At 49.8% G+C, this 142,954-nt stretch overlaps 1 protein-coding gene and 1 long non-coding RNA gene across 4 annotated transcripts; one reads left to right on the forward strand and one right to left on the reverse strand.

Annotated features, from left to right (window-relative positions):
- Window positions 1-45,179: 45,179 nt before the first annotated feature.
- NR2F2 (nuclear receptor subfamily 2 group F member 2) lies at window positions 45,180-58,094 on the reverse strand. Of its 3 annotated transcripts, none has more exons than XM_028502184.2 (3): window positions 57,715-58,094; window positions 49,364-49,891; window positions 45,180-46,674 (listed from the first exon to the last, which is right to left on the reverse strand). In XM_028502184.2, the coding sequence occupies exons 1-3, from the start codon at window positions 57,755-57,757 to the stop codon at window positions 46,400-46,402; spliced, it is 846 nt and encodes a 281-aa protein (XP_028357985.1). In that variant the 5' UTR covers window positions 57,758-58,094; the 3' UTR covers window positions 45,180-46,399. The 3 variants fall into 3 exon arrangements, with proteins under 3 accessions (XP_028357985.1, XP_028357984.1, XP_035868882.1); XM_028502183.2 differs by lacking the exon at window positions 57,715-58,094 and adding an exon at window positions 51,476-53,504; XM_036012989.1 differs by lacking the exon at window positions 57,715-58,094 and adding an exon at window positions 50,134-50,851.
- Window positions 56,707-108,980, forward strand: LOC118497704. The gene is made up of 3 exons (XR_004900224.1): window positions 56,707-57,113; window positions 99,002-99,162; window positions 107,766-108,980. It is a non-coding gene; the product is annotated as an uncharacterized LOC118497704 (long non-coding RNA).
- Window positions 108,981-142,954: the final 33,974 nt, after the last annotated feature.

Raw genomic sequence — 142,954 nt, forward strand, 5'->3', positions numbered from 1 at the left:
CTCTGCTGTCTTCAGTTCTGAGAACTCCCCAGATTGGAGCCGGGGGCTCCTCACGCATGTTCTCTCATCCTTCTATTCTTCCACAGCCACGTCTCATTACCTGAATGATTCACCATTAGGCAGCGGGCTCAAGTCGGGAGGGGGGGTTGGTTGTGTTTGTGTGTGACTGCTGGCCATCACTGACTTCCACTTCTGACACCATCCAGCGGTCGCAGGTGGACGAGAGAAACCCCAAGGCCAACAGGTAAGCAAGCCTGACTCTTCTCAGCGCATGCTGGCCTCGTCCACAAATCCACGTGCTGTGTTGGAGCTGCTCGAATGCCACGGACGCTTTGACCATGGCATCTGACCAAAGCCAGCGCCATGGAAGAACCAGTACCAGCGTCAAACGGAAATAACTGGTTTCTCCTTTATGAAACTAACAATGCAAAAATCTAATCTAGACATTAGGAGACCTTCAGAACAGAGTAAAATGGCAGACACGCGTTCTCTGGGGCTTATTTAGGCCAAGAAGAGAGACTCACGTGAGTGGTAGTGTTTTTACATAAATGTAAGCTGAATTGTGGAATTCCATTGCAGAGTTTACGCTCCTCTCCGAGGATACGTGAAAGAGCATTAACCCAGTCATCTTTTGAGCGCACACAGCGTGTATACAGACGGGGCTTTGCAGTGGGTGCTTGAGATGGAAAACAACAAGAGGCCGAGCAATTAGAAGGTAAGGAGAGTGAGGTGAAGGGCTACCTGGGCCAAGTCACCGTTCCACTCTACCCGCACCTGAAGGATGTAGTTCACAAAGACCATCCAGGTGAAGGCCTCAGGTCCTCATTCTTCTTTGTGAATGCAGATGGAATCTCTTTTCAGACACAGGGGGTAATGACTTTACCAGTGACCAGCGTTTTCAAGCACAGGCTACATACAGAGCCCCTGCCGAGCGTTGCCCATGGATCATGTCATTGTATCATCACAGGAAACCTGTGAGGTATACAATTATTCTAACCTAGCTGGTGTAGCTCAGTGGATTGAGCGCGGGCTGTGAACCAAAGTGTCGCAGGTTCGATTCCCAGTCAGGGCGCATGCCTGGGTTGCAGGCCATGGCCCCCAGCAACCACACATTGATGTTTCTCTTTCTCCCTCTCTATAAATAAATAAAGAATGATTCTAACGATACAGAAGAGCCATTGGAGGCTAAGTCATGGCCAAGGTCATACAGCTAACAAGCCGCAGAGCCAATGCTTCAAACCATTGGGCATCCAGTCCCAGGGTTTTTCCTCTTAGCTTTTACCAATACCACTGCCCTCGCCCAAACTCGGAGAGTCAGATAGAGTGGGAAAAACCTGAGGCCTGGCATCCGAAGAGTCACATTAATTACCAGCCTGAGAAGGCCCCTTCCATCTGTTTCATCACTGATGATATGAGAAAAATAATATTATTATCTGCCCTGCCTGCCTGCCGAAGCTCCGCAACAGGCAACAACTTAGGACATAAGAATGCGCTAAACAAACATTGGTTGATAGGGCTTATTTACAAGCGCAGCCTGCTGATGGATTTATACGAACTGAGTTGGTATTTACGGAGCATTTTATATATGACAGTTGCAACTGATGAAATAAAAATGATAGGGTCTTCCCACACAGGTAAATGGTTGTTATTGGAAGCAGGCGGGTGGGGGCGCTGTCCCATAACCACGCACTCCGGGCGTGGGAACAGTAATTGGCTCCTACGGAAAAGGTGGATATCACAGACAAGGTTCCCCTTCTGAGCACAGTGGTGCTTAGTGTGGACCGGCTCTGCTTACAGATTAAGCAAAGGTAAACCCATTTGAATGACGGGGATTTCCTGGGGATTGAAAAAGACGATCTTATCTAAAGAATACACCAGTATCTTCAGATTTCCTTATTTGTAAAAGACCCGATCGCTTACAAGGTTTTAAAATTTTATTTTATAGCGTATACCTTCTCCTCCCCCTCATCTAGTTTTCTATTAGAAAATGAAAATGTAAAAGATGTTATCTACCTCTAGTCCATGGGCAAAGCTCTGGGAAAAATGCAGTGTTCGAGACAAGAAGGGAACTTGAGATTCAATTTCATCTATCATGTTTCCACCCATGTTTAGCATGCTGACTCTCCTTGTCACATAAGATGGCAGTCTTAACCATAATAATTTATTTTCTCTCCTGCACTTGTTGCATGCCGAAGCACAGAGTTGAGTGCTAGAAGAGGGAGCTGTAATTTTTCTCTGGCCAGCATCCAGTTCCCCTTTATGTAATAGTATCTCGATTTCCTTGGAAACACTACCCCTTTCTCATTTCGAAGTCCTTAGATTTATTTTTATTTTTTAAGGATTTTATTTGCTTTTTTAAAAGATTTTTATTTTTATAGTGAGGGAAAGGGAGGGAAAAAAGAGAAACATCCATGTGTGGTTGCCTCTCATGTGCACCCAACACCAAGGCATGTGCCCTGACTGGGAATCGAACCAGGGACCCTTTGGTTTGTAGGACTACACTCAAGCTACTGAGCTACACCAGTCAGGGATAGTTAGCTGTTTTTAGAGAGGGGGAATAAGGGAGAAAGAGAGGGAGAGAAACATCAATGTGTGGTTGCCTCTCAAGTGCCCACAGCTGGGGACCTGGCCCACAAGCCAGGCATGAGCCCTGACTGTCAGGACTCTTAATAGCTGCTCAGGAATGGAAAGTACAAATAAGCCCTGGCTGGTGTGGCTCAGTGGACTGAGCACAGGCCTGCGAACCAAAAGGGCTGCCAGTTCGATGCCCAGTCAGGGCACATGCCTGGACTGTGGACCAGGTCCCCAGTAGAGGTGCGGAAGAGGCAACCACACCTTGATGTTTCTCTCTCTTTCTCCTTCCCTTCCCCTCTCTCTAAAAATAAATAAATAAAAATTGTAAAAAAATAAAAAGGGAATTTGTCCAGCTGGATTTACTCCTTTTGTTTCACTTTTTCTCTCTGGCTCCATCTTTTCAGAGTCTTACGTGTGTTTTATGGACACATAAACTCTAGACTTGTATCTGAAATTTAACTGGCTGCACAAGAAAAAAAACTCATTTGCCGGACAAATTCCAAAGTGCTTTTACAATGGAATCACATAATGGAGAAGGGAAGGAGAAGGAAAGACAGGGAGGGACCAAAATGATTCCAGTCTCATCCCCAGCTTTTTGCCCCCTCACCCCTACCATGGATGCGAGGTAGATAGAAGAAGGGAAGGAAAGTGAGGGGGGAATTGGCAAAGCGAGAAGGATTCACAAGATAAAAAGAGGAGAGAATACGCAGGAAGCTCATCGAATGTCAAGCCAAGGCCAAGCAACCACGTGATAAACAGGAGACCCACCTCTTGACCTGGCCCCTTCACTAAACAGCCTGGAAATCTGCTTGAGCTGTGTCTGCAGCAACCAAAGCTCAGAATGGCAGCTTGGAGACATGCGGGACCCACCATCAAGGTCACTGTCCGTGGTGCAAGAGGAGCCTCCAAATACCTTAAGAGAGAGCAGTCAAAGGCAGGGCCCAGACCAGACAGAAGGTCACGTGGAGCCAGAACAGCAACACGAGTTTCCAGCACCTTCTCCAATTCTGGCCCGAAGGGCTGCACACGTGCCCATCAGATGCCCAGTGGTTTTAAGCCTGGCTCTGCTGATCTCTAGTTGGGTGACCTCGGGCAATTTTCTTAATGACTTAGCCTTAAATCATTCATCTGTGTTGTTCTGATCGATCCATACCTCGGAGGATTCTTGGGGTCCTATGCCAGCAGGCTCCTCCTCGGGTAGCAGGGAAGTCCAACCAAGTCCTGATCATACTTCTTCACTCTAGATTTTCAGACGACCCCCCGGAACTGCACACGGGGAGAGACGGGGGTCGGGGGGTGCACATGAGCAGAGAAGCAGCCACACAATGTACCAAACACGCCAGCTCCTCATGAGGAAAGGAGCTAACGATTTTTGAAGTACCTGCCCCATGCCAGGCAGTGAACTAAACTGTTTACACCCCTTGTCTATTAAAAACTATATTGTACAAACTATGCGTCTGCTTTATTTGCAGATGAAGAAAGCGAGGCTGCAGAAGATTAAATGAGTTAAGCAAGCTCTCGCAGTTGGTAAATAAAGAGGAGGGATTCCAAGCTGTAGTCTCTGAGCCAAAAGCCAGCGCCAGCCATGGAGTATGGGTGAGCCACGGTTGTCCCAGAGTGTTCCCATTAACTGTGCAATGGCTCATGTTGTTCATAGCCCTCAGTTCTGGGATTGGTCTCATTCTGGTCTACAAATGTCTGAGGACAGATCATTTCAGTCCTGCACTCATCCTTCACTTTTCTGGGCCACTTGTGTCCACCTACACCCAAATCTGAGTTTTAACTTCTAAAAGCAAAAAGCCTGGCCCTGGCTGGTGCGGCTCAGTGGACTGGGCACAGGCCTACCAACCAGAGGGTTGTGGGTTCGATTCCCAGTCAGGGCACATGCCTGGGTTGCAGGCCAGGTCCGCAGTAGGGGGTGTGCAAGAGGCAACCACACATTGATGTTTCTCTCCCTCTCTTTCTCCCTCCCTTCCTCTCTCTGAAAAATAAAAGTCTTTAAAATTAAAAAATAAAATCTATGTAAAAGCAAAGAGACTGGCAGCAAAAGTTTCACTAAATATTTCTTTCTAAAAGCTTGGCAGAAGCTCAAATGGGTTTGCAGTCCAAAGGCGGTTGGTTCATTGACAAACGGTCACAGCAATAAATATTTGTTGAATGACTGACCTTTTAATAATTAAAGAGATGGTCTCTCCAAAACACTGTTCCCTGAAGCTCCTTAAAAAGAGGCAAGAAAAATAGGGAAAGACGTGGAAGAACATAAATTAAACTTTTCATTCCATTACTTCCCTGAATTCACTGAGCAAATATTTATCCGTTTTCCAGTCGATACCAGATGCCGTGCGGGTTACTGCTTAAGGATGTCCTAGTTATCTCTAGTTATGTAACAAATTAACCCAACACTTGGCAAGATAAGACAGCAATCAGTTATGACCTCACAGTTTCTGAAGGTCAGGAATCTGAAACCTTCAAGGTCTCGGGTGAGGCCGGAGCTGAGGTCATCCGAAAACTGACTGGGGCTGAAGAATCCAGTTCCAAGTTCACACCCACAGTTGTCTCCAGGCCTCAGTCCCTGGCTGGCTCCTGGCGGGGGCTTCAGCTCCTGGCCACGTGGTGGGCCTTTCTGTAAGGCTGCCCAGAGCCAGGGGTCTAAGAGAGACAAAGATGGAGCGTCCACCCCAGCCAGAAGTCACGGTGGGCCTCTCACTACCTAGTCTTCAAAGTACTTCCGTGTCACCAGCATTCCCCACCTTTCCAGAAGGACTTTTAGGAAATGTGTGGATGCAATTTTCAAACCACGAGGGTGGTTGATTGGAAAGGAAACTGGCAAAAACCTCTTGATGCAGATTTTACTTTTTGATTCATTACGATTCCCATGGGCTATTTTATCACTGTGTGTTCTGGGAGTAGGTGACACACGGCCATGTGCTGGGGGGTTGGGAGGGGAAATAGTCGGACAGGAGTCCAGGAGGTGAGCTCCTCCCCTCCCCACCCATCTCCCTAGGGGACCAAGAAGGTGACTATCCCTCATCTCGATGTTTGGTATCGATAGAGGGGGGGATGTTGTTTTCCATTCACGCACCACGGCATATTGCAGAGACCCCAGATCCTAGCTGGTCACCTCAGGGCTCAGGGAGAGTGGGGTGAACTGCAGATGACATTGAAAAGGCTGTCGCAAAACACCATGCGGGACCCTAGAAACTGCCACATAGCTAGCTGTACTGCCCAAAGATTTTTCAGTGTTGCAAGTCATTTAACTTTTAATGGCCCGACTGCATTTTGACCCCTTGAACTGTTTAGCAGATTCCAATTGTTCGCCACGGCCCTTCCCGTCACATAATGAATTCTGAAGCGGAGTTTCCACCTGCCGGTTCAGAGAAGGCCGCATCTCATCTCTGCACGGAAATCAAGTTCCCCTCACCTCTCCATCACCAAAGCACCACTTCACCGCCAGCCATGCGAAAGCCGCAAATCAATTAAACTTACCTTGCATTGCTGAGTGCCCGTGAATTGCACTCACAATGGCACGCGCGTTCTCAACAGCGTCACGCAAGGAGGAGAAGGGAGGAGAAGGGCGCATTTGGGCACAGCGACACCTTTCTTTGTCCCGTGACTCAAGCACACTTCTTCATTTCTTCCCCCCTCGGGACCTCTGCCAGCCACTTCAAAATTGCAATGTCTCCTTGTCGTTTTATGTCAGTCTAAAGCCACACGCAGCCCTGGCTGGTGGGGCTCCGTGGATGGAGTGCCAGCCTGCGAAGTGAAAGGTGGCTGGTTTGATTCCCAGTCAGGGCACAGGCCTGAGTTGTGGGCCAGGTCCCCCCGTGGGGGCACGTGAGAGGCAATTGATGGATGTTTCTCTCCCTCTCTTCCTCTCTCCCTTCCCCTCTCTCTAAGAATAAATAAATAAAAGCTTAAAACCACATGCAGGTTGCTGAAGAGCCTGTGGCTAAGCCAGCCTGGGGTTGGAGCAGGCAAACAGCTGATCCAAATGCCCCCCCATGCCCCTTGGAGCTAAATGTTGCATTGCATTTCTGCCTTAAAATCTCCATTGGCTGCACATCCAACAGGCTTAAGAAAATAGTTTATTCCCTATAAGTTTCCCAGTAATTTATTCTCATAAAATGGACAACATGGGAAGACTTTTTAGAGAAAGGGGAAAGGAGGGAGTGAAACATCCATATGTGGCTGTCTCTCACAGTCCTACCTACTGAGGACCCGGCCCACAACCCAGGCATGCGCCCTGACTGGGAGTTGAACCGGCAACCCTTTGGCCCACAGACCTGCACTCAATCCACTGAGCTACAGCAGCCAGGGCTAGGAAGGCTCTTTTCCTGAGTGACTACAGAAGATTGTTAAAGGCCATCCGGTGCATATGAACACAGTGCAGGTAGAGAAGGAAATGTTAGTAGCATCCGGAGGTGTAAATTCAAATCATTTTTTACCTTTTTAATTTATAAATTTATAATGTTAGGTTTTGGACAATTCCTCTTTCACACAAAATACTTCTCTAGATGGTTCAACTCCAGAACACAATGTATAAATAAGTCTCTCTTCTTCAAACCAGGTACATTCAAGAGGAAAAAAAAAAACCCAAAAACTATTTCTGCAACTCTACTTTCTTTTTTTTTTCCAGTTTCAGGTTTATGCCAAGGCACTAGCTCATGGAATACCTGCTGTCTTGCCAGGTAAATATGAACTGTTTGCTCTCAGCTCTACCTTTCCTGGCGAGAGACAGAACTTAGCATCAGCGCTTTCTTCGATTTGTCCTTGGACGCCAAACAACGAATCCGTGTCCCCAAAGCCGAGCCCACGGTGGCAAAGTAGCAGATGTGCTCCGCGACTTCTATGACAATTCCCCAACCTCTAGATAGTTAATATGTATACAATGATTAATGAATTTTTCACTCTCCTCCCAATCTCTTTTGAATCCAATAAAGGCACTTGTGGGTTGAAGAATGTTATTTGTAATTATTCCGTAATGATGTGATAGATCTTTCTTGCTTATAATTTCTTGGGAATGTTTGCATGGAGAATATTATTGATTCGTTTATTATAATAGTTATTGAGATTCCTAGGTGTAGGCATGCCTGCACGAACATAAATCCCCAAGGTGGTCAAGCGTACTATTCTGGCTTCCAATCAGAATTTCAGAAGCGGAGTGTCCACCGTTTGGAGTCTCCACAGAGCCACCAGAATGGCAATTGGCATAAACATGGACCTTCCACCTTTATTTTACATTTGCGTCATCCAATCCCATCTGAATTTCTTGTCATGGGCTCTCTGGAGTCATATTTTAATAGTGCTTATAAGAGAGCTTGAATCCAGTCCTGGCTCATGTGGCTCAGTGGACTGAGCACCGGCCTCCAAACCAAAGGGTCGCACATTCGATTCCCAGTCAGGGCACATGCCTGGGTTGCAGCTAGGTCCCCAGTAGGGGGCGCATGAGAGACAACCACACACTGATGTTTCTCACCCCTTCTCCTTCCCCTCCTCTAAGAATAAATAAAATCTTAAAAAGAAAGCTTGAATCCAGCAATTCCACCTCTGAGAATATATCTGAAAAACACAAAAGCACTAATTCAAAAGGATACACGAACCCTCATTTTCATTGCAGCATTTTTTATAGTAGCCTGGATATGACCAACTACGATATAGATATATAGACATAGATGAAATATTCAGCCATAAAAAAGGGAAAATCTTGCCATTTGTGACAACATGCATGAAACTTGAGGGCATTATGCCAAGTGAAATAGGTCAGAGAAAGACAAATACTTACAATCTCACCTATATGTGGAGTCAAAAAAAATTAATAAATTCATAGGTGCAAAGACAAACTGGCTGGTGGCTGCCGGAGGCAGGTGGTGGATGTGAGTGAAATGGTAAAGGGGTCAAAGGTAGAAACTTCAGTGATAAAATGAAGTCATTGCCCCTGGCTGGTGTGGCTGGGTAGATCAAGTGCTAGCCTGCAGACCAGGAAGTTGTTGGTTCGATTCCCAGTCAGGGCACAAACCTGGGGTGCTGTCCAGGTCCCCACTTGGGGGTGCACGAGAGGCAACCACACATTGATGTTTCTCTCCCTCTCTCCTGCCCTTGTCCTCTAAATATAAATGAATAAATCTTTTTTTAAAAATGAAGTTGTGGGGTACAGTGACTATAGTCAATAATTCTACATTGCATCTTTGAAAGTTGCTATTAGAATGGATTCTAAAAGTTTTCATCACAGGAAAAAACTGTAACTGAATGATAACAGGTGGGAACTAGAATTAATGGTGATCATTTTGCAATATATAGGTAACTCAAGTCATTATATTGCAAAATAACATTATATGTCAATTATACATAAATAAGAATATTTGTTTTTAATTCAAGAATTAGAGTTTGGTTTTGTCCTCGTCGCTGTAGGCCTACAGCCTCAAAGTTTTTCCTTTCTTTGAGTCTTGAGCTGCAGGAAGATGATACTTGGGCAGTAGGTCAGCTGTCTGTGCTCCAAGACTAGGGTCTCTGGGGTGATTGTCAAGGTTGGCATGACTTCCACAACTCAAGGCAAACAAAACCTCTAAGCTCTTTTTTTTAAAGATTTTATTTATTTATTTTAAGAGAGAGGGGAAGGGAGGGAGAAAGAGAAGGAGAGAAACATCAATGTGTGGTTGCCTCTCACGTGCCCTCTACCGGGGACCTGGCCTGCAACCCAGGCATGTGCCCTGACTGGGAATCGAACCAGCGACCCTTTGGTTTGGAGGCTGGTGCTTAATCCACTGAGCCACACCAGCCAGGGCTCTAAACTTCTTTACTGAAAATTTCTACTGATCTCTAGGGCTGTGAACCGTAAAACAGCGTGCTAAAACATGTATTCCCTTTCCCTTGCAAGTTCCTTTGCAATTTGAATTCTAAAAAGAGAATTCACAAGAGAGATGAGGTGGCGAGGGGGAGGATTTTTATTTTAAGGGAGAGTGTATTTAGCAAACAAGAATAAGAAAATGCCTGGCCACTAAACCAGAGGGAATTTGAAATTACTCCAAGCCAAGAAGCCAGTAGACTGGCTAAAATATAAGATAGAATTCAGAGAGAGCTGATCATGTTTTTTTCTCATTTGATGCTTTTCTTTCGGTTTGTTTCCCAAGATTTAATGGGTGCCTGTGTTGGAGAATGTTAATGCAGAACAGCTGGGCAAAAAGAAGGCCTCAAATTCATTCTAGATCAATCCCTCTTCCTCCATAGATCTGGCCTCTCCCTGGGCAAGTGGCTATAAGATACTAACTTTTAGGAATCCTGATTATTCCCATTTTAGTCATCCAAAAGTTATATGGAAGCCATGGAAAGATAAAGTCTTCTTAACCACACTTTAGACCAACTAGCTACCTTTACTTTAGACTATACATAAAATAATAACAACAAAATATACACACAGAAGTAAGTTTGGGGTGAATAAGATTTTACGGCAACCACGAGTGGTAAAAAAGATCATATAGGGAGTGTGGTTGAGGTTTACCATCTCGCGGAAAAGTTGTAAAACAACCAAGTGGACAACATTGATTTGAAGCCTCGAAACAGTGGTTTTCAAACCTGGGCCTCTTGAATTTCCTGGGGGTGACTGTGCAAGGTCAAGGCAAAGGCACAGTTTAATGTCCTTGTGCTCACGCCCTGCGCTTCAACCAGCTGATCCCACCATAAGTAAGAACTGAGTAGACAGTGAAGGTTCTATGCGACCACACTGAAAAAACCCAAAATGACTCACATAAAAAGATACTCAGACGCTCCCCGCTGATCATTCACACCAATGAAAAGCCAATACTCTTAAACTTGCCTCAGTCATTCATTCAGAACGTACCGAGGTCTCATCCTGTGCCTGGCATGGGTCCAGGGCTGGGAACACGAGTGAATCAGCTCCACTCCCAGCCTCTGCGGAGCTTCCGGCCCCAAGGGAGAGAGACACACACAGAACGAACCAAAACAGCATGTTTCATCTGTTCTGATAGAAGCAGAGACAGTGACAGGAAGCGATGGTACCAAGACTTTGGCGTCTTTGCAAAAGTAGGACTATGTTCTGGCAGATTTTTTTTTTTTTTTGCCACATGACTCCTTATGCTAATCTCCACTGCTAGCTCTACAACCTTGACTATTTCCTCTCTGTCTTAGAGCTGCAGGTAAATAAATGCTCAGGATACAAGACGCCAAGCTTCCTCATTCGAGAAGGAAATCTCGAGGTAGCTCATCCGTTGGACTAAAAACAGCAACAACCACAAAATAAGAAAAGAAAAGAAAAATCCTCCGCCTCCGTAGAAGCCATTTCAAACCCAGCCCTCCCATCAAAATGACAGGGAGGAAGACGCCACGCCGTAATTAAGAACTTGGGAAGCAACCTGGAGCTTCTTTGCACCACACTCTGATCATCCAAGGAACCATGACCTGGTGTTACCCCCAAGAGAAGGGAGAGCCCAGGGGACCTCCCCTGTCTTTGCTCTGCGCTCCCCTTCCGTTGCTCTCCCACTCCCACTTTGATCCGCACCCAGCCCTGCCCCACCTCCCACATCTTCAGAGTCCAAGGTCAAACTCACCCCCGCTGTGAAGTCTTTCCCAGGCAGGAGGGAACACTCTCTCTTTCAAGTTTCCAAAGCTCTTTACACCATTATCGGAGTGTGTTCTGTCAAGTTTTCTTGCCTCTCCGCCACAGAGTTCAAACCCCGCCGAGGGCCAGGTTCCGTGAGTTAGTCATCTTTGTATCCACAAGTGCTTTGCATCAAGCTAGGAACATCCTACCCGCTCAACACGTGGATGTGAAATCAATGCAGAAATGAGAACGTTTTCCTGGAGGGCAGGAACATAATCACCCCTACCTTCCTACCAGATTTCCACAGCCTCTGCGTTATATGGTTAAACCCCAGGCCTCGCCTACACTCACTTCCACCCCTGCCCAGCATCCCAGGCCCGCTCCCCAAGGCAGGAAGCTCCAAACGCAGAGCAGGCCTGGGGCGGGACCAGCCAAGGCACAGCTGATCCTGATTCTCCCAGAATTCCCCTAGGGCGGGCTGGCTGACCCCCTCCACCAGGCAACACACAGGTGGGGGTCCTTCCCACCAGCTGAAGATGTAAATACTCTCTGTCACCTGTTCCAAATCAACAAACTAACGACTAACCACTAGACTAACTCTAACACAGGACACTAGATGTTTAGCCTCAGGGGGATGCCTTAGCCTCATGGACGTGGAACTTCACCTTGCCCTTGGCCACCCCATTTGAATCTGAATCACCACCAGTTTACTTTGCCGTTGGATTTTTTCCTTCTGGTTGGCTGAACTGCCTATTTTGGCTTGGCTGCCAGTCCCCCGGGGGCTCAGCCCAAGGGGACAAGCAAGGAAGCCGGAGCTGTCCTACCTCTGTGACCAGTGGGGGCAATCCAGAGTCAGAAGGCCCTGGGACAACTGGCCAGAGCCTTGGCTCCTTAGCATGCCCGTATCTCCCGTTCATCACGGCCCCTTTCCTAGCGTGGTTCGGCTGTTCGATCACACTCTGCCCGTGAAGAACAGGCAGAGATCCTTCTCGAGGAAGGAAAAATGATCCCAGGCAGGCAGAAAAACAGGAGGAAAAAAACCCAGGCAACCTTCTGAATGGCTGTGGGAACCTACCCATGAGGCCTTGCACGGAAGACAGGGGAAAACATCAGACTCTCTTGAGGAAGGGATTGTTCTGAAGATAATCAGGACATGGAACATTGAAACAATCCAGAGGAGGAGGAATACATTATGTTGACATTCCTCACCCTTTGATGCAGCCATTCCCCCCAAATAAACAGAGTCTTCAATTCGGATACCCTTCTGCATATGGCAAAAATGAAAACCCGACTTTGGTTTTATGAGCAAAAACTCTGGGGTGAGACCGTCTCCATTTGTACCTCGCTCCTACCACCAAACAGCTCTGTATGACCTTGCGTGACCTCTCTGTGGCATTAACAGGGGGATAATGCAACTAATTGCTTCCTATGCTCATCACAAGAATTAAGTTAAATGACATAAATAAGTCAGGTAGGAACGTGTCTAAATCACACAGCTGAGAGCTTCTTCAGATACAGGTGAACCACAGACACTACGGGTCTTCTTGTTAGAAGTGATAGGGTACAGTCCTGGCTGGTGTAGCTCAGTGGATTGAGTGTGGGCTGTGAACCAAACGGTCGCCGGTTCGATTCCCAGTCAGGGCACATGCCTGAGTTGTGGGCCAGGTCCCCAGTGGGGGCCCCATGAGAGGCAACCACACATGGATGTTTTTCTCTCTCTCCCTTCCCCTCTTTGTACAAATAAATAAAATAAAACCGTTAAGAATAGTTAAAAGAAGAAGTGATGGGATACAGAAAGAATTGCCCACATGCTGGCCGCTCGCTGGCTTTGACGTGCTCTGCCTGAGTGGACATGTTTAATGTCAGCGCAACTTTCTGTTTATTTCTCATGCTTGCTATGAATATACGGAGAGAGAGGGGACGAGAGGGCGTTCCTAAGGCGGGTATTTTCTTAAATTCCCCGACCGTGGGCTTGTTTACCTTAAGGAATCGCCCTCCTGAGAAAACTGAAAATAGAAAAAAATAAAAAGGAAGAAAGAAAGAAAAGGGGGTAAGTTAAACACTCCACACACCGATTTTGCAGGATGGCTCACGGTTCTCTGTCGTTGCTGCCGCTTGTGCTGCGGTTCTGCCCGAGGCAATAATCCACTTTCCTCGTTGAAAGAGGAAATCAGTTTTAAAGGCTCTGCTTCTGCGTGGAACGTGGGAAGCATGTTCGGCATGGGGGCAGAGGAAGAGGAGGACGTGGGGAGGCACCCTCCTTGCCCTCGGGACCTCTGGCGACAGAAGTGGACAGATCTCTGCCCCGCCCTGAGAACGGGTCCCGGGGGTCCCATGACAAACTGGGACGTCTCAGGGAAGGGCGGGTTTGCGATGAAACTGCTCGTTTTTGATGTTGCAAGTTGTGCTGGACGCCGTGTGCCAACCTGCGCTCCTGGGTAAACACATGCCCAAGTGTGGGCTCATTCTGTTTCCCTCACCCCACTCCACCCCTGCAAAGAGCAGCTGTTCTTCTAATGGGCTCTCCAAAAGGCACAGCTGTCCTGCGCTCCTTTCGTGGGGACGCGGGACCCCGCAAGTGCCTCTGGTTCACCTCCACAACGGAAAGATCAGGGTGAGGCTGACTGCCAGCCCTGGCCAGGCACTGGGCTCTGCTAGAAATTCCTTCCCTGGCTCCCTGCGGGCTGGGACAGATCTCCAGGGAAGGCCACCACCACCCTGTCCCAGACAGAGGCTCCCTTTGGCGCCCCAAGTGACCCGGTTTCTGTCCCGAGTCCGGCCTGGGACCTAAGCTGGCTGCCAGGCCAGCCCACCCTGTTCCGTTCAGAGCTGCATGATCCTAGCTGGCTAAGCCTGACCAGGGCTCTGAACTTCCCGAAGCCTCAGTGTCCCCAGCAGCAAAAAGGAGGCAGTAAAAGTAGGTCTGACGTCCTGGGGGGGAGGGGGCATAAAGGCAGAAGGCTTTGCCCTGTGGGGCTGGGGGTGCACTTCGCCTCTCCTTAGTTCTCTTTTTCTCCGTGTGATTTGCAAAAGAATCTTTCTAGCTGCTGGCAGTCAACTTTGTTTTCGCCGAGGTTAACACTGGGCAAAGCGGAGACTAAAGACGGGAAAAGCGAACGTGCGACGGTTCGGGTTTCATGAGGACAGGGGTGGGTGGGGGAGGGGGGTGGACAGGGGCTGCAGAAGCCGAGGGAACAGCTCAGGGGACCTGGAGCTCTGCGGGCGCCACCAGCCCAGCCTGCGCTGCAATCCCAGATGAGGGGGGTCTCCCATCACCCACCAGGCCTTTCTACCTTGTGAGCAGAACCCGCGAGGTTTTGCCCTTGACTCCCCAAGGTGCTCTGAAGAAGCCCTGTCTCCCTTGGGCTCCTCCAGGCCCTCGCCAGGCTGCGGAGCCAGGCAGGTGCGGGCCTGTCCCATCTTGGGGAGGCTGGGGTGCAAATCCAAGACCCGGAGAGAAAACCGGGTCCAGGGGCCTGCAGGCTGACCGCTTTTCCCCTGTACTCAGCTGAGCCTGGACGCAATCTGGCCCCCCAACACAGCCCCTGACGCCGCCCTTACCGCGCCCTCCCCGTCCCAACCCGAGGCCAGCACCAGGCGACAGGGAGTCCTCTGGCCACGCAGGAACTTGATTTCCTAGAAAAGTAGATGTGGGCGTGGGGGCTGGGGGGGCGCACCCTGGCTCGGGTTGCTGGATGCCTCCAAGAGCGATTGACTTTTTGGTTTAAAGAGTACATTCCGTCCACGAAGGCGGGAGGAAAGCCGAACCTCTCCCAGGTAAAGGCAGGGCGGACTGCGGCCACCATGATGCGGGAGGCGGATGCCAAGCCCACATCCCACGTCTTCCTCTCTCTAGCCCCCCTGGTGCGCTCCTCTCCCTGACCCCCGCCCCCACACACAGTCTAGATGCACCCCCAAACAAAGGTTATAAGGCTTCACCGCCCGGTGGCGGAGAGCCGGACTCCAGGGTGGTTCCTGCCCCGGGAGCTTTGCTCCTGGCGGCCTGTTCTGCCCTCGGGTTTCAGCCCCAGGCGCACGGGGCGGGTCTGCGGGGGCTCGCGGACGTGTGGCCCTCACTGCTCTAGGCGCAGGACGGAAGGAGGAGCCCCAGTGCCCGAGAAAAATCGCAGCCTTCTGGGGCTGACCTGCAGCCCAGAGATGCCCAGTGTCGCGGGATACCCTCGGGGCTCAAGGCGCCGCTCCCGGCCTCACTCCAGACGCCCTCCCCGGGGCCCGCGAAGCAGCCTCCTGTCCCGGCCTTCGCCTCGGGGCCCCTTTGAACTAGACACGGGGGTGTTATTCCCGGCAGTGGGGTAGGGAGGTCCCTTTGCAATACCCCCCCCCCCACACACACCATTTCCCTCAAACTGATGCACTCCTGGCGCCCCCGCCAAAGGCTGCGCCGAAAGTCAGAGACCCAGGCGGGGCTGCGGCGGCGGTGCATGAGCCTAAAGGTCGCTCTGTGCTAAGCTAAAAAAAAAAAAAAAAAAAAAAAAAAAAGTTACGTGGAGCCCGGGACAGGAACGAGCACGGAGTGAGAAGTGGCAGAAAGCGGAGCTGGCCCTCAGGTCAAAGCGAGGGCTCTCCGGGGGGGAGAGGGACAGGCGGCCAAGAGTGACAAGGCGGAGCCAGGCTTCCAGGCGCCCAAAGCAGGAGGCCAGAGGCCGTGGCTGATGGGTCTGGCGGGCTCTGAGGTGCTGCCGGGTCTGCAGGGCCGGACTCCCGGGCTGGGGGCGAGGGGCGCAGAGCCTGAGCAGGGGGTGCAGGGGAAGGGCCCACCAGGCGTCTCCGCATGGGACCCCGACTTCCGGCACAGGGAGCTCATTTCCACCCGGCGAACAGGTGTGCAGAGAGGCACGGCCCGTGCTGGGGGCAGTAAGAGGGAAGAGGAAGGGGGCGCTGTCGAGCCACGCAGGCGTGGGGCAGCACGGGAGAGCGCAAATGCTTCGCAAACGCGAGGGCCTAGGCCCTCGCTGGAGTTGACCCCCAACCGCATATTGATTTTCTGAGTTTCTGCAATTCTGGGACCAGCGCTCAGCATCGCTTTTTCAGTCTCAGCCCTGATTGCATCCCCTTCCGCTGCCCCGCCGCCCCAGAGGACTGGGGACGTCCGCTGCCCTGTGGATTCCCCGGGAGCCGTGTTCCTGCGGCTCCGCCCGGCGTCGCGCGGAGCCCTGTGTCCCCGTCCCCTTGGGGCAGCTCTGCCCGCCAGGCGTGCGGCGGGCGCGGGCGGGGAAGGACAGGCAGCCGCAGGCCTGGCGGGCAACTTTCCTGCGAGGCACGGCGGTCCCCTGAAAGGTGTTACAACAGCAATTCAATTACAGTAAATGGCGCGCGTCGTCCTCGCAGCTGGAAAGTCGGTAACTAACTGCGACCGACCGGCGTAAAAGCATGCGGCCCAGCGCGCGTGGTTACACTTGTATTTCCCTCCCTTCCGTCTCGTCCCCCTTCTTCCCCTCTGCTCTTCTCCGCTCTGTATTAATTGTAGCTGGACCACAGGTTAATGAACTCCAAACGGCTCCGTCTAGCTGGACAGAAACACACTGAGACATGGTCAGGAAAGCCCAAAAACGCGGAACCGCGGCGTCAAAAAGATGCCCCGAAGTTCCTCACGTTTCTTTCCAAGGCCGAAGCCCTCGCCTGCAAGGAGCTGAGCTGTGGCTCCCAGTGGCCAAGCCGCCTAGGGGCGAGGTCACGTGGGCACGCCTCCTGCTGAAATGCCCATGTTCTGGGGAGCCTCGAACCAGGAGATGACGCCCGGTATCTCTGACACGGCCATACGGCCTGGCCTGTAGGCACCCACGGGAAGGTAGGGCGTCCTCCTGGTCTTTCGTCCCTTCGAGTTCAGTGCAGACAACCCACGCACTCGCCACTTGTGCCCTGGCACGCGCGTTTCAAGCTAAACTTCCCACTGCGATCCCTGAAATTAACAATATCATCTAGAATGAGGCAAGGTGTGCGTGGGGGGGGGGGGGGCTCCTCGCACGCCAGAGGGGCGCTAAATCATTACTGTACTCCATATGTTAAAATCTAGGAAGGAGGGCTCAGGGAGGGGGAGAACCTCACCAGGCAGCCCCCGGCGTTCATTTAAATAAAGGCAAAATTAACACGCGCGCCTTTGAAGTGAGAGTGTAGATGGCTTAAAAGAGGGTTGTGTTTAGTTAATGTCATATCAAAACGGGAAGAAAGGCGATGCCTCGCCTGGAGTTGATAGTTTCATGATTGGAGCGGGGAGGGGGGGGGGGTCATTTTAGAAAAGACCGAGAAGGTTAACACCGGAGTTCCAGTGCGTTCTCGCCGCCCCGCGGAGCGGGCCTCTGCCGGTAGCCACGGGAGGTTTCCCACGCTGGAAGCGCTCCGTTTTCCGCGCCAGTGCAAACGCGGCGGGGCCAAGCCTCCGGCCCTACCGCTCCTCCCTCCTAAGCACTCTGCTAGGCCCGGAGCATTTTCGTGTCTGAGTCCTGGAGAGGCAGGACCGGGACGCGCGGTGCTGGGGTCGGGACGGGGGCCTGGCAGCGGCTGCCCAGCCTCCAGCGCCCCCGAGCTCTCCCCCGGAGCCCCGCGCCCTTTTTGCTCTGGTCGGCGCTCCCCCACAGCGCCCAGCAGATGCGAAGCAGGGTGCACGCAGCGTCTCCTGACCCGAGGCCAGCCAGGAGGGGCGCGCGCGGGGGTCCAGCCCAGGGTTTGGCTCTGGGTCGTCCCGGAGCAGGGTGCTCGGCGCCCGCGCTGCGCTAGACGCCCCGCGCTCGGTCTGGCCCGGGCACCGCCAGAGGCGTTTGGGTTCTTCCCGGTTTTCTTTGCTTTAACACCTGGAGGTTAGGAATTCTCTCCGGCTTTGTGAAGCCTCTGACTCGGTTTACAATTTGCTCACTGACTTGTTTATTTATAAGGCGAGGCGGGGTCGGCGAGAGGAAGGTTCCTCGCGTGGCCTCAGCTCCCACGACTGGCGATGCTAGGACCCGGGGACCCCTGCTCATAACCGGAAGTCGCCGGTGGCCTGTGACTTGGCGTTGTCTCTCCTGTTCTCCGCCCCCGGCGGCCCTGGTTAGGAGGTTGCAGGTGGCCGTTCCGCACCCCGTCGCTGGCCGGTCGGAGCCGCCCTGGTCTCACCGCCCCTTCTGGCCCGAGAAAACCCTCTGTTGGTGGGCAAAGCGGGCGGGCGCTCCAGGTCGCTTCGTTCTGGGGTATCCACGGAACCTCAAGCCAGCTCGGTGTTCTGCAGGGAGGGTTCCCCCCAGGCCTCCCACTTCCCACCCGAGGAGCCTCTGATAATTCTCTGGCCTGACCGAGGGGCTGTCCCCGGCTCTCCGCGCGCCCGCGGTGGCGGGGATGTCAGCCGAGCCCTGGCCCCGCTACACCACCTCCCACCTGGGGCCCCGGCGCGACTCCAGCTCCGCGGGGCGGCACAGTCCCCATCAACCCAGAGTCCCCCTCTGCCTGTCCCCGCTTTCTTTGGTTATCTCGCTGGCCCCTTTGCACTGCGAGAGCTTCTCCGGGAAACCGGCACAGGCCTTTTCGTATTCAATGCACAAAACCCCCGCTTTTAAAGCCCAGCTGGGGGCCTTGGTCCTGCGTAGGAGCAGGAGCGAGATGGAGAGCCCCGCGGGGGGGCCCCCCTTCGTTTGCATGTCCGCTCAAGCTTTTAAAAAGTTCTACTTAGGACGTGCTCTCTGTTCCTGAACTGTGGACCTGGGAAAAAAATATATTATATACACAGGACCGCTCTCTCCCAAACCTCCAGGGCCGGCGGGAAATTCTGCAGCCCAGATCGCCAACTCGGGTGTCTGCGAATGCTCTAGATGTGGGGTTTTGGGGCCACCACACCGCGTTTTCCCCACCATCCTCCCGGAATCACCAAACCCGGGGCTCCAAGGGCCTAGCTCCCCTTCGCCTGGCGCACCAAGGCCAGCGCACTTGGGGCCTATTGCCGCACCCCAAGTCCAGGGCAGCCGCCCCAAACGGCAGACGCTAGGGGAGCCAAGGATTTGAACTCGTAAAACCAGTTGGATCAACCTCACACATTTCCCTTTTCTGTCCACCTGTTAACGAACACACATGTGTTCACGGCTTGAGTGGATCATTCAGGAAACAGACATATTATTGATACGGTCAAGAGAGATTCCCTATGTGTGTGCTTCCATTCGGTTCTCAGGAAACCCGATTTATGCTCTCCTGATCCCTGAATTCACGAAACCCAGCTATAATTCAGAATATCCCCCCACCCCAATACTTTGTGGTTTGTGTATGTTACCCATGTAAAAATTAAAACTAGCCAAGTGGCGATACCCGTGTCCTTTTCCCTCCTGCTTTCTCTCAAGTTCGCCAAACTCGTAGAAATTAATTTTACACGATTCCTGTTTGGGGCATACTTGGCTTGGTTTACTGGTGGTTCGAAAAGTGTTCTCCAGGCCTGGCTCTCTCTAACCAGCTTTTTTTTTTTTCTTTCTTCCCTTCCCCGCCCACCCCCCCTCACTGTCACCTCAGCCTGGTTCCATTTCAGAGTTCCTGGGTTTGATGTGTTTTCATAGAACCCCATCTCCTCACTTCCTTTTATTTCCTCTCCCTGGTGGATCGATCCCAGCGACCATTGATTTCCTCTGTGTCCTTTCTGAACCAGGGAGCACTGACATCCTGATGGGGCGGGCAACACAGAGGGAGCACGAATGCCCAGGCAGTGAGGCGGCCAGGCCGAGGTCCCGGGTTGGCTGTTACAATCGAGCGTGCTTACACATACGTGTGAATGCAGGCTCACGTTTTTGACACACCTGAACCTGCGTGCCATGGACAGTGGTAGGGCAAATTTCAGGGCAAGGCAAGAACACAAACGGACTGAGAAATCCACGTCACACTCTGGAGAAATAAAAAGGAGGAGGGAACCTTCTAGGAACCTATCTAGGACTGGGTCATTAATTACAAAATAAGAAACTCTTCTGGCCTACAGTCTCAGGCGAGTTAGCAAAGACTCATTCCTCCTCCCCACCACCCCCGCCCCTTTCCCTGGCAACAAGACCCTAAGTTCCTTCGGACTGAAAGAAAGTTACAAGACAAGACACCATGTGCTCTCTCTTTTCTGATGACTCTGCCATCCGGAGGATCACAGCCATGTCAGAGTGTCTGTATTGGAAAGAAGAAAAAAAAGAAAGAAAGAAAGAAAAAGAAGGAGGCTGAGCTACTGAGAGAGACCCTGAAGTCGCCGCCATCTTTGCATCAAAATGTTCCAGACCTCTCTTGCCGCCTGTGATCCCACTGATGTGAGTTTGAAACGCGGGCGCCAAGAAGCCCCTAAGTCTTCAATCGTGTGAAATTTTCAAAAGATCCCTACGAGCAATCTCAGGCTGCCTGGCCTCTGACAATCGCAATGTCTTTATTCCTCCCTCCCCTCTGCCGGGACTTCATGGGTTGGAATGTGTCTCAGACGGGCACCTCGGGATGACAAACCTGAGTGTTTATTATGCCGACGTGAATTGGGAAGCTTCAAGCCCGCACCAAAAAAAAAAAAAAAAAGCACCATCTTAAAACATAATATTTAATTTCCCAGCCTAAGTGCCTGCTTCTTTCTTTGCTTTTCATTAGCTTAAATTTTTTTTTTACCAGGTCTCCCTATGTGTCACTTTGATATTTAGACGATCCTCTCTTTTAATCAGCATTTCCCCCTGAAAAAAAAAAACCCTGTCGAAGGCGTCCTCGGCCTCCCAGGGCCACGTCACCGCGCAGCAGGCGGTGAGGCCACGGAGCCGGGCTTGTCTCCAGGAGGGGTGGCGGCCCCGTGGGTGACACAGAAATGCTGGCTTTTTAGCCAGCACCCGAGGCCGGACAGGGACCAGTGACGAATCTCCGTCTCATTCCACCTCTCCTGCAGGCCTTTAAAAATTGTCTTGTAGTATTATTATTGTTTTTTTTAACAAAACTTCAGGTGCTAGAAGTCTGCCCCACCAGCTGAGCTAAGGCGTCCCTCAGGACCTGCTTCCTGCCCTGGCACCCCCTCCCACGGCCGCTCTGGGGACCCCTAAATCCTGGGGGTTTCAGGGCACCAGAGGGAGAGGGGACGGAGGGGTCTTCTTAAGAGAGGTCTGTTTTGTTCAAATGCCCTCTGCCACATCATTGCATAGGCAAGATTTGGGGAAGCAGAGAGGTTGCCAGCCCTTCCCCTAATGTCAGTCAGATTCCAGCGGGGCACCCGGGGAGGACTGGGGTGAGACAGAGGCGCACCCCACCCCTGCAGACTCGGGAGGTGACTCACCCACTCTCCAGCCCAGGCCCAGACCCAGAGGTGGGAGGCTGCAGCCTGAACCCCACCCCCTGTGTGTGTGCATGGGCCGTGTTGCTGTGATTAACTTATTAAACCTGCTCGTAATTATTTTCATTTGACTCCAAAAAAAAAAAAGAAAAAACAGTTTGGGCGGCGTCGGGACGTGTTTGTATTTACCCACCCCTCCCTCCCCCCCCATAAAACCTGTGTTAAAACAAACGTTACTTTTCTCTCCGGTGCGGAGACCCTCCCTTTTGGAAACAGACCGCAGGGACCGCCATTAGATCGAATGGCGAGTCTTTATGGAGAGTGTTTTGCATAATTACATACCAAAGCCGGAACAGTCACCTCCACATTTTATGGGTCACAAACCATCGACAATTGCCACATTATTGTCCACGAAACCTCGGTCCCTTCATGGATGTGGCGCGGACTGCACGGCCTACTCTAGAACGAGACGGGATGGAAATCTCTCCTAATAAGAACCCGAGACGATGACGTCTCCGGCAACGGCGTGTTTACATCTAGTTGTAAAGTTCAGAGGACCGGCTCGGGGAGGGAAGGAAGCCGGACCCGGCCTGGGGAGCAGCCGCGATGGGCCAATGCAGGCCGTGCTTCAAAGGGGGGCGCTCGGGGCCGCTCCCCTTTGGAGATCCGACCCCTTCCCCACCTTTGTCTTGCAGTAATTAAGATATTCGTATTTAGACAGACAGCTTCTCTGGTAACTGAATAATAATATTACTTCCTTTGATGTCAAACTTTTGAGAGTTATCACACCAGCACTGGGCAATTGAGCACAAATGCCCTCCTTAAAAAAAAAAAAAAAAGAAAAGAAAAGAAAAGAAAAAGAAAGATAGATTTAAAAAAAACCCATCGGCTTTGAAGAAATCTAATAAGTAGGATCCTTATCAGCCAATGAAGTAAATGGCCTGCGACAGGCCGCGGGGCTGTGCGGAACTTGCGGGGTTCCGTAATGAAGCCGAACGTGGGTGGGAGCTCCACCGGGTGGTGCTGGTGGCCCCCGGAGAAGGGGGCCCCTCCCCGTAATTCCAGCGCCCCCATCCCCCCATTCCTGACCCGGAGCCTGACGCCCAGACAGGGAGGAGCCCCCCCCCCCCCAAGTCTAGCGGGTCCGGGCCCGGATGGAGAGAGGCGGCTGAGGTGGGGGCAGGTGCCCGCCGACCCTGCCTCGCCCTCGCCCCAGCTCTGCGCGCTGGGCCCGGACCGGCCACCCACACCCGGGATGACACGTCGCCGTTGCTTTCCGAGCTTAGTCGCCAAATTTGGGATTTGCCAGATGGCAGGATTATCTTCGCGTCTGTTATAGTGTGTGTGTGTGTGTGTGTGTGTGCGCGCGCGCGTGTGTGTATGTGTGTGTGGTGGGGGCGGAGGATGGAGAGAGAAGGCAGGCAAGTCCAGAGACCACCGCTGATTCCTTTAAAACACACGCCCGCCCCCCTTTGCCGGTGCCCTCCCCGGGGCTCTGCGCGCCCCCGAGCCGCCCCCGCCGCAGGCAGCGGGCCCAGCCCCCGCCACCCCTGCCCCGCGGGCCGGCCGGGCGCCCAGATGCCAGGGGCCAGGGGAGGCGGACCAGAGTTCTTCCCTCAGAGGAGGAGGAGGAGGAGGGGGCAGCGAGCGTTGGGAGTGAGGACCGCAGAGGGGGCGGGTTGGGAGGGACGAGCCTGCGACGGTGACACCTGGAAGGCATTGTCCTTGCGAACGACACCTGTCAATCTCCGCTCCGGGGTCCCGGGCCCGGGGGCGGGGAGGCCGCGGGTCTCCGCGGTGATGTCATCGCGGAGTCGCGGCCCCGCGCGGGGCAGGGAGGGGCGCGAGCCGGCGGCCGGGCGAGGGTGGGCGAGGGTGGGCGAGGACAGGAAAGAAAATCAACAGCAGCCGCGCTCCCTCCCCGCGCCCTCGGCTCGGGAGTCACAGGGCGATCAATAACCCAACTTCGGTGTTATTTCTAATCTGGGGTGACCCGCCTCGCCCTTCCTTGGGCACAGGAGGTATGGGGTGACACCTCCAGCCTCACACAAGCCGTCGCCCCTGGGGGGGCCCGGCCACCCCGCAGCCTTAGGCGTCCGACCCGCGGTCTAGGTCCAGGGCCCGGTTTTCCCGGCGGTTTTTTTCCAGGCGCAGGCTTCAGGTTTAGGAGGGGACACGCGGGGATGGAGTTTGGAAAGTCCTGGGCTATCGCAGGGGGCGAGGGGAGTGGGGCCTCGGCGTGGGTGGGCGCGCCAGGGCCACCGCGCGGTGCTCACGGTGCGGGAGGAGGGCGAGCGGGAGGCCCCAGCCCGCAGGCCGCGGCCGGGGGTGGGGGGCCCCGAGAGCGGCGGCCTCCGCGGGGGCTGCCGCGGCGTCCCCAGGAGTCTCCGGTGGGTCCCGGGGAAATTCTCCTCTCCCACCTACCGCGTTCCCACCCCCAGCCCCCTGCGCACTACTGGACTCCCTTTCTTTCTATTCTTTTCCGCCTGAGCTAATTAGCAGCCTGCCAGCGGCCTGATTTATGGAAACGCTCGGGCGGGCGGAGGCGCGTCGCCCGCCGAGTCCGGGCAGCCTCGGGGCGGAGTGGAGGAGGGGGCCTCCCCCGGCCCCCTCCGGCGGGTTTCCCTGCGCTCCGCCGGAAAAATGGAAGTTGCTGTGCTCTCTGTCCACCCTCCACCCTGCCTGTCCCGGAGATCCCCACGCCCTCGAGCCCCCAGCCTGGGACCTTGGGGACCCTGGCGCCAGCGGGGTGGGTGGGGGGCGGTGGTGGCCGCGCAGACGACCCTCGGACAGGTGCCAGCTCCTGCTGACCCGGGGGGCGAAGGGGCTGGGATACAGCGGGAGCCCGGTGTGCCCGGGGTGGGCGCCTGCCTTCCCGGGTCCCGGTTTCCAAAGCAGGGAGGGCATGTTACACCAAGTCCGCGTCCGGTCCCCAGGCCGCCAGGGAGGTGTCTCAGGCCTGGGTGGGGCGGAATCGTCCCGAAGTCACCTGTGACTGCCCCAGGGGAGGGCGTAGTGCGCTTCACCACCACCCCCCCACCTCACCCCACCCCACCCCACCCCGGACTCTTTCTCCTAGGACTCGTCCTCGGAGGGGCCCTCCCAGTCGGAGGGTCCAGTCACCGGTCTGGCAGTTTCAAGCTAAGCGCACTCTGGGCCACAGACGGTCTCTAGAGCGGCAGGGCAGGACACTGACCCCCAAAGTGGCCGGGTCTCCTCGCCCTCTGTGGGCTTCCCTCTGTGGTCAAGGGGTGGGGGGGGTGTTCTCCTTCTTTCCTGCTGACCCCAGAAACGAAGGTGGAAAGAGAGGGGGCTGGAGGAGTGGGGGAGGGGTGGGGGGATAAGCCGCAGCACCTGTTGCTGGCGAGCCTGCTGTCTCTTGCCTCTCCCGGGCCAGGTGAGTCGCTGCACTCCAGGTTACAGGCACCGGGAAGAGGACTATCCGACCCCCAGCCACCGCAGGTGAGGCTATGATCTAAATTGTGGTTGTGCAGGAGCTGAGATTTCCTAGAAAATTTATTTTAAAAACACACACCAGCTCACCTTCCCCAGAAGCCATGCCTGGACTCAGTGAGTGGGGCAGGTGCCAGATGAAACTTTCCCCCATCACGGGACCTCTGGGTGCTAGGTCCCCGTCCTGGCCTCCCCTGGGCTCCCTAGCAGACCAGAGCCCTTTGGTGCCACTGAGAACCCACACCCACTGGCTTCTCAGGGCCCCTGGAGAATTTAATTTCTCACTCTTCTTCTTTCCCTCCACCTGGTGCCACCATTTCCAAACGGGTTAGTGAGCGTAGAGTGTCCTGCAGGCCGAGGCCCGGCCCCATCTGACGAAGAAGGACACGGACACCCTCGGCCTTGCTGGAGACCCGGGCTGGGCCCCACCTAGACTGTGGCCTGGCCGTCAGCCCCTCTGAGCTTCCAACCGTGCTGAGGGCTGAGGCCGCCTGTCTGGGTGCATGGAGGTGGCCCAAATCCAAAGTCAAAGTCTACACGGAGACCTGCCCCCGCCGAAAGGGTCACCTGCAGGCAGTGCAGGCCCCAGGCTGCCTGGGTCACCGGAGGGCCACGCTCCCAGTGCAGGGCCCGGCCCCGCTCCTGCTCAGAGACCCCGCTTGCAGGCCCCTCAGCCAACGCTGGCTCTTCGGCGCCCAAATAATATTCTTCGTTCGTCTTTTTCGAAGCTGATTTATAGCAACCGACAGGTTAAAGCCTCATCTGACTTCATTACGTGTAAAACCTGTCCATTCCGCAACTGTCACTTTTCATGGCTTAACTCAAATAAACACTCAAAGAAATGCACTGGAAGAGACTCGGGTCGTGTTTGTCATTCTCGGTCACCCTGTGAACACGCCTAATGACCCGGCCCCCTGAGTTTCCGTGGACTCTCAAACGGGGCCGAAAAATACTTGCATTTATACCAGAAACTTCGGGGAAGGTGAGGTGGCAGGGAATGCGGGCTAAAGGAAGTGCAGCTGGCACTATTCCGCCACCAGGTGCAGGCTCAGCAAAGCTTCCCAGCACCCAGGGCCCAAGGCTCCTGGGTAAGGGGTTGTCACCCAGGGGTCAAGGAAATGGCTCAACAGAGAGCCCAGACCAACAGCCATGCCTCTGGCCTTGCTTGGACCCCACAGAGCTAACTGCAAACCCACGAGGAAATTCATGCAACATGGCAATGCTGTGCACTGTGACTATTAGTAGAATTATTTCTATCACTGTTTCAAAAATGGTTTTCAAGGGCCCCCTCCACCGAGAGGCGGTGAAAGGCATTGTGAGATGAGTAGGGAAAGCAAAAGCACAGAAATGAAATCGCAGGATGGAATTGTGTCCAATACATCGAAATAGTGTCAATGTTGCTGTCACTTGCCCAGTGCTGGGTCTTCTGGGGCTGCTGTTAATTTCTCTCTTTCTTTCTCTTTCTCTCTTTCACTCTCTCACCCACCCACACAGAACTAGCTCTCCGAAGTTAGCCAAAAGGAAAAGAAAAACAGACACGAAAAAAGGGAGAGGGGACAAACAGGGGAGGGAAGTAAAGCTGCAAGGAAGGAAAGGGAAAACCCTATCAAATAGGAAAAACTTCTGGTTTGGGGGAACAGCAATACGGAGTGCATACGATTTTCTACCCTTTTTTAATTTTTCGTTAAAAGAAAAAGATAACAAGGAAAATAAAAGAGAAGCGAGGTGTCACGAACAGGGGTTGCAAGAGTTGGGGGCGCCTTTGGTGTGCGTGGGCCCAGCCTTCCACGCTTGGACCGAGCCCGACCCCTGCGCGCCGGCCAGCGAGGCTCCGGGGGGCCCGCACCCCGCGTCCCACGGCCAACTCCAACAACTTCGCTGACTCCCCGCCGGAGCCACCGGGCCCGGCAGGCAGTGTGCTCCGCATCGGCCCGGCCGCGTTCCCCGCTGCCGCCGGCCTTCCTCGGCCGCGGCCTCGGGCCTTCGCCCGCCCGCAGACCAGCGGGTCCGAGCGCTCCCAAATTTTCGCGCCCAGGCGCGGGGAAGCGGGCGTCCCCCCCGGCTCCGTGGCCGCGGCCTCGCTGCGGGAACGCGGCGGGCAGCCGGGCGCGCTGCCGTGCCCTGGAGCGCCACCTCGCCGCGGAAACTGGAATTACATGGCTGTGCCTCCCAGCCTTCTGAAGCCTAACTTGACCGTCTTTGGACTTTCCCCCGCAAACCTAGGGGAAGCTTAAACGCACAGGCCTCCTTCCCACCGGCTACACCCGGTTGCCTGCGACCCACACACCGCGCAGCGTCTGCATTGACGTAAACGGAACATAACAGGAGAAAGAGGAAAAAATACATAGATGCAATTTCGCCAAGTCGAAGTCGTGACGCTATGTTCGTAGAAAAATAGAAAATAAACAAGAGATGTCCCTAAGAGACCAGACGTTTGCGCCGCCACCGTGTTCCGGCCACTCAGCTGTGGCCAATTCAAATGTCTCCCTTCAGGCGGTGCCTATGAAGTCATCCCTTCCCAATTACGATGTCCACCGAATCCCACTCATTCTGGCCCTTCGTATATATCCAAGGTGCCCTGCCATGCAGGGGCCCACCCGGTCCCCCCTCAGCCTTCGGCTCAGAGGACAAAATGACCACACAACTCAGTCCCTAAACCTGTACATACATCCATAGGCCAGCGAAAGCAGCTACCAGAGTTACAACTTACATCGTGTTTCTCTGCAAAGTGTAACTGGGTGTCTGGCCCTATGTTATCCAGTGGGTAACTTAAGACACTCACCCCACTCTTATGTCCTCAGGACTACAAAAATAGAAAGAAAGTTTAATTCACTTAGATGGTGAGTCTCTCCTTCAATTTCTTTCAAAACTCGCCATCCCAGAGATAGGTGTTAGAAGTAAAAAACAAATTTCAGAAAACAAGATTTTTCCTGCAAAGGAACCAAATATGGTCTTACAATGACAGTGTCCTATCTCATCTGGTAAGGATTTGCATAGGGTTTTTGAGCGTTTGTTTGCTTGTTTGGGAGTGGAGGGTGCACAGAATTTTTTCTACTGTGGTTTTGACTACGTTTGTTTTTGTATAAAGGAGCTCAGTGGGTCCCATGGATAACGCTGGCTGAGCTGGGAACTACGGCCACAGAGTGGATGTGGCTGTGTTTAATGCCCTGGTGTTTCCCTGCCTGGACGGACCTTTCTTGAAACTTTGCCCTTCCTGCGTGGGCAGGTGGAGCTCCCAAAGGGCATGCAGGCGATGGAGGGAGTGTCTTCTCCTCACAACCGACACTCCTGGCAGATTAGGAGGCTCTTGGAGAGCCTTTGCTCAGAAATTACAGGGCTTAGCCAAGGAAATAGCCACGTTGGCTTTCTGGGTGGCGTGTCTCTTCCTCATCAGGCGAGGGAAGGCCCCTGAGAGGCCCCTGATTTCTAAGCAGGGGTTGAGTGAGGACCCCTCACCCCAGACAGCTGGAGAGGGGTGGTGGGGGCCCCTGGGAGTCCTGGGGCCTGGTTGGGGTGCTATGTCAGGGAGAAGGGGTCTGCTGAGAGATGCTGGGACCCAGAAGGCCCTGGGGTCCACTGCGGGGGGGACATAAGTGAGGAGCAGGCACAAAAAGAGAAGAGAGAAGAATGCAGAAAATTAGAAACTTGAATCTAGTTGTCTCCTCTCTCTCTCTCCCTCTCTCCTTGCCTTCATTTTTATCTCCTCCACCCCCTCCTGTTCTCACATTCAGATTTTCTGGGGTGTTTTTTTACCCCCACTGAATAATGCCTGGAGATGAAAAATGATTTTTTATTGCTATTACACTTCCTACCGCAAGACGCAGGGCAAGGCTGCAGAGTTTGTATTACAACTATGTCACAATGTTCCATTGATGCGAAACATGTAGCCAGAGGGTGTTGCTAATGATTCCTGGATTGGAGAGAGATCCAGGCTGGGAGAGGACAGGGTGAGGAGGGAAGGAGAGGCAGAGGAAGGGAGAAGAGAGAGGAATTTCATTACAGAAGGTGGGGAGGGGGGGAGGGGTCGCCCTATCATCAGGTCTAATAATCTAATCAGGATATTTTCAGGTTTCGAGGGTTTTTTTTTCCTATCGCTTGAGTGTGAGCTAGAGAGAAACCAATCTCTTTTAAAACACCACAAAGTGGGGTGTTTTTTTGCATGTTAATAACTATTAATTATGTTTACAGCCAGTTAACTGAAGAACTCTCCTTTGGAAAGAATCAAACTTCGGAAAACGCTTAATATAGATTAAAGGCTTTGCCAGGAGCCGAGGCCGTTTGGAAGGAGGCGGGGACCCGATAATCACCCTGCGGTGGTGTTCCCGGCGCACTGCGGCCTGCAGAGGCTCCACGCCCCCGCCGCGGCCGCTCACACACGTGTGCACACGCCTGTGACCGCCTGGTGGGGCCCAGGGTGCCCGCCGGGCGGCGCGGGCTGGGCCTCCGCTCGGTCTGGGCGCAAATGTGCTGGCGAAGTCCGAACTCCCCGGCGCCTCCCCCGGGACGAGCCCTACTTAGGGAATCGGGAGATTTCGCGGTTCCTACCGTGGCCCAGGCCGGTCCCACCGCCCTGCAGTCCGCTTCTGTCCCCCGGGGCACAGTGAGGAGGGCATTCCCTGGGGGGCTGCGGCCCTTTGAACCCCGGAGCCCCGGGCTCCCGCCCGGACGCGCGCAGCTCGCTCGGGGCCCGGCTGCGGAGCGGAGTGTGGGTGGCGGGTGGGGTGGAAGGGGAGTGGGGGAGCGGGAGGGGGTGGAGGGGCGGGGGCGGGAGCCGGGCGTTAAGCCTGGAAGCTTGGCTGTTTACCCAAACGATTTTCCTTTCAGGCCCAGACGCCAATGAGACAAGATCAAACTCCCCTCTTCGGTGTGTGTGTGTGTGTGTGTGTGTGGCCTCTTCCAAGCCGGGCTTTGTGAATGGGTGTCCCGGGGACGACGGCTGGGAGGGACGGGAGGCCGACCCGGCCACCAGCGCCTCCTCCCGGGGGCTCGCAGCAGCCGGCGGAGGACAGATGCAGGGTCTGAGCGCCAGGGAGGGCGCGCCAGACGCTCCGGGGCCCGGAGCCTGCGAAGCCGGCGGCCGGGACACAGGCCGCGGAGAGCTGCGGGCCGCGAGTCCCGCAAGGCCGAGCGGGGAGACGCACGCAGGATCCTGTGTGGGGGGAGGGGGCGGGGGAAGATCGTAGGAATCACATCCTCCTTCCAGGCCCTCCATCTCCAATCCCTCCAAAGCTTAAATCTAGCTCCTTAGGCCACGGGTGTCTCCCCGACTCCCTCGCTCGAGACGCACTAGCTTCGCATGAGGCCAAGGTTTGGGCCCTGACGATACACTGGGGACCCGGCAAAACGCGCCGCCAGGCCTGCGCCCGGGTCCCTCGCGCCGAAGAAGGGCTAGAAAGAAAGAGTGGAGGGTCTGCATTGACAAGACACTTGTCATTTTTAAAGGGGTCCAGGTCCAAGGATACCCGACAACCTGGTGAGGGGAAGGGACGGGGAGGAAGGGGGCGAGCCCCCAGGGCGGCGCAGCAGGTGGTCTCAGCCCTGGGCGCGGCTCCTGCTGCCGCCTCCGAGGACAACTGGGACCGAAATGTCGTTTGCAAGTCAAAGCAAAGGCATACCAACAGCGATGTTATTAGTATTCTTGATAAGAAGAAGAACCGGGAAGGGGCAGTTATATTTACTGAAGATGGTTAAAATAAAATCGGCTACCTGGGGTGGGACGGTGTGCTTAGGAACTTCTGTCTTCCAACTCATGCCCCTCGGCCCAGGCCGGTGAAAGGCTCACCCAGAGAATTGTTTCGGAAAGAAAAACGTGTCATTCGGACGTTTGTGACTCAGCTGCTACTACTCCCTCCTGCCTCGGCCTGCCCCGGGTCCCCCCCCCTCCCCGCCCCCTCCCACACACCAGCCTGTTCTCACTAAAGGTTTCCTTTTTGGTTGTTTGCGTTAAAGCGACGAACCACTCTCCGCTGTCAGAGGATGTGATGGGGCGGAAACGCCCCTCCCCTGGCGCTGACCTGGGCAGGGCCTCCTAGGGACCTACAAACACCTGCTTCAGGCCTGGGTGCCTTCCGCCCAGAGTGGCCCAGGCCTGGACGGACACCCTGCAGGAGGAACTGCAGGGGCCTCGGGTCTTCCCCGGCCCCGTCAGAGATGGGGGGCTGTGGATCCCGCCTTTTAGGGGGCAGAGGCAGCGGGTGGGCCCCTAGGCCAGGAAGGTGGGGGGCACAGCTGTGCCGTGGTGGCTCTGGAATACACGAATGTGAGAGGGGAGGTGCTTGTGGAGGAAACCAGATGTGCCTAATATTGACAACAGCGAGCATTTATTGAGTGCTTACTGTGTACTGGGCATGGTGTCTGGGAGCCTCCAGACCTGAGGACAAACCGTGGTGGCCGAGGGTAGGAGTGGGAGGCTGGGTGGGGGAGGCAGGTGGGACCGGCGTGCCTGGAGATGAAGGTTTCTGCCATGAAATGCATTCTCCTGGCCGGGAGAGGTTTGGCGCGGGGGCGGGGGGTGGGGTGGGGGAGACAGCCAGGAGTCAGGCCGAGGCTTGCTCCCTCCCTGCTGGTGGTCATTTTCCAACAGCCTGCCTGCCCAGCGTGGCCGTGCCTTGTGTGGGCCCACCGCCCGGGATGGGGCAACGGAAGGCGAACAGGTTCCGGTGATGTTCCTACTTCTTGGAGCTGACGCTGTGGAGGGCAGTAGCCTGAGTCACCAAGGCCGGGAGGGCCAGGCCCAGGGCGGGCTGCCAGGCTCAGAGCCAGGCCCGAGGCCCCGCATCCTGCGCTTCCTCCCGCGCAGGTCGAGGCTGCGATGCTCCAGGCCGTGTGCGCTTCCCTCGTGGCACCAGCGGGTGCTTGGTCAACCCCGCGTCTCGGCAGCTGAGGAGGGAGTCTTGGGCCTAGGAGGCCCCGTGCGGCCGCAGGACGACAGGCGCAGGGCACAGGCCAGGCCGCGCTGCGCCCCCCACCCCGCCCTGGTGCTCCAGCCTCCGTCCCAGGCGGCAGTTTGGCTCGGTTCGCCGCCCCTCCCTCCCATCCCCCTCAAGAGGAGGCTGAGACTCGCCGGTGACCCGTGCCGTGCCCCGCGAGGGTGGAGAAAAGCGGAGCTCCGTCTGGAGACAAAAGGCCCGGGCGCCCAGGCCTCCACTCTGCGCGTTTCGCACCCGCCGCCTCCTCCTCCGCGGAGGAGGCCGGAGCAGGCGAAAGGGGTGCATCCTAGGGGTGCTGCAGGTAGAGAGCCTGGACTGATCCCAGGCACTGGACACCTCCAAGTGCAAGGGCACAGGCACACCGGACATCTGCTCCAAACGTGTACAGTCTGCGCCCCCCCCACCCCTCCGTCCAGCTGTCCTCCCATAAAGAGATCCCTTGGCGGCTGGTCTTTCCCTTCCAGTCTCATTGCAAACCTCCTGGAACCTAGCAAACGCTCGCCCCTCATAGCGACCTGCAGAGGTTACCTCTCTCCCTAAAAAACAAACAAACAAACAAACAAAAAAAACGACTCTGGTTTTCCTTCTACTAGATCAGAAGGAGACTTCACAAGTTCAAACATTAAAAAAAAAAATCTTTAAGCTCTCTCTGGGCGTGAGAGGTGGTTGCAACGTGCGCCCCGCGGCCCCTGGAAAGCTAGTCCTGCGAAGGAGAAACCGTCTTTTCCTGCAGTCCATCATGTCGGCCTCACCAACCACCACCACCACCGTGGAGCGAGACAGACCTCCCGGCCGAAGACTATTGATAGAGGATAGTAGCGATATTCGCGATCGATCCTTTCATGGGCAGACGTCATAAATCATGTTCAATTCCCTGACAGCACAGCATTTCACTTAATAATATAATTAAGATGAAAACTTGAGAGGTATTGGAGGCAGCGGGTAGGCATGGCATAAAAATTGTGTTCTGGATATGGTGGTGGAAGGAAAGGGGACCTTTAGATTATATGCAACCCTCTTGCCAAAAGGTGGGGGCTTTGGGGTGCTCCTGTCCTCCAGAGCCCTTTGGGCCAGCCCCCCCCCCACACACACCTTTCCTGCCCACCCACCATCGGAACTCCATCTCTGATAGGTTAGCCGACAGTAAAGTAGCCCTTTACAAATGGTATCCAGGAAGATAAGGAGAAATAGGACTTGGCTTGGGTAAGTTTTCTGGGTTTAGGCATCTTTAAAAAAAAAAAAAACACGTTTTAATCCATTGCTGTAGCCTGGCATCTGGAGGGAAAAAAAAATGTCCACGAGACTTAAGAACTGATGTGCCTTGGCTCTGTCGATACTATGAATTTGCTCGCCCGTGTCCCAAAATTACATATAAATCTCTGAGCACACACCCAGGTCTGCCAGTCCGCTCCTCCCCTGCTTGTGCTTGAACTGCCCCCGTGACACTCCCCCACATTGCGTTCCAGGCCCGGCCGTGGGCCCCAGGATGAGAACCAAAAGTTCAGGTGAAGAGTAGAACCAGAGGGGGGGGGGGTTCCGGGCATGGGGGGGGGCCCACGCTGCTCTTTGCTTCGTGGGGAGAGCTGACTGTCAGAGCAGTGAACGTGATTTCAAAGAGCGGAATAGGGATCCAATCCATCAGAGCTGACAAATGGGAGAGATTTGAAAGTCAGTGGTAATTTACAACTTTGTTATTAGTTAAGAATTGTTATTAGTTAAGAACCGGCTGCCTTGTAGCAGTAATTAATAATACTTAAGAGGGGAACCATTTGGAAATTCCCTGCCATTGTTTTATTATTTTTTTTTCCTCTCTCTCTGTCTCTTAAGGAAGGAAGGAGACACAGGCAGCAAATGCATGATCAGGAGAAAGAGGAAAAACACCCAGTCGTCTTGAGGGGAGAAGAAAACTGGACAATACAAAAGGAAGGGGGGGGAGGGAAGATTGGACCCCTGGGAGGCCATCAAGAAATAAAGAAAATATGGGAGGAGGGCTAGTAAAACCAGAAAATGAATTCTGTAGCCATACCCCCACGAGCAGGCTGGCCAAAGGTTGAATTCTAAATGGCCCAGAAACTCCATCAAAATGAACAGTGCTACTAAAAAATCTTGAAAGTAGCTCAGCTCAGAATCAAGGCAGAGCTCGGGGCATTGTCTGTTTTGTGGTTGTTAACAATGTATTTCTTTACAGCCTCCGAGCAGACGTGTGTGCGCGCGCGGGCTCTTCCCCAAATTCCATCCCCGGAGACCCGGCTGGCTTTCATGTTCTGGTGTTAAGTCTCTTCTCCGTCCCAGACGGCCCCCCTCTCCCCCTCCCCCCTCCCCGGCCTTACATTGATTATTAGATTGTCTCAGCCCCACCTAAACAGCACACCCAAATAGTGACTCGTTGAAAAACTATAAATCATTTCAGTGTCTGTGAGCTTGGAAAAGCACTCCAGTCAACAGGCTTGCTGTGAAAAGGTACAGAAATTCCCAGCCATCTGCTCGTGGAGGAAAAGCTGCTACTTCCCTGAACTTTTATTTGTTGGATGGGGGAATTTTGCGGATTGGCAGAAAAAGGATAGAAGGGGAAAAAAAAAACAATAACTTTGGCGAACTTTATCTGGTCTTTATGATGAGTCCCAGTCTTGTCTCCTTGAGCCCAGGCCGGGTCTCCCAAAAGGTGGCTAGACATGGAGATTTATTGGTCTGTAAATTAAAAGATTCATTTGCTGGAAGAGGCTAACTCCCAGTCCCTATAACCGTGACTAGCTTCTGGCAAACGCCGCTGCGGAGTCTGCACAAAGGCTGTTCGGAGAAATTTGCAAAATGCAGACACGCCAACACACTCCCTCCTTAAGCCGCAAACGCTGCTTTCTTTTGTTGTTTCTTGGGTTACAAACCTCCAGTTTCTTTCTAGGTGGCCGGGTTGCCTGGCTCTCCCTTCCCAGCTGAACTTTGCCATTTTGTATCTTTAGCTTTTACTGGGAGTGAATGAAAGAATAGGTGTGGGAGGGGGGGAGGCTCAGTTAAAAGGGAAGAGGTGAACGAATTCAAATAAAGCAGGACACTCCATGAGGGGTGTGGAAGGGAGAGGTGTGGACAGGAGGTGCGTTCTGGGGAAGAAACAGGCAAACTGGAAATTGGCAAGATGCATTTTCAGGGATCAGCCTGAGGACCCAATAGGAACCTGGCAGAATGTAGGCTGTGGAGAAGAGACCCAGAGAGAGAGCCAGAGGGAATATTCCGGAGGGAAACTGGGAGGAGAGAGCAACTAGGACCCCAGATCCCGAGCAGGGATACAAACTATGGAGATGCTAATAAAGGAAAATTAACCTTTGGGTTGGGTCCGTGACATGGGCCGTCGGCTGAGTGCCCTGACCCAGGCGCTGCCTTCGGCTCTGCTCTGCACCCGAGAAATGAGACAATCGCTCCGAAACCAGCAGCCTGGGTGCGGGAGGCTCCCACACGCTGCTGTGGGGCCTGCAGAGTGTGAGCAGCTCCTCCCGAGGAAAGAAAAAAAAAACAAAAAACAAACGGAGAGCGCCCAGAATCACGCTCGGGAGCCCAGGGCAAACCTGTCGGTGCTGGGCAGCTGGGCTTGACCTCTGTCTGGAGCTCCTGCAGGCCGCTGCACTGAAGGACAGGGGAGCGGGGCCTGGGGACTGAGAAACGGCCTCCTCTCTGTCGCTCCAGCCTGTCACCAAAGGCCCCGAATGACCGGGCCTCTGCAAAGCAACACAAGGGATAAATGGATTTTGTCTCCAGGAACGTGGCCACTGGGCCAGCGGATTATTGCTCAGCCAGAGAAAATGTATGGTGGTGGGTGGGTGGGGGCTGGGGGGATAAAGAACAGAGACAAGTTGAAGAGGACAGGCACTAAAACAAATGGAAAGGGACATTTAAAAAGTGGAGTGGCTGGAGTTACCCATCACACACACCGAGCCTTCAAAAAACAACCACACAGGGATTTTTATTCAATACACCAACCAGACCCACGTCTAAAAGACATTTGCTTCTGCTGTCGTAGGGAAAGGGGGCTTTGAACCGGTGGTCGGGGCCCTTCTGGCCTTTATTGATCCCGGGGGTGTCTGTCAGTCCATCCGTCAGTTCGTCCCCAGAAACCCTGCGGTCCCCGGTGGACAAGGGGCCTCCCAGAGGCCGAACGGTGAGGACTCCCCGTTGGAGGCAAAGGGGTCGTATTTCCAAGGAGAGACATCAACAAACCGCAACCTTAGTGACAGTGACAGCGCAGAATTATGTTTAATGTGGCCGGGGGGAGAGGGGAAATATAAAATTAGCGCGGAGAAAATGTTTCCCAGACCTTCCTCGCAATGAAGGCAGCGGCACAGGGGCGGGCGGCGGGCGGAGGCGCGGAGGCCGGGAGGCTGGGGCGAGGCCACAGCACTGAGTGTGGGCTAGGGCTCCTCCCGCCTCCCTGGGAGTCCTCCTTCCTTAGGAGGCAAAGGAAGCTTCTGCAAAGAGGTTAATGACGCTCAGAACAACCACCTCGCTTGGTGCAGAATCTTTTTTTGGAGAGGAGAGGGTGTGCAGACAACCATGCTGGTAGAGAGGATGGTTGGGTGAATGGTTTTAAAACCCAGGCCCAAAGCCACAGGGTTTTAAAAATAGGGATGAGTGCTGTGAAGGGGTGGTTGGGCCTAGAAAGAAATGAAGGAAATTGGGGGAGGGGCCATGTCTGTGCAGCCTCAGACCCCTCTTCCCTCCTTTTTGGGAACTGGGTGGCCAGAGGACCAACCCAGTGAATTTTTTGAACAAATTAACACTCCGCTCTTTGGAACCTGCTATCAGGCCTGGTCAGAGGCCTGGTCCAGGTGGGCAGGACCCCACAGCCTTCCCAAGAGCCCCTTCCCCATAGGTGCACCTACCCGCCCACCCCCCAGCCAGGGCCCAGGGCAGGCACCAGCTGCCAGGCAGCCGAAGGGATTGGCTCAGAGACAGCCAGGGAGGTGGAGACGGTGGCATTTGCAAGGCGGAAGCAGTTTCTGTTCAGTCAGTGCAAGAGATTATTTTCTAAGATGCTTATTTAAAGAGACAGAGAGAGTGGGGGTGGGGGGGACAGAGAGAGAGAGAGAGAGAATGAGAGAGAGAGAGAGAGGAGGGGGCTATATCCCCTCCCCTTGTCCTGTTGTGGTTATAAAGAATATAATCTTGCCTTTGTCTGGACACTGGGTTACTAAATGACACAATTTCTCTCCTTAGGGCAAGGGGAGGAGGGATGAGAGAGAGAGAGGGGATAGATGGAGAATTCATTTTCAAATAATCCCAATGAAAACTAAATGTATTTTTTTAAAAAAGAATCTGGGTGATGAAGGCAGGGGGGGAGAGGCTGCAGTGGAGGGATAAAGTTGGGGGGGGTGAGAACAGAAAACAATCTGATTCTTTAAAGAAGAGGCTGTGCAGAGCAATCGAGAAAAAACAGCTGGGGAGGGGAGGCGAGAGCCGTTTTCCAGGTGGTCACTCGGCAGCTTGAGGGAGACACAGGGAAGCCGCCATAGGCCGGGCACACTTTTACAGTTTGATTTTAGCAACAAGTATCCAAAGATCCGAACTAATTGATTGCCGAGTCCCTTGGCCCTTCTCCAAAGAGCAATATAGATTTAATTGTATGTTGCTTAAAACTCCATTTCTCGAACAGTGTGAAACATGTAATAAAAGTCATAAACCCTATCGGGGAATTTTTCTTTTTTTTTTTTTTCCCCTCCACAAGCACACATACCCGACTGACACTTTGGAAATCTTAGCTAATACTCCTAATGGGTTAAAAAAACAAAACGGCATGTGGGAGGGGTAGCCACATAATAAAATCTAAACTGTTAATCCATTTTAACTCATTCAAAAAGGACCTGCGGTTGCGGGTGGGATGCTTTGCAGGGGAGGGGTGGGGGCGAGGGAGACCCCACATCAGACAGCCGACGGGTTCCAATGCGGTTCTGGGAAACCACACTTCCTTAGAGGGAAGAGAGCCCTGGCTTTCCAGAAGACACCAGAAGAGTCTCCACCCCGGGGAAAACGGACCCGAAAGTTGCAGCTCAACTGCCTGGCCCGAGCTCTCCTCTCTGCCTCTCCCTCTCCCCGAGAGACTGGGAAGCCACTCCGAGGCAGCCGAGGCTCTCAGCCGGCTTCCCCCAGGGAGAGAGAGGGGGCTGGAGGCCGGCAGGAGCGCTCCAGATCGGCTTGATGAATCTCCCCGCCCCTGCCCCTCCCAGGCAGCCACCCCCCCGGGGGGTCCTCCGTTCTCCCGGACCCCCAGCGGCTGGTGGCATCGAAAACCAGCCCCAGAGCCCCCCTTCCCCCTGGCCTGGGGCATGCATCTCCGAGCCCCAGCCCCGCCTGCCATTCGGTCCCTGGTCGCCCCTGTCGCCAAGTTCGAGGGCCTGGCTGCCTGTAGAAAATCCACGTGAGCCGCCCACCCCCCTCCCCACCACCCCCCCCTTGCCCGAGCCCCTGACACAGCAGCATTGAAGCCGGCCCGGAGGTCCCCGAGGTCTCCGAGTGCGACAGTACTCAGCATAGCGGGTAGATGGCACAATTTTCTAACATTTAGAGAGAGGAACCCACGCTGGGAGCAATAAGTCCATTTAAAAGCCCTTTATTTAAAAGGAACAAAGATAACTGACAAGCGAAGTACAGAGACATCTCAATGAAATTTCCAAAGAAGAAAGAGAACGCGGAGGCCAAGGCAAACTCGAAGGGGCTGGATGGAACAGGCCAGCGCTTTGCTCCCCCGCGAAGAGGAGGATAAAAGACGAGAAGAAAGGGGTGGTAGGCACGGAGGCTGTGCCCGCTCGCCATCCCGGTCCCGACCCCACGCTGCGGACCCGCAGCCACACGAACCTGGGGAAGGCCGGGGTGGGGTAGAAGCCAGACCTGTTCAGGGTTGCAGACTTGCAAGTGTCACCCCCACCTTCAGGGCACACCCCAACCTGGGAGACCAGCTGCTGGCGATGTGCTTGGCCGCGTCCAGGCAGCCGGATGGGGGAGAGCATCCAAGGCTCCCGGTCTGGGCACACTGGGCCTCCCCTAGGGCCTGGGGACCTGGGGGGCCTCTGTCCTTCAGCCCCCTCCCCTAGAAGGGTGCCCAGGGCTGGGCTTGGGGCCCAGCGGGGATCCCACAGCCTGGATTCAGCCAAAGCCAGGGTGCTCAAGAGCCCACTCGCAGACTCAGGGACAACTGCCATCCCTTCCAAACCGAGAGGGGCGGAGAGGGTGGCCACTGATACCTCTGGCAAAGCCAAGCTCCGCTGCCAGCCGCCCCCCACCTCCAAACCTAAATCTCAGGTACTCGACGCCCACCAGGAGAGAGGCCCCAAAGGCCAAGAGAGAGGCGACAGAGGAGGGGACCCAGGGTCCTCCAGCTCGGCCCAGGCCCTCCAGGCGGGAGACAGCGGGGTGAGGCGGCCAGCGCCCGCAGGGGACCAGCTGATTGTATCTGGGTGGGTGCTTGCCGGCATATTTGTTGAGTAACCCTCCCTCACGGTGCTGGAGGCGAATCCCCGTTGATAAATCCATCATTACCGTTTGGATTCAGGGAGGCAGCCGCGCCACTAAATTCATCTTACATTTGTAGCGCTTTAATAGACATTTATTAAATGCTTTTAGAGAGAGGCATGGGGCGCGTGATTACATCCCAGTCGCAGACAGAACATAAAGACCCGCGTTAACACCCATTTGCAGGAAGGAAGGAAGAGGTGGGGAGGGGGATGCAGCAGGAGAGGCCAGGGGCGATGGGGAGGGCGGGCGGGGCCACAGACCCTGGGCGTTATTAGCCGGTAGCCAGGGCTGTCTGGCGGGGAGCGAGGCGAGAGCCACGGAAGTCAAGGGCCGCGCGCGCGCGGGCTGGAGAGGTCCCCGCACGCCTCGCATTCCCTGCGCTTCCCCTTCCTTTGCAGCCCCCGCCCCCACCCCGAGTCAGGGGGGCCTTCTGTTCTCTGTGCCCCGCGCAAAGGACATTCGCACGGCCTCCGATGACCCCTTTCTGTCCCCACTGCTCCTTCACTCTATTCCAGGCCTCTCCAACGGCCACTGCGTGGGTCAGCCAAACTAGAGACGGAAGGGCGCTCCCGCACTTCAGGACCCACAGGAGGTTTTAAAAGGCACCCTATCTGCTCACCCACCTCCAAGCCAGTGAGCCACAGAGCCGAGCCAGGCCTCCCCCCTCGGCACAAAGCGGGCAGCCCTGGCCAGGGGGCGGAAATGGCCTCGCGCGAGCTCCAGGGGTCCCTTGGCCTGACTTGCCCCGCGCTGGGTCCCTCCTCCGCCCGGCGCCAGCAGGGAGCCACGCCGCCTTTGCACCTCGGACCACGTCGTGGCGTGGGGATCTGCCCTGGGCTTGCCCCGCGCCCCGGACCTCAACCTCAGGGAGCTGGGCTTGCGGGAGTGTCTGAGCCTCCGAAAGGCCTGACGCCTTCCTGATCGCCCCAGGGCCTCGCCTGAAGGCCCAGTTCCCTGGGCTGCGTGAGTTCTGCGCGCGCCCTCGCTGCCCCAGGAAGCAGGCAACGACCCCGGGGCGGACGGTCGCGGTCAGGACCCCAGGCCCTCCCTGGATCTCGGGTAGGAACACTTCTTCTACCTCCAAGTCGCCATAAGAAAATAAATACGAGTGACACTGTGCTCGGCGAAAGCTCATTAGTTCGTTGTCCAGGCCTAATAAAAGAACAGAAGCGCAAATTATAGAGTTCAGCTTCAACACACGCTCTGTCACCCGGGATCAGCGGACCTCGAGACTGATTCCAATTGCTCCCAACTTGCCGCGCGGTTCGCCCCCCACCCCCTCCTCGCGAGCAGGAGGCTGGGTGGAAAAATATAGTTCCGAAGGGGGTAATGATCGAGCTTTTCCTCTCGGAAGCCTGCGCCACCTCATTTCCCATCAGTAATCCCAATAAAATTAACGTCGTGGCCGCGATTGAAAAGAGGAGGGCCCGCGCCACTCCTGAAATAACACGCTCTCCCCCAGCAAAAGGTAAAAACCCAAACGGCCCTTTGTTCGGCTAATTAACGAAGGCCCAACTCTGAAAGCAGATGTGTTTTCTTAGCTAATCACAGCATGTTTCTTTCAAGGAACGTCATTTTGAGGGGGCTCCGCTTCGGGGGGATGGGGAAGGGGACAGGGGACACAGCACACTCCCCTTCAGGCCCTCTCTGCCTTGGGGGATGCATCACCCTTGACTAAGACCCAGAGGCTGAACCCCACCAGCTCACTGCTCACGCCCACCTCCCCCTTGACCCTACCCAGAGGCCCAAGAGCCACCTCAGCCCTGGCTCCCTCGCCAGGCCTGCTGGACTGGAGGGGGAACAACAAAAATCAAAAAACCAAAAAACAACGACTGTTAAGGACACTGATGTCATCTTAGAAGAGGCAGTTTTACAATTCCCTCTGACTCGGACGCTAACTTATTGCGAGAGAGTTATCAGAAGGACGATAAGATTTATGACTCTGAGAGGTAGCTTTTCGCCTTCCTGACAATGGATGTTAACCAGAGGAAATCGGGTCTCTATTAGAAATGAGCGTCCCGTCCCTGTTTGAGGGCAGATACTAAGGCCCTTTGTGTCTCCTGATGGAAAATTCTCCCCTTTCTTTCTGGTTATGAAACGGGGTCTCCTTGGTGGATAAGCACCTGGTGCAGCTTTTGAGTGTGAGTTTGGGAGAAAAGAGAGAGAGAGAGAGAGAGAGAGAGAGAGGGAGAGAGAGAGAGAGACGAAGAAAATGGGGATGGAGGGAGAGGTGAGAGGGGCAGTTCTCAGCTCTGGGGTTCACCCAGCAAAACTCTTTCTCCACTCTCTTTGCCATACCAAAAAAAAATGGCTTTCCCCTAAACCAACACAGTAAGCAAACTTTAAAAAACTGGGGTCCTATTACAAACCAACGCCCAGCACTAACTGCTTTAAAATTACTGCATAATTAGATTTAGTTGAATTTCACCATTAATTAGGCAGCCGCACTGCAGGGAGCCTTTGAAATCTGAGAAAATGGGAAAAAATCATCTGAAGCACGTTTTTAAAACCCAACTTCAATAAATCTTGACGAGGCCCGGAATTCAGAGAGCTCCTCGCTCGCCTCCCAGGCGGCGGAGGGTCAGGTCTCCAGTCTCGGGCTGGGGCTGCAATTGGACGTAAGGGGCAATCTGTCCCCTCGGCTGAGAGCTGGGCCCAGACCCATCCACGGCCTGTGCAGAGGCCCTCGGAAGACCCGCTCTGGGAGGCCAGGTCCGTCCCACCGCCGGCCTCGCCCGCCTTCAGACGGATCACAGAAAAGGGATGCTCGCTGCAGGCGCGTTCCTGCCAGGGGCGCTGTCCACGCGGGTCCAGACATTTATTTCTAGGGCCTGCGACCACCCGCCCGGAACCGGCTCCTCCTCCCCTGCGCGCCCCCAGTCAGCCCTCCGCAAGAAAAACCACCTTTCCTATAACTTTGACCTGCAAGCTGCAAGTTCTGCCCGTGTCCGGCGGGGTCCGCAGCCTGGCCCCCACCCCCAGCTCGGCCTGCGCCGAGCCAGGCGCAGCCCCTGCATTAATGAGCGCGAGGACAGACCGAGGTCTGCACACACACACACACACACACACACGCACATACACACACACCCCTCCCCCTATACCATTAAAACATTTCAGATCTTTGAGGATCTAGACTTTTGCTTCCCCTAAACTGATGCTCGAAGGGAAAGAAGACATGAAATAAACTCTCCTGATTGCTGAGGTGTGGGGGGGGGGGCGCGCAAAAGAGAAAGGGGTCCTATGTTACCACTATTGGCCCTACGAATACTGCTGCCTTAATTACAGATCATCGAGGACCGATCGCACGCTCCCTGGCCAGGCAGAGTTGAAAAGAGGGTTTTCTGCCTGCAGATGGAATGGCCTTTGGCCGTCCCCCCCCCACCCCTTTTTTTTTCTTTTTGGGAACCAATGTGTTTCCCATTACCCGGCCCTGCCGTGCCTGGCAGCCCGGCGCTCGCGGAGCAGGGGGAGACGCCATGTTGGCTCAGCTCAGAGGACCGAGTCAAAAGCAAGCTCCGAGGCAGAGTTTCACACGCCCCGGCTCCCCCCGACCGCCCCCCGCCCCCGCCCCCCGCGCGTCGCCGCTCGCCGCACCACCCCGGAGCGCAGCCCCGCGCGCCCGGCACCCCGGACTTTCCCGGGGCGCGGGCGGAATTCCGCCGTGCGTAAGTGGGGGGCGGGGGCCGGGGGGCAGGCACTTTGCCGCCGCCACCGCCGCCGCCGCTGCTGCCAACTCCGGGCCCCGGTCCCCGCAGCCGCCGGATGCTACCCCAGCCGGCTCCGCTGAGCCAGCCCCGGACCTCGCCCGCTAACTTGGAGCCCCAGCCTCTGGCGGCCCAGGGACAGCTAATGGTGCAAGGCCCAGGCTGGGCGACCACGCGCCGAGCGATCGGGCCAGAATCCCCCCGCCGAGCTCAGGCTGCTCCCAGGTTTGTTTGAAAGTGGTGAGAAGCAGCGATCGCCCCCCACCCTCCCTCTCTCCCCGCACTATTGTTGCATTTCGCGTCGAACTGGGGTCTCTCACACCCCCCGAGCGCCGAGAGGAGGAGGGGGAGCGGGGCTGGGAGAAGAAATAAAGCGAGCTCAGATCAGATGAAGGGGGGGAAAAAACCAGCAAGGAAAAAGAGACACTTAAAGGGAAAGAGTCGCCATGTTTAGCAGCTTTTTTAAAGATCTCGTCAATTTCACACAGAACCCACTCGCTGGGTCCCAGCCCTGGTCTTTTGTCCAATTCGGTCGCAGCAAAGATCTTTTGTTCTAACTCAGCGTGAAAAGAAAAACTTTCTTTAAATGCCATAAACTTCAACCAAGCTCAAGACTCTAAACAGATCCTCCTCCGGCCACTCTAAACATATACAAGGGGTTTTGTTTTAACCGTTTGAAAAATTCTGGGTCCTGTTTTCCTGCCTCGCAGACCCCAAGCTGCTTGCTGAAACTTCAGAGAGAAGGAGAGTGAGATCCCCAGTGTCCACAAACACATGCTTAAAGCATAATAAAACAGGGACTGTCTTTTGCTTTGAAAATCATAAATTATAATTTAATGCCAATAATAATTTACAACAAATGGCTGTTTACAATAAACTAACACAAAACAAATAAGGAAGAGGGCCTGTGTTTTACTTATTAGAGAAACTTCACACACTCACATGGAGAGCACTTGTAACGAAGAGAAAATAAACAGCAACCTACAAAACCTCGATCTAAAAGGTCAGGGATATTCTGGCGCAGGAACGTGCTTATATTCACGTATGTATATATCTACAGGAAGAAGCTGAGGGGCGGATGGAGAAGTCAGTTCAAGTGCACAAATCAGACAGATATTTCTGGTCTACATGGATTCACTGGAACTGAGTGTCAAAGTTTAGTACACTTTCCAAGATGCCCCCTTTTCTTTTCACTTCCCCTACCCACCTCCTTTTAAAATTAAACCATGACATAGGGAAATCTGGGTGGTGGTGGGGGGGGGTTGTTCTGAAAGCCTCAATCAGAACAAAATTGCAAGCTTCCAAGGACTGAGCTTTCTCCAAACCAGGATAAGGGCGGGGGGTGGGGTGGGGGGAGAAGATTCCACAACAAAATAGTTCCTACTTCCAAATCAGCACACCTCTGTCAACTTTCCTTCCTTCTCTCCTCTCTCTTTCTCTCCTTTTTCTTAATTTGGCTTCTAAGGACAAAGGGTCCCCAAAGCAGCCCAGATTGTATCTACCCAATCTGAAATGCCAGAACGTCGATGTGTTTTTATGTCCATAACTCCAATGGAAATGATTCCCTTAACCTGTGGTCAGGCTCCCACAGAAAGAACAGACAGGGGGGAGGGGACTGGCAGAGCAAGGCAAGTTACCATGTATGTACAGCTGTATCACTGCATTTGAAATCCTCTCCACAACCACGCTAGCTGAGAACCACAGAATATTTTTTTTTTAAAAAAAACTCACACCTACTTCAGGCAAAACTCACTGCAAACAACTGTACTCTATTTCTAATGCTGTGATGAGCTTGCTTGAACAGCCTTCTGTATAACGGTCAGATCTGTACAAAACACTATTTTTTTTTCTGATCATAAAATAGATACTGATCTCAAGATTTCTACTGCTTTTCACAATACCTTCCCTAAGCAGGCACTTAAGTGTGACAAATATAAGGGCCTTCTTTTTTTTTTTTTCCCCTGGAAAATCCATTTTTAATTAAAAAGAGGATTAGGTGAATGGGGGTGGTTTACTATATCAGTATGGCACTTCCTAAACCATAGATAAACCATTAACTTCAGCTCCCCCCCCAGCACCCCAACACACACAACCAAAGTAAGCAGGCAAATAACACTAGTCCGCTTTGGAACAAACTGACTGTGGATCATAAACAAATGGACCTCCCAGCCCACTCCAGGGAGAGCTCACAGTGGGCTCCTCTCGGTGCAAGGCAGTGAGTGGGGACAGCCAAACAGGTTTCAGATATCAAATAATATTTTAATTTCTGAATACTTTCAAATTTTCCTTGGAATATAACACACAAAGACTCGACCAAACAGTTCAGTTATTATAACTTGTACAGTATACAGAAATGTTGCACTTAAAAAAAAAAACCTTCAGTTTTTTTTTAAAACACAAACTGTAAACTCTAAGATACTGAATCAATCACATTACCTATAAGTGCCAACAGTGTTATCTTGTCATGCTGATTTCAATGGTATTTTTTTTAAAAAGGGAATATCAACAATTATAATACAAAGGGTTTGCAAATATACAAACAGATATAGGATTTTCATAACAATTCAAGAACTAAGCGGGACCCAATTCAAATTACAAAAGTTCACTTTTTTATTGAAAACCTCAGCTTGTGTCTTGGACACACTACTTGGCTGCCAATAAATTCCACAGTTCATTCTCTTTCTTAAAATATTTTTAAAAAGCTAGGTTTGTCTTGGTGTCTTTTTTTTTTTTTTTGGAGGGGGGGCTGGGTAGGGGGAGTTAAGCGTTGTATGTGGTTCTTCCGGTTCTCAAATTTGAGGGCTCAACTTCACCTAAAATTTTTGATCACCACCTTATAAGTGCGTTTCTATCATCTTTGAGTTGCCTTTTAAAGTTTTATGTCTCTCTATGATATTTTCATGGACTCAGTTTTAATTCTTGCAGAACATATATTTTAAGGATACACAGTTTTTAAGAAGCCAAGATTATATCAAAACTTATTATAGAACCACAGAATAAACTGGTTTGCAACCAGGAAAGTACAAAAAAGAACAGCTAGAGGTACATAGACACAGGACAATTAATAATTTGGAAAAAAAAAGACTTACTTTCTCCATTCTGCTAATTGTCTCCCAATCTCCTTAAATGCACTTTTAGCAATATTTTTCAAAAATTTACCAAAAAAAAAGAAAAAGACTAATTTCCTTTTTATACAAAAAAAAAATGATAAGTAGCAAGTTGTTCTGACCGACACAGGAGTTTTTTTTTTTTAATGCATTCTGTAAAAGTTCATTTGACAGTCTTTTAATTTTTTGGAAATTCACAGTCCATTAAATTCTTCCCCTCTCTTCTTTTAGCAAACGTGTAACATCCTTTTATATCCTTTCTTAACAGAAGGAATTTAAGCAAACAAACCAGTCTTTTGCCTTTTTTTTTTCTGTTTCACTCCCCCTTCTTATTTTGATTTTTTTTTTTATTGAATTGCCATATACGGCCAGTTAAAACTGCTGCCGGACAGTAGCATATCCCGGATGAGGGTTTCGATGGGGGTTTTACCTACCAAACGGACGAAAAACAATTGCTCTATGACTGACGAGGAGACGGTACGCAGGGAAGGGAGGCGAAGCAAAAGCTTCCCGAATCGCGTTGGTTGGTTGGGGTACTGACTCCTAACGTATTCTTCCAAAGCACACTGGGACTTTTCCTGTAAGCTTTCCACATGGGCTACATCAGAGAGACCACAGGCATCTGGAAGAAAGTTTAAAAAAAAAAAAGAAGAAGAAGAAGGAGAAGAATTCAGTCATCAGATTAAGAGGTTTGAAATGGGTCACATGAGGTGTGTGTGTGTGTGTGTGTGTATAGCTCAGTCAAACTGCCCCAACTGCAGTTGGAGGAAAAGCCTGGGACTGAAAACGTGGGGGTGAGGGGTGGGGGGTGGGAGAGGGGGAGGGCAGGAGAGAGGGTCCTGGGGTATTTGCTTAAAAACGAAACACACCTCTGTGCCGCCACAGGCTCGCCCTGTCCCAGTCCCCAGCCTCGGTCCCTGGGAGGCCCAGGCAAAGAGCACGGGGTGAAATCTAGCTCAGGTCAGTAAACAGAAAGACAAACAGATGAAACCAAAAGTGCCAGCGCTCCTCCCCCTCCTCCTCTGTAAATAATAGTTAGGCTTATAATTATATCGTGGGGAGGGGGGTGGGCAACAACCTGGCCCGGCCCCGAGCAATGGCGTCCACGACCCAGCCTCAGATTGTCCCCAAAGAGGGCGACTCATTTTTCTCTGGTCTTTGAAACTGATTTAAGTGGCCCTTTAAAACTGATCTTGTCAGTTTAGCCCATTGAAGGGCAGCCATGCAAACTGTGATCTCTCTGTTCATTTGAGCTGTTTCTTTCCCTCCTTTCTTCTCTCTCCCTTTTTCTCCTACCCCCCACCCCTTTATTTATTTTTTTTTAAACCCAGGTCCCTCCAAGAAGAACCCCCCCCCTCCCCGTCATCTCCAGGAAAACACTTTTCTTTCTCTGATAGGTAAAAACACAATAAGTGCCTTTGAGAGGAGAGGCTTCTCAGGGAAGGCGGCGCAGGTTGTGACCCGACCTTGGGGGACTCCCCAGACAAGACTGGGGCGAACGCATACATGCTGTGCATCTTAAAACAGGTCTTGGAAAACAGCCACCCCCACCCCCAGACCCAGAACACACATGCAATCTCGTCATGGGGTCCCTGGGACTCCGCCTGGCCACAGGCTGCAGGGGCGTCTGTGGCCGGGAATTAAAAGATCTGTTGGCGTCAGACTCCTCACCCTCTGAATCAGATAACAGGAATCTTTATCTCTTGGTGGGGTGATTTGCATTCCCCACTCGGGCCTCTACGTTTTACAAACAGTCATAATAAATGAAACTGCTATGACAGTGTGGGCATTTCTTCCCTTGAAAGACCAAGGGGAAGGCTCAGGGCAAACAATGATATCGAGAAATGACCAGCCAGCCACCCCCAGGGGCTGGGACTGTGGACTGGGTTGTGGGGGTTGTGGGACCCAGGCGGAAGGTGGCTGTGAGGTAGGGGGCCCTCCTGCCTGGACTTCTGCGTCAGGCAGACGGTCCAGCTCTGACAGGTCCCCCGAGAGAGAAGAATCCAGATTCCAGCCTCTCTACACAGTTCTGCCTTGACTGGCCACTGCCTTTTAATTGATTACCTAAGGACTTTGGAAGGCAGGGCTTGGGGTGGCTCTGAGGGGGACAGATGCATAAAGCAGCCGGGCATAAAAGGCTCAGAACCTGCCATGGTTCCGGCTGATGACTTGGGTCCCCAGATTGCCCTCAAACAATAAGGAAGAGCTGGTGGATCTTTGTGTCTGCCATAAAGCCCTCTCCCAGTGTCCTGGTTTCCAGCTGGAGAAAGAGTGGGTGACTAGCTTCCAAGCCCTACCCACGTCCACATGGTTGGTATGCTGAATTGGGAACCCCTCTTGCTTCTCAGCCTTGACAAAGGGATCAGATGACAACTTCCAATAGGAAGGTGGAGGGAGCGCCCTCCACCCACCCCCTGGGCCAGGCTGGAACCTAGCTGGAGGCAGCCAAGAGGCTCAGGTGTGGCCCAAAAGTGGAAAGCCGGAGACTTGCAAAAATCATCTGGCCTCGAGAGTTCCCTAATATTAGATCTGTTACTCACTCACACAGGTTAAACTACACATAAACTAATTAGGCTTCGTAATGCAGTCCACGCTGTCTCCCGCCACCTTCATATCCCGCTCAGATTGGCAGACACTTTGGGCTGTTGGAAAATTGCGTTAAGTGTTTGCCTGGGCTGGGGAAGCAAGAGGCCGGCGTCTCCAACCCCCTGCAGACACTCTGAAGAGTTATGTTGGCCCCCTTTCCCCCTCTGGTCCCTTCCTGGCGGCTCTCTCCCCTCTCCTGGCAGCCTGCATTGTTTCACCAAGAATACAATTTTCTTTTGAGATGGGTGCCCTCCGCCTGGATCTGCCTGCGGAGTTAACAGGCAAAGTTCCCCCTGCAAGACGATGCCAGGACCGCCCCGGTGCCCAGGGGCATCTCCCAGAGGCTAAGCCAGGGTGATGGAAAGGACCGAGGGGGAGACAGGCTTCCACAGGCTCAGCTGGCCCAGAGGGCCCTGGCTAAGGGGGGTTAGCAGAAGCACACACCCCTGCCTGGCAGGAGGGCAGCAGGCCTCGCCAGGGAGCCTTCCCCTTGGCCCACTTTGAGCATCTGTGCCTGAAGCATCCTTCCTGCAGCCCAGCCTTCCTCTCCTCTCCCAGACAGGCCTGGTGGGGCCCAGCAGCTATTCAGAGTTCTCCTCCAAGTGGCACTCAACAGTGTGGCCTTTCAAAGGGGAGGCCTGGCTGGCTCTGGGGACTCGCCAGACGTCTGGGCCTTAACTCCAGTCTGGGACCCTTGGGCATGAGAAGGTAAGGCTCCTTCCTACCTGAGGTGAACAGGACTATGGCCTTGAGGCAGCTGTACTCAGCGGAGTCGACGTGCAGGGCCTTGAGCTTCTCCACTTGCTCTTGGAAGATCCGTATGTGGTCCATAAAGGCGACCACCCGGTCGGCAGACATGGGCGAGGCGTGTAGGCCGGCGGCGGCCAGGAGCGGGGCGACGTGGAGGGGCATGGAGCACTGTGCGGCGTTCAGCACGAACAGCTCGCTCCAGGTGAGGCGAAGCAGGGCCACCTGGTCGGTGATCTGCAGGTCAGGGAAGAAGGGGATGTTCCGGGCCCACTCGACGGCGCTGAAGAGCATCCGCGCGGCCAGTTCGCAAATGTTCTCGATGCCCATGATGTTGTTAGGCTGCATGCACTGGCTGCCGAAGCGCGACGTGGGGTAGGGCTCGGCGCGCAGCAACAGAGAAATATATCCGGACAGGTACGAGTGGCAGTTGAGGGGGTCCCCGTTGGTCAGCGCAAACTGCCCGTGGGTCGGTTGGGTGGGCGGCATCCTGCCCCTCTGTACCGCTGTGGGGAGGAAAGAAGACACTCCTTGGTTAATGGCCAGCCGTGGTCCCCAGCGCCCCTGGCAGGGCCTGACCCAGCCCGACCCCCACCTGACCCAGACCGCGCACCACGCAAGAGCAGGCAGGCCTGCCCCTCCGACGAGCGCGCCCGGGCTACAGCCCCGGGAGTCGCCGGGAGCCCGGCGGCGGGTCCTCTCCAACCACCACCCAGGCCAACTCTGGCGGCCACAGCGGCACACTTGCCTCGGAGGCCCGCTCGGGGCTGGGCCGCCGAGCACCCAGAATTGGCCACTTTGCCTCGGGGTCCCCGGCGCGGTGGGCGGGATGGAGCATTCTGGGGGCATCTTTCTTCTTTACTGCTAAACAGCTGATATTTCTTATTGATTGGAGGAGAGGGAGCGGGAGGGGCGAGTCTGGGGGGGTGGGGAGGGAGAGATGCTTTTGCAAAAGACACAAGGGTTCACCCCTGACGGCCTGTGGCCGCTCCGGAACGCCTCTCCCCCAAAGCCTGCAGCCCCGGCCCTGGCCCGAGCCCCGGCCCCAGTCCGGCGAGGGTGTCCCCGGCAGAAACGAGCGGATCGCGGAGGTCTGGCGGCAGCCGGATCACTGTGCTCGCAGAAAGGAAGACAGAGGGAGAGGGCGGAGAGAGAGAGAGGCGGGCCGCGGCGAGAGGAAGCCCGGGAGAGCCGGGGAGCAAGCGGCCGGCGCAGCCCGCGTAGGGCCCGGGAGGGCCGCGGAGAGCCGGCGAGGCTCGGGCTGGGGCTCTGATCTGACGCCGGCCGAGGACATCCGCGCTCCCAGGAACACAAAGAAAGCCCGGCGATCGCTCGCTCCAACCCGGAGCCCGCGCCCGGCGCGCCATTGGCCGAGCCCGGCTCGCGGTGCTCGGCGAATTTTCGATCACAAAGACCCAACTCGCACAGAGCGAAAGCAGCCGCCGAGGGCCTTCGCCCACCCTTGCCCTACTCCCTATCGCGCTCTCCTCCTTTCAAAAGTGAAAGGAAAAGGAAAAACAGAGGATTTTTTTTTTTTTTAGCAGAATGTTAATCCACGGAGGGTCACATGAGCGCAGCCCGGGCGGTAGCGTTAATACGGCGAAGTGCATAAAATTGCCATTTGTAATTTGAACCTCCTGTACAAAAGTACAATCTCAGGTTGATTTTTTTTTGAGAGGGTGGGGGCTGGGGAGAGGTGGGGAGGAGGGACATATGTTGAACATGCAGGGAAAACCAGGAGAGAGCGAGGGAAACTGAGAGGAGGCAGAGAGAGAAGTAAACCAGGCTTGAACACAACAACGGCAGCAAACACCACCCCGGCCCTTGCAGAAAGGCGAACTCGAATGAACTCGCAATCCACGCAAAGAACATGAAACCGGCCCAGAGAGAAAGTGGAGATCAGTCGGCCAAAGCATGCGCGCCCGGGGGCTCTGGGTTCCAGTGCTGAACTTGCTTCTAGTATCAACCCCCTTGGAGCTGCAATGGAGGAGCAGAGCGAGGGGTCCAGGGTCCTTACCCAGAGCAGGCTAGCCAAACGCCCCCAGGGCCCCGGGACCCCAGGCGAGGGGGGAGAAATGAGAGGCCGATACCTTCCCGTCTCATGCCCACTTTGAGGCACTTTTTGAGGCGACAGTACTGGCACTGGTTGCGGTGGTGCTGGTCGATGGGACAGTTCCGGTTGGCGCGGCACGTGTAGCTCAGGTTCCTCCGCACACTGCGCTTGAAGAAGCTCTTGCAGCCCTCGCACGTGAACTGGCCGTAGTGCTTGCCGCTCGACTTGTCCCCGCACACCACGCACTCGATGTGCTGCTGCTGCTGCTGCTTGTCGCCGCCTGGGCCGCCCTGGCCGCCGGCCGCCGTCTGGGCCGGGGTGCTGGCAGGGCCCCCTTGGCCGGGCGTCTGAGGCGTGTGCGGGGCGCCGGGCGGTGGGCCGGGCACCGGAGGCGCCTGCGAGGCCTGGCTGCCCTGCGAGCCGGGCACCTCGTCCTGGGGGTCGCGCCACGTGCTGACTACCATTGCCATATCTATGGGGGCCTCGTCCGGACTTCCTGCTCCCCTGGCTGCGGGCGGCGGCGGCGGCGGCTCCCGGGTCGCGGGCTCCGGTGCGCCGCCTTTTGTGTGTGCGAGGGTGCGAGAGGGCGCGGGAGGGCGCCCCGGGTGGCTCGGGGGCTGGCTGGTTGAGGTTGGTTAGTTTTTTTCCTTTTTTGTTTCTGCTTTTGCAAAGTTTTGTCGATGGCTTGTCTGGCCCGGTGTGTTTGTTTTGTTTGTGTCCCTCGGCTCAGCTTTGTTGGTTTCGGGGGGCTTTCCGCCGGGAGGGGCGGGGAAGGGCAGGGGGAGAGCGAGTGGGAGCAGAACGTGGAGAGAGAGAGGGAGGGGAGGGAGAGCTGCAAGTCGATTGTCTGGCTTCAAGACAGAAGTAGGAGGCAAAAAAAAAAAAAATCTCTCCAAAGATCTCGCTCGCTCTCACTCTCTCCCTCCCTCTCTCGTTCACTCTCTCGCTCTCAGAGCTGGTGTGCCGAGGAGTTGGAGGAGGAGGAGGAGAAGGAGGAGGAAGAGAAGGAGGAGAGGCGACTGTCCGGGGGCCAAGTCCAGGGCAGCCCACAGTCAGCCATTCAGGAAAGCCATCGAAATCGGGAGGACTGGGAGAGCGGAGGCGCCGGTCGCCGGCGCGCCCAGGGAGCCAGGCAGGCCGGGGCGGAGGCCGGCGGCCCGCGGAGTGGCCGGAGCGCTGCCCGGGTCCGGGGGAATCAGCATGAAAGTGGTCCGCGTCCGGCGCTGCGCGGCGTCGTCCTGGCGCTGGGCCGCCGGCGCCGCCTGCCCTGGGCGCCCGGCGCGCGCCTGGCTCGCTCGCTCCGGCCGCCGCCGCCGCCGCCCGCCCGATCGCGCCGGATGGAGGCCGCTCGACGATCCCTGCGGGCCGCCCGGGCCGCCGCCGCCGCCGCCGCCGGAGCCGGAGCCGCCGCCGCCGAAGCCGCCGGGTCGGGCCCGGAGCCGCCGGGTCTAGCGCCGCCGCCGCCGCTGAAGCCGCTGCTGCCGCTGCTGCCGCCGCCGGAGCCGCTGCTGCTGCTGCTGCCGCCGCCGCCTCACACACATAGGGAAAGAGTCAACTCGCCGGCGGCGGGGGAGAAATGATAAAAGAGGGAGAGGAGGGCAGATCACCACCTAGAAGCACATCCTTCGTGCGCGGAGCGGGGAGAAAAAGACGGAGAGAAAGAATGAAAGAGGGAAAAAAAGGCAGCACGGCACCCGGAGGAAGGAGGCAACTCGGGGAGAGGAGGAGGAGGAGAAGAAAACACACACGCGCGCACGCACACACACACCGCGGAGAGAAAAGAACAGAGAATCAAAGTGATCAAATATGCTAAAAAGGGGGGCGCGGGAGGGAATGCGATTTATAGGCGCCGGGGCTGGCAGAAGTGGCTTCTCCGCGATCAGCTCACTGAGCTCTCTATATAGTGAACTTTGACACGACTGCTGCAACTTAGCGCACGTTGCCATGGCGACGGCGCGCCTTATAAGGCAGCAGCCGGGGTTGGCCTGGCCAGGCGCGCGCGCACCGCCCCCTCGCCGTCATTGGCCGGAGCGCGGCGGCCCCGCCATGGCGGCCGCGGGCGCAGCTCGGTCCTAGCGCGAGCGTCGTCTCGGCCGCTGCTCCGGGCGCGCTGGGGGCGCGGCGGGGGGGTGGCGGGGACCGGGAGGAGGCGGCCGAGTCCCCGCGGCTGCCGAGCGGGGGGATCGGCCCCGGGCGGCCCCGGGCGCGCGGCTCCCGCGCTCTGCGCACGGCGCACCCCGCACCCGAGGTTTCCGCCCCAGCGGGGAGAGGAGCGCGGCGCGCACACAAAACGCTTCTTAAAGGCTCCGCGAGAGGCTCGGGATGGAATCGAGGACTTCGCCTCTCGCAACTTGGCGAAGCCACGAAACCCGCCGCGCGCGCACCACCCGGGACTCCCGGCGCATCGAGGTGCCCGCGATGCCGGAGAAAGAGAAAAGTTCCCAGCTCTCGTCCAGAGGGATGGTGGGTGGGGGGTGGGACGGTGCCGCCAGCCGACCTTGCGGGCAAGTTCCAAACGAAAGATTTGGCCAAATCCGGGTGATGGGAGACCTTTCTCTTAATCAACTCTGATCACTTTCTTGGTTTGGTGACCTTTTTTTTTCTTTTTTTCTTTTCTTTTTTTTTTTTTTAATTAAGAGGGAAAAAGCCGATCAGAGTCTGTCTTTTCCTTGTAGGGTTAACATTTCACAGGTATGTGGCCTGACATTTTAATTGCTCAAATAAAGCATCTCGGATGTTGAGAAGCAGAAATAGACTTCATCTCATTGTCATGACGCAATTGAAATAAATTTTCCTTAACTTTATCCTCTCTCGTCGGTTTCGCCTAACTCCAAAGCCAACACCCTGCCACCCACCCAGGCGTGGCTAGAAGGGAAAAGACCTGTCTGCCCGCTGGTGGGCGAGCAGAGGCAGCCTCCCAGCCGCCCCTGTGCACACCCTCTGCACACACATGTACATATACATGTATGAGGTGCACATTTGTTAATGTACACAGACAAAGACTTCAGCGACTCTGCTTCTAGGTCATCCAACAGTTGAGGAGGGCTTCATTGTTCCTTAAAGCAGTCCTATGGTCATTGAAACACTCCCAGAGATTCTGCCCCAAATTGGGAATAATACCACCACGACTCACAAGAACCACACACCAGACATAGTCTACCCCAAGAAGAAATCCAGTACTACAAGATCAACTTCATAATCTCTGCCATTCTGCTCCATGGGCTAAAATCATCCAGATGGTTATAGGTTGTGTCTCTAAATTCTAGGGCGTTGGGTTTGAAACATCAAACATCTAGAATGGCCACCTCCCCTCCAACTCCACCAGAACACACTATATTCCAACACAGTAACCTTTCTATTGGATTAGGACAAGTTAGAGGATTATGATTATTCCATATCCACAGAAGAACATTGTGTCTCCGTCACACGCATTTTGCACCGAAAACTCCTGTAAATTGGTAAGCCAACCAGGTCTATGAACAATTAAAATATTTTACGCAGAGCACGCCGAGCTGCAGGGAACACGAACACACATAAATAGTAATGAACAACCACAAGAAAGCATCTTTGATAGTTCAAAAAAATCAAGGAGCTGAAGGATTTTTTAAGAAAAATATACGACATGTAAAATTGGCATGTATGTAGACTGCATTTTGCATTCAGTAGCCTGTGTATACACAGGCAGAATGCAAGGTGGGGACTGAGGGGAAATGTGGGCAGAGAGGGGGTAGTTTTTGGGGAATGAAAAACAAATCCTCTTTCCGCTTCATTTCTGAAACCTTCTGAGCTCTCGCCCCCTTTCTCCGCAGAAACCACGTATTTCACGAAAGCTGCAGGTGCTGGGATTATTTGAAAGTTGTAAAAAAAAAAACCCAAACCCTAGAGTGGACACTGAACTCTCATAAACCTGGTGTGTAATGAGATTTTGCCACAGAGTGAAGCCAGGCTGAGAATTTCAGGTTGATTAGAAGCACAATATAACTTTCTCCTAAAGAGGACAACAAGCATGGACAAGAAATTATCTCAGGGAAGGATTTCTCCCCCCCACCACTTTCAACCTCTAGATTCGAGAAATTGCCCAATGCTATAAATGTCAGTAGATGAGGGGCCAACTCAGCAGAGATTGGTGGGGCTGGGGTTGGAATAGGAAATCTGAGGGGGCATGTCCACCTCCATTTAATAGAAGATAGAATAATGGACTTGAGGGAAATCTTAATTTTGCCTGTTGTACAGACACTTTTATAGCAAGATCACCTTTTCTCCACAAAGAGTGGGGAAGTTTTGAGGAGGAAGAGCTTTCCAAGTCCACTTAGAGCTGTTTAGTATTGGAAGTCTACGTTGCTGGCCTCAGATTTAAAAATGAAGAATTTCCCAATCACCTCCAGCAAAACTGCTGGGGGCACGACCCCAGGGCTGCCATGAAGTCAAAAGTGTGTTTCACTCTGGATTTTGGGACTCATTCATAGATAATGCAGATGATATTTCAAAGCATCAAAAAAAGTATTCATTGCCATTAATTTTACTACATAGGAGGACTGCAGACCGAGAAGGAAAGAAAAAAAAAGGAAAATATTTTTAAATGTCTTATTGAGAGCTGCTCATTTCCCTGAAATAAAACAGCTCTAAGATGAACCGGTAAATATCAATATTTATTGTTACCATTAAAAAAAAATTCAGCCCAGTCTTTTATTGCAGATGTAAATTTATTTTAATGAGAAGAATGGCAAGCTTTGATTTGGCCGGAGAAAGTTGGAAAAACATTTGTCTTACTCCGGGAATCCAAAGAGAAGAAAAGAAAACCCACCCAGGAATATGATTTCATTACAGAACGGGGCCTGACGGCTGTAATTCCTCACAGATTAAACTGCGATATGAATACAGACGCCAGCAAATGCCGAGTTTAACTCTGAACTCAGTGGAAACCAGTTCTGTCCACCAGGACTCATTCAATTCCTCCTTCCCCTCAATCTAGTCCGTGTGTGTTTTTCTCTTCCACCACACTGGAGCTCCATGAATAGGAAAAGGGCCTTCCATTGTATCCCTGTGAACTTCCAAGTCAATGCAATTTTTAACCACTGGCTTGTGGTACTTTGAAAATCACCAGGGGCTGTCAGAGTTGGGTCCTCTGAAAAATTTACAGTGCTAAATCAGAGCATATGCTGGGAGGGAAAAAATTGCTTAAGATTGGAGCAAGTACAGTATCTGTCTGCCCCCTAGTGTAAGAGTCCTCGCTGCCTAAAATTCAACTTTAAAAGAAAAGGAGCTCTTAAAGGGAAACGACTTTAGGTTCACGTAGGCATAGGAGAAGGAAACTTCTGTACATTTTAATCTGAATAATTCCCCAGGATTTAAAATTAATTGGCTCTGGCTTGCTTGGACCGGACGCGGATCTCGCCACCTCTTGCGTTGCCCGAGTCACTGGCAGAGAGGTGATGATTTTTTTTTCCCCCCTGAACTGGGTTTATGTGCGTCCCTCTCACCCCCTCCTCTCTCTTTCTTTCTCTGTCTCTGTCGTCTCTCTCGCTGGCTTTTTAAAAATGAGGACCCGTTCCTTGCACGTTCTGGACGGAGCCCAGAATTGCTTCTGTAAGTCAGCCCGCCGCGGCTGCAATAGACAGCCAAAAGGTAAACGTTTGCCTGAAATCCGCACGCCGGCTCCACCACCCCGCCGGATGGTGAGTACCCTTCTCCGTCGCGATTGTCCTCCTAGCTTAACCGAGCGCTCGCCTCCCCGAGCCGCGGCCGAGGCGCCGGGCGCAGCTCGCCTCCCTCCCTGCCTGGCTGCCTGTCAGTTGCACAAGGTTGCAAAACGCAGCTCAGCGGCCAATCGAACAGTAAATTCTGATCCTTAGTGCGAGCCCAGCGGCTCCTTCGCTAGAACACCCGAGTCATCTATGGCTTGGAAAAGCACGCTTAGAGGACTGGCTTGCAGTTGGCTCGACCGGAGGCGAGGAGTTTGAGCAGACAGGACGAGGAGAGGGGAGGCAGCCCTTACGCTCCGGTTTAATCATATTTTGGCAGCTTCGCAGTTTTCTTTCCCCACTCCGCCCCCCCCACACACACATGTAATAAAATATGGCAATGCATTGAATTGACTGCCCCCCCCTTCCCGGAACCCCTTAAACCGCAGTCCTAGGCATTTCATACACGTTAGCAACCCGATTTTCTGAAAAAACCCCAAGTCATCCCCAACCCCACACAGCACAAGGAGGAAAGTGAGAGAGAGGAGAGAGAGAGAAGAGAGAGAGCAAAAAAAAATACTGTAAGCAAACATACCAAAACCATATTTGCCTTGTTCAAGGTCCCAAACCGCTTGCATCTTCCTCCTAAAACTGGAATAACTCTCCTTTAGTTTGGCGGGGTGAAATAAGCGCTTTGTTGGACCCCTGAAAAGATGTGTCTTTGATAATTAAAGAGACTCTCTTCCTCCGTGTTTGTCTAAGCGATTGTGCAAACTGATGGAAAGTGAGCGCTAGCCGGCAGGGAACCGGAGGAAAGGTGAAGGGAAAGCTCTTCCACCTGGAGGAAGTGCTTCCCCATGTAACTGGCGCTCTCAGCCTCGGCAACCCCTGCACACTAACTTCAGAGAGAGGAGGTTTCAGGGAGCTTCCACATAGCTGCTGAGGAATGCAAGCCTCGCCTTTAAGAAAAAAAAACCCCAAACCGTAGGTAGGAGATGTCTGGAGTGATCCTTGTCTCTCATCTCATTCCTTAGAAGGAAGAGTGCGTTGTTACACCTTGTTTGGGGCTGGAAAGACGAGACTTTAAAAACACCCGTCCAATTGGAAAAAAAAAAAAATCTCCCAACTTAATGAGTTTTAGTCGGAGGCTGGAGCAAGCGGCTCAGCCCCAGCAGAAAAGCGCCAAGAACTCGAGGCGAGACTGCAAGGCAAGACCACCCGAGGCACAGTCAGATTCCACTGTTTGGGGTCGAGAGGAATGGAGGCTAATCCTGCAGCAAGGAGGGACGAGGCAGAGGTGGGAGAGGAGGGGGAAAGGCACGCAGGCTCGCCCTCGCCCTGGAGCAGAGAGAGAACTTGAAATAGAAGGGCAATGCTGTTTTCCTGGGAATCCGTTGGAATCCCTTATTTCTCCCCCACTACTTCTTCCTCAAGTTCCCCCCAAGTGATTTTTCCCCCCTCTCCCCTGCAGGTTTGTGTGTGCCCCCCCCCCATACCCAGTCCCCATTCTAGAACTTTCCTAAAGAGGAAACCTGTTCCTTTTGGGGAGGGGAGGGGTTCCCCATTTCCTGTCAGCAGATAATGAATGCTTAATTTACCTTCTCCCTCCCACCCCCCACCTCCCCAAAACTGAATCAAAGGGGCAGGGCTGCAGGCACTGGGGAAAAATGAGAATCAAGTATGCTACGTCTTGCCGTGTAACACAGTTTTCACTAATGGATTTTTTTTTGTTTTGTTTTGTGCTAAGAGAAGAAGAATGGGGAAACACGGATCCTTTATTTTAGGAGAGTGTATGGGAAGATGTGTGTCAGACTTGACAAATGCAACTCGGGCTCTTCGGCGGCTCCTTGTCCTTGCCTTAAACAGGAATTAAGTTAAACACAGTGCTGAATGTTAATTACATGTTTACTGGCTAATGAAAATTACAAATGGTTTTGCCACCTCAAAAACAATGATGAAAACTCCGAAGACACTGTAATTATATACTTTGAGGGAAATAACTCAGAATATTGATCGTAAGAAGTGTAAATCTTTTTTTAACTATTCATTAATACCATAAATATGGGCTACAGAAGTTTTTCCTTGCGGTTTGTCTCATGAGTTCCACCGAGTGGATGGTATGGCGGGACTCCTGGGTGGTGAGCTCATTCTCGCCGAGAAGGAGGCCACTTGTGTAACTGGGGGGGGGGCGCCCCCTCCTTTTCGCCCCCGCCCCCTTTAACCCCAGCGGAAGGTCGAGGGATAGTTGAACAGGGGGGCCGGGCTCGGGGCAGGTGAAGGTGATCGCGGCCCAGCCTCTCTCCTCCCCTCCTCTCCCCTCCCCTCCCCTCCCCTCTTCCCCTCCTCCCTTCCCAGCCAGGTCTGATCGATGACCGCCTCCCCCCAGCCCGGGCGCCTGTCGGCTAACCTGGCACTCTCCTTCCTAATGGAGGACAACTCCCTGCACCCCGGCGACAGGCAGCCCTGACCACTCCACTCCCCTCCTTTCGAGGTGGCCAGGGCAGTGCATGGCAAAAAGGAGAAAATAAAGTTGAGGGCCGAGGTGGTGACTGCGTGCAGGCAGGCGGGCGGGCGGGCGGAACCAGAACCGGTTTCCCTGGGGTCGGGAGCAGAGGAATATATATGTTTGCTTTGTTTCCTTTTAACTTCGGCCTGAGGGGCACTCTGCACCCTCTGGCAGCCACGGCGATCTTGGGGGTCAAAGGTGAGGGCTGCACTAACCCTAAAAGGCTGGTCTGGCCGGAAGGCCTGGCGCAGGGAGGCGTAGGGGGGTCAGGCACCCACCCAGCCTGGCGCTCCGGAGGGGGTGCCTGGGAAACCTGCACTGGTGGTGGTGGTGGTGGGGGGGGGGGGAGGTACATAGCACCCGACAGTGGTGTTAAGTGCAATATGGAGGATTTTTAAAAAGTGCCCTAGGCTTGTGGGGCTGGAGTCCTCTTTCTCCCTGAGAATTCCCAAGGCGCTGGGCTTTGTCTTAGAAGGAATGGAGTTTCTGAATGGTGTGAAAGGGACAGAGAGGGTCGCTTCAAATCGATTTTACTTGTCCTTTCTGTCTTTTCGGATCAACGCCCTTCAATGGGCACCGAGGTGCTCTTTCAACCAAAAACTTGTGCTACATTTTCTGCCTGTATTGGTGCTAACTACAATGAGCGCTGGGCAGATTTTTTTTTTCTTTGCTCTCCAAAGCAAGAAAGCACCCTAATTAAATTGTTTTATATGGACAGTCAAGACGGGCCAATTAAGTATGCATTAGTATAAAGATATAGTCTGCAGATAAGGCGGCTTAGAAAATCATGTGTAAGACAAAGGAGAGGGCGCCAGCGTCCGGGAGGGGTGAGCGGACTCAGTAAAGTTGCTCACCTTCTTCCCTGGGCCCCGGGGAGTCGCAGAGGCCCGGGCCTCAGGTGACAGGGGAACAGGCCCGCTAACAGGTGGGTGACAGCCCCCAAGGCCCGCGTCTCCGGCTGAAGGAGAGCGGTGGAGCCCAGGCGGCTAGTACCGCTCGCATCCTTCTCTGCTCGGACAATGTATTGGCCCCAGGTGGCGGTCCCGTAGGAGGTGGCGAGGGAGTGCTGGGCCCCAGTCTGGGTCGGGCCCGTCGCTTGGTGTGTAGGTTCAGGGCGCGGCCCTGCTGCAGGGACACAGTGCGCGCCCGGGGGAGGCCGGGGGGGCCAGAGGGGCACAGACACGGCCCCTGTCGCGGCTGCAAACCTCTGGAAACCAAGATCCGGGCAGGAGACTCCCTTCCAACCCCTCCAAGCGATGCGCTTTTTTGCTTTTAAGGAAACGGAAGGTTCTCGGCGGGCAAAGGAAAGTTCCCACCCGACGCCATCGGCCCGAGGGGCGTAGAGGCCCAGCCTCAGAAGTGGGGGAATGACGAGGGCCGGCAAAAAGGTAGCGAGGAGACCAGCTCCGCGTTCGGCGCAGGCGGCTCGGGGCTTCTCCACCCCCTCTCCGCCCTCTGAGGTGTGGGCGGGCGGAGTGCAACTGGCCCGAGGGCGGCGACCCCCAGAGCAGGGGCCTGGGCCTCCTCGTGTCTCCGCGCAGGGCTGTGATAGGTGGTCCCCCGGCCGCGGGGGGCGAGAGCGCAGCGCGCGGCTGCACCGAGGGCGCGCGGGGTGCACAGGACGCCCCTGGGTCGGGGGCGGGATGCGGAGAGTAGGGGGCAAGAATTAGAGCCTGGGGAGGTGGCTGAATGTCAAAAGTAAAAAGGTTGAAAAGCCGATTTTCCAGGCGCGCTTTCGCCCCCCCACCCCACCCCCCTTGGCTGGTTGCGGAGGCCGTAAATCTGAGGCCCGCGGCGAGGGCGGGAGGAGCCCCCTTGGCTGGCCGGGCGCGGCCCCGCCCGGACCGTGCGCACCTCCCGGCGGGCCCCGAATCGATCCGAAGCCTAGCTGAGGATGTCACCGCACTAAATATTTACTGATCACACACAAATAGCCGGGCTCGAACGATTTTCCTCTGTGCGGAGAGCGCAGAGAGAAGGGTAAATCATTTTATTAGTGTGGATAAAGCCCAGAGCACACTCCGGGCTGGAGTGTTTTAAGATGTGTCTTCAACTGGATGAAAAGAGTTAGGGAAATCGATACCGGGTGATTAGAAGCCCCCGGGGTGACGAAGTGGGCCGGGGCTTTCAGGGATTTGGCGAGGCTGAAAGGGGGGAGCGAGCCTCGAAGGGGGCGGCCCGACCGCCGCCAGAGAGCTCCCGGGCGCAGGCCTGTGTCCCGCTCTCCTCGACGGGCGCCGCTAGGGCTCACCAAGGGGCAGGGAGCCGGCACCCGCCGGCTGGGGGCTACGCGGGCAGCGGCGGCTGAGGGCTTGGGAGCCGAAGGCTCCACGCCGTGAGTGGCAGCGGCCAGGTGGCCACGAGAGTGGACCGCAGGCCCGGCCGGGGACACTGGAAGTTTCTCCCACCTCGCGGCCTTTCTGGGCTGCCTTCAGGAGTAAAACTGGGGCCCAAACGCGTGTATTCCCCCCAACCCCCACCGAGACCCGCAGCACCCTCGAACTCTCTCTCTGATTCACCCCAGTCCCTCATCTCCCGGAATATTTCCAAAGAGGATGAAGCAGCTCAGCGTGGCTAGCTGCTTCTCCCTGCCACCCACCCAGTGTCCAGAGCGGCCGCCGGGTGGCGGAACCCGCTGGGGACCGCAGGGCCAGTGGATTCCAGGTTCGCGGCTCCTGGGCAGGTGGAAGCCGTCTGGGGCGGAGGAGGAAGGTGGAGGCGGAGCGCCGCGCACCCGCAGAGCCCCCAGGACGCCTTCATGCTGTCCAGGGTGGTAATCAGGCTTTGGGGGGGATATGAAAGTGACCCTGCAGCGCGGGCAGTCGGTCTGGGGCCCCAAGGCTGAGTGCAGGAGCCTGGAAAGCCAGCAGGGTTTGCTGAGGTTAGCCAGGCTGGGCAGGGCGTTTGCTCTCTCAACTCAAGGAGTCAAGTCCCTGGCACGAAACTGGCTTTGCATTTCTGCAAGTGGGAATCTCGCTCGCTCGCTCGCTACTGTGGATAAACCCTGGGGTTCAAAGCAGCTGTAAAGAGTCAAGAAGGCGCTCATGTTGAGGGGTAAGGAGGGGCGCAAAGTGAAGAAAGGAGAATCTTGCTGTTGCTGTTTTTTTTTTTTTTTTTTTCCTTTTTCTTCCGCTCCCGACTCTTTCCTGAAAATCTGCTCTTCCTGGAGACACTGATAGCTTGATTATCTATCTACCCATCTATCTGGTCTCCCCACACCCCCAGTTGCTCGACTTTCTTGGCAGCTGGAGGAATTCAGTTCAGGCTGCCCTGCCTGGCTCCACCGTGTAACAGGAAATGACTGGAGCGCCAATTAATCGTTTTCCAGAAGGGAGAATTAAAAAAAGAAAGAAAGAAAGAAAGAAAGAAAAGGAATCCCAGTGGATTGGAGCGGTATGTTCAGGTGTGAGGCGATTGGTGCTGAGTCCCTTCCCCAGTCACCTTCCGTCTCTGGCGAGGGGAGCTCCAGCGGCCAGCGTCTCCCTGACCCAGGGGGCTGCCAGGAGCGGGTCTCCATTAACCCTTCTCCGTCTTGGCCAGTGAAGGTTAACTACACTAATATACCAAAGGGGCTGTAGAGGGGGGAAAAAAAAAAGGGAGGAAGGAAAGAAGGAAGGAAGGGAGGGAGGGAAGGAGGGAGATTCACTCCAGTTGAAGGATTTCAGAGTTCTCTGCCTTTCACTGGCTCCCTCCCACCCCCCACCCCACTCATCCTCTGAGGGCAGCCTTGCATTTGGGAAGACTAGAGTCTCACCCCTCAAGGCAGCTCCCTTCTTGGAGGGGGACTTTGGGGACCAGAAGAAAACATGATGTATACTTACATATTTTCTTCCATGCACCTGGCCACCCACTTCGCCTTAACCATATTTCCACCACATGTGCTCCCCAAACAATATCTAGTTTACCTTCCTTCATTTCAGCTAATGTAGAATCTTGTCAGTGGGCACATGATAGGCATACCATCTAGATGGCGTGAGGAAAATGCATGCAGACCTGGTGGCCTTATAACTGGTAGCTATATAATGTGCATGGGGATGTGGGTGCCTGGGCGTGTGTGTGTGTGTGTATGTGTGTGTGTATATATACATCTACATATACTATATATACTACACACACACATATAGTATATATATATGATATATATACAATCTCCTTACGGTGTTAGAAGCTCCATGATGCATGAAAGGGTCATCTCCTCCAGCACTAGACAGAGGCTGTCACTCAAGGGTCCGTGCTGGAGGTCTGGCAGGAAGCAGGGGCAGAAAAGAGTTTTGAATGAGCTTCCTTGGAACCACTCTTGTTGAAATCCAAGCCGAAGCAACTCAGTCCTAGCAAAGCCATTGTGCCTCGCAGGCTCCTAGAGAGACCCGTCAAGGAAAAAATGTCCATTTTCACTGTGGTAGCTTTGGCAGGGCATTCCAGCCAGAGGTGAGCCTCCTCTGCCTAATATATTTATTTCAAAATGCAACAATGTGTTCCTCTGTTTATCTGACTTTTCAGTGCATTGCAGAACAGGCTCTGGCTAAAGGTGATGGCATAAGGGCTTGTGGACCATGTAGCCAAGGCTGATATGGGCTGTCCAGGCTTTTTCATGTGACCCTGCGAGGTAACTCCTGCTGAGAAAGTTCCAAAGCCATGTGGATGTCAGTTCTTATTTGAAAGTAGACAGAGTGAGGAAAGGTGGTCTGATTCTGTATGTTTTTTCTTTCTCAAGAGCCTGGTAATGAAATCGTGAAAATGACAGTTCACTTCTGGCATGTCCAAAAAAAAAAAAAAAAAAAAGCATTAATCAAATGGTATCAGGTGCTAGCCATTTAAATGTGAAGGTGTTCGTGAGGCAAATATCCAGATAAATTAATATTGTTAATTAGCTGTATCCAGTGTGCTGAAAAGAAATACAAACAGAACAACAAAGGGGATTTACCTGATTTAATTTCCTTTAACCAGAGACTCCAGGTGAATTTCAGGAGAAAAATAATCTAAAGATGATTGGCTTTTAGAAGGCAGATAAAAAAAAAAACCCAGTTTCAATAGAAAGCATACAGTTAGGGAAGTAAGTAGATGGGCAAGGACAGACACACTTCCACAACAGAGAAGCATTATGCAGGAATTTAGAAAACAGAACACTATTTAGTTACCAACTGCATTTCTCCTCTTAAAAGGCTAACCGCTTGAAATGTTGAAGGTACGCAGCAAAAATAAAGGGCTTCTACGAAACATTAAGAAGAGGGAGCTGAACATAATATTCAGCTTCTTGACCAAACAAGTATTTGTCTGAAGTTTACAAAGGGTGACATTGAGATAAAATATACACTCTTTAAAAAAATTCTTTTTTGGATATAGGATAGAGAAAGGCACCTTTCCTCTTTGTCCATTATGATTTTTAATAAAGTAACCAGCCCTACTGCGGAGATCACAGTGAACCTGACCTAGGTAAATGGATCGAGATGATAGCAGTGAAAAGAGTCTGAAGCAAAAGTGAAAACATAAAAGGCAGAAAACACTGACTTCAGTGGAAAATGCCACGTTGCGTATTTTTTCGACAGGACTGCATCACCATCACATGCCAGGGAGAGGAAGTTAAAAAGATGAGGCGACCCTAGTCCTTTGCAGAATGTAGAGTGATACCTTATTGATTGATTCCCGGTTCTGTTGCATGTTCTCATTTTGCATGTATGTCTGATGCCATGGAAAGAAGCTAGCATTGTGAAATTTAAATGGTGAGAGGGGCGTGCTTTCAAAAAGATGTTTTGCTTCAGAATCTCCTCGGAGTGATAGGGCTTTGCTTAGTTATTCATTGATTTTTAATATGATTTTGGTTAATTTAATGGCTTTTTAAAGTGATAGACTATTTTGCTGAAGTCTACATTGTTTCTATGTTGAAAACAAATCCCAGAGCAAATCTCGTTCAGAAAGTGTAATTGTCTGTCTAGTTATTGACGAGCTACTATTTAAACACCCCAGACTCTGTAAAAAAAACAAACACGCTCATAAACACCTAAACCTATTCTTGTTTCTTAATAACTCTTAAAGCTGCAACTGGCTGGCTGTGGATGAATATTTTATAGGGGATCCTTTCACTGTCTTCCTCTTTATCCGGTGAATTCCTCTAATTTGTCTTTTATGCCTGGGAACATTAAAAAGCATTAGCCACTATGCCAGAATTATCCACTCCCCTCTAAAACACCAGTGAATAAACATTCTAATTATAGAAAAGAGGTGTGATGTTTACTCTAAAGTTACAGGAACATATAAAGTTTTCTTAATAAACGAGAAGAAACTCTATCCTAGGTAAACGTACAGAGGGCAGCTGTCGGGTAGGGTTTACATACATGTCCTCTGCCGCCTTTACTTTGGCACCGAGGCATCTGGGTTTTTGTCGCCACACACGGTCTATTGTTCGCAGAGTGAATTTTTGAGCTTAAAAGTGATTTTCACATTGTTTTGCCTTTCCAGCTTAATGCTTTATTCCACTGAAATAGAATACTCATTCCTGTGTTTAAATTTGCATGTCCAGGCAAATAATGAAGATGTGAGATCCTCCAGCCTCTTCCAGAAAAAGAAAAACAAAAATATCATTTCATATACATATATATATATGTGTGTGTGTGTACATATATATGTTAAAGAAGTAAAAAAAGAACCTTTGATTGGGGCTGTTGAAAATACAGTCACTTTGTTTTCACAGTGGAGTTCTTAATAAGGGTTTTTTCTATCTTAACTGTCTACCAGGGCGAGATGCTTCGGTTTCATATAGAGTTTTTGAATCCTAAGCAAGTTTTAACAACATATCATTGCAGGCTCTTTGAAGTGAAGGGAGATTTGAAACAACAAGCCTCCAAAATAAAAGACCCAGCAAAGGGACAGAGTATAATGGTGTGTGTGCCTCAGCTCTTAGGGATGTTACACAAGTTTTACTTGAAAAATTATAGTAGCATGCTTTTTTTGCATCAAGTCCAAAAACAAGATGATTATAGGAGGAAAAAAAAAAGGTTTAGTCCCACTTTCCCCCAGCAGAACCCAAGACAACAACACAACTAAAACCGAGCTCCTGTCTCCAAGCCCTTACCACAGTGGGGAAAGTTTCTGTTTAAGTTTCTGGGCAAGGTTCTGTCCAAGCTCCCAGTGGGTCTACTTTGCACAGGCGGCAGGCAGTGGCTCAGGTCCCCGTCAGCAGCAGCCCGGGAGCTTGGAGAAGGAGGCACACTCTCAGGCAGAGAACAGCTTCCTATTGCGGAGAACCTACCACTCTGAGAACAGCGTGGCCAAATCAACTGTGGGGAGTTCCTCTCTCCTTTCCAAAGGGGGTTTGCAGAGAGGCAGGAGAGGAAGAGCTGATAGAACCAATTTGATTCTTTTCTGAGGCATTCCTAACTTTCCTGTTATCCCCTCCTCTCTTTACTCTCTGTCTTTGTGCCCCTAGGGCCCGCGAGAGAGGAGGGCAGATTCTAGATTGCTTTCAGAGTTTGCCTTCTCTGATGATGGATTACTGTGTCAATTTAAACGGCATAGGATTAATTTGTTTCAATGATTTCTCTTTAGGCTGAATGCCAGCCGTTTTCCTATCTCTCCCCTTGCTCTGCAGAACCCCCACCACCAAACCGGGCAGGAAAGCCTTCTTTCCATATTCCAAGTCAGGAGGCCATAATGGAACTAGACAAGTTAGGTGTAATGTGGCAACACAGTTATAGGTCTGAGTGTTTTTATCTCTGCCTAAGAGGCTGGAGCATACAGTCAGTCACATTAAAATGAAATTGGACTCAACGTTTATTCAATAAATACTTGTCTTGTAGATAATCCAGTACCGAGTGCTTTTGACACATAAGGACTTAATTTGTCTTGGATAACAAGTTATTAATATGGCACATTTAAGCCTGCCACCTACAATAAGGTTATGGAGAGCCATAACAAACTCAAATGATCGTTGTGAAAAATAATTTGTATGAGGGAGGGGGGGCGTTTTTGAGGATGTCTCTCTTCCTCCCGTGTACAGATGTAGACACACACTAGGAAAAGGATACTAGTAACACATGTATATGTCACATCACACAGGGGCAAAAAAAGTTCAATGAAGTTTAAAAATTCCACTCATTATACAGATGTGGCTAACCTTTCCGAAAACAGGAACCTGTCAAAGAGTTTTCTCTTTGGAAAGCTTTCTAAAGGGCACACGAAAAAATGCTGTGTAAATCCTATTTCTTTGCAAGACCAAACCCATTATGAGGTTGAAAATGGCACACAAAAAAGCCCTCCCCCTGCACATTTTTTCACCTAGACTGACCTGGCAGCCAGACAGAGCATGCTGCTTGTAGGGCGGGAAAAAGTGCAATTTGAGTAAAATAATCTATCCCTAAATCAAATTATTATATTTACTTCTTTCATGGGAGAGCCTCCAACAGATGCAAACTTTCATTCCACGGACCGAATAGGTTCACTGCATTTGGATATTTAAACACGAGGATTTCCTTTTTTACCACCCTCTCCTTCCCAGCAGCCCCCTGCACGGAAACTCATGTCATTGAGGAAGATAATAAGTTGCATTCTGAATATGAACTCAAATGGGTTTAACAGCCTCCCCCTTCCCTGATGCCCCAGGCGGGCTTTATTTGGGCAGATTTTACTGTCTAGAGGCCGAAGCAACCAGGGGCCAGTGACTGTCCGGACTGGAATTGAAGTGATTTTAATTTGTCGAGAAGTTGGTGGTGGTTGACCCTGGGGGAGATGGCGCATCTCTAAGGAACCAAATCTTGGGGTGCTCTCCCTCGGAAATGATGAGCAGAAAATTTCCCACACGTGAGCAGAAAATCCAGGCAAGAAAGGCTAATTGAACGAAGAGAGAGAATTAGGTTAAAAAATAGAGTACAACCCGGGATCACATTTTCACCAGTGTAACTTGAAATGAAGGTGTCTTCTAGTCGCCGGTGACGCCGGGGTGTTTAGATGTTGGCCGCAGATGGGGACACCTATTGAAATGTGTCTGAAGAAGATTAATAGGGCTTGTCACTGGTGGCAAAGCACGGCTTTGCTGTAAATTTCTACCAGCACAAGATGAATTACCGATGAATGCTCACTTATCAACCCCATCACTATCATTCGACACTAAATCAAATTGAGAAGTTATCTGCAATCAGAAAATTTCTTTTTAAAATAGACATACACCTTGAGGCCCCAACTCTTTAATAATCCCACTCCGAAAACAACTCCCCACCCCCCTGGATGCTCTGGTAGCTTGAACAAAACCATAGTTCCCCAGTGAATCTGTTTTTACGCGCACTGTCCATGGGCAGCTAATTGGTCAAAGCCAAGGCTGGCGGTCTTTTAGCCGGGGAATGCGGGCGTCTTAGAAGCCACCGTTGAACATTGAGTATGTTTCTGAACTTGTAGGTGTTCCCTCCCTTTCCCGGAAGGCAAAAGAAGAGAGCAGGTTTGCATTTTCCTGTTCTAAACCCTGCCCCTCTGATCCAATTGTTATCTAATTCTCTGAGAAGAGAACACAGCAAGTTCGGGCAGAAAGGACAGTGGAGTAGGATTAAATGAGTGACAACGATAAGCAAGGAGGGGCGTCCATTCTCTCCCGCCTCCGTGGCGTTGTGTGTATCTCACTTCTGAGGGGATTTGTTTGAGGAACAAAACAGGGGCATTATCTCTCCCATTTTCTGTTGGCTCAAAGCACTCAGACTTTTCAGTGGAAGAACAATGCTGTCCCAACAGACCAGCCACCCTTGTATTTTCATAGGGCCCTACCTGTCTCAGAAAGCCCTCCCACGTGCCCCACTCATTTGGTGTTTACTGAAACCCTTGCGCAGGTCAATATGCAGAAGGCGGCCCGTGTTGCTGTAAACTGAGGCTCAGAGGATTATCTGAGGCTAGGGAGGTAATAGGAACATGGTAAGAATTTGGGCTGAGGTCTCCTGGGTTTTTTTCAGGATGTGCTAAGTCATTAGGTAAATGAAGAAGAGGATGATGATGATGATAATACAGTAACTAACATTTACTATATATCAGAACTATGGTAAACATACATATGTATATGTTTATATATAAACTTGATATATATAAACATAAATATAGATAAATATAACATATTTATATATATACATATAAACTTTATGTGTAAACATATAAATATAAATCAATATAAATATATCTATAACTTTATTTCATCTCTATGCAACTCTCTGGGGTAGATATTGTTATTATCTCCATTATTCAAGAGAAAAAAAGTAACCATTTCAGCCCTGGCTGGCGTAGCTCAGTGGATGGAGCGCGGGCTGGGAACCAAAGTGTCCCAGGTTCGATTCCCAGCCAGGGTACATGCCTGGGTTGCAGGCCATAACCCCCAGCAACTGCACATTGATGTTTCTCTCTCTCTCTCTCTCTCCCTCTCTCTCTATCTCCCTCCCTTCCCTCTCTAAAAATAAATAAATAAAATAAATTAAAAAAAAAGAAAAAAGTAACCAGTTAGGCTCGTGGACTCAGGGACTCCCCTGAAGCTGGCACTGCCACCAAGTTTCGGGTGCCTCATTCACATCTAGGAAGTCTGAATCCTACGCCACTGCCCCATTGTGCGAATCTGCTTCCAGTGACACTGACTGGCCCCCAGAAACCCCACCTCCCTGAGGAATACAAACATCTGAGGCAGCCTGTCACAGCGGCATGGACCCCAGTGCAGACACGTGGGCTTAAATTCTCGCTTCCCCAGCGACCGAGGCTAGCGGCTCAAGCTCTTTTGGCGCTTATTAATTTACTTTTAATCTCCAAAATGGGGTAGCTGGGTCGCATGAGGCTGTGGACATTTTGGGAAGTTCTGGGGCACCTCCTGCTCTCGTGGTCTCCGAGAGGAGGGGAGAGAGGCAGGCACAGAGAGGCAGCAGCTGTCTCGGAGGAGGCAAGTTGGGACAAGCAGCCTGTGGGCACTTGGGGGAGGCGTGGCTTCCGTGTTGGGGACCAGCCTGGGGACACTTGGCGTGGGGTGAAGCTGCCTCAGCTTCCTCTCTGCCTCCAGAGCCTGCGGACTACTTAGGTCAATCCTGGTTCCGTAGAAAAACCACAGAATTTAAAATTTATCCCCCCCCCCCTAAAAATTCACCTCCCTTACTTTCCAGGTGAATAGCAAGAGGAAAACCCTGAGGCCTGGAGAGGTCAGGTGACCAATGTGAGGTCAGAGTTGAAACTAGCCCCCTTTCCTCTTGGCCCCCAGACCAAGAATCCATCCCTATTCCCCCCAAACGCCCCCTGCCCCACCTACTGTTCTCCTTGAGATCATCTCATCCTGTCCATAGTGTAACTATTTCTCTGTTTATGATACGACCCCTGGTGTGGGTTATTATTGGTTGTAGTATGCCATCTTCCCAAATCTCTCCCACCATAGTTTTTCATACAAGCCCTTACGCTAACCAGCCAACAAGTCGAAACCACAGTGAGGAATCGTGCGATACTCAGAATGTTCTGTAATCTGTACGAGACCACGCTAATATTCCAATCTGTATTTATTACAGCCGTCTTCTGATGCTTACATAACCCAAATGGCTAGATTTATACTGTCTAATGGTTCCCCAATGGGAAAAACCTGTGTTTTTTATCTTCCCCTTCCTGCCCTAAATCACCCCTTCCACATACATCGCCTGCTCCGGGAATCCCCGTCTGGGTTTAATCAGAACTTGCGAGACAAAATGTGCATTATTAAGAAATATAAATATTTTCAGAAGCAATCAAAGGGATGAAAGATTGATTCAGCATGTAGATTGGGATGTAATGCAAAGCAGCTTTTTTTCTAATGAGGGCTACTGGCACACAGAGTCAGGAGCCCTGGTCGCCCCCGGTCGGGACTTCTGAGTTATGATGGTGATGTCAGGATTCCTGTATTCCCGGTCCGTGTGCAGAAGTAATTTTTGCAAGGTGTATTCTCCAGTCCCTGGGGGGTGAACCACCTTTCTCTGCCACCCTTAGGGACTTGTGGTCGTTCTCTTGGAGAAATTATGACTAATTCCCTCTCCTCTTTGGAGTTTAGATCAGCCCGTTACCTCCCTCCGCACTGCTCGGGAAGTTGGCTGAGCACCGACTCGCAGTAGAACATTGTGGCCGGGAGGCATCTGTATTACAATTTCTTTCTTGGCTTCATAAAAGGTATCGCATTATCTACCTGGTCAATCTCGATTGGCTTTCAACAGAGAGACACGGAAAAACCTAATAAGCCTCATTAGGATATCTGCTCTAAAAACAACAGGCTCCCTCATTTAGCATGCTGCTTTGAAATGGCCCAGCAGAGCCGGGTGGTCGCAGCTCGCACATAGGTATTGCTAATTTGGGATCCTTTTCCGTGGGGTAGCTCTTGGGGAGGGGCGGGGAAATGTGTGTAGGTGGAATTTTAAAACACAAGGAATCAAACCCCGATTGTTGTCTTTTGTTTTTGTTTTCTTTCTTTCTTCCCTCTAATCCCATTTTTTTCTTCTGTCCCCGTGTGTGAGAGAGATGGCTTGATTTTCTTGATAGGGTCCACCCATCCACAGCCGAAAGTCCAGAGAGGGCTGAGAATGTCTTTAGAATCCACACCGCTCACAGGAGCCTGAGAGAGCAAGTTTTCCTTTGTTGTAGGGGATAGTATTATTTGCTGTAGGTTTTTTGATATACATTCTAAATTAGGCCTGCAAAGGCCGGCTTCATCTTTAATTCATCACTCTCAGCTGAAAGAGATTAGCAATGTCTAGCACGCACCCCTCCGTTTGGCGCTGACCTCACCAAGTATGGCCTGAAATTAATTAGCCTCATTCATTCCAAATGGAGAAGGATAATGGAGCAGCATTTTCGAGATGACCATCGCAAATTGTATGCAGCATATTTAAAAGGCCCCTATTTTCGAACCGTGTAGATTAAAATTCCTTCCAGGGTTGACAATATGCCAGAATGATCAGGCACCCAGAGCGATGCCTGGGCAGGTCTCCTGTGTGTGTGTGTCTGGGTGTGTGTGCGCGCGCGCGCTCCTGCGTGCGTGCACGCTGCCTTGTGGGTTGTGTGTCAGAGGCTGTGTGTCGCTGTGTGTCCGCCGTTAGCCGGCCGGCTGTCTAGGATGACACCTGGAACGCCCGACCGACAGAACTCAGACGTCAAGTGGACTTTTTTTTTTGTTGCCGTTACCACGACGTGGGCGTGCCGGCACCAACCGCTCTTTTCCAGGGTGATGTTTTCCCCATCCTCTAATTTAGAAACAGAAAAAGCTCTGAAAGAAATGCTCGATTTTTCTACGTGGAGTTATTTTTGAAGCTTTCTATTTCTTTCCTCCCAGTCCCTACTGTTTGATCATATTTTAATACATGATGGAGGACTAACTTGGATTACAGAATCAATTAAAATCACCATCTAACATGCGCTGATTTCCCTCTTCTGGGGATTGACCACGAGAGGCCAAATTTTTGAATCTCAAAATTGCTTTCTTTTCCGGCCAAAAAAAATCTTGACCGGGGTTCTTTGAGATTCTCAAAGATGTAAAGTTTATTTTTGGGACCAGTCTTTTGGAGACTGGAGATTGGAAGAAGAAGAAGAAAAAAGGGGAAAAAAACCCCAAACCCTGACTTGATTGTGTTTTCAGACTTTACTTTTCTAACTAATATCAAATACGGTCAATTTATGAAAAGCTAGCAGGATTGTTTGGGAGGAATTTTCTTTAGTGCCAATTTCTTAAGAAAAAAAAAAAAGATCCCAGAATAACTTTGTTCAGTTAAAGTAAAAAGTAGATATTCAAAGTAATATAACTACAAAGCTTTCAGTTACCTGTTGGGGTAAAAAAAAAATGCATGTTTTTTTTTTTTAAATCCAAGCACTCTTTTTTTAGAGCTCATGGATATATTCATCTCCATGTGTGAATTAGTTAAGATTATTTTGTCTTAGAATTAAACAGGAAGCATGTTGCTCACATCACTGCCGATGGAGAATCTAGAAATTTCTCTAAGCTCACTGTTGCCTCATCTTCTCATTCCAGAGGCCCCTTTATCTAATGGGTACGTATCACTCATATATCCCAGATCATCAATCAGAAACTGTGAACCCATCATTTTGCCATAAAAGATCCAAGCCTCACATCTCCCCCAGCCTCTAGCATATAATTTGAGAAAATTAGCTAGCTTTAAGTCTGGGCTTCTGACTTGGGAGAAATGCAAAAATGGAGCAAGCTTAAATGATACAAATTTGATTTTTCAAGTCACAGTTTTACTGGATTCAATGATGATGCACTGTAGATCCTTCAATGGTGACAGAAAAACACTTTTTGTTAATTATCCTTTGCTTGATGGCTAATACACATGGTATGAAATAAAGGGGGATGTTTGCAAAAATAGCTCGTGCAAGCACATGTTACCGAAAGTATATTTTCCTTATTTACTGGTGAGACAAAAATGTACACAGTCTATCATATTGCCCTTTGTTCAAATACGACACAGCGAGTTTCCATTTTTATTTATTTATTTATTTGATCCACGGAGGTGGAAATGGTAGAGGACCCATAAATATAAGGATTAAGGCTGCATAAAATGGGAGCTCATTTCAATGACAAACCCGCAGCGGAAACTCCGATGGACCGGGCAAGTTTCATTTGGTGTCCACCTGAAACAATAAATCCTGCTTTGGCTCTTCAGGGGGTGAAGGAGGTTCACCTACAATTCAAACCAGCTTTTCCCAAACCGAACCCAGACTCTCCGAGCACAGGGGAAGCTGCAGTGGTGCACGGGGTTCGCCATAAAACCTTCACCCCCACATTGAGCCGATGATGGATAGGTGATGGGCCGAGGAGAGGGAACTACAAGATGCGTTGGCCGTGGCTGCCTGGCCAAATTCTCCCTCTTATTCCCTGCACCACTCTGAAGTACGGGAAGAACAGTATCGGGAGCAAATGTCCAATCATCGATGTGGACAGACAGCCACGTACAAGAGCCCACGGGGGATGCCGACAGTTAAATGCACTAGGAGGAAACATCAACGACCAAGGCTGGCCATAACCCGGCATCGTTGTAAGCTGTGTGAACTCAGTTTAGGGGACCATAACAGCACCGGGCACACACAGTTATTTCCACTTTGTGGAGCCGAAAGAGGAGACCCGGGAAGTTACATAACTTGTCCGAGGTGACGCTGCTTGTAAAAGGGACTTGAATCCCGGGACGTCTTGTTCTGGAATCTCTGTCTTGCGCCACCCCGCCTCCCAGAGAAAAGGAAGTTATGATGTTGGTTAGAAAACAAGCTGTTATAGTCTAGGGACGAGGGAGATAGTCCACCCCCCACCCCCCAATTTTTTTTTAACTCTTGAGAACAGCAAGTAGTAAATGTCATGAAAAAAAGCCAAAGGAGAGAAAGCTCATTCTGGTCTAATTTTCTTATCTCAGAAGTAGGGAGCTGACTTCCCAAACCTCCCATAAGTCTTTGCTTGCCTTGCCCTTGGAACGCTACAGGGTAGAGATAAACCAAGAGGAATTCAAAGAAAAAAAAAAGTACCAAAATATGACAGAGTGAGGGAGTGGCTTGGGAAAAAAGGTCAGAAGGACTGACTAGGTAGAATACAGAGAAGTTTCAGCTAATATAGAACTCAGTACCGTCTTAGAACTATGATAAGAACAGTGCAGGCCTAAAAATGTTACCGAGGCAATTGGAAAGACGTAAGGAGGAAGGTTGAAACAAAGAAATTATGGGAACTCAGATTTTATCATGACGATTATTTTCTTGGAATACTGAAGCCCAAACCAGAACTTTCCCAGGGAAAAAAGGAATCTGTTCCTGCCTTGTGTAGGTTGAAGCAGAAAGATAGGCTCCAAGATTATAGTTTTAAAAAATGATTCATTAGAATAATATGTAGCATACACTCATAACGTTTCTATGCAGTTTTTTTCTATTTAATCCTCATGATGAGTTTTCAGGGTATGTATTATTATTTTTTAAAAGATTTTATTTATTTTTAGAGACGGGAAGAGAGGGAGAGAGAGAAACATCAATGTGTGGTTGCCTCTCATGCACCCCCTACCTGGGACCTGGCCCGCAACCCAGGCATGTGCCCTGACTGGGAATCGAACAGGTGACCCTTTGGTTCACAGGCCTCTGCTCAATCCACTGAGCTATACCAGCCAGGGCTGTATTATTATGTTTTTAAATTTTTTTTTTTATCCTCATTGCTTTTAGAGAGAGAGGTGGGGAGAGAGAGAGAAAGAGAGAGACACACACATTGACTGGTTCCCTTCTCATACGCACCATGACCCGGGATGGAACCCGAAACCTGGGTATGTGCCCTGGCCGGGAATCAAACCCGCAACCTTTCAGTCTGCGGAGGACGCTCTAGCTGAGCCACACCCATCACGGCATAAGATATGCATTATGATGTCCACTTGACAGACCTGAAAACTGAGGCCCAGGAAGGCCATTACCTTCCCCGGGGGTCGCGCAGCCTGGAGTGCCTCCGAGTCTTCGCCGGGCCTACACCCCTACCAGCGTCCCAACCCTGTCTTCTCTCACACAGCATCCCCAAGGCTTCGCCCAGAGGCTGATGATGTCCCTGAACAACTGGTTTTCAGCTAAATTTCATCATGATGCATCACCCTCAAGGAACGTACTGATAAGAACACACTACCCTGGAGTGAGACACAGCTCTGCTTCGGAAATCTGGCTGGCATCCTGTAAGAGGTGGCTCGGTCTGCTCAGCGCTTGAAGGAGCCGCCCATGCTAAGTAAACACCCCACAGGCGGCTGGGCTGCGGATGGATAGGCGGATGAACAAACAGCGGAATGATGTTCTTTAAGTAGGTGCTCCCCCCCGCCCCCCCCCCCCCCCCCCGCCGTCTGCTGTGTTTACAGGCCCCCAAATGAAATCACCTGGCTGTTTACAGGGGCCTTCGTGCTGATGAAAAGACTCCGTTATGCGCCCAGCTCTTCTCTGCCAAAGGAGAAAAGTTCCAGGTTCTTTCAAAGTATGTGAAGCATCTGATGTGAAAAGTGGCAACAGCATTTGGGACCAATTACCCAGATTAAGAGGCAACAATGCTCTGTTTACAATGTGTAGCCAAGAGCGGCTTGGCTCGGGTCCACGTGCTGGGGATTGTAAATGACAGAAATTTCAGCCCGACACCGATTCCTCTTTTGACCTGCGTGGCTGAGGAAAACAGGTAGGGACGCCCTGTTGTTACTTGCCCCGACACTTCAGCGAATGGGGAACTGAATATTATCTTCCCAGTAAGTCAGCGACACACAGGTCCCCTGCCGGGAAGGCCTGGATTGCTCACTCAGGGAAGACTCTAATTGTACATGACGTGTCAGGATGTGGTTTTTCTGTTTGCCGCTCCTCGGAGATGACTTCTGCGAAAACAGTTCGACAATGAAGCCCTCTGACCTCTTTGGCTTAATTGCCGTAGCACCCCAAGATAACTCCATTGTCCAATAGATTGTGGGGGAATCGGCACCCAAGGATAGAGAGTGAGGTTAGTTAGCGCCGGAGAACTGGGCTGCTGCGAATGGATTAGACATAGACCGTGGCAAATGCAGCCATTGTGGGCAAACTACCCCCCTTTAATTTGGCCCAAACTTGGGGGCTGATAGCAGTTTGGGTCATTAGGGCCTGGGATTTAGAGTTCTTCCTTTGCCCGAGGCAGACCGACCCCCACTCTGTGCAATGCTGATCATTCCAGAGGTTCGGGGGAAATATTCATCGTAGGTCTTTGCACATAATCCTGATGTTGAGGCCTTGACCTTGGCGGGGGGGCGGGGGGAAGAACCAAAGGGGTCCAACAGCAAGGGGAGGAGCATCTATGCCTGAAGGGCAGGCCTGCCATGCAGCCGCGCGGGGAGGAGAAGTCACCGCCTCACCAACGGCCATCGTGCGTGTGCGTTCAGGGTTTCCTCACGTGATGGCTCTCAGTTCCATGCTTACATCATCGAACTGGAAATATCTACAGGCAGGGGGACCAAGCTGTTCTTACGATTGCTTCTTATTGCTGGGTGGGGTGGTCATGAAGAGGAAAACGCGATTGAAGTTCTGATCGTGGACTATATAGCATCTTGGACTTGGAAAGTATTTTTTTTTAAAGATTTTATTTATTTATTTTTAGAGAGGGAAGGGAGGGAGAGAGAGAGAGAGAAACATCAATGTGCGGTTGCTGGGGGTTATGGCCTGCAACCCAGGCATGTACCCTGGCTGGGAATCGAACTGGGACACTTTGGTTCCCAGCCCGTGCTCAATCCACTGAGCTATGCCAGCCAGGGCTGGAAAGTATTTTTATCCAAGAATCCAGTGTCCACTTTTTAAAAAAATTGATTTGAGAGAGAGAGAAACATCAATCTGTTGTTCCACTTATTTATACATTTGTTGGTGGTTTTTCTCGTATGCGCCCTGAGTGGGAATTGAACCCACACCCTTGGCGTATCAGGATGACACGCTAAGCAACTGATCCACCTGGCCAGGGCCTCCAGTGTCCACTTCCTGGAGGGCTGTCCTCCAGGAAGTGACAGCTTTCCAATCCCTTCCTGCGTCAATGTATTTTCCCGATAAAAGCGGATCAAAACCCAACTTTGTTTAATTCTGGAATGTTCTGACCCTGGTTCGTCTCCAGAATCGACACTTTCTGCAGTGTCAGAGCTTCCTGGCATCTACAATTAACTCACAAATTAACTTAGAAAATGATAGTAAGCTCTCAGCTAAATGATAGAGTGGCCACGGGGGACCAAACCAATTTTCTGGAATAAGGTTAGGACTGTTCGCTGTGCAGCAGCACTCAGGTGGGGTGCACAGAGGAGCTGCTCGGGGGCGGGGGGGAGAAGGAATCCAGGTGCGAGAGGGGAGATACTATCTGCCTTCGGTTCTGTCGGTTACTCAGCTCTCTGATATTTCTGCAGCTACGAAACAGGAATAACCGGTCTAAAGAATGGTTTGGAATTCAAGGCTCCAGAAGGGAATCCAGAAAGTCACGGGATCTTCTCCTTGGGAGGAAGCTTGGAGAACATCGGGGCCGACTTCCCGGCAGACCCCGGAGGCCTGGAGATGGGCCTGTGCTTAGGCAGACACGGAGCCAGAAAGTTCCAGGGGTCATAAGGTCAAGGCAGGTGACATGAATGCCTGAAGGCCACGGGTTTGGCCAGGACCGGCTGCCCCAAGAGATGGGTGGGCCAGTGCTCACTCTCCCTGAGAATACCACTACTGGGGAGCTTTGTTTTGAGAAAGTTTTGTACCTTTGGGGAAAGCAAACACCTTCTTAAGCACCTTGCCACAGGGTCAGATTCTGTCCTCAGCAGCAGTACATCTGAGCCTCATTCCCTTACCATACGAGAGACCTTTAAACACTTGGAGATGGCTTTCATTCCCCCCAACCCTCAAAGCTACTGCCTATGTTGTAGTGGCCAAGTCCCCCGGTTCCCCACATGACAGGGACACAGAGGTTTGGTTTTCCCAAGCTGCCTGCGTTTGCCAGAGTCTCTTAAGAAGTGTCCAGAAACAAATAAAAGAGAAGTTGAGGGACCAGCACTTCCACCACGGACAAGACTGGCTTTACACGGAGCCCCGCATCAGTGAGGGGCAGCCCCCATCCAGCGGAGCCGGGTCTCGGGCCTCTAGGTTTTGTACAAGGGGATTTGTTGCATTTAAGAAGGTCTCATGTTTATCCCCATTAAATTGCATTTTGTTTTGGCTTCCTGGTAGCTTTTAGCGTCTGTCTCTCATCTTTTTTTTTTTTTTTTTAACAAGTTGACAAAGTCTGTCTTTTACAGTTTTGCCCAATCATTGGTCTAAACATTGCAGAAGCCAGGCGTTCTGGGGTTTTAGGGTCTTTGATGTCACCTGCGATTACGTTGAAAATTGTTACAGGTTTATTTTTTCAATTAGCTCATAAGCAGTGGGTAATTGTACAGTTTCTGGGTTAAATCTCAGGTCTGCCAAGATCCAGGTGTGTGGCCTTGAGCCTGCAAACTCACCTGTGTCTTGGTTTCCTCATCTGTAAAATGGGGCTAAAAATGCAATGATAACATATATGGTTGTTTTGATGACGAGGTAAGTTAATACAGTAAAGGCAGGCAGCGCGCACTATTTATTATACAAAGAAGATACATCAAGACAAGATCCCTAAAGACAAGGGCAATATCTTGTTTATATTTGTATCTCTGCAGACTAGCACTGGAGCTAGAACATGTCTGGGGCTCATACACTGGGTATAGGAATGGGTGAGTTTCTATAGTCTTCTAGGCATTAGATGCAGAGAGATAATATCATCTGTAGTAGCATCGGTAACGCTCTCATTTCCATTGCTAACAGAGTTTCAATATCATTATGAAAAAGATCTTGACCATGGAGTGTCATGCACATTCCGTCTTAGACCAACATCATTCTCGTTACTTTGCCACTCACTTTTCTGTGAGTGGTCCTCTGTGTCTTTAGCGATACTAATCTCTCATGTCTCCCTTGAGCATGCAAGGCGAGAGAAATCACCCACTTGGGTCCATGCTGAAAAAAAAAAAAAAAAAGACAGATCTTTTCCTAGTTTGCTGGCCCTGCCCGAGAAGGGGCACTGCCTATTTTCAGCATGCAAAGGGGCCCCGAAGAATGCTAGTAGTCCGGGCTCCACCCTGTCTAAACCTCTGGAGATTTGCAGTCACAGGCAGACCCAATTCAAAAAGACACGCCAAAAAAAAAAAAAAAAGAAATGTTTTAAACATCACCCACAGGATGGGCGTTCCTGCACCCGCCTACCTTCCACCGCCATGCCAACTCAAGTGCTGACAACAGCGTAGGTCTGGGCTGCAGCGCGCAGCCGCCTCAAGTTCCCTTGGCCGCAGTTGCGGCGGGTTAGGTCAAGTTCTCGTGGGGTTGAGAATTTCAGTCTTCCCGAGCTATCTTTTCCCTGTAATTCCCTTTGAACTTCCATCCATGCTCACGTAGACACCAGTGTTTTTCCCTCTTGGTTGCGGGCAGGAGTTCACCCCCCTGAAGCGATTACCCACTGGGAAATGTGGGAGGAGCCACGCTGGGGGGGGGGTGCGGAGCGGGGTTGGCGAGGGGCGCCCTGGGTAATATGATCTGCGCTTGTTGAGTGTGTCAGGGCTAATACTTTTGACAGCAGCCGTCCTAAAGGGGTGTAGCAAGTCATTTGAAATGTGTACACAGACTGCCCTATCCATTACGCATCGCCCATATCATACCCGTAATCTCCCAAGGCAGATATGCTATTACACTCGGCGGGCCAAGCTCTGCTCCCGCTTAGATCCACGCGACTCCCACCGGCTCCGCACCCCCCCGGCGCCGCTTCCGTGGGAGGTGTCGGCCGCATCCATTGAGTCCACGACAGTCACAACCACAGTGGGCGCGGCGAAACAGAGAGAGCTGGCTGTGTGTTAACAAGGCTGAGGAAGAACAAAAAAAGCTGCCAGTTTCCATAAGAAATCTTATCCCTGGAGCATTAAGAACTGTAGCCTGACACTCCGCGCGCAGCCTGCTGATCTCAGGGCCGGGGCGAGGAAGCAGCTACGACAGGCGGGCATGGAAAAAAACGCGGCCTGCCACAGGGCAGACAGCCACGCTCCGCAGCCAGCCCTGGCAGGTGGGGCCAAAACCCCCCTCCGTGAGCCTCAGGACATTTATTTAGCCAAAACTTAAAGGGGTATCTTGGAACCGATGACCCTCTTTCAACAGAGAATATTGAAAGTGCCCCCATATCAGGGCACGAAGATGCCAAACTTTTGAAAGTCATGGGTCTGTGCATTTTGAGTCACAGGGTGTCGTTATAGTATATATGTTATAATATGTAACATAGATACGGTCGTGCAAATGTGGCAAGTGCTGCCTTAGAACCCTTTCACACTGTTTTCTGCCGGGATTCATTGTGAGGCGTTGCTCGGCCTTTGAGACATCCCCAAATCATCCCTTCTAAGGGAGTAGGTATCGCTGACCTCACCCGCAGCCTGCAGGGAACTCCAGGATGCGCCCCCTACTCCGGGCCATCACCATTGTAAAAAAAAAGAAAAAAAGAAAAAAAAAAGTCAAGTCTGTTGCTAATCCTCAGAAGGCTGCAGTTTGGAGGGCAGAGCTTGGGTTCAAATCCTGGCTCGAAATGCCTGTCTTGGGCACGTCGCCCAGCATTGCTGAGCCCCAGTTCTCTTCCCAAGGGTACCCTGAGGTTAAGGATGTCCCCTGCATTGTGATGCCGTGCAGACAACACCACAACAGATGGGTGAAGCACCACGTGCAACAGAACAGCTCCACTGAGGAAAGGGATGCAAACGTCCCCCCATGTGGTACACAGCGGGCACCCAATGAAAGCTTTCCCTTCCTCCTCCTTCTCTCCTTCTCCCTCTCCCCCCACCGCTATAGCCTAGTAAGTCAACGCTCAGGCAAGCCTACCTATATGAAGAAAAATACCGCCATTAAGGAAAGTAACTTAATTAAATAGCATCCCATGAATGACAAATGGTCATACACTTAACAGAACACAGTTAAAGGTGCAGTCATCCTTTGATGGTTGTTACAGAGCAAATAAAAACAAAGAAAAGGGAAAAAAAAAGAGTAGGCAAGGAACCAGATTAGACATTCATCAAGTCTAATTCATGGTTACTTGCAATGGAGACGTTAGCTGGGCTTAGGGTCCCCGCCGCTCTGGCTGCTCATGAAGAGTGAAGGGGGTGACCACTTTAGCAAGTCAAATGCGGAATTCTCTCGGAGTTCACGTAGCTTTTCTTTCTTCGTTTGGGGGAGACTGAAAGTTGGGTGTAATTCCGTTCATGCTATAAAACTCCGATGTTTCGTGACAATGAATTCAGATATAGAAAACTATCTTCCTCCCGAACAAATTAAATTTCTTCATTTTTTTCCTCATTTCTCCCATATGAGTGCTCTAGTTCGGACCAGAATTAATCCTGTGTTAAAAATGACATCACTCTAAATGACTTCCCCTCATTCTAAAAAAGGTAGTCAAGGTCCCCTTTAAAAAATCATGTGCTCTCAAATAGGAAAAGGTGCAATAGGTTAATTTGACAAGCATGAATAATTCAACACGGAATCATACATTTCTTTTTACGTATTTTCCCACATTAAAAAAAATGCTGCTTTATCATTGTGAAATAAACACCCTTTGGCACTTGTAACTCCCTGAGAGCTCAGAAAGGAGATGTAATTCTGTGTTTGTTAAAAGACAGTAAGAATTGCCCTGGCTGGTATGGCTCAGTGGATTGATCCTGCGAACCACAGGGTCACTGGTTCAATTCCCAGTCAGGGCACATGCCTGGGTTGTGGGCCAGAGCCCCAGTAAGGGGCACTCAAGAGGCAACCGCACATTAATATTTCTCTCCCTCACTTTCTTTCTCCCTCCCCCTCTCTAAAATTAAATAAATAAAATCTTAAAAAAAAAGAAGACAGTAAGAACTGAAGTTTCACAAATTTGGAAAAAGTACCTGCATACTTCATGTGTGTAGGAATTGACCTTTCTTCATTCACAAAGTAATCTCTGGTTTGAAGTTGCAGTTAGAAAATGTTAAAGTGAAAAATTTGAGCAAGACTTGCCCCAAATTCAGGGGCTTTGGAGAGTGTGTGTGTAAGAACTGGGTAGCCATGACAACAACGTGGCCACTTCTACTTGTGTAATAAAATCAGCAACAATGAAAAACAAACAAGATTTGCTCTAAGTTTAGGGGTAAGTCAAGCTCTAAATGGGAGACAAAATTCATATACACACATCTGACCGTGCACGATCAACTGTTTAAATTCTTTTCATCTTATCAGAGACACTAGAAAAATAATATGATTCAAAGCTGCCTTCTGCCTTGTGACCTCACTTCCTATCACGTAGGGCTGATCACAGCCACCCCTCGAGTCTGGCTCATTTTATGGTCAGTGAATTTTGTTGAACAGAAATTCTTTCAAGAAAAAAAGCCAACAAAAAACTGATGTAGTCCCTCTGCTCGTCCACATTTTGTCTCCATTTTCTTCACGCCCTGCATCCTCCAGGGCATGTCCGATCATAGTATCCTATCAGCCTGCATCGAATCAATTTAGGAATATCCCCCCCATTTACATTCCCCAGGACCAACAGCAACACGAGCAAAGCATGATGGGAAAAGTGCCAGAAGTGGAGTTAGGACGCAGGCAGGATTTTTCTATCAGAAAGAAGGGGAAAGGGGTCAGGCAGCACAGAGAAGCAGAAAGGAAAAGCAGGACAGGAAGGAGAGACGGGACCTAAATTAGAACAAGAGGCTATGTTTATTAATAACCTTGCTGACCCACGGGCCCGTGACACAAAATACATTAAGTATTGTTGGGACACTCTGCTCTGTCACTCAAAGGAGGAGCACATAAAATGGTGTTGGGGGCCGCAAAGTTTTCGAGAACAGACTTTCTGGAGAAATAAAAAAAGCCAGAAGAAGGGGAAAGGCAGAGATAAACTCGTGAGAGGGGCCCCATGGTCCGGGTTCCTCTTTATCACCCTAGAGCTTTCTCTGCATGCACTTCCAGCAAACTAGGATTTAAAACACAGGAGACAAAAACATTGTTTACGGCAAAAATAATACATGTCCATGGAGAACATTTGGAGATTATGCAAAAGCACAAAAAAATGCATAGAAACGGCCTATAGTTCCACTGCTTGAATAGAATAAATTATCGGGACTGTGATATACATTTTCTAATCATTTTCCTTCACTTTTTTATCCCCATATATTTGTATATCTGGAAAGTACAGTGGGGGCCCTACTGGAATCCACTATTTTGTAATCTGGTTCTCCCACCGGACAAGGCATAGTAAATGTCTTCTCGGGTTGTTAAAACTATTACAAAACAAGGTTTTTATGCCGGCACCCTATGTCCTTATCATAGATATGATCCTGTATTTGGCCCCTAGTGAGAGCTGGGTGTTGTTTGAAACTTTCTGTTTTTATAAAACCTATGAGGGCATCTCCATTTCCTCTGGAAATTTCTGTAAGTGAAATTCCGGGGCTGAAGGCATTTTTGGGGGGCTATGTTTTGCAGTGTCTCCCTGTGAAGTATGAAGACCGGTGTATATTCCCACCTGCGTGCAATTTGAATGCAGGACTCATAAACTGTCGTTAGCTCTTCCAAAACTAGGGAACTTCGACTCTTATCAGGATTTGTATTTCTTCGGTTATTTGTGGTGTTAACTTTCTTCCTGTTTCTTGGCTATTTGTGGTGTTTTGACTGTATGTGATTTGTGTGTTATTTTTATTTATTCAAAACTTTAAAATCGGATTTTCTATTAAACTAAAAATTCTTTGCATAGTAAGTTACTGCTTTCACCATAAAGTGCTGCAAGCATTTTCTTCATTTTTGTCATTTGATTTTTAATTGTTAATGGGTTTTTGTATATGTTAATGAATTTAAGTACATAAATATACTTTTATTCTTTCTTCCTCTGCTTTTATGTTTACAAAGGTCTTGTACATCCCAGAGTTGGATAAATATTAACCTCTATTTTCTACTAGTGGCTCTTTTTATTTTTAAAGACATTTAAATTCCTCATTTATTTAAAGTTTATTCTGGTGTGTGTGGTAAGAATCTATTTACTAAAATCTATTTATTTTGCTGATCAAAATATTGTATGTTACTAGGCCTGTTTCTTTGCTTTTAAATTTTATTTTAATATCTTTTTGTCTCCATCACTTCTTTTGCCCAAACCCTCTCTTTTTGTTCTTATAATTTAAGAAGATGCTTTTGTATCTAGTAATGCAAGTCCTTCCTCATTACAATTAATTTTCTGGATTATGCTCCCTGTTTGTCATTCCATAAGAGCTCATCAGGTTCAAAATGTAAGAGAATGTAATTTATACATTAAGATGTGGGGATCTGAGGTCTTTTTAATATTGAGTTTTCTCATGGAGAAATAAAGTATGTTTTTTCATTTATCTTTCCATATAAACTTCTGTTAAGTTGTAGTTTCTCCATGGAGTTCTCGATATAGCCCCAAATTTATTCATTGCTATTGTGAACAGAATTTCTCTATTAAATTTTATAACTGTTTGCTGAGGAAAGTTCTATACTTAGGCATTTTTTTTATTTTGTATTTGCCATTTTCCTCATTTTTTAATCCAAAGAGCTTGCTAGTTGATTCTTTTGAAACTTCTAAGTACACATTGTCATCTGCGAGTAAGGATAAATTTGTCCCCTTCCTCCAAATGATAAAACTCCTTCATCTTTTCCCTGTCTTATTGCAAAAGATTAGAACATGCAAATGGCTTTAAAACATGCTTTATTCTGCATGCCTTCAATATTTCACTGCTAAGTATCATGGCCTGAATACAATGTACTTCTGAAAAGTTCTGGCTTTTTTTAAAAAGGTTTATTCTTTAAAAACAATTTTTTTTATTGATTTGAGGGAGAGAGAGAAACATCAATTTGCTGTTTCATTTATTTATGCATTCATTGGTGGCTTCTTGTAAGTGCCTATAATTTTGTATCAGGATGATGCTCTAACTAACTGAGCTACCCGTCCAGAGCTGGAGAAGTGCTAGCTTTTAGAATATGTTTTTGGCTTAGGATTTTAATCAGCCTCCTTGAATCTCCTGTTCACTGGTCCCTGTATGTCTCCCAGCCCCTCGCCCAGAATTGACCAATCTTTTTTTTTAAAGATTTTTTATTTATATTTATTTTTAAAGAGGGAAGGGAGGGAGATAGAGGGAGAGAGAGAAACATCAATGTGTGGTTGCTGGGGGTTATGGCCTGCAACCCAGGCATGTACCCTGGCTGGGAATTGAACCTGGGACACTTTGGTTCACAGCCCACGCTCAATCCACTGAGCTACACCAGCCAGGGCATAATTGACCAATCTTAATGCTTTCAGTATATGAGTATTCTATCTGTACGCAGACAACCCTATTACATACCTATTGCTGTCTCTTTTCTAGAAACATCTACACTTTACCATAGAAGGGTTCTCCTCCAGCTCTCAGACCAATGCATGACAACTCTGCACCCCAATGGTCTTATTTGTCCCTCCCATGAAACAACAGGCTATCTTCTGCCAACCGAAAACTTAGATGTTTTCTATCTGCATTTTAAGAAAATGCCAAACTATTTTCTCACATAGAAATTATCATTGCATTTGAATTGGCTGACTCTTTGCCAGCGGGAAGTAAAAATAACCTGTGATTTTTGCCTAGGACACGCAAACAGGGTCCATGGCGTGGAGGGCTCACAACAATACAGGGAAATAGATGGAAGGGAGGACTCCAGGCGACAGTTAGCAATAGTGCCAGGTTACCTGTGGGGAGGGGGAGGGGGAGTGTCTTGGCTGTGGGCCAGACCTGATCACGTGACCAGGCACATGCATCTCTGTGTCGCCCCGAACCTCACTGCCTCATCTCTACACGGAGGATCATCACCCGTCTTGCAATGAGAGACAAGGTGCATTGGTCATTTGTCAGCAGCCTTGGCACCTAGCAGGTGTTTACTAAGGGGTACCATGGGCTCCCGGCTAGGTTTGAAGGCAGGAATATGGGCCGTATGGTAGACACCAAAATGCAAAGAGAAGAGCCTTCTCTATGAGGAGTTAACCCCACATATGCTCAAGGATTTCAGGATTTACTCAACGGGCAGTGCTGTACCTGAGGTGTACTTAAAAAAAAAGATTTTATTTATTTTTAGAGAGAGGGGAAGGGAGGGAGAAAGAAAGAGAGGGAGAGAAACACCAATGGGTAATCTCTTGTATGCACCCCAACCACGGCCTAACCCACAACCCAGACATGTGCCCTGACCGGGAATGACCCTTTGCTCTGCAGGACAACAATACCCAGCCCACTGAGCTGCACTGGGCGGGGCCTGGGCACACGTCTAAAGGGCTACACCCCACCTCTGCTTCGGCCCGCCTCCCCTCTGCTTTCTCCTCGGTCTGGCTTGGCCTTCGCGGTAAATACCAGGTGTCACCGAATCCCGCTCTCAATCCCGGTGGACCACGGTTTTGTTGATCTCTGCCTGGGACCAGAAAGGTTCCTCATTTTGGTAGCATCGTGAAACCATCCTCGGGGCCGTATGCCTGGCCTTTAAAAACTTCCTGGTCAGCACGCCTTAATTTTTCCAATTTGTCAACCTGAAAACCACCGTCATCAGCATTGCACTGAGGCTTTAACCAAGCAGAAAAAAGTTTTTTCTTCCATCTTCCCCAAAGTGAAGACACAGAACTGGATTTTTTGTTCTCCCTCGCTGGGAGGTTTCCGTGTTATTATTGTTTAAAATCAATTATCCTTTACTCCATATTTTTTCCCCTGTTGTTTATTTTATCTGTCCCTTGGTCCCAGAGGGGCAGAATTAAGGCCCCCATTTGGTTTTTATTAGTGTAATCAGTTAATAGCTGTTCTATAATGCTTTACTTATTGTGTTAATTTTCTGTAGTTATGTCCAGAGGCAGCTTTCTGGAATGCCAGATTTAAAAAAAAAATAGAAGATCTAACTTATTTCTTCTTTAATGGGTCCAGTTACCACTTATAGCTTCAGCTAAGATTGTTGAATGCTCTTGATTTACAAAGTAATGGAAAAAACATATATATATCTTTTTAATACATATATGTATAATTTATACACATATAATATATATAGAGTATACATATTTATGTATGTATATTATACATGCATACATATATATATATATATTTTGCAGCTATTATTTTCACTATATCTACAGCAAGCCTAACAACTCCATTAATATGGCGAAGCTGGAGACACTAACTTGCGTGTCCTTGCCACCATTCCCCTGTCACACGGGTTCTTTGGATTTGCCTTGGATATGGCAAAAGCAGGAGAGTATGTGGTCCCAGGTAACCTCTGGCAGTCACTGCAGTCTGCTGCATAGGTGGCTAAATTCTGGGTCCCAGGGACCGTTATCCAATAACTATTGGGGATTTTAATGATAGTGTCCCTTACATGGACTTCAGTGTTCACGGGAATGGTCCTCTGGTTACAATGGAGCTTCCAAGTGGAGCAACCCAACGCACCCACAGAGTGACAAGGGAGGTGTTTGTGATACACGTAAAGGACTGGGCTCTGATGTTAGGTTGTCTCCTGAGCCAGGTGAACGTACTGAAGGGAAGTGACTGTAGGCTCTACACCTGCCCCTAACACGAACCGGCTCTAAGGCCCCTGGAGACCTCAGCTGCCTTCTCCCTCCGGGAAACAAGAAGACGGGACGAAAGTCCTCAGCTTTGCCAGGCTGTGCAGTGTGCTGGTCCACCGATGATGGCTCAGTGCATCAAGTCAGCGAGGAGGAACCAGCAGGAGGTGACTGAATTCAGGACTGGCTGCTTCCCACGCATGGCAGAGCCTCTGCACACGTGCATGGCACCTGGCACAAAACGGGCACCCGCCAGCGCTGTTACAATGCATTTGTATTGTGCAGCCTACGTGAAACCCTATTTTGAGAACGGTTATCCATGCAGTGCCTTGGCTGGGAGTGGAAGTGAGGAGAGCTCCAGATGGAGAGTCATAGGGGCCAGCTGTGTGACCTTGGCCCACTCACCTCCCCCTCCTCGTCTTTTCTCCTTGGTCACAAAACGGGGTTGGAGAAGAATTGCCAAAGTAGCTTCTAACTAAGGAAGTCGGTGACCCTGTAGGAGTCACCTACCATGCACAGCAAATGCGAAGATTCATATATCCCCTAACGCCCAGCGGCCAGCGCGGGGAGAGGGTGTTAGCTGTGGTTGGATGCCCGGCGAGAAGCGCACGAGCCCGCCACGGGGATGGGACGCAAGGAGAGGACGGGCAGGGAATCTGTGCGCTGAGGGCTGGCTGGGAGCTCTATGCAAAGAGAGAAATGAGGTCTCTTGTCATTGCATGTTTTTTGAGCTGCGGGATATATCAAATGCTGTGTTTAAATCCATGCAATGCCAAGTTGTGAGCTCGGTGCATTGCCTGCGTTGTCTGTTGGTGGAGATGAAGTTGGAGAACTTTCCTCCGAGGCAGTGCCCTCAGAGGGCAATGGAAAGCAACACAGCAAAGTCAAAGCATATTTGAAAGAAAGACCGGAAAAGCCCATATACATTTCAATGGGAGTACTTTTAAGGCATTTCAAGGAAGAGTCTGAGAAATAATTACAAAGCTTAAACAGAAAAAAAAATCTTAACTTTGATCTGATTTTCTCCTATAAAGCAATTAGGTGCATCATTTTGCAAGTGTTGAGGTTAAAATTCTCGGGGCTGGATCCAGACGCTTTCATTTGAGTCTTGGGACTTCTATCATCTGCCCCTCGCCAAAAGAAAAGTTTTCAAAGTTAGTAAAATGTATTTCCAGAGAGATTAATGCGTACATCATTTGCTGGTCAGCTTTCATAAAAACCACGGCAGCAAAGAAGAGATAGATTTAAGTCATGTGACCACCCAGTTCATTGAATTAAGACATCAGGAGAGCTGATTTGATGGAGCAAGACCGTCAAGGTGTGATTGGATTTTTCCTTCCAATTCCTCTACCCACAAGGGCCTCAGCATTTGTGGGAATGTCCTCAAAGGAGAAGACAACTTCAATGTAGAGCACAGGGACAGATCAGGTTACCTGAAGAATAACAAAGGAGATAACTCACCTAAAATCACTGTGATAGCCCTGGGTGGTATGGCTCAGTGGACTGAGTGCAGGCCTACGAACTGAAGGGTCACTGGTTCAATTCCCAGCCTGGGATGCAGGCCAGGGGGTGTGTGAGAGGCAACCACACATTGATGTTTCTCTCTCTCTCTTCCTCTCTCCCTTCCCCTCTGTCTAAAAATAGAAAATAAAATAAAATCTAAAAAAAATCAGCGTGATAGATGGAGCCCCAACATTAGGTTGTATTTCTTTTTAATTTTTTTCAACCTGAAACCCTTCATAGTTCGTATATATAAAGGCTAGATTATCAGTTCCCGGATGGCGGGTAATGCATATTGGTCTTTATTTTGCATTCCCAATGTCTAGCACGGGGATCTGAACTTATAATGGATTTCCATGAAATGGAATAAAAATAGTTTGTTAATGAGAAAAAAGTTGTGGAATATCTTTGCACCAGTAACTCGTGCCCTAACGAGGAACCCTAGCAGGGCCCAGGGGCGGCGGCCTGCAGGAGACAAGGCTCTGTTCCCCTTGCCACCGCTCCCTAGTAGCCGTCTCTCGGTGACCTTGACTTTCTTATCTGCCAGCTTGGTCCACGGTACAGGCCATCGGATGAGAGAATGTTCAGTATGTGTTACAGCGATGTCAGATGCGAACTGGCTAAAGGTATTATAAGCCTGAGACTATTTCCCGCAGCCCCACAGAAAGAGAAGGGAGGTCCCCCTCCAGGGCTCGGTGGGAATCTGGGGCGTGCACATTTCTATGACAGATCGGAGCAGGGCGGGGACTCTAAAAAATGCTCAGGATGCTGGGTACGGGCTCATTAGAGAGCTGCTGAGGCTGGTCAGATACAACGCAGGGTCTGGCAGAAGCAACGCCTGCGTGAGGGTGGTTGGTCGGGTAACGATATGGGTGTGATCATTTACAGTTTTAATGTGAACATTTCACCTACAATGTCCTATGGTGCGCCTGAGTGTGATATGGTTATCTTATAGGATGACATGCTTATGGTTTTGCAATAAAAGAGTTTGTAATGAAAAAAAAAAAAAGGGGGGGGCATTATTTGTGCCGGACCCTACTATTCACATCCCCCCGAAAAGGGTCCATCTGTCCATCTGTCTATTCCTTTCTGACGGGAACTTTGTCCGGAGCCTTTTCAAAGTGACATCACCTGCCCATACCTGCTTCCTCAGCGAATAAAAATGTGGGAAGAATGGAGACCAAATCCGGATAATGCACATTGGCGAAAGTCCTATAATTGAAATCATTATTGCTTCAGACACCATTGCTTTAATCAGCCCGCTCATAAATCAATGCTTCTCACAAGCGAGGGTTTAAAATAAAGTGCCGTTAAACAGCTCGGGCCTCTTAAAAGGTATGACGCAACCAGGAGGCTCCTGAAAATGGAGAAAAAAGTGGTTTCTGAATGGATCCACTGGTTCCAGCATTTTATCGCCCACTCAATTAAAAAAAAATATTGCCTGGTCCCTTCTTCGAAATGGCGTATCGGAGGTCTATAATGGCCAAGCCTTTAACCCACTCAACAAATTGACTCCCAGGAACAGTTAATATTTGACGTTTAATTGCTTTTTCTGGTGGGAGAGGAAAATAGGTTTCTTTCCTTCCTTTCTTGAGTGACTTTTCAGAGATCACCTTGCGAGCTATGAAGGGGGAGAGGATTTTCAGAAAGTCGTGTGCATGCATATGTATTTATATGTGTGTGTGTGTGTGTGTGTGTGTACACCAAACCCTCCCGTGTACCAGGAGCTGCAGATTTCCTCCCGATAATGCTACAAGGCAGGTGTTACTATCTCCATTTCACAAAGACAGCCGCAGAAGCTCAGACAGGTTAATCGCTTGCATGAGGTCACACAGGTGGGAAGCGATGGGAAGGTGAGTCTTTATTCCTTCTGCCCGCAGGTCACCCAGGTAGGTGTGCACAGAGCCAGGGCACAGGACCAAACACCACGCCAACGGTCCCCACGGCTGGAGAGATTAATCCTGCAGCAGATCTGGAATCTAGCGAATGACACCATGCCATCCCCAAATGTTGAAAGAGCCCAGCCCTGCTTTGCGCTTTTTATGTGACGACGACGCTGTTGGAACTGAGTGGGAAGAAGAACTGAACCAGACTTAGAAGCAATCGCAACTTCAAAGAGATTCCTCATCAGAGAGTTTGAAGCGGATGAGAAGGGAGGTCAGGCGTCGTCTTATTAGAATGACGCCCACACAGAGTTCAAATGAACGTTCCGAGCTCCTCTGAGCTTGTGCTGAGAGAAAGAAAGGATCGGCAAGACATTGGTGGGGAAAGGCTGAAACCCCTCCCGCAAAACCCAGCCTCTCTTGAGTCACGCCCAGTTAGAAAATGTCCATTTCACTCCCGCGTCACTTCTTCGTCTCTCTCGTGTCACAAATGCGCTCCCAAAGGCCAAGGTGTTCCCTTTCTTTTCTTTCTTTGCTTCCTTCTTCCCACAAAACCAGGTATTATTTAGGCCCCTTGCAGAGCTGCCCAAACCAACTGCCCCTTCGCGGGATTATCCCTTTCAGAGCTCAGGTGATAGGCCTCCTTGGGTTACACAGTCAATGCTTTTTTTTTTAAAAAAAAAGATTTTATTTCTTTATTTTCAGAGAGAGGGAGGGAAACACGGGTGCGAGAGAGAAACATCCCTCGGTTGCCCCTCGCACGCACCACAACCCAGGCATGCGCCCCGATAGGGAACCGAACCCGAGACCTTCCGGTTTGCGGAACGATGCTCCAACCAACTGAGCCACACTGGCCAGACCGCGCGGTTCATTTTAAATAAAAACCAAATAACCACTACTACCAACAACAAAACATTCTACCCAAACACAATTCAACACCGGCCAACAAAAGCCTGAAAAGTTCCCCTTTATCATGAAAAAAAAACCTGGAAAAATAAGTAGGAAAGTTTAGCCCCAGAGAAAGTAGCCCAGCTTGAAAAGGCTTATCTAGGACCAGCTAATGAGATGATAGGTAGCTACCCGAAGTAACACATGAATGTTTTAAGCTCTTTTCTCTGGGCGGGAATTTGATACCCTATGTATGGTCTCATACTAAGAGAATCTAATTCATATTATTCTGCCAATTTAAGGAGGCAAATCTTATAAGGGGGGCCAATCTTATATGGCTCCCTTTTCATGCATATGAAAAGCACATTGTTCAGCGTCACTTGAGAATTTTCCTGGGGACTGGGCCCTGGACCACAGTTCTTAACTTTTTTGTGCGTGTGATAACATATGTGAAAATATTAACAGCATCATCTGTGGTCTTCCAGGAAAACAAAAAACAAAAAACAAAAATAAAACACGTGTATTAACATTTATACAACATTTCATGATAGATCCACTGAGTTTTACTTAGGGATCTTTGCAGTTTTTTTTAGGTACACTGCTGGCTTGTGGTAGTAAGTTTAATTTCCCTTCCTGTTTTGGCTTCCAGAATGTTCTTTGTTCCACATTCTGGGGGACGTCCTTTTGTTAATGGTTCACACACCGATGCAGCTTCTTCAGAGCTTTGGCTACAACTGGGCAACTCATGTTTGTAAAGTCAGGAAGTATAATGAATAATTTAGTTTCAACGTTTTCTCGACTATGACAGCATGTTATCATGCACACTCGGGTTCGGATGCGTGGCAAACACCTGCCTTTCAGGTTTTCTGTTTTAGGGCGGGAAGCACACAGCACACACTCCCCCAGGGGTCAAAGGCAGTGTAATGGGTGCTGTAACAAAGAGAAAAGCTTCGAAGTGTGAGTGGGTGAGATTGTGCACGGCTTTCCTTACCACACCTGCCGAAGTGCACTTTCATTACACACGTATGAAGTGCTCGTGCGTACAGCAGGGTCACACGGCCGTGAACGTGGGTTGGCGATGCCCTTGTGTGAGAGCCTCCCAGGGCTCTGATGCTCTGAGCTTCAACAGCGCCTGGCTGTCCAAGCCAGGGCGTGGTTTCTTCCCGTGAAATATTTTCATCATCAGGAACAGCCAGATAATGATGACTGTTTCTATTTTCTGATTATTGAAAAGTCTTTAGGCACAAATCCCAAAAGGCTTTCCGTGCACTGCCTACCTCCCACTCAGGAGGGTGCAACCGGACGGCAGAAACGCCACGCTTGTCTGTCTACAGCAGAAACTTGCCCTGGGCAGGGGTCTCAGCCCGAGTTCCCGGCAACAGGGAGAAAACACGAACCGCCATGCATCTGGCCAAATACACAATGCTTTATTGCAAGGCGAAATTCCTTCCTCACTCCAGCTGGTGAACAGTTATGCCCCGGAGCCCGGGATGGTCATGCCTTGTAACTTTTTAACCTAGTTAGTGTAACTGCCAATATTATTCCTATTCACATAAATGCCTAATCCTTTCTTGAATCTCGCTTAGACCATTTGCCTCAACAGTATCCTGCGGCAGTGAATTCCTCAGGTAGATTATACGCTGTTTTAAAAAAGCATTCCTTTTTATTCGCTTTAAATTTGCTGCCTTTTAATGTCACAAGATGGCCCTTGTTTCTGCATTAAGTGGCATGGGGGGGGGGCAGGCATTTCAAATGGAGCCTTAATTCTCCCAAGCACTTTCTTTGCCGTTATTAAAACCTGATCTTTGTATATTTTCTATTCGGCATGTATAACCTTCATTGAATAAGGTGATTGGTATCAACACACAGTAGGCACTGGGAAAAAAAAAGCTCTCCTTGACAGTCAATGTCATTTCTTAGACAATGAGTTTATTGAGCACCTACTATGTGCAGGAACTTTTCAAAGTATTGCACAGCCAGCTCTGAAAAAGATGGGGTCCTGGTTCTGAGGCACCTGCTTTTCTAGGGAGAAGGCGGCAGTAAAATACTGAATAAAGACGTAAACTGTGTGACTTCAGGTGGTCTTAAGGAATATTGGAAGATTAGGCAACTGTGGCAGGATATAGATGGCAGAGGGGCCACTGGGTTCCTGAAAAAGGGACAGTCGAGACTGGTCCTTAAAACATCCTCTATTGAAATCTCCATGGAACTGAACTCCAGCTTTGAGGACAGCACCTGGTGCTAGTCCAGGCTCCATCATTATTTGTTGAGCGAATGGATGAGTCAAGGTGGAGAAGGGAAATCTTAGTTACAGAAATCATAGAGGGAGTTACCCAAAGGCCCAAGAATAACATTCCTTGAATCTTGTAGCTCTGAAGACTGTTTGGCATTGAAAAAACACAAAACAAAACAAAACCCCAGCGGATTTAGTTAATTAGACTTGGTTTCGAGGCCTGCCCACGTCTCCAGCTGTCTGACCTTGGGCCAGTCACTTAATCTCTCACGCAGTGCATGCTCGCTCACAGAAATGGGAATAAAACTTCCTTCCTCCAAGAGTGTGCAGGGTCGGAGGTAAAGTTATGTGGCAGTTCTTTACCCACTGCTAAATGGTGTAGAAATGGTAATTTTTATGGGAACCAGTTGTCAGGAGTCACCACACTTTCTTGCATAGTTCACTCTTTTCCTTCCTTCCCCCTGCCCTCACCCCACTCCTATTTCATTCCCAGCCTCCATCTCCAACTCATCCACGGTATGGAGATTTCTTCCCTCTAGAGGTGGAGGTACCGGAATGAAATTTTTGCATATTTCTTAAGGACGTTAAAAGCGGGGACAGAAGGATCCATTGCCTGTGAACACAGTACAGGGAAGGTCTATTTCCGACGTGACTGCTTGCTTTTCTCTTGTTTGCTGCTTAATCTTCTGAGGTCAGGGTAACCAAACTTCTTTCTGTAGAGACGGAGGCCTGGCCGGCATTTCTGAAGGAATCGTCCCTCTGACATGGAATCTGGTCAAAATGTTCTGATCGCCTGCGTGATGGGCAAATACCATTTCCTCACATTTCATCTTGTGTTTTTATTTTTTGTTGTAATTGCCTCTTCATGTACTTTTTTTTTCCCTCCCCGAGCAGGCAATTTGAAATCAAAGCATGTGCAGCCCTGCATCTTGATGTATTCGCAAGGCACTTCAAGGAGTACATTATTAGGATTGTTTACACGCGTGGTTCAGATTTACTGGCCAATGGCTCAGACCTCGGTTTTATGATGTAGCTGCCAGCCAGCCTCCTTCTGGGTAAAAGTGAAACAGGAGAAGTTTCCCTCTGGCATCCCTCGCCGACACTTCCTGTGCCTCCGATCATGGCCTTTCAACACCCCCGCCTCTCCTGCCCCCACGGAACTCCGAGAAGCTGTCAGACCTTTTGCTCCTTAAGGTGAAGGTGTTGCACGGGTCTCCCCGTCCTCGGATCAGCCCCCCACAAAAACGAGGTGTGCAAAAAAAAAATAACTCTTCAACGGTATAATTTTAGACCCTGTGGCAACTGGGAAGGGCGGCTATTTTGGGCTGCGGGGCTCTCTCCTTGACCTGAGATGATACCGCTGTGCGTGCCACGGGTGCGCTTGGCCAGCCCTGTACGTACGTGGTCCTCCCCCGGACGTGTTTGCTGGTTCCTGGGGTTGCATCTCCATCGCTCTGCTGAGCAGTTTTGCACAACTCCCAACGTGTGCGCATTTGTCCAGGGTGTGGATCTGTCCGTGTGCACTCACCTAGGCTTGTCACAGGTGGCATGCCCAGGTGGTGGCTCAGGCTGCTCCCAAGGGACAGTGCAGGTGAAACATACTCCCTCCCATATAGTGGGTGGGGACATTTTCTGGTCTAGTTTTTGCCTGTCCCCCAGCCTCCAAGCTTTACCAGCTGCTCTGGGGACGCTCTGTTTCTTACTCGCTCTCTGAGCAAAAGGCGAGTCAGGCGGGTCCCCAGGCCAGTCTCCAGGCCACTGCGCCCGAGCATCCCTTACATTAGGGCTCGCTCGCAGCCGCATCCTCCCAGCGATTCTGATCCCCCTGCTTGCCGTCTTCTTGTTCAAGCCCCCAACGTAGCTACTGTCTGCAGACCTCCCGCACTGCCTGAGCAGCCAGCCAGCCAGGCCGGGACGGATGGGCGGGGCAGCTTCGAGAAGATTCGAAGGTGGCCAACACCACAGTGCTTTCAGGTGAGGGTGAAATCAGAGCCCAGATCATTACTGGGCCCGAGTAACTTGCTCTGAGTTTTTATAACCTGCAAAGTACACCCAAGCCTCCAAGATCATTCAGCAAGAAGGGAGAAATTCAGTAACACACAGGAAACCAGAAAGGTTTTTTTTCCTTAAATGCTGAGTTGTTTGACTTTGAAAGAGAGAAAACAGGCTCTTCATAGATAGGGAGAGAAGGCTGGCTCTCTGGATGGGTGCTCTGACCAGTCAAAGAAAGGAGGGAGGGAGAGGGGGAGAGAGAGAGAGAGAGAGAGAGAGAGAGAGAGAGATGAAAGGGGAGGGAGGATTATGATATAAGGAGACCCTGACTACGGAACAGAAGATACTGGAAGCTAAGAGGGAAACAAGGATCAGGAGATGACATTGCCTTCCCTGACCTGCTGTTGACTCAGCTCCAACTGACATTTACTGAGACCCAACGGTGTCTGTTCCGGCTACGTATTTCTGCACGGCGGACGACCCTAGAATGCGCTCACTCAAAACCCCGGCGATCATTTTCCCGCTCCCCGTCATGGTTCTGAGTGTTGACTGCGCACAGCTGTCGCAGCTCAGGCAGCCTCTCGCAAGGTCAAGGTCTGGTGGCGGCCGAGGCTGCAGGCCCTCTGAGGCTGCCTCCCTCTCGTGTGGGCGATGGCTGGTTTTCCAGCCCCAGCTGGAACGCCCTGCCGGTCCGTGTGGCCTCAGCTGCCTCATAGCATCACACCTTGGTGCCCCTTTCCTGGCCGCTCGGGGCTCCAAAGATGAGGGACGGTTCCCAGAGAAAAAGACAAAGGCGGAACCATCCTGTGTGGCCAAGCCAGGGCACAGAGGGGTCCACCAGTCACCAAGGTCGGCTCGGATTCAAGGGGACAGCACACAGACCCGGCCTCTGGATTTGGGGAGTTTTACAGGACACGTGGATGTGTCTTAAAGCGGCTTAAGTGTCCAATCACAATGCCATCTGTTCCCAACTTGCCAGTCTCCAAGAGCTTCCTGTCTGCTTGGAGCGATATGCCGTATTGTGCTGTATATAATGCGTACCCACATGTCTGTGTGCATTATACATGTGGTTATTATCCCCCTTTTATCATACCCACAGTATATAATCATCACGCCCATGTATAATGTACACCCTTGTTTTTCCCCTCCAAAAATTTGGGCAAAAAGTGCTAATTGTACACGGCAAAACATGGCACACCAAGTAATCCACGACAAGGCATGGACCGGCTGTCCGGAGAACCAGGTGATAGAGGGTGGGAACCAATAGGGCGCAAGGTAAAGACGTGTATAATTAGAGGCCAAAGGCAGAGGGTAGTTAGGAAGGCCTGAGGCCGCTTGTCATTTGGAGAAACTGAAGGCACATAAGAGGACAGGGCTGCCATTCCCTGACTCTGGGGTGCGTGTTCTAGGTAGCTGTACTCAAGCCCAAATTGTTGTCCTCAATAGCTCCTGCCACCTGTCTTTGCTTCCCCTGCGCCACCTTGGTCCCACCAACCATGCCTTCTTTCCACTACATTTTTCTTCTGTGGCCCTAAACCCCCCCCCCCGCCACCCCCCCCGCATCTCTTTACCTGTCTGGACCTTCACCTGACCCTGTGCATGGACAAGACTGCCCTCCTACTGTCCTTCCTTATTTGTTTGCTACTCCACGGCTGTTTTTCAGACCAGTGTCCTCTCCCTGCCCTGCCCTGCCCCGTCCACTCCTCACTTGGCTGCTTGACATATCTGTTTTCACTTTGCTTTCTCTTTATAGGTCATTGTCCCTTGCCGTCTAAATCTGTGCCCTATATTCTACGGGCTCATGGCTTTCTTTTCTCCTGTGTCTTATCTTAGGTGCCCTTTGCCCAGCACGGTGTCACAGGCACAGGACCCCGGGGTACCAAATGCCCAGCATCTCCAGCAGATACAGCCTGGACATCTTCAAGGTGGGGCCTGGGTCCATACCCAAGGATTTCTTTGGTGGGATTTGCTGTTCGGCTGCTAACCTTTCTTTGGTAAGGCTATCTTATATCCCTTCCTCAGTAAGTATAATTTTTCTCTTTATCTGGGCCTTTAGTCTGCAAATATTATCCATTCTAGATGCTCACTTTGTAATCCTCATGTAGGTTGGGCCCCTTTTCTCTCCTTGATGAAAGTGACATATGGCTTTGGCCGGAGTGGCTCTGTTGCTTGGAGCATTGTTTCCTACACTGAAAGGTTCGGGGTTCAATTCCCAGTCAGGGCACATGCATAGGTTGCGTGTTTGGGGCACGTACAGAGGCAACCAATTGATGTTTCTCTCACGTCGATGATTCTCTGTCTTTCTCTCCCTCCCCTCTCCCTTCCTTTCTCTATAAAACTAATGAACATATTTTTTAAAAAAGTTATGTGAGTGCACTATAGAACATTTAGAACACATGGAGAAGTCAAAATAAGGAAACAAATGTTGTGGATAGTTAAACATTTTAATAGCTTGGTATGGGTCCTTCCCATCTTTTCCCTCCACATTTATTGGTTCTTATTTGCAAAAAAATGGAATTTTGACTTAAAGGGGCAGTGATTTGTCCCAAGCAGTTTGCTATTTTATAGAATCGGCTGCTACAGAACTTACAGCTACCTGGGCCAGGGGTGGACGTCTGGTGCCAGCTGAGCCAACACCTGCTTGCTTTTTAGGATGAAATCAGTGGAGTGGGGATGTGGAGCTAAAATATGACATCGAGATGGGACTAGAATTTTCATCTCAAAACCTAAAGCTTTGCTGGGACAGGTGGTTCGCAGAACCCGAGCAGAGAGACAGAGAGAGCAGCGGGGGCAGAGGTGGCAGGAGCCTCGAGGCGTGCCTTGTGCCTGGCGCTGATTCCTGCAGTGGCGTTTGTAGGATGGCCTTTCTTTAAAAAAAGACTTTATTTTAGAGAGAGGGGGAGGGAGGGAGAAAGAGAAGGAGAGAAACATCAACGTGTGGTTGCCTCTCGTATGCACACCCCCCACCACTGGGGGCTTGGGCATGTGCCCTGACTGGGAATTGAACTAGCAACCCTTGGGTTTGCAGGCTGGCACTCAACCCACTGAGCCACACCAGCCAGGGCTGTAGGCTGGCCTTTTATTCTCCCCTGAAATCCTCCTTTATCCTGTGGATGCTGATATTTCCACCTAACAATGTCTGAGCAAGAGCACACTTGTCGGGAACCTGCTTTATTTCACTTCATAACACTTCATGCATTTTTTTCTACAGCATCGTATATTCTAGATTCTAACTTCAGCCACTGTGCACTGTTTACGGGAGAGTGGAAGGTCTTGCTTAACCTGTAGGTTTAAACAGCACCCAGTTCAAATGCTGCCCTGAGCCTTGTTCGCTATGGGCCTTGGGCAAATGATTTAAATGCCACACGTCTCGTTTGTAGGATGAGGAAATAATACATTTAGTGATATCACGGACCTAATGTTCTCAGCACATAACCTGCCATGTAAGTAAGTAAGGGGTCAGTGGATTTTGCCTTTTGTTGGTGATATCATAATCACAAGCTATTGCTCATTTAATAGCCCCTATATTTCTCAACATTATAAACACAGTTGCAATAAACATCTTTATGCATGGTTATTTCTTGAAGGGCCTGGAATTTCTTGAGCTAAGGGCCTGGAGCTTTGTATGAAGCATTCCAGAGAGGGTCTCAGGAAGCCAGATAGTCACCAAGGCGGACACTGTCTGTGAAATCTCTCCTGTCTAGAAGCAGGGACATTTGGAATGGGACCACTGTCCGTGGTGAAGCAAGAAAGCGGTGGGCCTGTCCAGGGTGTGTGGTCAAAGTGGGGGACCTGCCAGCCACAGGATTTCCCTCTCCCCCCTCTGAATTCTCAGAGACCCTTGTGTCCCTTCCCCAGGGCTCGCTCTCGCCATGCCCCCATAAGAGCTATACACATTGTATCCTGTATATTGTAAGCTCCTAAAGGGTGGTGGGCAGAATTACACTTTATTTGCCTTTCATATACATTCTCTCACATTGCCGAGCACAGCGCTTTTGTAAATCACTGAGTCGCCAAGTGATCTTTTTCAGATCACTTCTCCTCATGTATGCATTCTAGAACTCCGAGGCGAAGTCCAGCGCTTTTTCTCGTTCCAGTGCGAAAATAATTTCTTCGCGCAATCTGTGTTCCACTCTTTGAAAACACGAAGGAAAAGTAAGACCCGGGAGGTTGTTTAACAGAGGCAAACCCCTTAAGAGTCCATGTCACATTTATTGCTATAAAATATTTTCTCTCTCTGTTAGACATCTGGTTCCCATTACACGCCGTACCGGGTACTTGAGTTCACCAGCCATTCTGCATACCAAGCAGCGCGCATGTGAACCCGCCCCCCCCCACCCCGCCCCCACAGCCGCCAGGATGTACTTTTACCATGCGATCTTTACCCTACGCTTAACAGGCTGCCCTTCCTTCCCACTGAGTTCTTATCAAGGCGCATTCAAGGGTGTTTTGCTTCCAACCTGTCTTAAGGACCAAATTCCCTGTGTCGGGGACGCAAGGACTTCAAACTTGGGGAGGCTTTACTCTCTATGGTTGGAAGGTCTGACTATCTATAATCTAGCACCAAGGCCAACGAAACATCTCCATTCAAGGCCTGATTTCCTAGTAACACTGACCCAGAAACGAGAAACGCAATACGGAATGTTTGCTAATGACTCATGAATTTCATTATAATTGCTTCCATATTCGGGAGAGCTTCCTTAAACCATCTAATCTTGACATATCCTGCAACAATCCCATGTGTTGTAAATGATTTTGTTTTATTTCTTAGGTTACTGTTAAAGGCTTATTTATGGTTCGTTTCGTTTTCGTAAAGAAAACCACACACGTGCGCGTGAGCAGGCGCGCGCACGCTGCGCATGCTGCCCCCCTCTGCATCCCTATCGGAGCTTTGGGCTCAATATGTAATTTTTTTTTTTTGAAATACAATGATTAAGAAACCAAAGGATCCCTCCTCACTTGCTTTGGAAAAAACAATAAACACATTTAGGGAGAACGGCGGGATGGATCCCCTTTAGAGTTCTAGTTCAGGTCTCTGAGAATGAAAACCGGAAATTGACCGACGATCGACCCACGTCTCAGCAAGCGGTGGTGCGTCCCTCCGTCTCTGGATTTGAGTGTCTATAACTGAATGGGTGGCCACGACCAGCATTCAGTACAGCAATCATGGAAAATTAACTACGACTTTTAAAAACTGCCTACATTATAAAGTGATCTATTAGCATGATACGACTCGAGCACTTAAAGTGACTGATTCTAATTGGACGACTTGGCACGTGGCAAGCGTTAAAGAGCTGCCGAATCTTGCGGTATTTTATCTCTTGGGGATGTTTTAAAGCGAATTCTCTTTGGAGGAGAGCTTTGTTCCTCCACAAAAGGTTGTGTGGAAGGAATTTCTCAGTTTCTGGTAGAACGAGAGGTAATTATAGTTCCTTCTTCTTTGATTCATGAATCAATAAGCCAACTATTAAAAAAAAATTCTTGCATTTTTTTTCTCTCCCTCGCCTTTATTAAGTGAAACTCTGTCTTTAGAGCTTGCAGTGTATCCAGCAGAAGTAAAGATGGACGCCGGTCTCTAACGAGCTTGCCTAGCAACCAGAGAGGCGTTCCTCCCTACACCTGGGTCTCACACTGCATCCTTCCAGCCTCTCTTGACCAGCCGAGGGGTCGCTGAGATGATGGTGCCGTACATCCCCTGAGCGAAACTTAATTTAAGCAGCTTCACATTAACACAAAGCTGCAGGGACTTCTGAGCAGGTATACTTCTGAGAGGTACCTACTCAAGGGCGTGCGGTTTGCAGAAAAAAGAAGGAAGGCCGTGGGGATTGCGGTCATATTTTGAATTAGACTTTGTGTTTGTATTCTCTGCAGGCTCGTTCGTAATTTTCATCATCTGGATTATGGGGAGCTTATTAATGGAATCGTTATCAGAGTGTGCAGGTTTTTTATGCTGAAGGAGTTCTTGTTGAACTTCATGTTTCAGCCAGACTAAAATTTCAGGTTGAACGAGGTGCCTATGGATTACTTGTTGGCAGTTCTCAGATCTCTCCATAGTAGAAAAACTGCCTACTATCTTCAGAGTTTTGAGGTGATGACCCACATTGTTACCCATGTAATGACAGGGTGGGGTCTTTGAACATATAACTTAAAAAGCCCCAGATAACCTGTTGGAGCATAAACACCAACCTTATTTATTAAAAATATCTTTTTCTAAAACTGACTAAAAAAAAAAAAAGCCCCGGCTGGTATGGCTCAGTGAATTGAACGCCGGCCTGTGAACCAGGGGGTCGCTGGTTTGATTCCCAGTTGGGGCACATGCCTGGGTTGTGGGCTGGGTCCCCAGTGGGGGATGCATGGGAGGCAACCACACATTGATGTTTCTCTCCCTCTCTTTCTCCCTCCCTTCCCCTTGCTCTAAAAATAAATAATAGAAATTAAAAAAATAAAAAATAAAAAGAAGACAGCGTTAAGTAGAAGAAGTTTAAAGGCATTGTGGCTTCTCTTGAATTTTACATCAACAGTTTCCTGTCACTTGTAACTGCTCTCTGTTTCCAAAACTTGGGCTCAGCCGAAAAGAGCAGAATACTTGTGACTGACCTGAACTAGGATAAAAGGGAAAGGGATGTTAAGATCACAGCCCCTCAGGTACTTTGTTTCTGGAAACATCATTTCCAGGCTGTGCTTGAATCAGGGAAACACTGCCCTCCTCTCCCAGGGGATCTTAAATGCCAACCCAACGACCAGAGGACAGTGCCCAGAACTAGGGCATACCTTTCCTGTAACTGGGACAACAATGCCATCATTTAACCATGGACACTTTTCTTTCTAGCAAATTACTATGAAATGCTAGAAATATATATGAACATAAAAACTACGACTATAAAAATAAAAAAACATAAAGATGGATGAAAATGTTGTAATGTTTTAAGACGCACAGAAACTTGTTCAAATAATTCAGAGAGGTCCCTAATTCCTGTTACTCAGTTTTTCCCCCAATTAACATCTCACAGAACCAGCACCTTGTCAACATTAGAAATTGGTTGACTACTGTTAAGCCAGTCATAGCCCTTATTTGGACTTTGCACGGTTACAGAATTCTCCTTTGGGGTGGGTATGAGTACGTAGGAATGCATTAACCCCCTTTGTGAAGAGATTAGCTCTCAGCAATGACACTGATGGTGTGTAAGATTCAGATCCTGTGGTTTTATACACCCTGTGCTGACTTAAGAAGGAGAGTTGCATGCATTAATAAAGATCCTTTATATTAATGCTTTATCCATAAAAAAATCAATCAGTCCTGTATCAGGTGCCAACTGAAGATACAAAGGCAGTGACATTGTGCTCTAAAAGAACTCACAGAAAGAGAAAAAAACCAATACTCACAACCCAGCGTGTTGTATGCCATAGTACATATGACACAAACCAACGCTTCTAAGCACCCCAGTGCCAGGTACCCTACCAGGCACCAGCAACAAAGCAGGCAGTAAGATAAGTCAATACGCCTCTCCTATTCCATGGATCTTCCTGCTGAGGGGAAACAAGGCCATTGACAAGGGATGCCCACAGGGTGCTCTAATAGGGGTGCAGGGTTCAGAGGGGGTAGGTCCCATCCAGATCAAGGGATGTAGGGAAGAGACTCCAGAACATGTCATATAGCATTGGTCAGCATTTCAAGATGTTGGCTTATGGGATCTGTGGACCAGCTCCCGCTCCATTTCCTGCAGAGCCCACAGAACATCTTCTAGCTCTGCTGTAGGACATTAGCAGACAGTCGGCTCTCCCAAGGGCAGTCATTGTTCCTTAGCACTGACTCAGAGCTCTGTGATACCATATCGGATGTGACAGATCTCTCCCACTCACCACAGGCAGGCCTGGTGCTGGCTCCTGTGGGACACGGGTTACAGAGGGCTCTGTTTTCTAGAAATAAAGGGGAGGTGGCTCCCTAGGGCATGATCAGTAGCCAAATAAAACATTGGGTGTTTCTTTATGAACAAATCAAGTTTCCTTACTCAAACTGTGACATCAGTATCACCATCTAGCTTACTAGACATATGATCGTGGGCCTCTCCTGCCTAGCTGCTCTGCGCTGGATTCAGGCGGCATCCAACATTCCTCCTGCGGTCTACAAGGCCCCGCATGCTCGGGACCTACCTACGTATGTCCTCGGCCTCGTCACATTCCATCTGCTTTCATTCTAGTGGGCCAGTCACGCAGGCCTGTTTGCTGGCTGTGTTCCACTGCAGAGCCTTTGCACATTCTGTATCTTCATGTATAATCTCAGGTTTTTAAAAAGAGTTTATTTATTTATTTTTAGAGGTAGGGGAAGGGGAGGGAGAAAGAGAAGAGAGAAACATTGATGTGTGAGAGATACATTGATCTGCTGCCTCTCACATGCCCCCAACTTGGGACCCAGCCCACAACCCAGGCATGTGCCCTGACTAGGAATTGAACTGGCAACCCCCTGGTTCCAGGCCAGCACTCAATCCATGGAGCCACACCAGCCAGGGCCATAATCTCATTCATTAGAATGATTATAATCTGCTTGCAAGGCTTTCCAAATGGAAGCACTTTCTCATATCAAGTTCCCAACCATGAGTCCCATGCATGCTTCCTGATGCTTCCTGCATGTATTACAGCATGCCGTCTTATATTCAATGCTGTGTGACTCCATATTTACGTCCCTTCATTAAACAGTGGGTTCCGTGAGGGCAGCCATGTTGTGATCACCTCAAGGCTCCATAAGTATGTATTGAATAAATTATTCAATAATGGACAGACGAATGAAAGAATGACCCATCTTCTCATTTCCTTTCTAAGTTTAGGTAAATGCCACATCTGTGATTTGGACACATGTATCCCCTGTTTTGGGCTCTATTTTTTTTCTCAAGTTCAGGCAGGAATAGTTTTTCATAGAAAACCATGGCTGCCGTGGCTTTCGTCCCTGATTTTGCCTACACCAGTGGCTTCTGTTTGCATGTTTTATCTGGTTAGTCGTCACCTCAAGGCCACTCCAATAAGGGCAAACCGTGGTCAGCTGCCCCTTGTCAAAGTGGAGGCTATTGCTTTGCAAAGAAGAGCCTGGAGCTGCTTCATTAACTTCAGGGCTCTGAGCACGGCTCTTGGGTGTGCTGGGGGCCTTGGGAGTGGGAGGTGCTTCAGCAGACAGGTCTAGGACTCTCTGGAAAGAGATGTGTCTGCTGGACTCTGGATCCAGATCCTCTCTTCCCTGGCTTCAAGCTGGGGAAGGCTGTTACTGGGGTGACGTAGGCTCATTGGTGGAGATCGGACCAAAGAGGTGTTTGGAATAGACCGACGTCAGGAGCCATATCCAGGAAGTGACCTTTGAGCTGATTCTAGGTTGTCGGTCAGGGTGGAGTTCATGCAATGTGTGAATGTGACATAGGTGATATTCACAGGTAAGAGCACAGGGACCAGCATGCACGAAGGTCTGGGAGAGACATGTGCTAAAAAGACTCAGCTAAATCTCTGGAAAACTTGGGTACAGACCCACGTCTCTCTCTCTTCTTTTAAAGATTTTATTTGTTTATTTTTAGACAGAGGAGAAGGGAGGAAGAAAGGGAGGGAGAAAAATCAGTGTGGTTGCCTCTCAGGTGCTGCCTACTGGGGACCTGGCTCGCAACCCAGGCAGGTGCCCAGACTGGGAATCTAACTGGCGACCCCCTGGTTCACAGGCCGGGCTCAATCCACTGAGCCACACCAGCCAGGGCAGACCCACGTCTCTTGAAAACACTGGTCAACCTGTCCCTCAGAGCTGAATGATCTGGATAACTTCTCCCACTCTGTGGCTACCTACCCAGTCTAGACATATGTTTGTAATCAAGTATGGATGGTTTATTTTACACGAGGTCGGTAGGCGACATTGCAGTGTGAATTCCATCTCTTTCTTTGTAGGTTTCATCAAGGTGTGTGTGCGTGTTCCTCTTTATACTCATGTCAGTCTTGCCCGATCACAAGACTTGTTTATGGAAAGAGCTGTGAAATTTTGCAGAGCGGCTGCTTATGGTGAATATGTAGGTAGTGATGAGGCAGCTTTGCCTGCCAGAAGGAACTCAGATTTTGGAGTTAAAGGACCGGGCCTCAATTCCAATCCCCCCCACCCGCACCTTTAAATTCAGAATGACAATAAAATTATTTGCCTCATTTACCTCGAAGGATTACTTCTATGATGTCATTTATATGAAAGAACTTCCAAAATTATGAAGCATTCTATAAACACGAGACATTACTTATTGTTACAGAATAAATGTGCTCTTAAAAAAGTGACAACTCAGTCCCATAAATGGAGAGGAGGCTTCCCTAGACTCAGTGTCACTTGGAAGCTGACAATAGCATATTTGAAATATGGCTGCAATGTGGCAGCCAGACATTCAAACATTTCTAATTATGCTGCAGAGGTACAATTTACACAGCAGGTCGATGTTGTAAAGATTAAAGAGGAGGTCAGCCCCCCAAATTAAGACTGGTAAGAATGTTTTTTTTACCAAGAAAGGCATCCACTGGCTTCTCTTAAACTAGTTCTGGGTAGCTCATTCGGTATTATTTTTAGGCATTTTGTAACATCACAATCGTTTTCCAGGATATAGTAGTAATCAACTTTTCCCAAAGGTTTCATTGAACCAGGAAGTGGCTAGAGGCCTGGGAAGAAATGCAAACACATTTTACAGGTTACAAAAGACCCTCTCCTTTAAATGTAATTTAAAAACACAGCCAATTTTAAAATGCACATCCAGTTCAGTATTAAGAAACCTATGAGCGAGAGAGAACCTCTGCCATAAAAGTGATTTTCTAGAACTCAAATGAGGTTTACGGTAAGGAGGAGAAAGCTGGATGGATTCAGACAACACACACACCCGGAAGTGTTGGGGGTGTGTGTGGCACAAACTGGGTTATTGATGAGGGGCAGGAAATCAGAACAGTAATTAACATCTTGGTAAGTAACCCACTGTGAACCACTGTAGACCGAGACAGATTTTTTGTTCATGTTGTTTTCTTGTCTATCTCCATTTTTCCAATTGGGACACTTTTTTGTCCATTTTCTCTTGAGACCCCCATGAGTAAAAAGAAAACAGAGGTTAAAATACCGCAGAAGAAGGACATTGACCGCTTTGGAAGTGCCCCAGGTACACGTGACTGGATTCTTTGGCTGGCTGGTCACAGCCTCCGTCAGCTGGTGCGTGGAAGAAGCTGAAGAATGCGTTCTTGTCAAGTTATGAGATCAAAGTTTTGCATCTTGAAAAGTTGAGACTTTTGGTGGCGGGGGAGGGTGCTGCGATCCACTTAAAAGTGGCTGTATAATCTGCTGTGGCGGGCTGATTTCAACCCCCACCCCCAATACTAGAGGCTGAGATGGGGCTCCACAGCTGCCCGGCAGATGAAGGACACATTAGGGCCAGCTGGAGTCTCCCTGGGCCAAGTCACCACAAGACGCTGGTCCTGAGAGCTGCTGCCTTGTGTCCTTTGTCACCTCAGCCACCCCAGGGTGGCCCGGCAGCTAGATGGCTCCGAATGTCAGAATCCTGCTCTTCCCTCTTCTCCCGGAAATTCGAGTTTCTCCTCTAAAGTGGAGAGCCCTTCGTGCCGAGGTTAGCCCACCGTGACAGGTTGCTTAACTCAAGCCTCCGAAGGCACGCACTGCATCTTTAAGAAATAGTTTACGTGTGAATCAGTAAACGTAGCAGACAAAGCAGCCATTATTGATGCATTCCTGCCTACCCGGCAAGGTGAAAATAATAGAATAAACATCATATACTTCATTATGATATCGGTTTACACTTCCAGGGTACACACACACCACACACACACACACAAAGGCCATTTCATCAAGCTAATTGCCTGAAAGTAAAAGAAGAGAGAACTTTAGCTATTAGTCTATTATGGGTCTTTTTTCTTAATCACAAATAGGGGCTGTGTGTGTCCCTGGGGGGGGTGTGTATTCTAATTTACAATTGAACTATGGATCAGAGCATCAATCTTGGGTAGCACTTTTACAGTGTAATTGCTGTGACATAACTAATAAAAAGAAAAGAAGAAGAAGAAGAAGAAGGAGGAGGAGGAGGAGGGAGGAGGGAAAAAGGAGAAGAGAAGAAGAGGAAGAAGAAGAAGGCCTAAGCGGAGCTTCAGTTGGAGCTGGAGCTATTTCCAGGCTCAAGTTCAGGGTGGGAGGGAGAGGAGAAACGCCACAGACATGAATATGCAATGTGGGCTCATTAGCGGCCTAGTGTTGCCTTGACGAATGGCATTCTCCCCGGCCTGGTGCTGCCTGAACATGAATTTTATAACGACCCATTTATCATGACTTGTCACGGGCTTCTGTACTGTACTTCCTTCCTGCGCACACACCTTTCCCCATTATGATGGGGGAGACCTTCCCTTTCATTATTACGGTTCGCCTTTGTATTGGTTTCTAACTCTGTAAAGCAAGTGTTCAAACACGGCGACATGCTAATGAGCGATTTCTGACTCCGAAGGGTTGAAGAACTCAAACTTGATTATTCATCCCGTCTTCTCTACAGTTATAGAATTGAACAAAAAAAACACCCAGTCAGACTAAACTTTGAAAAACAGTTCTTCATGTGTGAGCTTTGCTTCTTGGAGCATTCTGACACCACCGCTTTTTAAAGAAGTTACCCTGGTCATCTTCCTTTCATTAGTTTCGTCCCTTTTTTGTACTTCGAGAACCTTTCTGTAGCTTTAAAAGAGGACTCAAAAGTTTTGAGGTTTTTTTCCCAAATACCTTGGAGCCATGACAAAAATATATATATAACGTGGATGGTTTTTAATGTTAGAATTTCGTAAGTGTGCGAGTTGGTTTCTATTTTTTTTTAAGATTTTATTTATTTTTATTTTATTTTATTTAGAGAGGGAAGGGAGGAGAAAGGAGAGAGAGCGAAACATCAATGTGCAGTTGCTGGGGGTTCATGGCCTGCAATCCAGGCATGTACCCTGACTGGGAACCGAACCTGTGACACTTTTTCCCAGCCCCCACTCAATCCACTGAGTCACTGCCACCAGCCGGCTTCTTGAGTTGGTTTGTTATTAGGAACTCTTTCACATCACAAGGAAAAGGTTGGCCTGTTCTTGGAGGACAGCTTCCCCGGATGTATATTTAGCTCGTTGCAAAATCCGCATGGAAGGCAACCTCCCTGGGAAGGAACCACGCGGTCGGTCTGAGTACTTGGGAAGGCCGGAAGTGCTGCAAGCAAAGGCCGGGAGCGCCAGCGACAGCCTCCCCGTAGGCCAAAAAGGCAGGTCTGAATCGGCAAAAGGGCCTTATCGTAACACAGACGCAATCCGCGGGCTCTGTGGTTAGTTACCCTATTTATTTACCCTAAAGAGACCACTCCTAATAAACATCTCAGCGTCCCGCGAGGGCACAGGCGGGCTCAGGGCGTAGGAGTGCCAGGCAGCAGAGTGTGGTACGGTTTTTCGCAACCGGCAATTACAGTCATTCCCGGATAGAACTTGTAAACAGTGTTTGACCACATCTTTCTGAGCGTGACTGCCTCTCTTGACAGCTGGGCTCCACATTAGCACCAAGGATGCTTGTACACAAGAATATTTATATGTTACTGATGCATACAATGAAGGATGAAATATTTTATGTATTCGTGATGATTTTTATTTGGGTCCTCTTGCCATTCCTAAGTTCCTTCATCAGATCCTTAGGTTCATGGGGGCAGGATTCTTCATCCTGAGGCTTAGAGTTCGAGTGACTAGGTCAAGGTCGCACACTAGAAAACGAAGTGCTGGGGCCAGCATCTAGTCTTCAAACCCCCAAGGCCAGAGCCTCAACTTACCCCAATCACCGGAGGAGCAGGAACTCTTGCTAAAGGGTCATCGCTTCGGGGATTAGAGATAAGGGGCTAAGCGGGGGGGGGGGGGGGGGGGGGGGGGGGGGGGGGGGGGGGGGGGGGGGGGGGGGGGGGGGGGGGGGGGGGGGGGGGGGGGGTGGGGTGGTTTGGGGTGGGGGGCGATCCCACCGAAACTTGTCCCTCACTGACTCCCGGAGCCCTTTTCTCTGAAACTACTTCCTAGAATTGAAATGAGCGTATCCGCATGTCAATTAAAATTAAGTCGCCATTCCAACCATTTAAGTTGGATTATCCTTCATCATTTAAACCCGCTGATAGGGAGCGTTTTTCACCGCAGAACTGTGGGCAACCATTTTGAGTGGTGTTCCCGTGTTATGAGTCCACTGGGCGTTATAATTTTTGTTTCCTGGGGGGGTGGGGAATCCCCTTTATCCCCACCCCTCTCCCCCCCCTAAATGAATTAAATGGGAGGGTTTTTAGGGATAATTTGGTGAAGAAGGAATTCCAACACTGGCAGACGATATTAAAGAACATCGTGAATCCAGCAGATTAAGACTGTGTTTGTACGGCACCAAACATCTGGATGACAATGGAAAAAATTAGCAAAAATCCTTGATGTTTTGTTTACTTGACACCATACATCTGGATCTTTAAAAACATCTGCATTTTACTCCCAGGTTTTATCCAGGTATTTGGCATCAGGTACAGAAAGGTAAAAAAAAAAAAAAACCAAACCACAAAAACCCCTTAATACCATTATTACTGAGTTAGATAAAAATTACTGTATTTAATTAATCTACAAATATTAACTAATGATTCTATAGGACATAATATTTAATGAAGAAATTTTCCACCAGGCAAATAAATACAGAAAGCTATAATTAGGTGATTTTAGAATAAAAACTAGGCTTCAAGCGTATTTAAATCTTGGTCATAGTTGACTGACAGTAATTTCCTTGGGCAAAAAAAATCTTGCTGGTTTCTCAGACAGCAATATTCCTCTCCTGGGGAGTAGTTTTTTCCATGTGTTATGAGGAGACGTTAATTTATAATGTGTTTTGACAATAGTAAAATTTCGTAAACACTTAGTAACATGGGAGATACATCTAATAATAGACGTTTCCTTTGCCAAGTGAATTATGCAGCCTGATAAAATCAGTGTAAACCCACTCATGAAGCAGCCTTCTGAAACGCCCGAGGCTGAACCCCGAAACGGAAAATCAACAGAAGCAGGACTTCAAAGACTTCGCTGCAATGCAAAAGCACCTTATATGACTGACAATTTTTTTTTGTAATCTCATCTAAAAAAGTTATCATAATTATTGAACATGTCCTCTGTAGCTTATTCTCAATCCAATCAGTTCTAATGAAAATAGTCTGCTGGCTTTTTCTATTCTCAAGTTTTCGAAATGATTAGCACTTCCTTGAGATATTCCATTAATTGGACATACAACCCAGATGAAAAGCCTGAAACCCAAGAGTATATAAAAAAACATAAGGTTGTTGCAATTTAAGTGCCTTCAAAAGATCTAATTTGATTTTTAAAAGCAATTCTGCAGATGTGAAAATTAAAGGCAGGCAGAAAACAAGATACGGTTTAATGAATGTGTAGTTTAGGAAACATTTAGAGGTTCCCTAGCCTATTCCAAAATTTAACAAAAAAATTCGCCGTTAGGTTGAAAAGATTGGGCCCACCACACAATCAAACTTGCCGAATTTTACGGGTTGCTAATTCCGTACCCAATAAGACCCGATGTACTTCTGAAGCGACTTGCTAATTCTGCCTGTGGCTTTCCAATCCCTGTCCTTGTCACAATCAGATTTTAAATTCGAAAAAAGCACAAGGGTCTCTCCCTCGTGTGTCTTAGCCGTTTCATCAGTGAGCTCATCCTCTCCCACCACGAGCAAATTGTACACTTACTTCACTTAAACACAAAAAAGAAAGAAAATTAAAAAAAAAAACCCTTTCGACTGGTTCTAATGACATCTTCAGTCATTAATGAGTTAATAAAAATCTCAAAGTCATCTGGGGCTAGATAAGGAGGAAGAAAGGGCAGCATTGTGCTGTAATGACAAGGCTCCCTGGCTGCCCTCTGAGATGTCAAGGGTCAGTCATGTCAAGAATGCGTGCGTCCAATGATCTGCTGATTTTTATCAGCCAGCCCTCCAGCAGCAACTGACAAGGGCCAGTGTGGGCGTCCCGATGAATAAACAATGACTTTTTGGATTGTGGGGGCCCGGTCATAGAGTGAGGGGTTTATATATACTAAAACATGATGACATTAGCAATCAATATACCAATTACCCGACAAGTTATTGGAGGAGGCATTCTCGGGGCTTCAGCCTCCCGGCCCTTTGAAGGGGCCTGGGTCGGGAGACGCCCTGCACGCTGGGCCTGATCTCAAGGCGAGCCCTGTGCCTCTGGCTGAGGTAGTCCAGGCCTGGATGTTTTGAATCGTTTGGGGAGTTTGTTAAAAATACCGATTCCTGAGTCTCCGTCCTAGGGATTCCATCTCAGGTGTCTAGGGGTGCTGTGGGTGGGTGCTGGTAACAAAGGGTCAGGTGGCGTAGGGAGTGGGTGCTCAGCTGTAACTGCCAGATGGGGGTCCCTGGCCAGGAAGGTCAGCTTCGCCTGGGAGCTTGTGAGAAATGCCAGTTCTCAGGCCCCGTTCCCAGACCTGCTGAGACAGCCACTCGGTGGCGGGGTGGGGCCGGTGAGGCTCAGAGATCTGGGTTCAAACACAGCCTCCAGGTGGCTGTGCCGTGTCCTCCAAGACTTTGGGAACCAAGGCTGCACAGCAGAGGCCTTTGCCAAAGGGTCGTGACTCAGGGCTATCCTCTGTCACCTCCAAGGCTCCTCGTGGGTCATTTGTTACTCACACTGGGTAAGAGGCTGAAGTGTGCAAATGATTTATTTAAAACTTTAAATGACAGTAGATCCATGCGCATCTCCACAATCCTATTCCATTTATTGATGCATTCGTTGGCTGCTTCGTGTATCTGCTCTGACCAGGAATCGAACCCGCGACCTTGGCACATCTGGACAATGCTCTAACCACCTAAACCACCTGGCCAGGGCCTTCCTGAACGTTCTTGATGCTTGAGTGACTTTGCTCACAGAAAGGGAAGAATAAGCATGGCTTTGGTTTATTATTAAAAATAGAAAGGGAACGTGGATTTGTTGGTAATCTTCAAAGACAAAAGAGAATCCAAGACATAAGGAAAATCAATGAAGGGGAAGCATTTCCTTACTAATAACTGGAACTATGTTATTTGCCTGGGCATTCAATGCCCACAGGCTCTTGCATTGATTGGTGAAATTGACTTCACACACAAAAAAAAGCTGCAGAACAGGCAAGTGGCCCAAACGTGTGCGGCCAGGGCTGGCCTATCTCAGGGAGAAGGATGGCAAAGTCCTTCTTGAACTGAAGTTAGGGATTTCTCTGACTTTGGCTGAGACTCTTACTGAAGGGACATCCCGGAGTCTGTAAAACTTTCAAAAGAGGTGGGCCAATCCGCCGGCCGGGCAGGAGGTTTAAGTCCACGTCTCTCAAGAGTGTGTTTCAGAGCACAACTCCAAGGTTCTAAGCCTTAATCATAATTAAAAAAAAAAAAAAAGTCTGAGGTCAAGTGAGAAACTCTAAGTTACACTGAGTTAAATCGGATTATTTCAAGTGCTGGCCTGTAACACAGGCCTACAGGCTAGGAGAGGGCTGCCCATTGGATCAGTAAAATCCTTTCATAGAGAGCAATCTTATAGAGCCAGTGTTCTGAGGAGGACAATGGAAGAAACGAGGGTTCAGTTCTTTTAGATGCATACCGGCGGGTAGGTAGAAGGTGGTTATTCTACGCATTGTATAATAAGGAACGTCTTTCTTTGTTATCATTTATGAAACCCTCTGCGTCTGGCGTCAACATTAATTATGTGGTGGCTGGAAGCCATCGGGAAGGTCCAGGCAACATCTCCAAAGAGTTAAATAAGTTGTCCAGCTGTTGATGGTCTGGTTGAATCATCCCTGAATTGTTGGCATTGCTCCCAGAACAGGTACTCATTAAAAAAAAAAATCAAACAAACCTGGATTCTAGTAGTGAGGTTACATTGTATTTTCACAAAGGAGAGATAAGTCCATTGCGACGCCTTGCATGGGCCTAGAGACTCCATAGAAAAGCAAACGTGTGCCTAGGCTGGTGTTGGGAACTCCTTCTGTCCCCTCTCCCTGCCTCGACAGCCCCGGTTATGTGCCCCCTCCCTGGGTTGCAGAGCACCTTGGCTGTGGCAGCGTCTGCGTTCCCACGCTGGCCATTCCCGAAGGCGAGAGGACACTGTGGCGTGGACCCCAGAGGTCAGGCCAGTTGGACCTGAAGAGCATCCCTCACTGTACCGCGTCTCCTGTTGAAGCGCTTGCCAGCCAGCGCTGTGTGTTAACGCCAAATGGTAATTCTTGCTGGGGACAGGATGTCTTATAAACGTTATGAAAGAAGATCACTTTCCTGGAGCGCCGAAGGTACTTCTCGGGCCATGTTAAGAAATGGATTAGTTTTCCCGGGAACATCTGTAGATCACATGTTTGCCTATAAATCCCGTCTTTGCTAAAATCCCCCCTCCCGAGTTGTTGCACAAGACTTGGAAGGCATTCTCACATGGGAGGGGGGAGAGAATGCGCCTGAAAGATGTGGAAAGATGAAAAATAAACAAACGAAACGGCCTAAAAATAAAACCACCCCCGCCACCCGCGCTAATATTTGTCATCTTTTCTACATAGCCCTGCAAGTCTGTGCGAGACTGGGAACTCATTAGGAGGTGTCTCTGAACTAAAAATAATAGAGCGAGCGCAGCTTTGGGGAGGTCTGCGGGCTGTGTTTTCCTCTCCTCTGTAAATACACGCTCGTTTCTTTTCCATGTGCTCCCAAGTCGGGAGACACAGGCGCTGGCAGGAGGGGACTCACGCCCTTGTAAGAAAGAGCAGGTTCAGGAGAGTTAACCGAGGTCTACCCGCCGCCCGGCTCCTCCGGCCCTTAGAGGGGTTGACTACTTCTCCCGTTCCTATTCTTTGAAATGTTTTGAATTAAAATAGCTTACTCAAGGTCACTGAAGGCATATGGTCCTGCTCAAAACTTTAAACAAAACATTAGTTTTTACAACCTTTTGTAATTTGGTATTGTATACAACATGGTTATATGCAGAGTTTCTGTAATCTTTTCAGTGGGTGACAGAAATATGAGAAGCAAATTTATAAGCCATTTAGCGAAGCATTTAATCAATTTCATGCATAGGAAATAACTCCGATTGCTCTGCTTTATCAATCTTTCTCTCCAGGAGAACTCACTCCAGTCAACGGGATCTCCAAACACCGGCTTTGGGGTGGGGGGTGCAGATGGGGGTGGGGATGGGAGGGGATGGGCTCAGCGCAGGGCAGAGGTGGGGAGGGCGGAGCATGCGCGCAAGGACTTGAAAAAGCCAGGGACTTCTGCAGTCAGCCTAACAGGGTCGCCGGCATCTCGGAGCCTTCTGAAGGAGGCTGCTAATGTAGTTCAGAAAGAAAGCACACATCGAATGTTTAGAGGAAGTTTTCAAGGCCTCTTTTTTTTTTTTTGCTGCGAAGTTATTCATTAAACACCCTTTTCCCAGAGCGAGGCTCCCCTGCTCAGCAGGGCCCACCGCCTTCCACTTTCAGACTCACAAAATTACGTATATATTTTAAAAACGCCGTTCCAGTGGTTATTACTTTGAAAACACATGAAAAAGAAAACGACTCACATTAAAACTTACTTCTGAATTAAGGAGTCCAAGCCATATGACCCAAATAACTAGAGAGCCACCGAAGTGGCTTGTTACAAGTATTGCAGCTTTTTTCTCCCAACCCTTTGAACGGTCTCCGAGGGTTCCTGTTCCGATTCCTTTTCAAATTGCTTAAAAGATTAATCCAGCTCTTGGCTGCACGGCGGGTTAATATTTTCCTTTTCTCTCACCTGCCAGAGCCCCTCTTACAGCCCTTTTCCCCAAACACCAAATTCTTAAGTGAAAAAGTCCTCAGGGAGCGGAAGAGGATCTAGCCACAATCACTATCTGCTAAACTACATTAAAATCGCATTAGCTCTGCCTTGTCCTCGAAAACGCAACCCGAGAGCCAGGCATTGTAGACAGAGTTTCTCACTTAGAAAATAATTTGCTTTCATTTCTTTCCGAACCTGGAAAGGTGTTTCGGGGAGTAAATCCCAACCAAGATGATTTAGTTTTGATTTTAAATCAGCTTCGTTCAAGGAGCTCATCTCGGGCAAGTATGACGTTTTACGTGCCTTTAAGTATTGACGTGAGTAGAGATACTCTCACCTTGGTGATTCAATGGTATGCCATTTGATATTTATTTTGACACATTATTGAGATGAGGGGGGATGCATAGTTATATTGAACAAAATAGCCTTGGTAAGCCTGCCGAAGACAGGTAGTTCTAGAGCAGATCAGCCAATGGGAGGCTTGCTTGTCTATCTCTCTGTCTGGCTGCCTATCATCCATCCATCCATTCATTTGCTCTATCTGCCTGTTTATCTATCATTTATTCATCCACCCATCCTCTTATATCTATCACGATTCAACCATTAACTCCTGAATTCACCAGTGCCTCACGGACTTAAAAAAATAAATTAGTTTGGAGAAAAAAAAATGGCTTCGATATGCTATTTGCAAAAGCAATCCCTTAGGACCAAAGAACTTTAAATTTTCAAATAAACTATGAAGCACAAGCCAATGAGCATACACTTACGTTCCCTGTAAATGTGAAAGTGTTGGGAGACAAGGCTAAAGTCGTCTTTGCCGGTTCAATGGCTGTTTCCACCTCCCTGGCTATGACCTATGTTAGCAGAGGTGTGCATCTTTCTAGTCCTTTTCTAGCTGAACAAACCTCTAGAATGTGCTATATTGGACGTCTCGTTGTGCATTTGATGTTTTTACTCATCATTGCTTCCAGAATTCCCAACAGTATGGCTAGACCACTGCTCCCACTAAATTGGAGCTATCCTACTGCCTGGTATTGAACTATACTTCAAGGCCATAGGAATCAAAACAGCATGGTACTGGCATAAAAACGGACACACAGATCAATGGAACAGAATACAGAGCCCAGGAATAAACCCATGCCTTTATGGTCCATTAATCTATGATGAGGGAGGCAAGAACATACAATGGGGTAAGGACAGTCTATTCAGTAAGTGGTGTTAGAAAAATTTGGCAGGTACATGCAAAAAAAATGAAACTAGACCACCTTCTTGTGCCATACACAAGAATAAATTCAGAATGGATTCAAGACTTCAATGTAAGACTCAAAACCATAAAACTCCTAGAAAACATAGGCAGTAGCATCTCTGATATCTCTCTTAGCAATAATTTTTTCTGCTATGTCTCCTCAGGCAAGAAAGAAAAATAAATGAATGAAATCTCATGAAACTAAAAAGTTTTTGCACAGCGAAGGAAACCATCAACAAAATAAAAAGACCTACCACATGGGCCAACTTTTCCTTTTTTTAAAAAAAATAACTGCCAAATATTGGGATTGAATCTCTAAAACTTCTAACATTGGCTTTGAGAATCTATTTCAAATAGGGAATAATTGAAAGTCAACTATATATGTAGATTGATTACATACACATAGCGTATTGATATTGCAATGTTATATGGGCTTTCAAATGTTATGAAGTCTCTATAGCAACATTGAAAAGATGTTCATGAAAGACTCTTAAGGAAAGTGAAGAGGCAAACCGTTATGCAAACTTTTTTTTTTTTTTTGTAAATTTATTTTTAAAGATTTTATTTATTTATTTTTAGAGAGGGAAGGGAGAGAGATAGAGAGAGAGAGAGAGAGAGAGAGAGAGAGACATCAATGTGTGGTTGCTGGGGGTTATGGCCTGCAACCCAGGCATGTACCCTGGCTGGGAATCGAACCTGGGACATTTTGGTTCCCAGCCCGCGCTCCATCCACTGAGCTCCGTTATGCAAACTTGACTGTGTATGCATATGGGCCATGAACTTGTAGACTTGCAAGTAGTTCTGTTTCCTTAGAATGTCGTTGAGTGTTCTCATAATGACTGGGTGTGAAATCCGAGCGTTACCCTAGCTACATGGCTCCTATCTGAGTGAATGTTGGACAGGAGGAGAAAATTCCTTGTTCCTTTATCCCAAGACGTCAGCTGAGGGCCCCCCTAAACACGGAAGAGGACACAACACATTTACACACAGGGAGGACCTCCCCCACCCCGGGCAATACCACTCAAGCAGCCTGACTGAGACAAACACGGGTTGGAAGCTTCAGCACAGTGTAGGACTCATCGCCAGTTTCCTGGCCCCCGTGAACATAGCTGCCTCTCCTGGTCTTGGCCGGCTGGTTATCTTCCACGGGACAAAGAAAACTAGCGGATGGGGCTGCCAAAGTGCTGGGACAAACCACTGGCCATTGGCACATGTGCGAATGCTGACCTGCTTCCCAGGCTATTCCAAAAAGGAATTTTGGAAAGGCTTGAAACGCCTGATAGCCCTCAAAGGAGACGTTGAGTTTCAACATTGAGTTTCCCCACATTGAACTGGGTCTTTTGTGATCCTTTAGCAGAGATGGCTGGAAGTTGAGGACATTAGACAGGAGGGACGTTTGGACTTGGATTTGTCAGGGGTTCACCAAGAAAGGCCTGTGTCACGTCCCCTTGTTTTCATCAGAGGAGCGTATGATAACAGAGGTAAGCTGAGCTGAAGTCACCTGGGGTGTTGGGAGTCTGTGTGCCTGGTGGGGTCTCAGGTTCTTCATCACCCACGGGCTCCTAGGGGACCCCGCTACCAATCACTCTCTGAGTGGCCAGTTTTAGACCAGGCGCTCCAAACAGGGCTTGTTAAAAGCCAGATTCCCGTGCCCTCTGCCCCAGTTTCTGATGCCGTAAGCACAAGACTACCTTTTTTCCAGCTTCCCAGATAATTCTGTTGTGCAATCGCGTAAGTACGACAGCTTTAGGCCCTGCGTAACCAGTCACAGTGTCATTCGGGTTGGGATGACAACACAGGTAGGGGTCCTTGTACCTGCCCGGACCTTGATTCAATCCTGGATGAAATGGGTGACTTCTAGCTTGTGCGTTGTGCATCTTGTTATTCTATTTTTTTGTTCTTACAGGGGCATAGCTCCTCCTCCCCAATGCACCTTGGACTTGGCATCCTCAGTTATCCCTTTTTAGCTGAATTGACCACTGATTCATCCCGTGCCCTGGAGCTCTGGGCTCTGAGTGGCCGATGGACACAATACTGTCTTCTCAAGCTGCTCTGGTGACTGTCAAGTGACAAGAAGCCTGACCTCCGACCCCCTCTCTCCCTTTCACCCACAGCAAACACGCCTTAAACAAGTATGGCCTGCTACAGAAACTTGGGAGGGTTTTATTATTACCAGCAGAAAAGTACATCACTTTTTAACTGGGCAGCATGAGCATCCACCATTAATTGACGGCATCTAACTGACGTGTCATTAATGTTTACATGAGTTCTCTCTGTTAGCAGTGTTTCTTACGAATATCTGTGAGAGGGGTCCCCATCACTGGTAGTGATGTCCCCCTGATACGTATGCCGAATCTCCATGGTTCTAGATGGGGACTGTGCTGTCCCAGCCCTAGCTGCTGCCTAGGGAGTGGGGGTTGCTCTTTTCTCATTGTGCACCCCCATTGTGAATGCAGGCAGCCATCGGCCCTGCCGTGTACGAGAATCACCGTGCTCAAGGCCGGGTTGGGTTTGACCCGAAAAAGAAGCCAACGATTGCATGCTGGCTTTGCCCGCTGCCTCCAGGGCCACCTTAACCCCCTGGTCTGTGACATCAGCATTCCTGTGATGGTTATCGCATTTGTCCCATTCTTTGCCTCCACCTTCTTTCAATAGTGAATTTTTGAGGGAAGGGATACAGGCAATGCTGTGGGTTGTTTTTGCTTGTTGTGTTTTTTTTTTAGGGGTTATTTCTGCCTAGCGGAAGACTTCTACTGGAGGAAGCCCAGCTGACTACGTTTAAATATATGAGCTTCTCAAGGACCCAGACGGATAGGCCACAGAGGCAGGCAAAGGTGAACTGGAAATGGGAAAGGCATGAGGGAGATGGTGTGTTAAGAGTGTGGTCCCCGATGGCCTGAGCTCTTCTGGCTCTGTTGCCTTCTCCCTGGGTGATCGTAGGTACCTTAGCCCGCCTCTCTGAGCTGTAACGTCTCTCTCTGTGCAAAGATGATTACAGAAGGCGACTGATTCTGTTAGAGTCTCTACTGGTAGGAGCAAAGATCTTTGCTCTGTTCCCCACTGAACTCCAAATACCTAAGAGGTTTCCCTGAGTGTAGTAGGTGCTCAATTAATATTTGTTGAATGAAATGGGTTCCTTCCAGAGTGACAGAAAATACATGTCTTTCTCGAAGTTCCTCAAACTGTTTCTCCACATTCTCAAGCAGCCTGTGCTGTTTTCTTTGACCGTGAAATGGCCCCAGGATCTGGGTGCCATGCCAGACAAGAGCTAGCAGCACAGTTCAAGGTCTGAACACTCAGCAGACTTCCACACCATCTCGAGTGTTTATTGACTTGAACTTAAGTAGATGCAACAATTTGAAGCTTCAACCAAGTTTGGTCCCTTTTTTTCATTTTACTGTTTATAAAACATGATATTTTATGGACATAATTTATACTTCGCGTAGAAGAGGTCTATGCCCAATATTATCTTTATCTTCGAGACATAAATAACAAACAAGTCCAGTCATCAAAATTTACTACAGTTGCAATGGATTTTGGCAGAGTTTATGTGTCGTATGCAATGCTAACATAATGCTGGCTTCTAAGGACAGAGGCCAGCATTTCTAGGTTGGCTTTATTCAACGGAAAGAAAAAAAAAATGTACTACTGTATGTGTAGTTTTTACTACATTCAAGAGATTCATTCTCGTAAATAAAAATTGCTCAGACCGGCTTCTAATCAGAAAGTTAAAATTATCTGCGGCCATGTTCCCACTAAAAACTTGTATACTATGAAAATCTTTCAATAATTAATGCACGCTCCATCTAGAGTAATTGACAGGAGGTCATAAACGTAATGGGCCATCTGTGTTTGATTTGTCCATGAAGAGCTGGCTTAAAGGGCCAGGCAGGTAATCCAGGCTTCTCTGGCGAGGGAGACCGCTTCCAACTTCTCTAGGTAGTGGAATCACTCAGTAGGATTTCTTTGTTTCTTAGGATCTCTTCCAGGTTTCTACTTGAGGTTTGCATTTCTCATTGCTTCTCACTCTAATGCAACAATGCTTTTCAGGGTTTTGGATGCATGTGGCAAACCCACCATCCTGGACGATGGCACTTGGTTCGCCTAACCACTTCACTAGCAACTTGAAGGACACGTGTCTAATTAAAAAAAAAAAACAAACCCCAAACCAGAGACTCACCCCAGGCCTCTGATTTATCACTTTGATAAAGTGCCTCAGTTTACCATTCATTCTGCTCAGTGTGGCCACTTCAAAAGCTTATTTTGCCCTTTCTCCTTTTCTATCAGTGAACAACCTTGAGAAATAAAAGAAATCAGAGTCATAAGACCATCAGGGGTCTTGGCAAGATTTTTGTAAACCGTTCCCCCAGGAGGGGACCAGAGTCAACGGTCTTTGGTTTCCTCGCTCAGGAAATTTTAGAGCGCATTGAGTGTTTGCCTAGAGTACTGTCCCGAGACCCAGGCCCATAAATTCACCCGGGAACACACAGTCAGCTGGACTTGACTGAGCATTGGTCAACACGCATGCTCAGTAAGTGCTCCACGTCCAGGAATTGTGCAGAGCGATGGGGAGGTTGAAAGCTGCCTGTTGACTGAATGAACGGACCCAGCCAGGTCCCTACCCTCGTGGCTCTTACATTTTCTAAGTTCAGTTTCTTCCTGGGATAGCTCACAGCTGCTCTAGGCCTGGAAAGTTAAATGTGCTATCTCCCTGATCCCCACCCCCTTCCCGAATCGGTACCTCCCCCTGTACTGCCTATTTGGGGAACGTGTGGCCCCCTCTACCCAGTTGCCCACGGCAAGAACCTGGGATGGATTATTCTATTTAATACCTGACGTGTACTTTCAGAGCGAGAAGGGAAATGAGAACTTCAAAAACAGTCAACGGATGTGTTTAATGTCTGTAGTGGAGCGAAGGGTGGGTCAGGAAACTCCAGTTGGAGCAAGGCAGCGAGTGAGCCCGCACGGGTGGGTGGCTGAGGGCACTCTGCCAGGCCGGTGACGTGGGTCCACCTCGCTTTCTCATACGTAGGCCGCGCGTATGCGGTTGAGCGCTGCCTTCGACACTCAAGACTGGTTGTTCTCGCCTCATCCTGACGATCAGAAGGATGTTTACGTATTTTTCTGTATATTTAAACACTGAAAACACTGTACCAGACAGCTTTGGGCTTTGCCACCCAGATGTGTAGAGTTCAAAGCAAATGACAGTGGGACAGGCCAGAGGCCACCGGGCCGTCTCTCAGACAAAGGCACAGTCCGACAGGACGGCAGATGAAAAGGCTTAAATGGGGACACTTGCAGCTAAGCCCCCAGCTGTGTTTTCTATCAAAATGTACTTTCTTCTGTTGGTTTTTGATAGAGACAAGTAACTTATACTTATTCTAGAGAAAAACTAGGATACACTGAGCAAAACTAAGAACAGCCCTGAAGATGAATTTTCCCTTTCACTGGTGGAGATCCCTACACATAAATAAAACTGCACCCCATATGTATGTTTTGTAAGCAGATTTTTTCATTGTACATCTCACCCGATACCTCCTTTTCACTGCACCTATTTATTTAGTATCATTTTTATGGCTCCAAACCATTCTATTGTCTGGATTTACTACTGTGTATTTAAACAAATCACATTTATTAAACATTCAGGTTGCTTCTAACTTTTCTCTATTTCAAGATATTCTTTCACAATGTGTCTAGTAAGACATCTTGATTGATATAATCATCAGAAAGGTTTATGTGCTTGAATTAGAAACGATTGTTCGCCAAGAAGGATATTACATGGAAAACACAGTTCATATATTATCTTTAAAAAGTTTTCCATTTTTGATTTCTGAAACCCGGATTCTGGAATAGCTTGGTGATGGTAGGAGTGAGGTAAGGTGCATTTGGGGGGTGGGAGAAGGAGAAAGCATTTAACTTTAGGCAGATGCATGTATTAGTGCTTATTTATTTCATTTGTAGGACACATAAGTTGGAGGAAAGAGTGATAAATAAGGAATGAGCGAACCTGTACGGAATACCTAGCAAGTTCCCAGCCCCTGGCTAGGCATTCTGCCCATGATGTCACTCAATAGTTTAATCAGGACTGGGTTAACACAGCACACGCATACACACCAATGATGCCTTCTAGAAACATTCATGAGTTAAGAAACAAAAACCAACACGTTTTTTTTAAAAGTTCCTTAGGAGAGGAGCTTACCCACAGAAACTTGTTAGTGACATTGGCCACACATAAACAGCTCACATACTTCACGGACAGACGTCACTCAAGAGGCAGGTGAGACCGCGATCTGGGCTGACGTGTGGGTGCGTAATCCTGGCGTTGCTTCATCAGTGGGTTAGTGCGGTTCTGCTGGTGGTGACCTCGGAGGTACCAACACTCACGCGGCACCGGTCACGCCTCCTCTGAGCCGAGCATCTTACAACCTCACAGTGCCAGGCAGATCCTTCCCTATCCAGCACAGCTCTGTCGGGGATCCTGGGGAGGGGAGTGGGTCCCCAGAAGAGGGAGAGCGTTGGACATGTTTTTGTCACAAAGCGGTCCCCTGGTTTGTCTCTGGCCCGGCCTGGGGGCTGCTCTCCAGGGTTCCTCCTCCTGTTTGCCTGGAGTGAGGGGATTCTGTGCGAGAGCTGCCCACCCGTGAACCCCAGCGCCTTTCTGTGGGGAGAGGAATACTCCTCCCCATGCACAGGGGTGCCCAGCCAGTGCCCTGGCTAAAAGACACAACTCAGCAAACTTAAACAAGGCAAACGATGGACACCTCGGACACTGACGTTGTAATTTAACAACCTGAAGTGAGAACTATCAGGTCAGTGACTGGAAGTCTATCCTATAAACAAGGATTATAAGATTTAAACAGGGCTTTGCCTCCCAACAGTTGTGTCAGCAGCCAATGGTGATGGGTGGGGAGGCTCCCTGTCTTTCTGCTGCTCCGCTTAAAGCAACAGCACCCAGCGTCCCCACTCGATCATAGAGACACATTGATTTCCTTTCTGGGGAAACGCATATTTCTTTGGTCCTGCTCGAAAGATAAATCCGACAGATTTTAATCAAACGTCGTTGGTCCCAATGACAGAAATGCATTCCATGCCACATAAGAACACAGAAATACACCAGCAACTAAAGCGAGAGTTTTGTGGCCAAGTTTATTTGGAGACAATGCCTGAATTAAGACACACACGGTCTCATGCACTCACAAGCTGGGAAGTCTGTGGGTGGGTTAATCTTTTTCAAACTCCTGTGTTACTGGGAGTGACGTCAGTGACGATTGGTCTCCATTAAAATTTACGCTAAAACTATTCTGTCTGGTTTCTCGGTTTCACTCGAAGATGCTGAAATACTGGGACGTGGTTTTTAGATTGAAGTCTTTCCCAAGATGAAAGTTGGCCTTCAGGGGAAACATCCTTCGAGATATGATATAGGAAAATGAAGAATATTGGTGGTTTTTATCATACAGGCTCTTGTAACTGTCTTTTTGTTCAGCACTTGGCTGTGGAGGGAACATGTATATTATTATTATTATTGCATAAAGTTATATAAGTAGCTCTTACTGTTTTCAGTGTGTCTATGGAGAGCCACATTATATATATGTATGTTCTTTTCTTCGGACGGTAGATAGATGTATAATCAGATTTTTCTTAAAAATTTTTGATATTATAAAGGTCTTTGGAAGAGGGTCATATACCTTCTTCATCGATGATGTCAGGTTTTCTCATCAGAAGCCGAGCTAATTTGTAATGGTGTTTTTCTAAACGTTTGAGTCTTTGGCATGTTTTTTTTTTGGTCTTTTTTCCTCAGTATAGATATGACTGAGTACATTTTCATCGAAATGAAGGAGCTGGGTGTCTCTTGTTCACACCTAGTGGCAATTTGCTGCCCAGATATTTTGGCATAGTTGATTTTATTTTGGCTGATTTTCCGAGGTGAAAAAAAGAACCCACATAAGGAGTGGACATGGGGAAATACAGTTTTCACTGACCACCGATCCAATCCTGCCTTTGATGGTCCATCTTTTCAATGAAGTTTTTGTTTTCATTTGACCCTCCTTTTTTTTAAAGATTTTATTTATTTATTTTTAGAGAGAGAGGAAGAGAGGGAGAAAGAGAGGGAATGAAACATCAATGTGCGGTCGCCTCTCACGCCCCACTACTGGGGACCTGGCCCACAACCCAGGCATGTGCCCTGACTGGGAACTGAACCTGTGACCCTTTGGTTTGCAGGCCCATGCTCAATCCACTGAGCTACACCAGCCAGGCCATTTGACCCTCCTAATGTTGAATATTATATTACAATACATGATTCAAGAAGAATCTTATTTGGAAAAAAGTATTGAAAGAAAGTTACTTTAATAATCTTACATAGGTATTCATGATGTATATACACCTATAATTCCACTGCATTTTAATGGGCAAAAATAGAGAATCAATTCTCTTCCAAAATGGGAGCTTGAAAAAAGTCCCTGTAGTGTGCCTCCACTGGCATTTCTGAGTTCATAAACATGACAAAACTTTATTCCCTTTTATATGATAATGTGCCCTATAAGAGAATCACCCTGCAATACATTATTGGGTTAATTTTGACAACCACTTGGTCTAAGAATGATCTTGCAACTATGATGTTGTCCTTGATGTGCCATTAAAATGTATATAAATAAATATATAAATATATATAATTTTTATTTTTTCTGAGAGGCATAGGATGATGACATGGAAAAGAGGGACAATCAAAGAGTGGGCAAATCAGAAGTTACCTTGCAAACATAATATTAGAAAATGTTGGCACATAAATTGTAAGAGGCAGAAATGAACTCCTTAAAACAAACGGTAAGAAAAGGAAGCCGGTAAAAGCGAGTGAACTCCTTCACTGGAACATTATGGCATCCTCACTGAGTCTCTGCCAAGTGGTTAAAAATGTGTCCCAATTCCTGTATGGTTCTGGCGACATTGAACCCCAAAGGAGGCACCATCCGACACGGGCACTATGTGGTCCTTTCCTGAAACAATATTTCTGATGCCGAGACCTAGACAGTGGAAGGCGGGGAGGCAAGCAGACCACACTTTCTGGATCCTGATTTATAGGTGCTGAGCAGACAATAAACTTACTGCCCTCCTCGGCCCCCACAGAAAACGCCACCAGCTAGCCGTATCTCCAGCACGGATTTGCGTGGCAGTATTTCCCAAAGTTTTTTCTTATTTACAAAAGGAGCAATTCATTTTGTAGGACACTTCAAACTGGCAAATGGCCAACGGCAATTTTGACCAGAGCTGGGTGCAAAAGGTATTGCAAAACACAAAGAGAAAGAATATTTAGGAGAGATGGAAACAAAAAAGAAGATTATTCATTCTTCCACGTGGTGTTTTTTCAAGCGGGTTATAATTACCGGCCATTTCTGGTAGCTTCTATAAATTTTTTTTTCCATTGAAGAAGGTGGAAGACTAAATAAGTTTGTGAATGCGCACAAAAGAAAGAGAAGGAATTCAGCAGGACAATGGAATTTAGTTGATTGTTTGAGGATGCGAGGATGACAATGACGCTGTTAGCCAGGAGAATGGACAATGTGATCTCATTTGTTTTCTCCCGGAAGGGATTGCAAGGATCTCACCAAAAATTAAAGTCCCAGCAAGAGTGTGAAATGTAGGCCATAATAGGTGCTGGTGGAGGAGGGACATGATATCAGAAATCTTAGAGGCGGTGCTTGCTCCTCTGTCTGGTGGGCGTGGAAATGCGTTTCAGCAGAGAGGAGAAAGCATGAGGCTCTTTCAGTGCGTAGTTAGAAAACGTTATATAGTCCACAAGTTAAATCATGTGACATACTGCTCATTCATGCCCTCAGCCTCTTAGGGCCCAACTGGGAAAAGATTTCTAGACATTTGGGTCTAAATAGGATTCTTGGAGGTTTCATGGTCCATGTCAGAGTTGCCAAGTAAAGACTTTCTTAGAAAATTCCAGCCAAATTGGAAGGCATTATAGTTGTCAAATGCTTCACAGATATTCACAAACAACCCCACATCCTAACACACACACACACCAATCTTGTGCCTTAAAGATGAAATCTGGACACTTTTCTATTGGGGCTGGCTTTCCACTTGCTTTGGAAACAATCTTTGGAATCCTCCCCAAATTCGGGGCAGCTCCCTCGCACTGGGAAGCCGGATCATGGCACTTCCTGATGAACACACTCACTTTGGACTCAGAAAAGCCCAAGGCCGGGTCACAGCCTAGCCTGAGTCTAGATGCTCCGTAACTTGAGACAAGTTACTAAAACTTTCACGCGTTAACTTTCTCACATGGAAAATGGGAACGACGATACTTAACTCATAGGAATTACGCCACGAATGTCACTAATGCATTGAAAAACACGAGCATAGAAGAACTTACTAGAAAACAGTGAGTTGGAGGCGGAAGTAGAAAGAAAGCAGGAGGCAGGGACTCATGGCTTTGAGATGTTCCTCTATGTCCCCTATCCTTCCGTTTCTGCTAATTTGACCAGCTACCCTCTCTGCCTACGTGTAAGTTTGCACACCCTCCCTGCTCATCTCGCTGCAGACCACACTCTCAATTTGCAGCCTCAGAACATCAAGAAATTAAATCCCCTCTGCACAGGGGTGACTTCTGTAGAGGAAGTCCCTCCTTGTGTCCCCTAGTTAAACGAGACCCTCGGATGCAATAAAGGACGCCCCGGAGGCTGCAAGTGGGAATCTTCTGTCCAAAGCTGCCAGCCTTCCCCGGGATTAGTCACTTGGCTGTCTCCGTATGCAGATAGTAATTCAGAGATAATCATGTTACCGAGACGCCATTTAATCTGCACTTGGCATATCTCAAGTTTTCATCTTCATTAATAGAGCCATCAAAGTTTCATTGGGCCTGACTGGTGTTGGACACACGAGTGATTCGCCCAGAGGGGGGGTTCGCAGTTTTCCTGGAGTCTCCGCCTGCCATATGGTCGCGGCTAATCTGCCCGCATCAGGGGTGCGAGGGGGGGCTGGGCTCGCCTGGCCCCTGGCCAACGGGGCCATCCCTCACCCCTGAGGACGCGTCGCTGCCGACCCCAGGCTAGGGGTCCCGGATCCCTGTGGTGTGCTGGGCTCTCCAAGCCCCGTCGGCCGGGGGAAACAGGTGCCTGGTGAAGGGAAGGATCATTTTCCCGGCCTCTGTGTCCACAGGGCTTCTCATATAGGCCATGGGATCAAAAGACCCCTGTGGAAGGCAGTGTGGTCCAATGGAAGGTTGCAGACCCGGAGGTCCCAAAATCTGGCACGAAACCCTGACCCTGCCAGTTAACTAGTGACGTGAAATCAGGTGCATCCGTCCCTTCGCTTCCCTCAGCCTCAGATGCTCCCACTCATGGGACGTGAGCCAGAGCGTGGCGCCTAGTGTAGCCAGGACGGGGAGCCGGGTGGGGACCGATCCTGTAGCCCCACACCCCGGTTGTCCCGCTGCTGGGGCTAGAGCCCAGAGAAGCTCCCCCACAGGTCCCCGAGGTGGCTGCTGCACGGGGATGGCCCTCACGGTGTCGTGTGTGGTGGAGGGGATGGTGGCGACTAGGAGCTCAGCGCGGCGGGACAGATAATCAGGTTCAGGACCCACCACGCGATGACATGCAGCAGTTAGAAGTAGTGTAGATGAACATTAAAAATGTTCTGGGTGGGAAACAAAACCGGAACAGAGTGTGCAGGCATCATTTGTATGACTGAAAGCTATGTCCACACAGAACGAGGCTACCCTCCGTGTCTTATGAGGACACATACAAAGCCAAGGATGTCACCACAGCTAGTACTGCCGCTTAGGAGGGAAAAGGGACATAAGGCGGTAAACCCGTGAGTGAAGGACCGGGTACAGAGTTGTAACGACAGCACACTGCGAGCGGAGATCAGAGAAAAGGGAAGATCAAGGAAAAAGGCATGGCCTCTTAAAAAAAGAAGTGTCATGAGCCCTGGCTGGTGTGGCTCAGTGGATTGAGCACCGGCCTGAGAACCAAAGGGTCACCGGTTCGATTCCCAGTCAGGGCACACGCCTGGGTTTTGGGCCAGGTCCCCAGTTGGGGGGCACTCAAGAGGCAACCACATATTGATGTTTCTCTCCCTCTTGTTCTCCTTCCCTTCTCTAAATATAAAGGAATAAAATCTCTAAAAAATGTTTTAAACACTCATAGGACAGGAAAGGATGCAATGATAGAGTCATGGGGGCTTTATGGTCAGGGCCTTGGGAGAGTCTCCCCTGTGGGCCTTTCCTCTCCCCCCGGCCTCTCTTTCTCAGAAGTCAAGAATCCGGAGGGGAAAACACGAGACAGGAATGAAGCTGCGTCGCCCGACACGCTCATTTGCGCTTATCAGGGCTGTCCATCTCCAGAGAGCCCGGCTAGCTCGCTGCCCCAGGCGCTTCCCTATCTTTTCCCAGTTCTCAGGTTTTTTTTTTTTTTTTTTCGGTGACTTACTCACTGCGGGGCTTTAAGAAGGTGTGGTGGCCATTCCTGTTGAGTCAATTAACTCTTTCCGGGGTCCCCCCCCCTGCTTTGGCCCCGAACGTCAGTGTGGCCGCTCTTCCGGTCAATGACATCTTTGTGTGCGATGGGTCAGAGAGATACTGCTGTGTGAGAAAGGACCACAGGGCAACTCCCACCGTTTCCCAGCGTCTGAGAAAAAAAATATAAATGGGGACGCTCTGTGGGTGGAAAGACGAGTGGGGGTTTATTGGAATGGGATCATTGTCACGGTGGCTCCCCGTGATCGTGGCTATCATCAGCAGGGGCTGTTTCCCTGCTGAGTGGCATCATCGGTGTAAGCCTTGCCTTCTCCAAAGCTGTGTGCATTTCCTAATACATAAATACGATGAATGTGCTGAAAGAGGGGGGAGGGGATGGTCTATCATCCACTTCCTTCCCTGGAAGCTAAACTCCTGAGATAGCACAGGAGATAAAATTAGCAAGACATTTCCCCCTGTTCCTCATCTCCTGCCTTCTCTCCTCTCCTCTTCCTGCTCCTACTTCTCGGTTGGCCAATCGGAGGCCTCATCCACGTGAAGGCCATGAATGGTTCAAGGATGGGTAGGTGACCTGGCTGCACCGGTTCAAGGTTCCCCTGGGACCTTGGTTGGTGGTGTAAAGGAGGCAGTGCCCTCCTTTGTGGAACAGCCACGTCTAATCCCATAATTGCTGGCGACGAGGGCCGGAGTGAGAAGGCAGGTGGTGAGGGGAAAAGCAGCGCAGAGGAAGAAACGCCAGCCATGGCCGAAGCCAGAACTTTCTGGACTCTCCCCTGATGTGAACTGATAATCAGTTCCTCTTTTGATCTTAGCTGGTTGGAGTTAGCTTGTTGTCATTTGTCTCAGAAGATGGCTTAAGCCTAGAGTGATGACTTGGTCTCGAAGAGGAAATAGGCCCAGAATTTTATAAAAAGCCACTTTTGTAATTTTTCTGCTGGTGATTGTATTGGACTCTTAAGAATTTTACTATTGCCCTGGCTGGTGTGGGTCAGTGGGTTGAGCACCAGTCTGTGAACCTAAAGGTCACTGGTTCGATTCCCGGTCAGGGTACATGCCTGGGTTGCCGGCCAGGTCCCCACTAGGGGGCGTGTGAGAGGCAACCGATCGATGTTTCTCTCCCTCTCTTTCTCCTTCCCTTCCCTTTTCTCTAATAAATAAATAAAATCTTAAAAAAGAAGTATACTATTAATAGATGATGGTTGGAGATACAGAGAGCATCGCAGAAAGGGAACGGAAACTTAAAAATCTGGGAAAGATCAAAGGAACAACCCCGACATGCTGGTTTTCCAGCCTGGTTCAGATACTATGCGATGTTGGAGTACGCAGCGCTCAGTGACTTCTGCATGATATTTGCATAGAGAGAACTTTAAAAAGGTTACATTTCTTTCCTACTTTCATATTTAATTTCTGGTAAGGTTATAGAATCTCATTGGCAATGTTGCTGGTGTTATTTTTGTAGACTCCAGCGCTATTCAAAGGCAGTAGGATGGAAATTTTGAGCTAGTGACAATAAATGTATTTTATGTCCCTGTAACTTTCGAGCTGTAGTGTGTGTGAGAGCCAGGGAAGGTTGCTTTTTGCTCTGAACTCTGAAGTATACACTCAAAAAAAAAAAAACAAAACAAAACCCCAAACCAAAAATCCCTGAATTTTTGTTTATAAGTTTCAGAGATTTTTGCCTTTGCACTTAACACAAAGTCAAATGTAGATACAATCCACTTTAAGTGCTTTTGGCAAAGTATCAAATAGGCTGGTTTTTGGATAAAGGAATAAAGTGTCTTTTCATGAATGCAGGTCGTCGCCTCTGTGTCGCAGTTGATGACTTCTGTCCGTCGCTGTGATCTGGTGACTCAGGGATGCCTGACCCCGTACAGGAAGGAAGCGGCAGACGCAGAATCTGGGACAGGTGTCTGATCCACGTTAGTCTGGTCTGATTCTGAGTTAACTGATACAGAATTTCACATAAAGGCCTCTGTTTCGATATTCTTTATTCCTCTATGAAAGGGAACATTTTCGTATCCTTATTTCAGTGAAACGGCCTGAGGCTACTCAGAATCAAAGATGATTCGATTTGTGTTTCGGTGTGTTCAGTATGGGATTCCTTTACAAAGACATTTGATACCAGTGTGTGTGTGTGTGTGTGTGTGTGTACATTGTCTCTAACTCACTGTGCTGCTACATGTGTGTACGAGATGGTAAGCCCCTTGAAGGGCAGAGAGTGGTGTTACATTGTCCCTCCTGTTAACCCTGTAGCCCCTAACAAGAGGCTCTCAAGAAATGAAACAGCAATTTGTAATTGTGTAGACTTCACATTCCTGAAGGTGTCTGTCCGTGAACTCCGGACTCCGTGGATTGGGTGAGGCTTACAATTGTTTTTTCTTTTTAAAAAAAGATTTTAAAATGTAATTTCAGAGAAAGGGGAACAGGGGGAGAAGGAGAGGGAGGGAAACATAGATGCGAGAGAGAAACACTGATTGGTTGGCTCTGGTATGCGCCCGGACTGGGGATCGAACCTGAAACCTAGGCACGTGCCCTGACTGCAAATCGAACCTTAGGTGGCGTTTCGCTTTGCAGGATGACACCCACCCACAGAGCCACACCGGCCAGGGCACATCGTTGTTTCATAGATGCTGAATCTGAGCCCCAGAGAGAGTGAATGAGCTGAGAGTCCCTCCCTGTGTTTCATTCAGCCCCACAGTGGGACTCCCTGTGTTGAGTGGCAGGAGCGTTGCCAGGCAGCAGGGGTGGGCAAAAGGCTGCAGCCAAGTGTGTGTTCAAGTTCATGTGTCAGGTCAGGGACAGGTGATACAAGCCTTCCTATAAGGCTGCACGCCTCCTCCACCGCCGCTGACACTGTACATGCCTGCTGGACTGCGGGGAGCCGCACACTACACGCTTATCAGCCGTGAGCAACTTCCACGTGACCAGCAGTGAGGTTTCCAAATGGACGGAAGTGGCAATTGTCTCTGGCTTAAAGGTGGTCTCCGGAGTGCCTACAGGGTGGTCCCTTAGCTTCAGGTTCAGCTAGACCATTGCCACCTAACTTTTACCTGGTTTCGTTCATGGTGGTAGGCTGACTTACCGCTCAGGTAGACAGGAAGCTGTGTTGAGAAAGGGTCAGCCAGAGCAGGATGCCTCACGGGGCATGCGCTAATCTTGTATCCTTGGGTTACCGATATTTATAAAAGAAAACGTTCTTATCTCTCAGAGCTGTAGCGAGAGGCTTAACGTTTACCGAAGACCCGCACATAATTGAGGGATGAGCAGTCTAAGAATCTGGCTTGTCCTTTGGTGTACTGATACACATCTTTGACCAGGGGTTTACTGAGCACATACTATATACCGGGTGACTGGGCTGATGCTGGGAATGTGGTGGAAATGACACATCCCCAGGGCCTGCTTTCATGGGACCTATAACCTAGTGGGGACAGAGGAGCAGAAAGGGAAGGCAGCTGGATTCATCTGGTTATCTGAGAGTTTAGAGCGCCTGGACTCACCGGTAGGCTCTGGTCTCAGAGACTGTGAAATGTGAACATTTCGTGAGCTCTTGTCATCTGTGAAACCTAGGAGTCAAAGTGGACGCTTTTCAAACTCTTTTCGGGGAAGCTTTCCCTTGAAGATAAGGAATAAGATGAGGGCTCTTACTACGGCTCAACATAGTTCTGGGAGTCCTAGCCAGAGCAATTAGGCAAAAATAAATAAATAAAATGAAAGAAAATAAAAGAAAAGAAAAGGCGTCCAAAGTGGAAAAGAAAAAGTGAAACTGTCTGTGTTTACAAGTGATATAATCTTCCATATAGAAATTCCTAAACACTGTCAAAAAACCTCTTACATTTAATAAACAAATTTAGTAAAGTTTCAGCATACAAAACCAACATACAGAAGTAAGTTGTGTTTCTATACACTAACAATAAGATATTTGGAAAAGAAATAGGAAAAAACCCTCATTTACAAAAGTGTCAAAAACAATAAAATACTGAGGAATAGGTTTAACCATAGAGGTGAAAGATCTCTACCTGGAAAACTGTAAGTCTTTGATGAAAAAAGTTGAAGAGAACAAATAAATGGAACAATATCCCTTGCTCGTGGACTGGAAGAATTCATACGGTTAAAATGTCCACACTACCAAAAACTACCTGTGAATTCAATGTAATCCCTATCTAAATTCCAATGGCATTTTCACAGAAATAAAAAAAAAAATTCCAACATTCATATGGAACCACAGAGATGCCCAATAGACAGAGCAATTTTAAGAAAAAAAAAAAAGAACAAGGCTGGAGGCCTCACACATCCATCACACACAGTAAATTATATTACAAAGCTATAGTAATGAGAACAGCATGGCACTGGCACGTAGACTAATGGAATACAACTGAGAGCCCAGAAATAAACCCACACGTAAATAGTCAACTCATATTTGACAAGGGAGCCAAGACTATTCAATGGAGAAAGGAGAGTCTCTTCAATGAAACAACCAACAAAATAAATTTCAACCCACAGAATGGGAGAAAATATTTGCCAACCATATACATCTGATCATGTCCAAATTATATAAGAAACTCAATAGCAAACCCCCCCAAACAATCTGATTAAAAAATGATCAAAGGATCTAAACAGATGTTTTACAAAGAAGACATACGCATGGCCAACAGGTACTTGGAAAGATGCTCACCATCACTGACCATCTGGAAAATGCAAATCGAAGCCACAGTGAGGTACCACCTCACACCCACCAGATCGGCTCCCTTCCAGGAGAGCAGGCACGTGTGGGTGAGGACGTGGAGAAAAGGGAACCCCCCGTGCACGGTTGGGGAGACTACAAACTGGCAGTGCCGCTACACAGAACAGCAAGGAGGTGCCTCTAAGATCTGAAAACAGGACTACTCCATGACCCGACAATCCCCCTTCTGGGTATCCACGCTATGGAAATGAAACCGGGATCTCAAAGAGGGGTCTGTACGCCCATGTTCACTGCAGCGTTATCCACAAAAGCAGATGCAGGGAAACAAGCTGGGGGTCCATCCGTGGAAGGATGGGTAAGGAAGTCACATGACAAAAACAAAGGTCATATAATCTTACTTACAATTGGAATAGAACAGAGCTGGACTCCTAGGAACAGAGAGCATGATTGTAGGTGCCAGGGGCTGGGAGAACTGGGAGATACTGGCCAAAGAATACAAACTTCCAGTGATAAAGAGAGTAAGTTCTGGAGACTGCAGGTACGGTACAGTGACTACAGTTAATAATATTGCATGCGTGAACATTGCTAAGGACAGATCTTAAATGTCCTCACCGCACACATGCTCACACACGCAGTACACATGGGAGGCGATAGAGGTGTCATTTAGTACACATATAGATCACAAAATATATATGTGTACCAAATCATCACGTTGGCCCCCTTAAACTTATACAATGTTTTATGTCTATTTTTACATCTCAGTAAAGGTAGGGGGCAAAGCCTTTCCCGTGACCCAGAGACAAAAAACTGGGGTGTGAGGTTGGCCTGGCCTGGCCTGGCCCTGCGGGGTCCCCGCACGGCCAGCTGTGTGAGCTGGGCCAGCCTCGGTTTCCCCGCCTGCCATGCAGGGCTGACAATAACCGCCTTGAAGGGAGGCTGGAGGTGCTGGAGGCCATTAGCTGCAAATCTGGATGGTGTCTGACGAGGAGAATGTGACATTTTTCTTCATCAGTACACACTAGGGAGCCACTTTGGTAGTAAAGTTCACTTCACTTTCCTGCTTAGAAGTCACCAGTTCCGATCGAGGTTTTGGGATCAGACTCAAGTCCTTCCCTTGGCCCCAAGGCCCTTCCTGATTTGCCCCTGCCCATGTTTTCAGCCCGTCCGGGTCCTTCTCTCTGTCACTTTTTTGGTTGTCATCGTCGTTGCTCACAGGGTCCAAGCATCGCCCTTCCGCCCCCGCCCCTCGAACATGCAGTGTTCTGGGCTGCAAATACGCTTTCATCTTGCCCCTCTTTCTGGTCCTTGAGGTCTCAGCTTACATGTCCTTTTCCCAGGGGGAGGTTCCCTTGAACCCTAGAAACATCAGAACCTCTCTTTCTGTTAACCCCAGAGCTCCTCATTGGAGACACTTCTCACTGTTGTAATTAAGCACTTAACTCCTCATTTTTTAATGCCTGTCCATCTCTGCAACACCTGGGCTGCATCCTGGGCTCTGCCCCCGTTCCTGGCTGGGGGCCTCCCTCATAGCTGGTACTCGAGTACCCGTGACACGAATAAAAAAAAGTAATAATAAAAGAGTTGATAAATAAAGGATTGCCTTATTTCAAAAATCCCCCTGGATATTTCCTGACCTGTTTTTTATTAGAAGAAGACCAAAGGACACGAACCGTGGAGACTTCTATCAAAGTCACAGGTGTTTGCCCAGCGCCGTGTCCTTTTCACCCCCCGGGGAGAGCGGGATGTCCTCGGGGACCGTTTGCCACCCGTGGCCTGGCAGGCAGCCTGGGGGGTGCCATGAGCTGCGTCCACTCCGACCAGAGCGACCCGCTGGATGGTAGAAAGATACCACCTCTCTGGGACACCTGCCCCGTGTGATGACAGAAACGGAGACGCCGGACCCTGCAGGTGCAGCCCGGTCTGACACGGCCTCTGTGCAGAAGCATTGGAACCTCCATCCTCAGAGACATGCACCTACCCTGCGTTCAATCAGCCACAGGCCCCAGAAATGGCCCTGCTTCCCCTCCATGAGCGCCAGATCGCAACCCAAAGATGGATGGCCGAGGCGGCTCGTGGCGGTGAGCATATTGTCTCAATGTGAGGGACCAGTCAGGCACCCATGCTGACCACCACAGCGGAGAGCGCATACCGCTAGCATGGGGGCGGGGGGGGGCGGTCGGTTTAACCCTCATCGTACCCCTTAAGGAAAAGATCTCCTTTGTTTTCTTGATTCCTATTTTAAGGGAAGCGAGGGAGAACTTGAAAACGCACGGCTCAGTCACGAGAGACATCCCCTGGCTGCCAGGGCCACATGCTACAGGAAGGCCCTTCATACTTGAAACGCCCGAATCTCCGCCCCTAAACACACGCTGCAGCCAATGGGTGAACTGCTGTAGGAAAAGCCAGCGTTTTGCTGGCTGTGTTTTGCCCAGGGCTTGTTGGCAGTTAACCTGGAGGCAGTCGCGCACAGAGACAGCGTTATGTCCATGTGTTATAGAGTACACAGATACCTGCTGGTCACTGGTGAGCTCTTGCTGTCACGGGGTGGCTTGGGTCCTCTGGGTGGCTTTGTTCCTCTGGAACTCGCCTTGCTCAGGCCTTGCTCATGGGCTCTCGGTCCAGCTGCCATGAGCTTCTCGGTTGCCTGAAAACACCAGAAAAGGGGTTTGAAGCTCGGGTGGGAGCAAAACGCACGCCCGACCTCAGCGCCCTTGCAAACCGCTCTGTTCCAAAAGAAAGCAGATAATGAGACGCTTGGGCATGCGCAGACAAGGGGGCGTCGCGGAATCACTGGGGCCGCAGCGCACCCCTGTTTTCATTAGACCCCCTGAGCCTTCACACGCAGGCCTTGCACAGCCCTCCCCTCCCCCTAGTGACTCTCTCCCAAACGCTCTCAAAACAGGACAAGTGGCTCAATTTACCCCTGAGGGGCTTATACTGGCGCGGGTGCGCAGAGACCGGCTGAGCATGGCTGAGCTAGTCGCTCGGTGGCTCTGTCCTGGATAATCCCCCAAGAACGTGCTATCGAATCTGACTTCACCTGGGGCACACGGAGGAGAGTTCTTAGCAGACGATATGCGAAACACTCCCAAAGTGAAGAAGAAACTTAAGAGGCTTAACAACGGCTGCAGAAATACAATCATCTGCGATCGGGGTAACAGCCGCCAGCCACTTCCCACCTACGGGCCCAGACCTGGTTTTCGGCAGCTGCAGACGACGTGGAGGAGGAGTGTGAGGTCTTGGCGTGTCTGCAGGGGAGCGGGTCGGTTAGCCTAAAACCTGCACGTGTATTATCTGCCTTTTGTGCGGAATGTGACGCAAACGAAATCACAATTGCGTCCGGCGACAGCCTGTCAGGAGGCAGAGTTTAGGACGGATCTTTCCGGAGAGGCGATGCTGCTTACTCAGGGGAGGCTCCTGTTTGCAGACCAGAAATCGTTCTGTTGTTCTGTGCGCATGGGCAGCAAATACCAGCGCAGCTCCTGGGAGCGGAGTGTCACCCTTGGCCTCTGTAGTGACGGTGAGCCGTGGCTCAGGGAGAAAAACCGTGTTGCCTCCTCTTCAGTCATAGAAGAAGAACCACCCCTCCCCTCCAAGCATGGGCGTCAGGTAAAATACGTCAAAACTGGGCAGGAAGGTGGGTTGGCTCTCCGTGGCCCATCCGGGATGCCGAGATGCTGTTCTGTGGAATGGGTTCCCCGCCAACCCCCAAAGTAAGCCCCGAGCCGAAGCCTCTATGTGAAAAGGACTTCGGGTTCTCCAGTGTGTGCATCTGCAGGGCGAATGCCCAGGCAGCATGAACAACCCCTGCACGCTTCCCGTCATCACCGGCACCACGTTGCTGCAGTCATCCCGCTGAGCTCCTTCACCCGGGCAAGGGGAGGTGGGCGCGTGGGAGAGGCCCTGATCACCCCCCCCTCCCCCCGCCCCCGCGATCTCAGAATGCCTGCTGGTGGCCTGCTGTGTTCATCCCTTTCCAGGGCGACGTGGCACCCTCCAACAGATCACGGTCCTTCTGGCGAGTTCAGAACTCGACGCCTCTTGATCTGTTGGACGGCTGGGAGGCCTTACCCACCGCTGACATGGTTGTCCAGCTGCAACTGGGTAAAGAGGTACGGTCCGGACGCCGTGGTGACCGGGACATCACAGCCCGATTGTACAGTCATTTGTCATGCCCGGTGCTGGTTTTTGATTCCTACGACTGATCTGCTCCTGGTGAGACACACGTGTTCCGTGACCCTCATCTCAGCATCCTCCCCCATCCACGCTGCCCTCGGCCATCACATTCGCCGCTTCCTCTGGCTCCAGAGGCACTGCCAGCTTGGGCTGGTTGCAGCCGAGCGGGCTGGGCGAGGGGAAGTAGGCGATTTCCGCTGCCTCTTGTGGAGTTAATCTCTCGTCCCGGTACTTCTGAAGCATCTCTGTCAGCGGCAGGCTTTCGTCCCGCGTTAGCAGCAGCACCGTAAAGAACAACGGTCTTCTCAACAGCGCTCGCTGCAACTCAAAGTCCGAATGATAGATGGTTTCCTGGTCCCAAAGAAGACGCAGTCAGCGCTTACCCTTCTTTCAACAGCGTACCCCTGTTGGAGGGAGACGGTGTGTTTCTCGTGTCAGCGTGCAGGGAGCGGGGCGTGTGTGTGTGTGTGTGTGTGTGTGTGCCGACAACCATGTCTGGCGTCTCTTCCCCAGCGGGGTGAGGAGCAGGGCCTCGCAACAGTGTCACCCGCCAGAAACACTCTTTGCTCATGTCACTATTCGATATTTGGGGGCTTCCCTGTTGTCTGCATACATTTCCTCTGTCTATTTTTGAAATATTTATTTAATTTTAAAATATTTTATTTATTTATTTTTAGAGAGGGAAGGGAGGGAGAGAGAGAGAGAGAGAGAGAGGGAGAGAGAGAGAGAGGGAAACATCAATGTGCGGTTGCTGGGGGTTATGGCCTGCAACCCAGGCATGTACCCTGGCTGGGAATCCAACCTGGGACACTTTGGTTCCCAGCCCGTGCTCAATCCACTGAGTTACACCAGCCAGGGCTAAAATATTTTATTTATTTAATTTTAGACAGAGGGGAAGGGAGGGAGAGAGGCAGGAAGAGAAACACGGATGTGAGAGTGAAACATGGATCAGTGGCCCCTGGTTCACGCCCCGACCAGGGACCGAACCCGCAACCTAGGTATGTGCCCTGACCAGGAATCGAACCAGCAACCTTCTGCTTTGCAGGACGATGCCCAACCAACTAAGCCACACGAGTCAGGGCTCCTCTGTTATTAAAAGTCCTATTTGGGTCTGCTGAGAGAACAGACTTTCTTACTAGGGATCTTTGGATTTTTTTTAGTTCACCCCGGTAGCCTAATCTTTGCATCCCTTTGCCATGCTCCACCCCCTGCCTCTCCCCACAGCCCTACGCTGTCTGCCCACCAAATAGCTGCACCGGGTGGTCAGGCCAGACCTGAATCTAGAAAGTATCCACAGCTTTGCCTATCCCAGTTTTTCCTTTTCCCCCAAGTAAAACATGTGTCTCAAATAACATGTTTGGTTCAATACATTGTAACCTCTCAAATGTCACTTCTGTGGCAATGCGACTGCAAGGGGACATTTGCAAACATTTCCACAAAGGAGTCCTCCTTCCTCACCCCGACAAAAAATATAGTGAAATCAGCACACGTCCGTTTAAAATCCTTTTTTCCTTCCTGAAAGGCATCTCTTTCCTTTCTTCCCGATCAACAGGAAGACATATATGCCCACCTTCTCTACCCAAGGGTAGAACATTATATATTTTGCCATATGTACTCGGTGCACGGGGACTCCGAGGGGCCATAATACCTTTCGGCATAGTAGCTATTTTAATAATCTTGTGACAGGTTTTCTAACTGCTAGGACTCTGGGGACCGGAGACCTGCCTCGTTCATGGGCGACCGCCTGGGGAGCCGTTCGCATCTGCGGTGCATAATGTGCGTTGGGAACGCTCCCCGACATCGAGCCTCCCTGGAAGTCTGAGCCACCCCGAGTCTAAAGGCATCCCCGTCACTCGGAAGACTTCTATCTCCTCCCTTCTGCGGTGCGTGAACGTACACCCTGTCTCGGTTAAGGGTTAGGGAGAAAATTCAGGCCTCGGGCCCTGGCTGGTGTAGCTCAGTGGATTGAGCTTGGGCTGCGAACCAAAGCATCGCAGGTTCGATTCCCAGCCAGGGTACATGCCTGGGTTGCAGGCCATGACCCCCAGCAACCGCACATTGATGTTTCTTTCTCTCTCTCTTTCTCCCTCCCTTCCCTCTCTAAAAGTGAATAAATAAAAAATCTTTAGAAAAAAAAAAGAAAATTCAGGCCTCGTCACGGAGACACAGCTCCGTGTTGCCACCGTCTCTAACTTTGGAAAGATGTTAAAGGAAGCTACTTAGCTCAGGGCAGGTATTTTGGCTAAAGCGGCTCCTTCAAATTTGAATATATTCTTGTCTCCCGCTGGTTCTCTGAGTTAACACTTGTTAGCTTGTTTCTCCGATGGGCGTGGGGGGGGGGACCAAGCCCAGTAATTTATGGCTCCTATTAAGGAGGTTGGCTGGACGTGTGGACAACATGCCAATAATTATTTCCGGGGGGCCCCTCCCAGCAGAGGAGGCACCTGTGCAGTGTGGCTTATTTTAACAGAACACAGATACGCCTGACCTGGGTTTTATGACAGATGTCAGGTATATTGAAGGGTGTTGTGAAGCAGATCGCCTTATTGGCAAAGAAATGAAAGACCTCCGGGAAGATGGATGCGGGAGCTTTTCTCCAGGGTGTTTCTGTCTCTGTGTGCAGGTATGGCAATGAACTTGACGAAGGGCAGATGGGCAGGCAAGGGTGGAGACTTCAGCCTGTCCTTGACACTCGGAAATGAAGTCCCTGAGCCCTGGAGGGTTGATGGGAGAGGGCAGGGTGGGGTGGGGGGGGGCAGGGCTGGGCCTGGGGTGATGTGACAGAGGTCTCCCTGTGAGCCAGGCACTCCTTGCACGGGACACCCTGGGTGCTTCTTAGTTTTGCTCGAAAAATGTGGGCTCTCCAGGCTTCTTTCTTGAGTTTCGTTCAAGAAATACTTCTCGGGGGTCCCCCGCGGGCCAACATTATGCCAAATCACTGCTGAACATCGCAGGGTCCCTGCTGTGGCCCTCGCTTCCCTCACACGACCCTTTTTCTCCCTGGGCCCTGCACAGTGGGAGGGCAGGGAATCTTGGGGGACATTTGCTAGCTGCTGGGGGGCCTGGGGTAAGCTGCTCCACTTCTCTGAGACTCCTTTTCCTCAACTGGAGAAAGGGGACTCGAACTCCTGCCTTGCAGAGTTGACAGGACTGATCTAACAGCGTCTTTATGCCTGCTGAAAAGACTAGAACTGGGCCGATAAGGGGGAAATGAGGGCCGCTCTCTGTTTATCCATCATCCTATTATGAATAATCATCACTACTATTCAGGCCACCGACGATACAGCCCCCTTCACTGGAATGATCTCCTGTTAGACCACAAGCTCCCTGTGTCCCTAGACTCTGAACTCCCTTTGTCAAATACGGTCATCAGAAA

The sequence above is a fragment of the Phyllostomus discolor genome, chromosome 12, assembly GCF_004126475.2.
Source record: "Phyllostomus discolor isolate MPI-MPIP mPhyDis1 chromosome 12, mPhyDis1.pri.v3, whole genome shotgun sequence".
Taxonomy (NCBI): domain Eukaryota; kingdom Metazoa; phylum Chordata; class Mammalia; order Chiroptera; family Phyllostomidae; genus Phyllostomus; species Phyllostomus discolor.

Bases quoted from the DNA above. Each gene is read 5' to 3' on its own strand.
- NR2F2 (XM_028502183.2), bottom strand. From the start codon at position 51,908: ATGGCAATGGTAGTCAGCACGTGGCGCGACCCCCAGGACGAGGTGCCC. The intron at 49,892-51,475 runs GTATCGGCCTCT...TCCTCCCCACAG, and splicing joins AGTGGGCATGAGACGGGAAG to CGGTACAGAGGGGCAGGATG. The intron at 46,675-49,363 runs GTAGGAAGGAGC...ACTTTCTTCCAG, and splicing joins CATAGTCCTGTTCACCTCAG to ATGCCTGTGGTCTCTCTGAT.